At 28.8% G+C, this 144,179-nt stretch overlaps 3 protein-coding genes across 3 annotated transcripts; 2 read left to right on the top strand and 1 right to left on the bottom strand.

The window, feature by feature from the left end:
- The first annotated feature begins 59,997 nt into the window (after positions 1 to 59,997).
- LOC129964008 (ionotropic receptor 93a-like) lies at positions 59,998 to 79,820 on the top strand. Its single transcript, XM_056078659.1, has 5 exons — positions 59,998 to 60,097; positions 67,106 to 67,241; positions 71,206 to 71,435; positions 76,982 to 77,241; positions 79,002 to 79,820. The coding sequence occupies exons 1-5, from the start codon at positions 60,041 to 60,043 to the stop codon at positions 79,330 to 79,332; spliced, it is 1,014 nt and encodes a 337-aa protein (XP_055934634.1). The 5' UTR covers positions 59,998 to 60,040; the 3' UTR covers positions 79,333 to 79,820.
- A 2,104-nt stretch (positions 79,821 to 81,924) lies between these two features.
- On the bottom strand, positions 81,925 to 89,032 carry LOC129964122 (uncharacterized). The gene is made up of 3 exons (XM_056078812.1): positions 88,755 to 89,032; positions 86,937 to 87,173; positions 81,925 to 84,814 (listed from the first exon to the last, which is right to left on the bottom strand). The coding sequence occupies exons 1-3, from the start codon at positions 88,870 to 88,872 to the stop codon at positions 84,579 to 84,581; spliced, it is 591 nt and encodes a 196-aa protein (XP_055934787.1). The 5' UTR covers positions 88,873 to 89,032; the 3' UTR covers positions 81,925 to 84,578.
- A 7,843-nt stretch (positions 89,033 to 96,875) lies between these two features.
- LOC129962818 (uncharacterized) lies at positions 96,876 to 126,319 on the top strand. The gene is made up of 9 exons (XM_056076817.1): positions 96,876 to 97,126; positions 105,371 to 105,494; positions 107,547 to 107,671; positions 110,056 to 110,168; positions 112,398 to 112,558; positions 116,052 to 116,157; positions 120,074 to 120,131; positions 122,828 to 122,879; positions 126,308 to 126,319. The coding sequence occupies exons 1-9, from the start codon at positions 96,876 to 96,878 to the stop codon at positions 126,317 to 126,319; spliced, it is 1,002 nt and encodes a 333-aa protein (XP_055932792.1).
- The last annotated feature ends 17,860 nt before the right edge of the window (positions 126,320 to 144,179 follow it).

Here is a 144,179-nt window from a genome sequence, read left to right as displayed (position 1 = left end):
TGGGCTGTGCTGAATTTCGAATAATTCTCTTCGGCCAAACTTGTTGTTCTTGATTCTCTGATCAAAGTATTTTTAAACATCAAATTGGGATAGATATTAAAATTATATTGTTTTATAACCTTTAGCCAGTTTTTTTTCCTTGTGCAATAAGCTTTTCTAATGAAGTCAAGTCATGACATCATAATGATATTAAAAACATAATTTTCTAAGATCTTAGAGTTACAACTTATATTTCATTCTACTGGAAAGTCAAATTTTTATTCCTTACGTTAACATTGGAAATATTGAATGAAATCGCTCAGTAATATTGGCAACCTTGAATAGAATCTCACATTAACATTGAAAATATCGAATAAAATCTCACATTAACATTGGAATATCGAATAGAATCTCATGTTTAATATTGAAAATATTGAATGGAATCTTTCTTCTTTTGCTTTTAACAAGGGAAGTTCACACAATCAAATATTTAATGAAACAAAGAAAAAGAGATTACATTTCTGGGCAATTATGAAATGTATTATAGAAAATGTTAAAAAAATAATTTTACAGTTTTTCAGAATTCCGGGAAATTTAAACCGATTACTAAATTATTAACTTTAAAAACATAATTTTTAACATTTGAAAATAATTTAAAAATTACTTTTGTGAAATAAGGCTTTTGGAATTATTTTCAGAAAAAAAAATCAGATCTCTCAGAGTTTTTATTTAATTCAAATTCTAATTAAATTTCAAATAATTCTCTCCGATTGGCTCAAATTCTTGCATCCCTCCAGAATATATTCGTACCAATTTTTTCCATTCTAATATTTTAATTTGTAAAAAGGTAACAGACACACACATATATACGCATCGACTCGTACATTTGTGGTGATGTACTAGTCGATGTATAAAACACTTCATCTCTATTAGAAAAATAAACTCTTTATTTCACTAACAACTATCGGAACATCACTGCTTAGAGCACGTATACAAAGAACGGGAATTCCCTGGGCGAAGTATTAACATAGATTGTATTAGGGAAAGTAGATAGGTAGCGCTTTAGAATGACATGAATGAAAGATGGCGCTACGATCACTACACATTCTTCTTTAGTGTTAGTAAAATAAAGATGCAAGGTATGTGACTACGTTAGGAGAGCGTTAAATCGCATATTTTTTTAACTCGATAAAAGGGAGTTTTGGCTAAAAAAAGGTATAAAACAAAAATCTTAAAATCTTCTAGCTTAGAGGTTTATCAAATGGTTTTCTTAAAATTCTTCAGATAACTTAATACATATATAATAGATTTCCTGAACTAAAATATAATCTGTATTTCTCTGCATTCTTTGAATATCGGGGTTCAAATGATAAATAACACGAAAATTCCTATTTTTTTCGCACTGTGGAGCACGTAAGTAACTATAAAATATTTCTAAATGAATAGATTACTTATTCTCTACTTCAAGAACTGAATAACATATTAAGAACTTGTTATACCAAATTTAAACAAAAAAAATATGTGTTAGATTTCAATTTATGAAGTTTTTCGTAAAAAAATTCTATCAAAATTACAATTTGAGGAAATGGCATCTAAAGATACAAAACTGAATTAAAATGTAAATGCAAATATAAAAACCAATGTAATTCCCCCAAAATTAGACTTAGAAATAAAATTCTAAAGAAATCTGTTTAAATATTAAGAATATTAAATAAAACAATTAATAATTTCGCAAAAAAACAATTTTTTAACGTAGTTACTTACTTTAAAAAAATATATACATTTTTCAAACTGTAACAACTGTGTACCAATATTTTCTGCTGCGAGTACTTTTATAAGATAAGAAAACTTTAATCTTTTCAGTTTCATTTTTACAAATATGTGACAGGGAGTAATTTCTCTAGACTCAGTACCAATGTGAAAAAGGATTTCTAGGATTATGCTGAGACATTACTATTTGAAGTCCCTCCTATCTGGAAGATGACAGCTTTCCAAATCAGAACAAATACGAAGAAACAAGTTTCAAAGGAATTCCTTGAAACGAAGAAAGTGAAGAACATTTATAGGTTTGTTGTGAGTTTTCTTAAAGTATACACTTTTGCTGTGTTTCGACATTTCAATTTTCAAACTAAAGCGATTTTCCTTTTGGGAATTTTGGTTGTTGTTAGCTTTCAAATTTTTATACTTACTTAAGCTACAATTGTATTTTTAAAACTTTAAATGATAAAAAAAGTTGAAAGCAGCTGATTCTTATTTATATTATATGCAATTTAATTCTTTAGTTTATCAATTTTAAGACACTTGTTTAATGGGATCATGAAAGTGCGATTCTAATTGTGTTCTTTTTTGCTTTTGAAACTTATTTGGCATATATTTTGGAATTGGATTCTTGTAGGAATAGTCCAAATTATTTGAATAAAAGAGATACATCTTTAAAGAGTCAATGCAGAATTTTTCTTTTTCTCTGTAGATAGATATAAATTCAAATACATAATTAGAACCTGTGGTATTAGTTTTTGAATTTTTCTTTTCGTTTTTTTCTTCTTTTGAGTTAATGTTCTACATCCAAGCATTGAAAGAAAGATGAATATTTTTATTGCTTCCTATCATTCCGTAAATTAAAACATTTAGAGATGATTAAAATAAAACTAAACATCCCTAGAAAATAAGAAAAAAGAAAACAGTCTGAAATCGATATTGATTAAACATTTAAATATTTAGAAAGTAATACAATAAAATCACGATTATCAAAGTTAATTTAAATGAAAATGTACACAAAAATCAAACAATAGTTTTTTTTAAAAATAAAATCAACGTCTTTTACAAAATATGGAGCCTAAATAGGCACTAGAATCCACCTTTTTACTGTCTAACAAAGGACAGTTTTTGAGAGACAATCCTTGAAGTTCAAAAAATTATTTAGCGAAGAAAATAAAAATAAAATTCTATTATTATTAACTTCAGTGTTTATGTAAGCAAATTTCGTGCATTTTCGTGAAAAAAAACCTGCCACTTTAATTTTTGCATTGTTGACGAGGGAAATTATTTTTTAAGAGTATCTTTAACTATTCCTTGCGAAAAAAATAGCTGTGACAGAAAATAAGAATTATTCTCGATTTCTCTAATAGAATTAATTAAAGTTTCAAAACTGCAAGCAAAATGGATGATAATTAATTAAAGATTGTGTTAAAAATGTATTTGTTTTTTTTTATGTGAACTTGGAGTCCCAAATGAATATTTTTTTTAAAAAAATCATAAATTTCATTGTTAACAAATGCGAAAATTGTCAAAGATACAGCATTTATATGCATAATATTTTTCAATTTCCATAAGCAAAGGAAATCAATAGATTTAATAGAAATAAATTTGTTTTTGTTTTCTGAAACGGTATAAAGAAATCCGTAATCGTTGTTCTTTCCCCTTGTTTGATTCTATGCATAGTTTTCAGTACATCATTTGAAAACGAATTATTTTGCTGAATATATCAAAATTTAGAAAAAACATTTTATCCTAAATTTAAACGGTTCCAAACTAATAAGCTTTATTGAATTACAATTTTGATATATTTACATTTTGATACATTTACATTATTTGATATACTTAAAATTTTTACCAGCTTACTTTTTTAAAAAAAATCTGCATCTACGTGTATGATTAGATTCACTCTATTAACAAAGGGGGTTAAAAAAGGAAATTACATTAAGTTTTTCAACAAATATCTCAGTTAGTTATCGAAAGTTATGACGGTTGATATAATATGAAGATCTACGAGAAAAGGAAATCACAAGAAGGGACGAAAAATTTCAAGTTTTTAAGTTTTCATGATGAAACAAAAATACATACTTTCTGCATCTGAAAAAAAAATTTTAATGTGATTTCATGAACGGAAATCACTAAGAAGAAATCATTTCTCCTATAGCCCAATTAATTCTTGAAATTTTTTAAGTGTTTGCTTTTCTTTTGTTGGGAAACGATAATCTAAAGAAGCATTGAGAATTTTGGGATTTTCTTAAAGTGGTGGCTTACTTCTTGCTTAACTGGAAAATATATGTAAGAGAATATGAGGAGGAAGGTCAGAGATTAACCACTTTGTGGCTTAGGGTCAACCACCCTGAAGAGGATGTCAGTTCGGTAAATCAATCAGTGTTTAGGACGATTACGATAAAGCAGCAGATGGCCACAACAAAATTGTAGGTACTATTTCGTTAAGTGTTGTTGGGGTGGCTGGCTGTACATAAAGTAAAAACACAATTAATTCTTGCTGAGATATCTATCAAGATATGAATGTTGATTGAGATGAATCACTATCCACACCATTTTTTTTTAATATTCTTCTTCACTTCTTCCAAGTTCTTGGCTCGTTTTGCAACAAAAGACAATTTACCTATCTATTATATATCAAATACCATCGATTGGATTCTTCTCCGGAGAACATATTGCAAAATTATTCCTTCATCGTTGAAGAAGTCATGCATTCGATACGCTCAGTGTAACCTGCAATTATCGTCTATTAAATTGAAGTCTTCATTGATTCTAAAAAATTTAAACTGCTACTAATAATTCTAAAATGAAACTACTACTTAATAAAATTTCGCCCTTGTATTACAGAATCCTTAAAAAAACATTTTCTAATAATGCGGAGAGCAATGATTCCATTAATATATAAATTAAACCAAGCCCAGTCCTCCCCTCTCTCCAAACCTAGCACTTTTTACATATATGAAGAATTGTTTCAAATCTCACCGTTCGATGATAATATATCTGTTAGCCAGCCAAAATAAAAAAACTGGACTCATTTGAATAGAGTACACTGTTCCAGGCATTTTCGCTCCAAAGTTCTTGTATTATATTCTGCTTTAGCAAACCACATACCATAAGCTTTTAAGTGTAATGTTGCACAAGATGGCTTTCGCACAGGTAGAATTCAGAATTTGGCTTCAGCAACCAAACAAAGACAGTTTTGGAGAAGAGTGGTGTATGCACTGGTCAATTCAGAATAAGTGTCCTCGTTTCCCAGTGGATAAAACATTCTTACAAATACGATTGGGGCAAAAATTTGATAATAATATAAAAAGGTATTTGAATTTGTTTTTAAGTACATAACAATGACTCTGTACATGTCCTTGTTAATACGGACCATACCTAGTCATTTCTTTATTATGTGACAAATTCTCTATGAGAATGCATTATATAAGATAATGAATTTATAATATTGCTTGACAGTGCAGTTATATCCATGCTAAGGAAGGCAGTTTTACGGATAGATATTGTGGAAGTTGAATTGAGTATGATCGAACCCAGAACGTTGGGGTTTGTAGCCAAGTAACAAGACCACTAGACAAAAGTAATTCATTACTCGTGTTCGGTAGTTGTTATCTGGCTTATAAGCTTCAGCACAGTACTATTTTTTTAAAATTTAATTATGAGCACTTTATCCACTTTTAGCACAAACCTAATTAATCATCATAAGAATACATAATAATGCTTCACATACGAGAAAGTAAAAAGGCACAACATTGGTAAAACGTAAATCCCTGAAATATTTAAAGGAATTGAATTCTTAAATATTAAATAATTTAATAATTAAAATGTTTTATAGCGACAAATTATTTACTGATGCAGATTAATATTTGTGAATATGACTAAAACAAGTTCACAATGGTTCACACGTTCATGCAATTTAACCAATGATTTCTGATCTTCGTTATAATTCGATTCGTTATGCTGTTATTCGAGGCATAAGTTATCAAACTGATAAAATGAAGTTTCATTTATCATATTATAATTTTTTTTTTACAAAACTGCCTTCTTTCATCATTGTGAAAATGCTATTTTTAATATTTTGAGTATCTGAAATTAATTTTTTTTATATTTTTTATATCTAAATTTCATGAATCAATTAAATTAAACGTTATTTTTTCTCTTCTGTTTTAGGAAAAGAAAAAATTCACATTTTAAAATACTATTATGTCTGCTTACTAAATGTCATAGTCCTTCAAAGTTTTCATAATTAACATTCATTAAAAAAAAGAATTTTAAAAAGAAATTCAATAAAAAAAATCTTAGTAAAGACTAAAAGTTCTTCTCTTCATCTATTGTGAATTAAAAAGAAAATTAAGAAAAAAAAATGTAATTAAAACATTTAAACTAAGCTGTGAACTTTCTTAAAATATAATCAGCATGCCATTGTGCCATTGTTAAAAAATTCTTTTCAAAGAAGACATTATCATTTTTTTTCTTACACAAAATTTTCATGGCAATTCATTTACTTTCATAAAAATTAACTTTCGCTTCTTAAAATGATGAGGCATTAGAAAAACGTCACTTTTAATTGCAGCAATTCTTTATAAAAGTAAATGACCTCTGACATTCATTATACGTCCCCATTCTTCTTTGAAAGAATCGTGTTTTGCAAACTTCATTATTCTTTAAGTACCTCTAATTGAAATAATGGATTATGGCAAGAAAAAAGAAGAAAGATAATCCAAAAAGGAATGATAACAAGCAGAATAATTTTCGTATAATGTTAACGGTCTCAAAATAGTATAATTTTTTTAAAATTTAGCATGAAATCTCATTTGCTACTAAATGCCAAAGGCTATAGTTAGCCATGAATGTCAATATATATTATAAAAAAGATATTAACATACAAAAACAAGAATTTCATTGTTGTAGCATTAATTTATTACTGTAACATCTGCTAAAAATACATTAATTTTTTGTGATTTGCCCTTCAATCAACCTTCAAATATGCCATTTATGCAAATTTTTATTCTATGCTTGACCTTTTCTACAAATAAGAGAAGTAAAGTTTCATGGCATTTTGGGGAAAAAAAAAATCTTTTTTTTTTTATGAAATCTTTTTTATTCTGTTTTTTTTCTGAAATTTTAAACAAATAAAAAGAAGACAATTGCAATCAATAGAAAATAATAATAATAATAGCAAATTTTAAACCAAAAAGTACAGGTAGAAGTTTCATTCATTCTGATAAAGCACATGTTTTTAGATTTTGTGTTGCTCTTTACTCTTCCAGCTGTTGAAAGTGATCAGAAGAAATAGGCAAGACAATCTAGGTACTAACATTCTTTAGCAGAAATACTTTTTTATCCCAGAGAAAAGCTTCGAAGTATATAAAATGATCAGAAGAGGTAAATAACAAAAACTGTTATTAAGCTAATGGTGTTATGGTAGATATTTATTATATCAATATCAATATAATATCTGATTCTCTTTACCTAAGGATGCTGTCTCCAATGTTGTGAGGTTCCTATAGCGTTACTTTGAAGTTCCTCATTTGTCTGAAAAGTTCTTTGAGTTTTTTTTTAATGCAAAAATATGGAGATAGAATGTCTACTCTATAACTGTCTCAAAATCGCAGTTTCAGCATGCTGGCCAGCCAGCTCATTTCCTGGGATCCCTTCTTTCCAGATATTTGATCAGTTTGTTAAACAAGATTATTTGCTGCTATAGGCTTGTTTCTTAGTCCACTTTCATCGTGAAAGCGGCTTAGAGCTGATGATTTTCATCTCCTCCCTGGATTGAAAATCTGGCTAGATGACCAAAGATTCAAACGAGGAACTTCAAAAGAACCCCACGTCACTTCACTGCCACGTCACCCACATCATTGGCGTCAACTTTTATCACAGAATATGAAATCAGAAACCTGATTCACAGGTGTGAAAAATGAATGAATTTTTACGATATATTGAAAATTAGCCCTTTTTCTACAGAGTTTTTGATAATAAATTCATTTCTCCTTCACTCTTGTTTCTCGTATTTAAGAATTATCATCATGTAATACTCAGAAGCTGCTTTTGCTGTCGGTGTATCTACTCTCGTCCACAATGCATCTTTTTTTTTGACTTTGGACATTGCCATAATCATTAGTAATATATAAACAATAATAATTCAAAATCAATAGTAATTCATAATCATTAGTAATCATGAATAATCAATTGTTATTCATAATCATTAGTAATCATGAGTAATCAATTGTATTTCCTAATCAATAGTAATCATGAGTAATAAATTGCATTTCATAATAAATAATAATCATGAGTAATCAATTGCATTTCATAATAAATAGTAATCATGAGTAATAAATTGCATTTCATAATAAATAGTAATCATGAGTAATCAATTGCATTTCATAACCAATAGTAATCATGGGTAATTGGGAATAATACATAATCAATAATTACCAAGTGTAATTAATAATAATACATAATAAACAGTAATCATGTAATACTTAGAGGTTGCTTTCCCTGTCCGTGTGTTTAATCTCTTCCACGGTGCATCTTTTTTCTAATTTTGGAAGAAGCCATAATCAGTAGTAATTCATAGCCATTAGTAATCATGAGCAATCAATAGTAATTAATGATCAATAATAATCATGAGTAATTAGGAGTAATTCATAAGCAATAGTAATTCATAATCAATAACAATCAAGAGTTATTAGGAGTAATTCATAATCAAGAGTAATCCCGATTAATTAATAATAATGCATAATGAATAGTAATCGTGTTTAATTGCAAATATGAGAATTAATACAACGATAGCCGCATTTTATAACAAAAAGTTAAAAGTAATTAAATTAATCAAATTAAAAGTTAAAAGTAATTTAAGTAATTAAAAGTAATAAGGTAATTAATACAGGCAAGATATGTCGTAAAAATCTGAATTCACAATTCCATGCATAATGGGAAGTAGGACATGTAGCAAAGAATGGTACCTTGCAGTTAATTCAAATATATAATTATATTTCTAGTTTTGACTGTCATGTCGCTTGAACTGTCTTTATTTCTTAATTTGTCAGAGTCCCTTTATCTCTATATCTGTTAAAAATAATGAATTCTGTCTGTTTATGTGCATATGAGAGCCTGGTAGCTCTTCAGCCTACACAGTTTGACCTAAAGCTACCAAATTTCAGGCATAAACACTTTGGAAGAGGGAAAGTGCGCATTCGGGCGATTTCTATGAAATTTTAATCAGAATTGTCTCAATTAATTAAAAATTAAGAGTTTTTTTCACTATCCTTTCCGAAAATATTACAGCAACAAACAAAAATTTTTCATGAGTTCAAAATTTTTTTAAATCACCATTTTAAAGATAAACATTTTCTCCTGTATATTTTTTTTTGTATTTTTAATTAATTTTTAAACGGTATTTTAAATGAATTTTACAGTAATATATTTCCTTGTTGAAATAAAGTTTAAATCCTTTTCATATTTACTAAGCGTGACCTTCCACCTTCGTTAAACATGTAAAACCTTCAGCGTGAATTATTAGTACTTCATGTTGAAAGTTTATACTATTGATGATCAAGATATTTTACCATTGAATATCAAGATATTAAGATTACATTTATTTTTCTGTCTTAACTAGGTTTCAGAATAAGGCCTGCTTTTAAAAAAATTGGTGTGTGTGTGTGTGTGTGCGTGCGTGCGTTTAAGGTTTACCTTCAGAAACTATTTTGTTGAAGAAACCATTAATATCAAATTAGACAAAATATTTCATTGAATTTTTTGCAACTTTTAAATTGATTGACGAACATAACAAGAAAAATATATTCACGGCATTTTAGTCTATGCTCCTAACTAGCATAGCGAATGTGTAAAATTAATGTAAAATATCAGATGACTAACCCTATGAAAAATATTTTCATTCTGAGCATTAAGTATTTTTTAAATGTGAAGTTACAAGAAAATAATAATAAACTGAAAAATAAAAATTAATATACGATCTTTGTTTTACACTCCATCCATATTGTTGAAACAGCTAAGAAAAAAATCCTGAATGCAACAAAATAAAAACAAATCTTCTAAAATATATATTTCTTTTTCATAATATAAAATAATCTTTATTAAATATGTCAAAAAAGGATTATTTTTATTAGGATTAATATCGAGAAGTCAGTTCCAGAATTTCCAGAAGAGCATTGATTTCTAAAAGAAAATAAATTGAATTTTAACACGTTATTTCAAACACTTAAATTTAAAAAAAAAACCAAATAAATATTCAAAAAAATCATGTATGAAATCAGAAGACGAAAGAAATATTTTTCAGTTGAAAAAAATAACATTATGGCAGAACAAAAAAAAATGATGGAAAAAACAAAACGTCATTTCATTCTTGATGAGCAAACCAGGAATTCCATTTCCATAGATTTGCCAAAAGAATTCAAATGGAATATATTTTAAATGAATGCGATTACAGCGCGAATTTACCTCAGAAGTGGATAAAATGTATTTCTATGCATATTTATTTTTACTTCCAGAATATTTGAAGCATAGAATAACTTCAAAAGAACGGGTTTTTTTTCCTTCTTTATTCCTAGTGTTTCTTCTTTTATTTAAGAGTATTTCTTTTTGTACTATGTAACAGTAAATAACGAATAGCAATAACATGACCGGATGACTCTATTTTCAGCTATGAAAGCACTTTTGAAGTATGACGTATTTTGAGAATGCTAAAATAAGCATCTATTCGACACCGCTTCTGAATTTCTTGTTTTACGTGAAATGAGATGTAGAATGAAATTGGAGATATTTTTAAACATAGGTTTTGCGTCATTGTGGCAATGACATTTTGAAAATGTTCTGTCTGTGACGGTTCATCAGTTCAGAATAAAAGTTCTTGTGCAAGATGTTTTTAAATAGATATCGCTACCAAAGAATTTGTTTTTTCTTAGTTTATAATGTTTAGAGATTTCATATCAATAGATTCTCAATGAAGCACAAATCCAGAGAAAATTAATTGATTTAATATGGATCTACTTCTTCGAGTACAAAATAAAATGTAGAAAACATACAGACATATCAAATGGTAACTTAAGAATTTAACAAAATTGATGTATTTAAATTGATTCTACCACCAAGGTAATTTTTTTATATTAGTTTATAGTGTTTGGGATTTCATATCATTAGATTCTCAATGAAGCAGAAATCCAAAGAAAATTAATTGACTTAATATGCATCTTATTCGTCGAGTAGAAAATAAAATGTAGGTAACATAGAGACATATCGTATGGTAACTTAAGAAAATTAGAATAAATTATGTTTTTAAATAAATTCTACAACTAAAGTAATTTCTTTTTTTAAGTTTATAGAGTATGGGGATTCCATATCAATATATTCTAAATGAAGCACGAATCCAGAAAAATTGTTGTTGTTGTTTTTTCTGATCCCAGGTGGTATAGCTGCGGTATACCACCTCTATGAAACCAAAGATCTCTAAAAAGTCCAAAAACAATAGCGGATCCTTTAAAATCTCAAAAATCGTAAAATTTAAACATTTAAGAATATGATGCCTTGAGCCAAGGACATTCAGCAAAGATCCCCATCCGTGTTGGAAGGTGAGGAATTTGGTAAGTCAACTCAAAAAACGAGAGAGAAAACGTATGCTGTTTTCTAGAGATATTCAGACGGTGACACCAACCGGGACTCTTACCAAAGTACCAAGGGTTAACAGGTGGGACTCTCCAAAGTGCACTCGACTCCAGAAAAAATTAATTTACTTAATATGAGTCTTCTTCTTTGAGAAGAAAGTAAGAGGTAGGTAACATAAAAACATATCGAATACTAACCTAAAAATTTAAGGAAATTGAAAATACTTAATGTCTTGCAAAAAATAGGGCTATCTGAGAGAATTTAATGTATAATCATTTATTTGTTACATATGGTTATATTTTTCAACTATCTGATAGAGAAGGTCTTTCGTAAAAGAAAAAAAATCGCACGAAATAATTGCAAATTAGAAGTTTTATATTGAATTTAATGCGTAGTATTTATTACGAACCTGTAATATTGCTTCCGTCTTAATCATAATAAGGAAAAGAATTTTACAAGAATCTCTAATGAATGCTGAACGGTTTCAGATCAGTGTCTTCGGCTTTGGCAACAAAACGAAAAACCATTTGACGACTTAGTTTCGATTTTGGCGATAACAATGAAGGTTCTCGAACATGCAGAAATATTGCCGATGTCTATTAGGAGCCAACATACAGGATCCGTCAAAATCTTCTGATGCCTAATCACGGTATCTGTACAAGTGGAGGCATGCCCACGAATAATAGTCGAATGAATTTTCTCTTTAGAAAATTGGAATTCAGCGAATTCTCTTAGATAGCTTTCTGCTGTTGCGATTGTTTAGTGTCGATTTGCTGCTTGTGTGTTTGCCAGTAAATTTTTTGCATGTATTGTCTTTTCATATATTTCTGCCACGTTTTCCTACTATTTTGTGTTTTCTTGTGAAATAAAACTTTTTAACCCGTTATCGCGCTTGTACTTTTCATCGTACACTTACCGAACGGATTTTCCTTAACAGTAGCGTTGCTTTCTCTCAAGAGAATTTTAATAAGCCACACACTTTGAACAGAAAAAAAAATCTCAGAGTCAACTGAATGTTCATAAGACTGTCTATATTGTCTTTGCATATATTTCTGTCACGTTTTCCTACTATTTTGAGTTTTCTTGTGAAATAAAGCGTTTTAACCCGTCAACTAAATGTTGATAAGACTGCCTATACTGTCTTTGCATAGATTTCTGTCACGTTTTCCTACTATTTTGTGTTTTCTTGTGAAATAAAGCGTTTTAACCCGTTATCGCGCTTGTACTTTTCATCGTACACTTACCGAACGGATTTTCCTTAACAATAGCGTTGCTTTCTATCAAATGAATTTTAATTAGCCACACGTTTTCAATAGAAAAAAAAATCTCAATTCAAACTGAAAGTTGATAAGACTGCGTGAAATGAGAAATAGCAAAAAGTTAAAGATTGTAGGATCACGTTTATGCAATCGCATATTCACTAATGTTCACTTCCTGTCTTCTGTAGATTGACCCGCAGCGGAAGAGGTAACTATAAATTCGACGAGATCAAACGTCTTTCTACTGATGTGATGTGAATGTTTCGAAAACTGCTATCGTCATCTAAGCAGGATTCAAAATTAATAGTTTGTCTCAAATTTCTTTTCTAGTATTTAAAAGTATAATATTAAAATAACTAAATCAAATATTAAATTCGAAATATATAGTTGGAGAATGATTTTTCAACTTTTTAACACCTTTAGCATCAGAAGATAAAGTTTGAAAAGAATATTTGAATACTTTTCAAGAATATAAACATTAAAGCATACAAATACTCACATGCCAGCTATAAACCAATATATTGAAAAAAATAGTCGCTTACAAAGCTAACAAATTTTGAATTTTAGTATGGTTTAGAGAAGAAACATTTTTCATCGGATTCTGTAAGACTTGAAAATAGATGCTAGATTACAGATAGAAGCTTTATAATAAAAGATTGTTTTATAATTTTTGAAGATCAGTTGGCATCCTTCTAAATGAAAACAAATACAAGAATGTTATGTCCCCAGAAGAAATGATAAAAAATTCAAGATTTTGATTTTTTTTTTCAATTTATTATAAGTTCTCGAATAATTCCAATTCAATTTTAAAATAAAATTGTTTTCACTTTTCGAGATTATTGAAAACGATGGCATATTCAAGAAAAACGATAAAAAAAGTGCAAAAGAAGCTACAATTTAGAATCAAAAGACATTTTTTTTTATTCAAGAAAAAATGATGCAATTTTATCAAAGAGATTTTAAATTTTATCAAAGATGGTACTCACATATTTAAAATACAGGATTATTTAAAACATTTCTACTGATTATGAAAAATTACAACTTCTTTATAAAGAATGATAGAAAAAAATATTTTAGCACAAAAGGGTTTACTCACATACGGTGTAAAGTCCCCTTTATGAATTTCATTAAAAAAATATTGATACAGATTTACAATTTTAACATGATTAAACTCTCATTACCAAGCCCTATCTCTGAATCCGGAAATTGAATCACCATCGGTTTGAGAACTTGGAAGTGGTAACAAAAATTGACTCGTAAGAGCCAGTAGTGGCCATGGTAAAAATCCATCCTTTTCGGTAGGGGATACGTTCCTTCATGGAAGGCGAGATATATTCCCTCCATAGACTTTATGTACCTATCAATTAAGCCAAAATCACAATAGTCTAATTCCCATAAAAGAAGTCCCTCCTGATGGAAGGAAATCAAGTAATCGCTACTTATAATAAAGATGTAAGGTGGGGTGGGGGTGTTGAACATAAAGTTTAAATTAATCGAAGCATTAAATTAATCTTAACTTCATCTGAACATTCACAAAAGTGATTTTCGATCATATTCATTTTTTCAGAATATTTTTTTCTATTTTTAAAGAATTTTTAAGAAATGTTTTAAATATATTTTGTAACAATATATTTCCTTCATGTAGTGAAATTCAAATCTTTTTTTTTTTAATTCTGGTACTAGTATTTTTCTTCATTGTCACTAATCATGATAATAAGATTCGGCTAAATTTTCCATGTTGAGTTCATCATAAAGCATGGATTTAATAAAATTTAAAAATTTTATTGTCCTTACAATTAATGCTTAAATTAAGAATTAGGCAATAATGATGAAACTTTTTAAAGTGCGTCCGTTTTCAAACAAAGCTCCTTTGATATAATTGGATATGTAGAGAAAAAAATTAGAAAAATAGCACAATGAATTGCACTCTAAAAAGCTTCAAAAATAGTACGAATTATATGTCTATAAACATTGTACGATAAAAAAATATTTTGTTTGAGGATAAAAATAAAACCAAACTACCAAAATATTTCATTGAATATTTTAGCGATTATTAATTTCACCGAACCAACTTGTCACTGAACGCGATTAGAAATAATCATTAACAGCTGCACATCATCGGGCCTGAAAGAGAATACTATATGGATATTTGCAGCATGCCTTTTAGCTTCCATCCGTATATTGTACAAAAATTTTCATTTCCTCGTTATTTACAAAGAAATTCTAATCATCTGCAATTGATGAAATTGTTTTGAATTGCCCTATATTTACCATTTTTGTTCAAATGGGAATTAGTACAAAAAATACCATAGAAATATTTTTCTTCTACATTATAATGCAAAGATATACATCTGTAATACTGCTTCCTTGTGCTGCTAGAAACGTTGTAAAAAAGGGGAATTTTACAAATAGCTCTAATAGATACAAAAAAAATTAAGTCGGGTGAGTAATCCCTACGGGCTTTGCAGATAAAAATGAAAATGAAATGTGTGAATTTTTTCGATATTTTTATTAGAACTCAAGATCCATAATTTCTTCTTAAACATTCGATGCCTTGTCACGGGAACTATAAACACTGAGGCACACATACGAGATGAATAGTCGAGTGAATACTCCATCAAGTTCTGTCTCAGCCTCTTGTACTGTTACGATTAATTAATTGCAGTATTTTGCATGGGTGCTGTTGATTTTTGCTACGTATCTTAGCGTTTTCTTGTGGAATAAAAAATCGTTATCCTCTATCGGACTTTTTGAATTTTTTTGCTATACAATTACCAGACCGCTTTTCCGTAACAATATCTTTCATTTTATTATTCCTTTTTTTAGGGAATATGTATATCTATGATGTTTACTTAAGTAATCAATGCTGTTTTTATTGACTTCGAAGCATTTATGCACCTGAATTTTCCGCAATATTTCAGTGACAATTTAAATATCCTCCAACTTCGAGTGCAATTTTCATTCATTTGCTCCCTGTTGAGCAATGTCTTTAAATTTAATATTCAAAAATGACTCCTTTGGTAATTGGAAACTCTGAAATAGAAAAAATAAAGACACGCCATTTTTTTTACATCTTTCATCATGAGACATATTACTTAACTGTCACCTGACAATGAAGCTCAATTATCCGAAACACTTTGTTTAATGGACTTTTTTTTGAAGTCTTTGTTCCTTAAAAATGACGAGCAATAAAAATGTCATTGTTCTCAGGTTCCGTTAATTAGAGTTCTTGTCTCGAAATATTTATAAATTATACACTAGCTGAAAAAAGTAAATCTTTAAAGTATCCTGGCTCTATAAAGTTATATAATTTTTAATTGAGTTCAGCCATATATCTTAATCCGTGGAAACCACTAATATATATTCAAATACATGCTATTAATGCAACTTTCATACATGGGCATTAATATCCATCTACATAATATGAGTATAAATTTAACTTTAGATGGTCACAAAAATGCAAATTTAACTTTTGTTAAAAGATGTTAAAATTTTCTGCATATATGCTTGTATTTTATTTCGATCATATTATTATTTTAAAATATTTCTTTGTTTTAAAATGATCTGTAGATTATTTAACGTAAGGAGAGTTGATCAAATTTACAATATCATTTTTTCCAATCATATTATGTTAAAATATTTTTAGGCTTGAAATTAGAATAAGAAAAGGGATTCATTTAGCTTATTAGATAAATTTAATTTGATTAATTAATTAATCTGGTTAATTAATAATTAAATAACAAATCAAGACACATCATTTTGTCTGAGATAAAGAATTGAAGCATCTAAGTTTCTGACTTACTAAAAAAATGTGTCAGAACTTATGCCAACCTACATAATTTCATACAAAGATTGATAAATTGGGTGGGAAGCATACTTCCCACGGCCTTAGAAAGGGTTAAAATTATTCTTAATATGTTACAATCTCCCAATGACTAACAAGTGTAACATATATTTGCCAAATAATTTATCAAAGTTGTATTTAGTATTAATAGCATTTTTGTATACAGAATCAGAATGGAATTCTTAGATCGTTAGAATAAATACTAAAAATATTTTTTATCCAGATTCTGTTGCTGAAAGGTGACTGACTGGTGAAGAAATTTGCCTCAGTTACAATCTGATAAAATGAGAATAATTGAGAAACTTGAACCTTACTTCTTAGATGGTCTTGGGCAATATTTTCAGTAGCCAAAGATATCACGACGATATATGACATATATTCTGCTATGTTCATTTAAATTGAACTGATATTTGTGAGCCGTTGTAACTTTTTCGCGCTTTTACAAGCCATAAAAACAGACAATTGTAAAAGACAAAGGAAATTTATTACCTTAATTTAAGTTTGATGTAACCGCGATGAAGATTCAGACATTTATCTTATTAGTTGACCAAGTTTCTGATCACCTTTTCCGAAAAAGTTTTTGCAAGTGATGTATGATGGACCTTATTTTTCTTCTGAAGTTCTTTGACATTTTTTAATAAAAGAATGCATTCAGCAATGTCTAAATTTTCACCCAAATTGATCAAAATAAAATGATTGGATGAACTTGCTGAACGAATCATCTGCAGCGATAGTCTTGTAGCCTATCTCCCCTACATGGCTAAAAGCCCACGTGATTTTCATTTCTTCTCTGAATCGATAAAACTAGTTAGAATTACAAATTAATAATTCTAAATTAATGAGAAGCTTCAAAATAACGTTAAGCCTAATCTCACATTAGTTGCGGGAACTATTTTTGAAGAGGGTATAGGAAATCAAATCCACTAATAGGACAAATGTCTGAATCTTCCCGGAGATGATGTCATAAAGTAACCATGATTGCACATGATTTATAATAATAAATTTATTTTTTTGCTTTTCATTTATTTTTTTCTATGACCTGTCAGAGTCTGAAACCAGCGGAAGTGGTTTTTCTAAAGCTTTTTCGCATGCTCCCTATTAAATTTGTCATACCAGTGAACGCCTTACATGGCTTTGTCATGCAATAATAACGAAATATTAGATTTGGTGTGAATTTAGCATTTTTAATGAATCTGTCGTGGCATCCTTGGCGAGTTATTTGGAGATTAATCTTTAGCATAAGTTGATTGCATACAAAAAATTGAATTTGTTTTAGACACGTTTTTCTCAACCAATTAAAGCAAAAATTTCGCACACAACTACACTTCTAGTCACAAAATCTCATACCAAAACTCATATATTTAAGTCCCTGCTTTTTTAAATTATTGCGTTTATATGTTTCTGAAAGTACAGACCGAACAGACAGTCAACTGGTTTTTGGATTTGGCTCAAACTTTTATAGATGTCTACTCTGTCGATGTTAAACATGTATAGTGAATTTTATCTATACAATTCTCTTCGTTTCGTATTTATCACGTTATATTCGAACAGCCGGATAAATGGACTTCCTCAGAACTGTACTTACTCAAAATTTGCTATAACTCTGAAAACTTAGTGTAAAGATTGTATACCAAATTTCAACTGTCTAGCTCATAACGCTTTTGAGTTATCTTTGTCACAGACAGGCGGACATTTTCTAAAAATATACTTTTCGTTCTCTGGAAGGTTTAAAATGTGGAGAATGTAAAAATCTTCAGTTCGAATATTTTGACGATTTCTATACTTTTCCTATACTACGTATACGAGAAAGTTAAAAACAAAAGGCCTCGTGTATGCAATGTATCAGGGTTTTTTATATATATTTTTTTTAAAAATCATTGATAAGAAATCTTCCAAAGTCTCCATAATCGAATATTCCACTTTGACCTTTACAATTAACTTTGACATTAATCGCAAGCATTATTGAATCATAGTTGATCTAAAGCCCTTTACGCAACAAGGATATAATAGCCCGATGGTAGACACATCATAAACTTTCAGTTATTTGTAAGATCGATCGTTTCTATCAGTTGCATAGTCACATTTGTCAAACAGTGAATACGAAATGCACCACAGTGCGTAAGAACTAATTCTTACTCCGGATCAATGAGATGGCTTTTATCTCAAACAGTCAATGAATATCCCTCGATAAATCACTGGAAACTATTATGCGTCATTCATCAAAACCCTCTAAGTTATTCAGGAGATATTCTTTGATTCACAGTCAAAACTATTTATGGCTGGAAAGCCGAAAAAAATAAATCACTCAATAGCTAATGTCCCGTATCTGATAAATTATTGGACATGAATTGCAAGCTCAATAAATATCTTTTTTTTTCTCTCGTCACTCTCTGCAGCCTGAACATAAAAAGACCATAAAAAAATGTGCCAAGAACTAATATTTTTTCCTGACTCCATACATTCAGGATAAACATAAGAAAAAAATGAGTGTTTCTGCATTCTCTTCTTGTCCTTTGTGTCTGGGTGACAGCTGCAATGAAATGTAATGTTGTTCCTATGGCCATTAGCTTGGAGGTCAGCACTCTGACACGATCCGCTCTTCTTGTTTTATTAGCTTATTCTTTCCGACTGAACGGTCCATTAACCTCGGATTAAAACCTTTGGCCATGTACTAAAACGTCCACGTTATCTAATCGATTGATGTGCGAATGCATCAATTATTTTTCCAGTTAATGACATTGATCACATCTTAATGGAAAGATGAATTAACATTGTTTATACATTTATACCAGCTCATTTAGATTAAAATATATAATACTTTACTTAAGAAAGGTAATTTTTGTTTAGTTTTCTAATATCTACTAATAATAAAGATAAATGCCTGTGTTTGTGTTGGTGCTTTACTGGTCAGACCGTTTGGCTTATAGTTACTAAATCAAACACATACTCGAAGGTTATCCAGAAAAGAAGTTACATTTAGGAATACAAAAAAAGCAATCATTTGGAACAGACATTTATGAAATAATGAACAATGATGACCAGGCCATTTTTCGACATAGGTACCGCCATTTTTAGACATTTATCACAGTGAAGCACGAATATTTAGATGCCTTCATAGAAGAACAATGAAATGATTGCAATCATTGGATAACATCATATATGACCTCGTCGTCGATCCGGAACCGCTTACCAGCAAAAAAAGACTCTAGGTGTTTAAAAAGATGAAAGTCACTTGGTGCTAAATTCGGTTTATAAGGAAGTAACCACAAACTTACCGACTCAAATCTATGTCACTGTTACGTGTTATGCGCAGTGGTAGTCGCGCATTGTCACGAATGATCAAAATCCTATTCCGAAACATGCCACGGCGTCAGGGCCGCCACGTGGGGGTGGAAAAATTGTTCACCGCACAAGGGCGCCTGGGCCAGGAGGGCGCCAAAATTTATAGTACTTATAGTTTTTTAATTTAATGTGACTTAAAATAAAGTTGTTAATTATACGCTTGCAATTTTGCATGTTTTATATTTTCTAAGCAATAAAATGAGATTTTATTTTATATTTTATTACTATTTTACTTTTGTTTTCCTTTCTGAGGGTTGTTTTCTTTTGTGTAAAACAATATTTGATTGCCGATACAAACAATAAAAATACGTTCCGTGTGGAGTTCGGGCTACTACACGAAACGTGTTAAAAATCTAAGAATTTGTAACATGTAACAACAGGAATTGGGAATGTTTTGTATCGGCATATATTTATTCTTTACGTGCTGTGAAGCTGTTGCGGCTCAACGTCGGTGTTTAGTTTGCTTTCTTTTTATGATGGTGGCGGCGCCACCGTGCGTTGTATGCTCTTGAATTAACAGAGAATACCTTTATTTTTAATCATATGCGTAGTCGCTGCTCATAAAGTGCGTACATTCTGTGAATTGCTTCGGATGCAAAGTACTGTTATTAATTGTTTTCAAATCGTTTTTTGTTTATAATTACTCCAAAAAATAGGATTATTATTCAGAGGTAAATGAACAATCTAAATATATTATTAGTATTATTTTCATAGCAGTAAAAATTCATAAAAAGAAACAATTCATTAAGAAAAACTTTTATCTTTGAAATTAACAAAATAATTCAAAAAGCAACTTTTTATTTATCTCTATAAAACCCAGATAAATCTTACCCTTCATTGGGCAGAATTTGATTTATCTATTTCTGATATACAATTACAATTTCCAAATAATCGAAAAAAAATTCTAAAAAAATTACTAATAATTATAGCCTTTTTACATTAAAAGTTTATAATGTATCTGAGATGTTTTCAATATTTCAACTGCTTATAACAAATGCTTTTTAGTAATTTGTATTAATATTGGTTTAATTTACTTAAATATTTTGAATCAGCAGAAAGAAGAAAAAATTTCACATTAAATTCTCAGAAATAAATTTTCCGCAAAAAAAAAAAAAAAAAAAAAAAAAAAAAATTAAAATTTTAGTTAAATTAGTTACGTTATCTGAATCTTTATTTAGTAGCAAAGGACATAAATGGGCTTTCGACTTTCAAATAGTATATTGAGAGAAAATCATACTATGCAGCACATATAATTTGCAGCAGTGCAACAGAACCACATAAAGGGGCGCCTAATTTCCATTTGAACAAGGGCGCTAATAACAACGCGGTGGCCCTTCACGGCGCCTATCGTGCATTGCGCGTCGCAGTTTTCTAAACATCTCAATATAAAGCTGCTTGTAAACTCGTCACGAAACCGAAAACAAAACACCATATCAATTCCAAAACAATTCCCATCCTTCACTAAAAGTTTGCACTCACGTTCTGATCATTGAATCACTCATTGCATTGGATTCGTAAAGTTCACAAACTTGTCAGTGAATTTCACAAATTTTTCAGTGAATTTCACAAGCTTTGGAGTTCCTCCCATTGAGAAATTGGATGACCGACCGTATCTCGCATGCAATGGGTGCTCGATTGTTTTAAACAATTTAAAGTATCAACAAACAAGCATCAGACAAGACAGCGATCTGAAAATGCCTTTCCTCGCTTCCAATGACTCGGCAGAAAAAACGCTCATGCTTGAATTAACAAACGCAGCTATTCAGCGTAATAATGGAAAACGAAACTTGCTTTCTGCATTACTTACGATATACCTTGGAAAGGGGAATATATACACGCCAAAACGATATATATTTTTACAAAAATTTTATAACAATCAAAATTCGAACTGAATTTTGGCGATAATTTTAGAAAACCTTATTGGACAAAACTTAATTTTACTCCTTTCAAAATTTCCATATAATAATATCTACTTGATATCTATGTATATATGTGTTTCCTTTTCACTGTCTTTATTCTGTGAATAATAATCTATTTCTCTTTCTTTCAGCAACTGTTCCTGCATTACATTAACAATAATAAAGTAACTGGCATGATATCAATTAAAGCAGGAAATCTGACTGCACAAATCGAAACACGAGGAAAACATGTGTAACGACTTGCTCCATCGTATGGTTTCGGATATTTATAGATTTTTAAATTAATATTGTATTATTAAAAATTTTTAAAATATATTATATGACTTGGCACATAAATAAAATATATAATTAAAAACTTTTTATGGGATCATTTAATTTATCTTAAAAATCAAAATTTAAGGAATATTCTTTTTTTCATTAACTACTAAAATGGAGCCAAGATTATACAATTTCTCACTACCCGTTTTGGACCGGCGTTATTTGTACTAATAGTTTCGGCTATAATACTCATGTTAAGTAAAAGTTCTGATCAAAAATTTTAAATATCACCGCTTAAAGTGCGTGTTACAACTTAAGGTTAGCCATCTAACGCTCCGACTCGCCAAGAAAGCACACGGATTTAAACCATAAAAACTGAATGACCGGACCGCCGCAACAGCAACATTGGCGAGAACTGTGGTTGAGTCCTAAGGGCTGTCATCGGCCAAGGTACAGCCCTCCCCGAAGGAAGTACGTCCCGTCATTGATAGGAGGAGTCAGATCCCCCACCTATTAGTGTACCCTCCAGGGTGGCGAGATCCACCCACCATGCCGGAATCATCTCATCCTCATTTCGAGGTGCCCCCCGGGGGGATACAACTTAAGGTTAACTGTCTGTTACAACCCCTAGCTCCCTGACTTTTATTTAGCATACTAAGAAGCAGTCTTTAAATTTGGCTCATTACTAATTGATTGCAATTAATATGGTACGAAAACACGAACTCGCCATAAACTAGTAGTATTGATTTATTTTTTATATAACTATTAATGCATTATATGATAAATACTATTATTTACATAAATTTACATTCGTTTTCTTTTTTTTTAAAGTTATCTTTATTTTTTTTTATTTACTAGAGATTCCACACCACAGCTGTGACTGGACCCTTATATTCTAAAGAGCGATATTGCTCTTTTTTGTAATTCAGAGAAAAAGAAAATCTAATACAGTATCAAACAGATATTCAATGTTTGAATTTCAGAATTCAACGATTTTCATTATATAACAGTTTTTTCTCCTATTAAAAATTTTTGAAGAAAATAAGAACCATAGAAAAAAAACTCTAATTAATGATTTACTTACATTTATAATTGTCCATATAAAAAATGCATAAATTATATTCTATAAATGATTTCTTTTTTTATTTCTTCTAATTCTCCTATTACCTTTTAAAACCTGGAATACAAGGCGTAATTATACCTTTAGGGAAACTGACGCGTCAATAATTGTTTGACTTTTTTTAACGTATTTAATTGAAAAGAACAAACTGCATTAACAGTAAAAATAATATTTTCTAAGCAAAAAAAAAAGAAAGAAAAAAAAACTCAACATCCAATCAATGTTTTGTTTTTCGTTCTTTGTTACTTATAATTATTTAAATAATACTTTTTCTGCTCGTATAATTTTCTCTTCATTCATTTAGGAATCATTTTTTTCATTGCCCAGCATGCCTTGCGGCCCCAAACCTTGATCTTATTGTATTTAACAGAAAAGTTTTAAATAAATTTTCGTTACGAGAAATTAAAAAAATTCAGTTTATTCTGAAATTTTTTTGTAATTATTTGATTTAATAATTAATTTTATCCTTCTTTTTTTCTGTGTTTGATTATTATAATAGTAAATGATACGCAACTACGCAGAATTTTTTTAAATGTTCCCTGGGAAGTCGTACGTTTTATTTTCGTAGTTTGAATAAAATTATTCAACACAATTTCAAAGCAATGAATGCGAAAACAGAGGGCTTCTTTACTGATTTTTTTTCTTTTAAACAATTTTATTAAATTCAACTTGTTTTATTACTTGTTACTTCGACGACTTATTACTTGTTTCATTTTTTGTAAAGATAGAATTTTGTTATCAAATTTCTTAAACTTTTACTGGCGTCGAATTTTTTTAAAAAAAATTTTACTTATTGTGAGTTATCGTTGAGTCTTTATAAGTTGATTGATTATAAGATTCTTTGTTCAGAATTCAATTAAGAGTTAGTAATTAGATTAAGTCTTGAATCAGTCATCATAGCGCCATCTGATAGTTAATTTAAGAAGAAATTGATCGCACTATTGAAAGGAGTTAATGTAATTAAAAATTTCGCCGCTTTGTATATTAAAAACGTATGTTAATAAAACTTAATAATAATTAAATTCGAATTTCTATACTTATCTCGAGTATGTAAAAGAATTAAGTCAATTCTTGATATGTCCCATTCATGTGACTCATGCAACTGTGCATGGATTTTAACACTTTATACACGTGTAATTTCTTTCATTACCAACTTGTTAGTATTCTGAAATTTGGTAAACTATGGTATGTCAATGATAAGGATATTGTATTACAATAAATATCTTAAGAAAAAAAATATACTAAACATTTATAAAAACTTAAAATACATTTTAAAAGCGATAAACATCCCAATTTACTTCTTGTTTTTCTGAGATTTTTTTTTTCTTTTTGTCAATATATCGCATTTTTACAGAATTTTGACTTTCATATTTTCGATTTAAAAAAAAACTGATTTCATCATGTTTATAAAAATAAAATGAGAAATGAATAAAAAATTATCTTTATTCTATTAACAGTTTGAATTTTGCCATTAATTATTAGCATTGTTTAGTTCTTATTTTGAAAATTTCCTTTTATTCCAAGTATTAGTATGAGTTCATTTCCCAAGTTTTCTGTCCTCTATCGGAGAAGTTCTTTATTGGATATCACTCAGCGATTTCTCGTAACTTTCTCTTGATGGTCATATTAGCTTGGCTTTCACTTGCTGATGACGTAATTTAGTTTCAGTACCTAGACTAGTACAGCTTATTGAACACTTTCTCGTCATCACAATCTGTCTAGCTGTGTTATATGAGGTTGTTTTATGCTTATACTTTCGTCAATCTAATACATATTCTTCAATCTTTTTCTCTAATTTGTTGCTTGTCAGGCTCACTCGTTAAGAAGAATGCAGTTTCCGTTAAAATAGTAAAATTAATTGATTTAAATGTGACTTGCTTTATTATTCAGCGGTACTGATAAACTAATGTCTATGTCATTTGTCTTTGTTTCATAGGCATAGTGATTTATTAACATCAGTGCATTCTTTTTAGAGAATAAGATTCCTATATTTCATACAAATATTCATTATTAGAATGGTTGAATATGTTTCAATCTTTTCTGTTTTGTTAGCATATGATGAAGAAAAGTTAATGTTTATTCGCATTTGTCCTTTGTCCACCCATTACGTTACATTCTTATTTTGAAAGCATTACGCATACTCTGAATGCCATATTGAATTGTATGATTAAATCAATTTAAATTTGGTTTACAATATTAGGCTATGGCAACGAAATATTCATTGATGCTCATATATATTTTTCTTAATGATGTTGATGTTAACAAATCATAGCAATGATGTTGATAAATCAATTTTAATCTGGTTAGCATTGTTAGGCTGTGGCAATGAAATGTTCTTGATTGTTCATATGCCTTTTTCTTTACGATGTTAGTGATGAATGTTAATAAATCATAGCAATGATGTTAATAAATCAGTGCAAATTTGATTAACAATGTTAGGCTGTGTCAATGAAGTATTCATTAATGCTCTTATGCATTTCTCCTTATACGCAGAGTGATTTATTAACATCATTGCGTTCCAATTTTGAAAGTATTATTATTTCTATTTAGAATACGATATTCGTTATCATCATTAAATTAGCCTTGTTATTGGCGATAATAAAGAACTAATATATGCAATGTGAACAAATTAATGCTCTTATGGTCATTATTGTTAGCATCATTGGATTCTTATTTTGAAAGTATTATTCTATTCTGAATGCTAATTTTTAGTGTCTTTGTTAGGTTATGGCATTGAACATTCATTAATGTTCATATGCTCATATATATTTCATATTTCTCCTCATATACACAATGATTTATTAACATCATCACAGTGCAATTTTAAAAATATTATTACGGCTGTAGATGCGATATTGATTAGCATATATAAATCAGCTTTGTTACTGTTAGTATTAATGAAATACTAATGATATTACCTTTAGCGTTAATGAAATACTAATGATCATGTGCAATAATTTATTATAATTTATTAACATCTTTGCATTCCTATTTTGAAAGTATTATTTCTATTTCGAGTGCTATATTGGATTGCATGATTATACTCTTTTAAATTTGGTTTAATTTTCTATAATTTGGCAAGGAATTTTAAATACTCACAAGAATTTCACCTTTTTTATCATATGCTCAGGAAATAATCAGCTGATTTCTTTATATAATTAAATTTTGGTTCCATAACGGTAGGGAATTTAAAAAATAAATGATTTCAAAATTCCATAATATTTATAATATTGAGGTTTAAATTGAAAACTGAAATGCAGAAAATGGTTAAAATAAGAAGTTTCTAGTTTTCAGTACACCAATGAAAGTATGTTTTTATTTATTATTAAATGCCTTTATGAAATAGGATAACAAGTTTTTCTCAAGTAAGAATATTTTCTTTAGGATGCCTTTTTTATCGCACATCTAATTTCCACTTCATATTACAATAACAAGAAATAACTTTGTGTTAGCTTTCTCCTGCCGTGATACTCAAAATGTCTTTGTGTATATCGCGGAACAGATGTTCTTATAGAAAGTGATTCCCATATTTTCCGAAAGAACAGTTCACAATAAAATCACAACCATCGTTGTAACTAGAAATCCAATTCCAACACAACAAAGGGAAAATACAAATCACTACTGACTAAGATCTTTCAGAACCTTTTCTTGCCAAGGTATTTTGTTGCTACAACCAGATTAATAAATTATAGCATGTTATTCTAAAGTGGCATATATCTTTTTATTTTATTTGTATTAAAATTTGATATCTACTCAGATATCAGAGGCTGATGGTGAAGAATTGACATCGTAAGAGATTTTGTGTTATTGTCAACAATGTTTCTTATTATCCGATTCTTTCCCTTTTGGAATTTTAAAATTCTTGGAATCCAATCAAAATTCTTAGAAAGTTGTATGTAATTTTGCTCTAAGAAATCCAATCAGTACGTCTTAATATGTTGCTCTCTGAAATGAGTTTTGTTTAATTCAGTGAAAGATCATAATGCAAATACATTAAAATGAATTGTTATCAATTATTTCATTTCATCGTTACTGTTTTAGCAAATTCTCAGTTGGCCATAGGTAATGGTTTCTGAATTAAATTATCTAAGCAACTTAACATTAATTGTGGTGAAAAATAACTTTCTTGCGTTGAAATTTAAAAATGTATTTTATTTGATAATATTTCATAGATATAATTTTTCACTGCAAATTTTAATGTTATCATGTTTATTTTTTAACAGTATTTTACTATTATATATGTCACAAATAACAACTATTAATTTACAAAATAATATTTAATTTCTTATCAATATTATGAAATAAAATTTATTTTCCATTTTATAAGCGCTAATTGATTGAGCAGTTTATATTAACTTTAACTAATATTTTCATGATATAAAATTTCTTTTAAATCTTGATACTTCTTAATAATCAAAACATTTAATTTAACTGTATAAATTCTTTCAAAATATTGTGTTTACTGATTGTAATTAATATTTACTTCATTTTTAAAACTATTATTTTATTCAGTTGAAATTTAAGGTTTGATATATTTATTCACGTTCAGAAGATCTGATCGGCATTGGTTTTTTTTTCCTAAAATACTTCTTAATTTTTAATGAATATTAAAATAGTATTTTTCTCATAATATTTTCACAGATGGAGTTGTTCTAATATTCACTAATAAGAGTCAAATATTTTTTTTTATTATCAAGCATCTTTAATGTATGCTTTATAGTTTTATGCTAGCAGTATCTCATAAGTTTAGAATGCTATATTAACTGTAAAAAACATAATGTTATCTATATTATTATATTATACCAATATAAAAAAACGTTACTTATTGAGAATATCTTTAAAGGATCTATTATATTCTGCAAGCATTTTACAAAGAAAATATTTCAGCCCTTTTCATATCATAAAAATTTGATTATTTTTATCAACCCCAATTTTGGTGTATCCTTATCGTCTTAATTAATGTTTTCAACAATCGTAACTAAAAAAATAAATGTTTGTATATTGACTACAAAATTTCTTTATCGATAGCAAAATATTAAATTTAATTTAAAAAAATTTCTACAATTATCAACTTCAATCCAAATTTTGCAGATAAAACAAGTGAATTGAAGATTGAAGAATTTTTCAAGAAAAGGTTTTGAATTACTCTGATTTGTTAATTGTTTTGATTTGTTGGTTTTTTTCCATGTAATTATGATTTTTGATATGGAAACTTTATATCTTTCTTTTTCAATCAACTAGGAAATCAAATTCCGCCTCCTAAGTTCTTTTTAGACGTTATCCTCAAATATCTCGACATTCCAGATGTGGTGATGTCTATCCATGAAAACACAAGTAAAAATTTTTTAAAAAGAATTTTCTTTCTTATATGAACTTGATAAAAAAATCGATTCTTTATTTTCCAAACATTAGAAAATATTTTTATAGATTATACTATGCAAATTTTATTTTTCCAATTCCAATTTATTACTCACATGTATTTATTACACATCCATTTTAATATTGACATAAAAGTTAATTTCTAAATCTTTAAAGATATGAATATATTTTCACTTAGAAGAATGCTCTAAATAATGTAATTAAATCTTTTGTTGTTCGAGTCAATATATATTTTTTTGAAGAAATTACGAAATCTAAGTTTATTACAGTCTCCTGCTTCTATTAATCATATTTCTTAAAATATCCTTAGCATATTAGCATTTTACATAACTTCCATTCATCTACGATCAAAACTAATGCAGTTATAAAGTTTTCAACATCATTATTTTAATAACATCATTATCACGATTTCAGATCATTTTAAAAATCTCTCAGTGAAAAATCTTTTCCCCACCATCTGCGTACATCGTTTTCACGACATGTCGTTGATTAATCTAAATCAATTTCAAAGCTTCATAACTCGGTTTTAGTTGAAGAAGAATTTCTCTTTTAATTTATAATTTTAATAGGTTAGTTTTTTTCCCAAATATACTGATATTATTTAGGGATTGTATAAAAATTAAATCTCTGTAATTTTTCAGAGGTACGTTTATAGGCTCAAACATCATAAAATATAACCCTTTACTTCATTTAATACAATTCATTCCTTTCATTCATTTCTAATTTCAAGTAATGCCTACCTCTAACTAATTAAGAATTAACTATTGAGTTGTATTTAAAGTGGATGCCCCATATAAAGCTCCACAAAAATATTTTTCAAATTGTTTTTGCTATTAAATAAATTGCTAATATTAATTAATAAATAAATAGTTAGTTGATAAAATGTAGTTTCCACGAAATTCATTTTCAATAATACACAAAAAAGAAAGTATATATATAAAATATTTCATATTTTTCTATTATTTACAACACTTTCCAACGTCTCATATTTATGTCTTATCAATAAATCTCATTTTTAAATTCGTCAATCAACATTTAAAATTGTCAGGTAGTTATTTTATATAATTACGCCTACTTTAATTAGGTGTCTCAGTGGATGAATATGCGGATGCTTTGTACGAAGAGGACGTATTTACTTCGTTCTTCGAATGGAACAGCTATGATCCGGAAGATCAGCAGTTTTTGGAGTTTATAAAAGTTGTTGCGAGTGGAAAGCAACGCACGATTGTCTTTTTTCTGGATGATGCCAGCACTCGGATGTTTTTTGAACAAGTAAGTTTTTATTGTAAAGAGTATAATATGGTTTCTCGGCGCTATGATATTATTTAATAATGTTTTGGCGATTTCGAAGATTTGGCAACCGGATTTGACGCCAAATGCTTATTTGGGATTTGCGAGGTCTGAAGGCTCGGTGAAGTTTAATTCTCCCGACAGAAGAAATTTCTATAATGTTCGATCAGTCATTTAATCAGACAATAAAAAGTAAACTGTTCCAATAGTTGTTTAAAGTTTTGAATTAGAAATGCGAGATGTTCATTGAGGTGAAACCTAATGAATACTGCAAAGTCTGCGATTTCTTATTTATTGTTTGTTGTTCGTGATCTATTGCGATTGCATTTCTGTTGTGAATATATATTTATTCACATATTTTCATTTATGATATTTTACTATAACGATTGTCGGTAAATTAAATTATTTTAATCCAAGAAACTCGCATCAAAAAATTTGAATCTCCATTTTTTAAACAATCGATAATAATCATTGTCTTGAATCCAACAAGAAACAAGAAGAAGGTTTCGAGGAATGGACAATGTCAGCAAACGCCACCTTTTCTTTCCACAGTTTGTCAATAAAAATCTTTTTAAATTTCTCAAAGGATAGGTATGTTTTAAATTTCAAAAACAGTATTTTTGTGTTGAATATTTAAAATTATTTATTTCTGGCTTTTTGAAATTATTATTTACAAAAAATTAAGTTATAAATAAAATTGAGCAATTGTCAAACAATCTTGAGGGAACAAACGTTTCTGATCGCATTCCTATTTGAGATTCATGATGATGTCTTTCGTTTAATTTCAGATTTTAACGCGAACAAAGTTGATAAAATTAAAGCATTATGTACACACACACACACATATATATATAGCATACCTATTTACACATATATACACACATTAGCATATACACAACACATTAACATATACACATGTGCAAGTTTGAGGCTTGCACTTGCAACGTTAGGGTTCGTAGCCGCGTAACAAAGACACTAGACAAAAGTGTACACTCGTGTCCGGAAGTTGTTATCTGGCTTATGAAGTTACCACCACAATAGTCCCCTACCAGTGAGTCGGTGGAGTTTATCGCGCCAAGCGTTATGGCGAGCGACGAACGTTGTTATCGCACCAAGCGTTATGGAGGGCGACGACGAGCGTGTGTGAGTGGTTGCTGCCGGTAGATGGAGCCACGACAGCAGAACGAAGGATGCGGTTGTTCAGAACCAGGGTCACCAATGTGCAAGTTAGAGGTTCGAACTTGCAACGTTAGGGTTCGTAGCCGCGTAACAAAGCCACTAGACAAAAGTGTACACTCGTGTCCGGAAGTTGTTATCTGGCTTATGAAGTTACCACCACACACACATTAACATATACACATATATACACACATTAATATATGCACACATTAACATTTACACATGTATACACACATTAACATATACACATATCTACACACATTAACATATATACATTATTCTGCAGATGTGTCGCCAAAAAGAAGAAACTTTTGAAATTAACTTGGATTTATTTCATTACCGGAGTCATATTATGTATAATGAAGTAGCGATGATAAAATGACCTCTATTTACATCACGATATAAGAGCAATAAGGCAGAAATTTTTCTCTTCAGTGATTTTACTAAGAAAATCTAATACGGATTTCTTTGACATGTGTAGATGTAGGCAAGGGAGTCTTTGGTATCTTTGAAAAGTATGTGTGAAGGCTACAGATTTTTATCCCTTCGTGTCTGGCATGGGAACCACTGAATCAGCAATTTTATTAAGCGCGTATTAAGGTAATTAAATAAAAAAATGAAATGAAAACTGGATCAGGAAATAAGAGAACATTTTAGATCGAAGTTACAATGGAATAATTTAAAATAAAATTTAGGAAATTAGATTTTAAAACATCATACACACACACAGATATATATATATATATATATATATATATATATATATATATATATATATATATATATATATATATATATATATATATATATATATATATATATATATATATATATATATATATATATATATATATATATATATATATATATATATATATATATATATATATATATATATATATATATATATATATATATATATATATATATTTCTTAGTAGAATTTGATATCCTTTAGACAATTGAAAGATATAAATATTATATAAAGCAACGGTTGGCATATTGCCTTAGAGGTAAATTCTAATTTCAAATAAGATGAGATGTTGTTTTTATTTTGAGAAAATTCAGTTTGAGTTTTAATTTTATTTTGCAAAAAGTTTATAAATTTTTATTATTTCGTTCTTTACATGCATTCGAAGTAAACGATTTGCATAAACAAATTCTTGCTTTCTTTCTAAGATTTGAATGTGATTCATAACTTCAAAGATTGCTGCAAAATTCGAAAATAAAAATTATTGTGGAAATGGAAAGTTTCTGAAATACAAACCACAGAACCACCACATTTAATGTGAAAATCTTCATGATTTTTTTAGAATCTCTTATCAAAGGCTCAGAGCACAGTGATTTTTAAATTTTATTCACATCTCTTTTCAATAAACTTTCCAGAGAGTATAAAAAGTAGCCCCAAAAATTTTTAAATTTTATTCACATCTCTTTTCAATAAACTTTCCAGAGAGTATAAAAAGTAGCCCCAAAAAAGTTGAAATCTTTCTTCCTCTGGATAAGTAAATCTGCGAAGATAATTTTATAACTTCAGCTTCAATCTGTTTAAACTCAATTACATGCAAGACTCGACATCTAAATAAATTAAATTCTTCTCTAAGATGATAAAAAGCATGCTTTCACTAACTATCTTCAAAAGTAAAAACTCACATCATTTGAAGAGGAAAACGAAAAAAAGAGAAAAAGTCTTATGAAAATCTTATTTTCCTCTTCTTTGTGATGTCGGGATTGATACTATGAAAGGATTGAAGTAATTTGAAAATGGAAAATCCTTTGTTCGACATGCATAGCATGTGCCTCACTTCAAAGAAGATGAGTTTTAAAATTATTTCCTGCTCTTTGTTAAGCTCCGCCGCAGCAAAAAAAAAAAAAAAAAAAAAAAAAAAAAAAAAAAAAAAAAGTTTCCTTTTTTTGTGATGTTAGTAGCTTTTGAATAACGAAATATTTTTTTCTGTTCACAAAAATAAAAAATATATATAGAAAATATATCGGATTTTTTCTTTATATAAATCATTAAATAAAGAAAATGCATACTTTAGTGTTTTCAACAATTTTAAATAAACTTTAAGCTTACGGAATTCTTTTTTATTGATCTAAATCATTCATCAAACTTTTCATATCTATTGTTATACATCCTGCCAGTAGGTAGTCATACGCCGTAAGTGGTTTTCGACAAAAGAACAGAATTTCATAAGCGTAACGTTTCAGCATATTTTAAATAACACTTTTGATGAAAAATAGAGCAAATATTTTATATAAAGATAAATATTGTTACGGAATTTCCGGGGTTCGTTTGGATAGTGGAAGTTATATGGTGTGAAGGACGCTCAATCATCAGGCGGCAGTAGAAAATGAAACAACGACGTTTATTTACACGAAGACACACAGGACAGCACAAAGACAACTATATACAGCACAGAAGACGATTATCTTCAGCCGAGACGTGCAGCATACAACAGACTCTACTGCAGACAGTAGAGCACAGCTTAGTTCAGCACTAGCTTTCCTCCGTCGCTGCTCCCCTTATCTCTGGAAGGCCAATTCTTTACTGTCGTTTCCGACTACTCTTCGACTCCACTGGTCCACGACCCAATTCACCGTCGATTCACAGCTACTCGGCAGCGGCAGGACTACTTTCTTTTATAGGCATCAGAGGCGGGGCTAGAAACCTCTCAACCAATCAGGAACGTTCGAGGCGTATCTCCATTCCTACTGGACGGATCGGGAAAATTCTCGATGTTTCGGGTATAATCTATTTTGTCACCAAAGTCGCCAAGTTCGTCGCCAAATGTCGTCAAGTTTGTCGCCAAGCTCTGGGACCTCCTATGGAACCAACTATGCCGGGAAGCCGCCTCACAGATTCGTAACAATATGTTTTCTGTCATGATGTAGAGTTTCTAGAAATCTTTTTATATCATTTAAAATTATTTACATATTTAATATTTTTCTATTTTTAATTTTTTTTTTCTGTATGAATTATGGAACGAAAAATATTGTAATCGTCAAAAATTTCAAAACCTATTTTGATGAATCTGTATATTTTAAATCTCATGAGTTGAAAAGAAATCCTATTTTAGAATGTTTAGAATGAAATCTACCTATTTGATTGTGGGCCAGATAATTCAAAAATCGTAAGAATTAGATCAATGGCTATATGCAAAATCATAATAGTGCCTGAATTTTTCAATAAAATATTTCAGAGTACTAATATATTTGCTCGCGCATGTTCATAAAAATTCTATTTACTAAAACCTCGAAGAGCTAGAACGTATAAATTTCGCCATATCATTTAATCGCCAAAATTAAAGCTATGCCTCAAATTTTGAGCCAAATACGTCAAAGATATTTGTTGTCAATTGGTTGCCACAATCATCTTAACATTGTTCAGTTCGCAATGCGTGTTCCTGAAGATAATTAAAAAGTAAGAAGTAGATAATAAATTTCATTTTACTGTCTTTCACCAAACTTTTAAATATGTATAAATCTTTTGGACCAAATATGTCTACAAGAAAAGGCGTGGTTTAAAAATACTCAATTCTATTATTCACTCACTACACGACTCCTAGACTACAAATGGGAAACGAGTATAATCTGTCATTTCTGCATTTATTTGAAAAAAATTAGCGTAATTTAAGAGAAGTATTATAATCTTTCAAATCAAAAGACAGAGATTTTAAAAGTCACGAAAATACTGTAAGCGTAACAGGAACATCTCGATTTGACAGGGGTGGGTAGTCTGTAAGACGAATGCTTAGTTATCTACGGTTAAAGTTTAAAGAGAATGGGCAGATTACGGTTAAAGTTTAAAGTCAGGGGTAGATTTATGTATATCGCAGCCTTAAAAAGTGCACATTTTAAGATCCTCTTTTAATGAGAGGGTCAATTTAGTCTCACTTGCCAGTACACTTTTAACAATTTAATAATTTATTTTAGGTTAATACTTTTTAATTTGATTAAGTTTCTGGATATTTGTTTATTTTTATTGATCTATTATCACTCCAGACTCATCAAAATCCACATTTATACACAATATTATTGAAGCAGGTGTTTGATTTTATAAATAGTTTAATAACTAAATGAACATAATAAAACGCACCTATTTTTTAAATTGTTTTAATATGATCTAATTATTTTATCATTCGTAAAATTTGTGTTTTTTACAAACTTATTTAATAGGCAACTAGAAAAATATTTTTTTTAATCTACCAGTTTTTGCCCCTTATTCAGTCTACTCACCCTAGGTTTCTGACTATTTTGACTAGGTTTTTGATCGCTGAATAACGTCGACGGCAGAACATTTTTGCACATTTCTTTTGATATAGTAATTAAGATTTAGATTTCCTAATTCTTAATGAAAAATTTCTGTTAAAACTTATTTATACAGATAATTACTTTTTAGATTTCTTAATTTTCAAAAACAAATTTCTGAAACAATTTTTGGATTTTTTTTTCTTATAAACTCAAGAACTTAAAAAATGAAAATAGGAGTAAAATAAATTTAACGAATAAAAATAAACTTTCAAATAACAAAACAAAATTTTAATAAAAGAACACAGTTATTCTGTAATTCGCCAAAACTTATTTATATAAATATGCTGTATTGTGCCTAAGTTTGTTAAAGAAAAACAAAGTACAAACTGTGCAATAAACACATTATGTTTTGTGAATCAGTAGGAAAAATTGAAATAAATTAATAAAAAGAATTCTTTTTCTCTCATTTCAAAACGTCAGACCAGACATGTGAAAAAACGTATGGTATTCCTGTATCCTGTATTGAGATTTAAGAGAAAGAAAATTTCACCACCACCACCCCTTTCTTCCCTGTTATTTCTACCTAGTTCACGTGAGGAATAAGAAAGAAAAATTATAAATTATAAAATAAATGAATCAGACAATTACGCTTATAAAAGCACTAAGATGGCATAGTACTTAATTTCAATAGGAAGGTTCATCCAAAGATACATAGAACAGAAAAGGCATATAACTGTTAAAATAACAAGAGTGTAATGAATGCTCCAATTCAATATCTAAAATTATTTCGCAAAAGGAGTTTTGAATATCAAGTTATAAAAAAAATCTTATTAAAATTAAACACAATCAATATTCGCGGTGAACTAGCCAGCTGCCAAAAGTCGCTAGAAATAAATATTATAATTAATGACAAAAATTGTACAGTTAAAGATATACTTTTATACCGGTTTTATACGCTCTAAAATTAAAATTATGCAAATCATTGCATTATTATACTCTCTTCCAAATTATTTTTAAAGTATGAGAATCATAATAGAAAGTCTTGACACATAATTGCTCTCATCTTTCCGTGGCTATGTTTATAATTTTTAATTTAACCGCATTTTGCACTCACATAATTAAAATAACTAGCAATGAAACCGTTCTCGGAGAAAATTTCAAATCTCAATTTGTCTAGTTGATTACCTATCACATTTAACACATCGCGCACTTCGTGATAATTTGCGAAGCGATAATTTTTATTAAGAATTATTTCACGGAACTTTCTAATCCTGTTTAATCTCACGAACGTGAGCGGAATAATTTTACGAGATTTCCTTAGCTAGCAAAAGAGGTAAAGATAAAAGCACTTGCTAAATATTAATATCTAAGTGCTAATATAAGGAAAGATAATCTAGATATCGTTACCACAGTCTGGAAATGAAGTAATAAAAAGTTCATTAATTCCTGATTTAAGATTAATTCCTAAAAATGTTACCCTTTTATATTAAAAGAAAATAGCGAAACTAGCGGCAGAGGTATCCCTGAAATTTTCGTGCATGCCCTCTCATAAATGTACTTAAATACCTTATGCCCTTGGTGAACAATAATTACGAAAGAAGTCATTATCATGCTATCTTTGGTGATTAACCACTGGTATGCTATTGTAGTGAAAGCTTAAAAGCCATTTAAAAGCTACGTTTCAAGAGCAATTGCTTTTGTATCATGGCCATGTTACTGGGCTACGAACCACAACGTCCCAATTTCTATTATCGCTCATCATAATTCGCGACATTGGTGACCTCGGACGATGTGATCCTTCAACCTTCGTACAGCTGTCGTGGCGCCATCTACCCACAGCAACCCAAAGTCGTCAGATTCACTTGACGCAGCAACCCAAAGTCGTCAGACTCACTTAACGCAGCAACAGCTACTACTCAACCGTACACGTTCGTCATAATGCTTGGCGCTACTCAAATGGGTATGGCGCATTAGATTCAACAGCTCAATACATAACCACTCAATAGCCATATCGTCCGACTCACTGGAGGGAGAGTCTGCAGTGAAAGCGTATAAGCCAGTTAACAGCTACGCTGCACGAGCAATTGCTTTTGTATCCTGGTCATGTTACTGGGCTGCGAAACACAAGGTCTCAGGTTCTATCTTCGCGCATCTCAATTCGCCACACTATAAATGCACTAATACCAAAAGTATATACTTTGCCACCTTTTTGCACAAATTAAACAATCAAAGATAAAATTTTACACCAGTTTTATATATTCTAAAATTAAAATTATGCATGTAATTGTAAATTCCTGTATCACATATTATTATTAATCAAATTTAAAATTTGATAGACGAACTGTCTTCACGAAATTACATGCTAAATTTCCTATAATTAAGTTATTACAATTCTGTGTTACAGCGTTTACAAGCTTTGAAAGTGTAGATTCTTGACGGATTTGATTTCAAATTTGGAACATATCTAAACTTTAAATGCTAAATTTGCTCATTTAAATCCAAAATTTTAAGGCTAATTTAAATTCGAAACTTTATCTATCTAGTTTGCTTTGTTTTGTTGTTATCGTTTTAACTTATATTCTGACAACTGAGCAGACTATTTCCTTTGAATGAATTTCGTTAAAAATTTGGAGTAGAGATAATGAGTCAAATTTCATTTGCTTATATCAAATCATTTTTGAATTATCGGGTTCACAGACAGAGATGTTGACATCATTCCAAAATAGTGTTTTACGAACACGGGGTGCTTGCTCTCTGAATATATTCGTCAAAATCTTGAGTTCAAATTTTTGCCGATTTCATTACTCTCTCTTTGCATATTTCTATGTGAGAAAATAAAAATGATCTGTGAGTAATGATTTACAAATCTAAATGTAATTTGAGTGGTAGTTTATAAAAATGCATTGATTATTTTGGCATGATAGTGTTTGTAGGTTGTGGTGCGATTTGCAGAATAAGCACGCGTGAGGTAAGAAATACTGCAGAACATTCTAGAGAATAGATTGTTGGAATGAGACCTTTCACGTTTTGCATATGATTATTTCTTGAGTAACGCGTGCTTGATAAAAAAAATTTCAAAATTATAACAAAATAAATGAAAATATTTACATTTTTCCTAAAAAACTTCGGAACATATCTATTCATAAAAATTATTTTTGCACCACTTTGGAATAAAAAATTAACATTTTCTGTTTATTTATTTTATTTTATTTCCTTAGAAATTGGGCGTCTGACTTTCATAAATTTGTGTGTGTGTGTGTGTGTGAGAGAGAGAGAGAGAGCATTATTTTATGTGAAGCAGAATGCGGTTTCGAAGATATAGATGAAGACTTTTTACATTTTTAAATTCATTTTAATCCATCGGGAAAGCATAATTATTTACAAGCAGAGACGCGGACAAAGCACGTCCGCCGCAGGGCGGCACAAAAGTAGAAGTTGAAAAAGAACGAAATAAATTATCCCTCGTCTTATATAACCTGAGATTTTGATAGGGAAAATATTTCTTCATAGTGCTAATATATTAATAAGATTCGGATGGGGATTTCTGACGCATGTCAATCACAAGTAAGGGAAACACAGGGACCTTTTAAAAAGAATGTGCTCGTCAGCGGTATTTTGTTACTTCACTCGAAGTGTGAGAAAGTTAGGCTTTTAGCCGATTCAGCAATTTTACAAAGCTTCTCTTGAATCAATTAAGTAGAGAAAGTGGAATTGGATCAAAAAATAAGATAATGAACATATATATATATATATATATATATATATATATATATATTACAACCAAATGTTTCGTTACTTTTGTTGCACCGATGTCCAATACATTTCGTGTATATACGTTATCGCTGCTAAGAAATTAAAGTATTATAGTTAAAAGTATTTATTATAAAGTCTTATAATTAAAGTATTATTTAAGAATAAAATTTGCTTAAATGGTCTCCCTGAAACATTCACTCATACTCTCTTATAAAAGTGTTAATAAAAGTATTATCCACAATGCTTTCGCTTTAAATTGTAGGCATTAGATAAATCTGTGAGCACAACGATTGCTCATACTTTTATTTTCAGATTCCTGGACTTAAGAACATTGTGCTTAATATAGAAAGACTTCATATGCATAGAAAATGCCTTTTGTATAGCAATTTATACCAACATTTTTCAGAAAACTACAGTTTTATTGACAAGATAGCTTTTTTTAGGTCTTTACGTTTTTAAGTTACAACATTCACTTGAATACGGAATGCAGACAGACGGATGGTCACCCCTTTAAAGTATTTGGTTCAAATTTCCATAAAAAAAATTACTTTAGATTCTAAAACTATGTACAAAACTCCATTTATATGAGTCGTTGAGTTTTTCAGCTATCAGGTTTAGATTGAAAATTATAGATCGATAGGCAATCAACCCCTTGATAAAATTTGTATAAAATTTCATATGGATCTACATCTGAGATAAGTAATCATTGTACCAAATTTTATCCATCTAGATCTTTATGTATAGTAATTATTGTATTCACTTAAACTCAGAGAGGCAGGCATATAAACTTTCTGAAAATGGATTTTGCACAAAGATTACCCGAAATCTACAAATTTGATATAAAGACAATATTCTAAGTTTCCTCCGCCTATTTCGAATAGTTTTTGAGCTGTCATACAGATTGTCAGACGCAATTTGAAAGATGTGTTTTTCTGAATCTAGCACAGAAATTTCTGCATTTTTCTTCCAAAAAATTTTAGGTTTTCATATCATAGGTCATTCATGCAATTTTTATCACATTATTTATATAATTTTGAATGATATCTCAAAAGTCCCCAGCCTTTTGCAGTAAGATTTCTCATCTGCATTTTTTATCGGAGAAAAAGAATATTGCTTCTTAGCTATATAGGCATGGTCTAATGATGTAGAGTTTTTTAAAGCTATGACGAAGGAATATACATAATTAAGATATTCATGATTGAATGAATATTTATAAAATAAAGAATATCCATTCAAGAATAAAGAATACATCCAGAAGTAGATCTTTTCCAAAGTCGAAACCTAAAAATATAAAATGAATAATTTGTTGCTTGCTTTCCAAAAAAAAATCAATTTATCCAATAGGCACTCATTTTACGCTAATTACACGCTATACATATGCACTTGTAATTAAAGATAATTTAATAATAATAGTGAATTTGAATTTCAACATTTAACTGAGCTTAGATAGATAAATATTCTTATTTTATAATAAAATTCAATAACGTATCTCCTTCAAAATCGAAATCTGGAAATATCAGTCGGTATCTGAAAGAAAAGTAATGTGTCCCTTTGCTTTCTGCCACAGGCACACAAAGTGAAGGAGAAACTGCCTTTGCCCTGCTTCTACCGATGGATTTTCTTCGGTGTGAATGGAATAGATATGAAGCCCCTGCAGCGATTCAATACCTCGGCTGTCTGCTGGAAAAGCATATTCGTACAGGAAAAACAAGTAAAGCAACGCTTTTCTGCAGATGATATATGCAATGTTGTTATTGTTTTCTTTTGTCTATGCTATTTCCTTTGATTTCTCATAAACTAAAATATATTGTTCGGTTCTTTTCATTCTTTTAAATACAACGGTATTTTAAAAAATGAAAAAATCCATACCCTAGATAATAATATAAGATATCTGATGTGTTTGAACACACTTTTATTAAACCTAATAGTCAATCTAGTTAAAATTGTTTTTCAGTTCAGTTGATTCGCAATAATTAATGCTTACGAAAAAATTTTAATAAAATATATTATGTTACTTAGATCTAATAATTTTTATCAAGAAGAGTATTGTCAAATTTCAAATTTAAATAGATGCGTAATTTCAAGTATTTATGAATTGTGTTGCATCGTTGCATTGCCCTTGCTTTTAACGTTAATATAAATATTTCCCGAAAAAGAACTTTACTAGGATGAAAAAAGTTCTAAAAAAAGATGCTACTGCAACCTGCCAAACAGAACTCTTCCAATAATCACTTTCCTTAGGAATAAGGAAATATGCGTTCACTTTATAATTCAGAGTTTGTGTGTCCGAGAAACCTTAGAAAGATTATAAAATCATTAAACTATAATGGAATGTAAAATTAAGTAATAATACAAAAAATACAAGGAAAAGAAACAGAATTCTTTAATTTTTTACACTAGAACTACTAACTAAATAAACCTCGAAGTGATATTCTTTGAATGCGCATATTATATTTTAATTTCACACAATGCATTTACAGGCGTTTGTGAGGATATAAATTAAAACTTAGTTGTGATTTGCTGTTTTAAGCCCTGCAAACTACTGAAAGGCACCTGATACACCCAATCTTTCTATAAATCTCAATGGGAAAATATAAGGGACTTAAATTTAAACATCTTAAAAAAGAAAATGCTTATTTTGTAATTAACGGATAAATCAAATCAGTTATATAATTATCAGTTATCAAATCAAATATATATAACCGACAAAAAAATCAGTTGTATGATATTCTATTTTAATTATCATATCTACAATAGAATATCAATGGCATCTACAAACACATTTGTATAGCAAAAAAATATGTATAAATATGTTAAGTTTCTGCTAGTTTTGTTTCAGCTAGTAGCGCTTCATGGTGTCAGTCCGCGACACCTGGTGAAAAAAGGGCAATCCAGTTTGTGTGTGTGTCAGAAAGAAAATTGATGATTTACCTTAATTTGTCTTTGTTCATTAATTTTGAAATTTTTAATAATTATTCAACACAAATTATTAAATAAAAATAAATTAATTTAAATTAATTAAAAAATTATTCTGAATTTTTATGTGATTTATTTAAGTTTACAAATAGCAAATTATAAATGGGAAATTACTAATTTTTGAATAAATTAAGTGAAAATTTAATTGCGAAATATATCTTCTAAATCATTTTTTGCTTTCCCCTTCTTTTTTATGAAAATTTAAACAATACATGAAAACAATATTTTATTTTTAATAAACATACATAAACAATATGTGAAACAATATTTTTTAAAAATTATGAAATATCAGTATTAAAATGGAGATAAATTTGAGAGAATGTATAGAAATCTTTGAAACGAATTTACTTTCATATTTATTTACAAGGAAAAAAAAAGAGAACGAATTTTATTTGCCATCAATAATTTTTAAAAAAATGAAGTGAAGTGTAAAAATTGGTAGAAAAAATTATTGTCGAAAAACATTGTAAATCTCATTTTATCATTTTACCCTTCAACACTCTCCTTTCAAACAGCGTTATAAAAAATTGCACAGGGTTACAGTGCATGCGCAACTGAAAGAAATAAATAACCTAAAATGCAGTTTTTTATTTTTTATTTTTCTTTAAGGTAAAAGGGATACTATTTTTCTAGTAAGTAAAGAGCTCTAAAAGTAAAAAAATTACTGATTTTGACTGATGATGAATTTAAATACTATATACAAATTTAAATAAACTGTGAGAGTGGTTCAGATATAATTAAAGCTTTAAAAAAATCACTTCTGAATGAAAAAATTTCTAATCCATTAGAAGCATTTCTATTCGTATATTAGCTAATTTTCCAGATAAGTTGATTTGCAAAGATTAATGTTTGCTTAAAAATCTTAATTAAATATTTTATGTTTCTTAGATTCAATAATATTTTTTAAGAAAATTATTTTTAAATTTGGATAGATACGTAAATTTTACTATTTATGAATTGAATTTCTTCGTTGTATTACTATTGGTTTGATCATTTATATAAACGTTTGCCAAAAAAAATAGCTCTATCCAGGTAGCACAGCCTGTTACACAATATTGTGCGATATTATATGACATTAATGAACCACAATATTTTACAATATTGCGAATATTGATCAATGTCATACAATATTGTATAATATTTGTGTGCTACTAGTATATATACTAGTTACTGGGTATATGGGTTTCATCCCAGTATATATATTGGAATGAAAAAAAGAACTAAAAAGATGTCACTGCAGCAGATCAAACGGAATTCTACCAATAATCACCATCCCTGCTTGCCTTCCGGACTTGTTCTATCCTGATCATTAGCTGACGTTTCTTTTTTTTTTTTTTTCGTGTTATTATTTAAGTAATGTAATATGCTAGTGTACCAAATTTACTTTAATTTTTTTTTCAATTATATAAAATTTGCAAACATTTTCATATGCTCTACAAAAAGAAAGCCCCTAATGGCTGCTAAAATCAACATGTTTTTATTCATTCTAAATTCAAGAACTCATTACATCCTTTCTCCCCTACTTCACGTGTTTCCGCAATGATTTCAATATTTTATTGAAGGTCTCACCATTACTAGTGATTAATTCTATATTAATGAAGATTTATACTTCAATTAAAAGGAAAGATCATCTATTAAATGTTGCAATTTCCGTCGAATGAAAATATTAGAGACATTTTAAATATTTTTTTTAATATTTATATATTTAATAATTTTATTTTTATTTAAAGATTATAAATAATTTACTGTAAAAAATATTTAATTCTTCAGCTTTTAAAAATAATTTTATATTATAATCTTTCAAGAATCAAAAAGATTTAAAAGATATTTCTTATAATTGAAACTTCTCTACATTTAAATGTTCAATAAAAAAAAGAACATTTTTTCATCAAAATATTATAGATATTTTTTTAAAATTATCTATCTTACGAGTGCATTGATATTCCATGGAGTCTAATGTTAAATATGTTACTTTCACTTTCTGAACTTTTAAGGCGTGTAGTCATTAACACTTAATTTTATACATAATAATTTAACTTTTGCAACGAACGACGATTAAAGCAGCCATTTACAAATAAAATAGGCAAGATATTGTGGATCTGACAGAAATGACTAATGAAATCATAGAAGAATTTCATTTGAAACATTACCGGTAGATGGCAGCATGACTCAATAAGTAAATTTGAAGTAATCGGATTTGTTCAAAAGGGATAACAATTTTTGAAGCTAAATGCCCTTGCCCCGTTCAATTCAATCAACTAAAAAATTTGATAGTTATATCGATATGACATGTATAAATAAATTTAAAGAAAAACTTATTTATTAAATCTTTTATAATGGAAATTTAAAGGAATATATGCATTAAATTAAAAAAATGAGAGACCGAATTCCATTATGAAATGTGTAGATGCATTAAAGAAAATTCAAACTCAGTTTATTCAAAAATTATTAAATAATCGGAGATACAAAATTAACTGGCATAAAAAGAATACACATAAATAGAATACAGCTTTTTTCCTTTTGTTTGTCACGCGCGAAAAAAATAAACATAAAAAATGAGAAAAATCGAGAAGCGATAGAAGGTGTGAGCTCCTGGAATGACTTACAAATATTTCATGATTATAAATATTTCATATATATGCAGGCAATTTATTTAATTTTTTTGCATAAAATACTAATCAATATTTTTGCGTTTTGAAACAAAATATAAAAAACTTTTTTGCTGCCTGAAGCAGTTCCGATAAATTTCTATAACATTTTTTTTAATCTAAGCAATAATACAAAATGCTCGTCACATAGAATGCATTAATCTTTTGAAAATTCTTTTGGAAACAAAGAACATATCTCTTATTTAATGACTAGTCGTTTTGTCGCTTTGAATTCAAATGTTCTATAATCCGATTTGGTTCTGAAGCAATAAATATCGTTTGCAAAATGAACTGTGGACATTCTTCAGTTCTTTACGAAATACTGATAGAGTGTTCGACCCAGTTTATTCCTACACGTACATGAGACTTTTCTTACTTTATTTTTCTTCGAGAACTTTCTGAGAAGTGCTATGTTTAGTTTTTTAAAGTAATACATTTACTTTTAATTTACACTATCAATTTCGCTAAAAGGAAAAAAGGCTTTTTTTTTTTTTTTTTTTTGAAAAGCAGTTAATGATTTTTATTTAAGTGCAGTTTTTAAGACCACACAGATCGGATAGTCGCTTTTTATCTTTTTTCGCTAAGTAGAAGAAAAGACTCATTTGGAATAAGCTGGAGATGTGCCAGTTCTTAGATCTGCATTTCAGACAGTTTCGGTTTTTCTAAATTTCTCTAATTAAAAATGAAAAATTCATAAATTGATTGAACTCTATAAAAATTAAATTGCAGTGTTTTTGTTTTTTTTTCAAATTTTATCCTCAAATATGATGAAGCACAAAAAAAAGTTTAATAAGACCATTTTAAATAATTTCGGTTTCATATATTCATTCCGCAACAATTATTTAAAAGCTAATTTTAATTAAGTAAAAAAATTCAAATATGGAAAATAATGATTAATAATTATTAGTATAATATTTTATATGAAAATATTTTTTGCTTTAAAAATAGTATTAAAATTTATTTTAAAATCGTCATACATTTATTAATCTGCTTTTCGCTGAGTGCTAATATTAAACATATTTTTAATTTCTTGTATATGAAGTTTATAAACGTAAAATTATTTATAATTATCCCATTTTATCGTTGGTGGTATAAATATATATTTTTGTGTTAGCATATTGCCGAGCTAAAATTAGACATAAAAATTTTTCCAAACAGAAATTTTATTTAAAAAATTTATAAAAGTCTTAGACAAGAAAGTTTCGAAACCAGATGTTATCATAAAGAAAAATAATCAGGCATTTGGCATCTGGATCACTCACTAAATGTGATAATAACACCTCTAACCATTTACACATGGTCATCACGAGTAGTACCAGAGTCGTTAACTATGGTACTAACAACGGAAATGCTATTAAGTTTCTTTTCTTTTATTCCGGCTGTCATATATGTCCTATGATGAATAGAGCTAAATGTGACTTCCTATACAATGGGTTATTATGCTGGTAAATGACATTAGACATTTAAAAAAAACAATCCCTCTTTGTTATTTTTCCAAATCTTTTTTGTCTAATTCATTCTGCTGTCCAATGTAGGCATCTTAGTACATTAATTTATGCAAACGCAATGTAGTCAGCAATTGTCCGTAACAGATTTTTATCAATCTCTGAAGGTTATATAATATACGCAAGGAGTTTCAATTAAAGCTTTTCTCTTTTTTGCCTTCTTATATAAGAAGTTTTCATAAAGACAGAAGTGTAACAGATGAACATTCATTCTTGTTCTTTTGATGAATCTCTGTCCTTTGTCCGAGTCTAAAAATAAAGCTCTTTGGTAATAACGTTTCTATTTTCATCTGTGCGAATAGGATGAATTAACATCTCTGCAAATTTGTAACAAATAACTCGCCACTTCAATTTTATATTAAAATTGCTGTTGTGAATCAAGCGTTGAACAAAATCCTCCTATGGAAAGCAATATTTTGGATACAATAGACAATAATTGTTGTGATAGCGGTTAATTTTATCATTCGCTAAATACAGGGTGTTCATTAATTTTTGTCGGGGTTTCCGTACCTCATAACTTTCGAATAAAAAATATTACGCAAAAACCTATTACGTATTCGTAAATTACAACTCAAAGAATTTTATTAATGATATTAAAGTGTAAAGCTTGCACAATTTGCACTTTGTAGGAATTCAGCTGAAGGCGATTATGTATTCGTAAATTACAACTCAAAGAATTTTATTAATAATATTAAAAAGATTAATGAATTTGCACATGGCTGCCCTTCGTGGCTCGTAACACATCGAGACGAAATTCGATTTCCTCCAAGTGTTCTCGAGCATTTGTGCGGTAACATTTTGGATCGCAGTAACAATTCTGCCCTTCAGTTCACCAAGGGAGGGCACATAGGTCTTGTACACAATGTTCTTGACAAACCCCCATAGAAAGAAGTCCATCGGTGTTATATCTGGTGATCTCGGAGGCCATGGGATTGGTCCACCTCTTCCACACCATCTGTCGGGAAAGTTCTCGTCTAAAAAGTCACGTACAATCATGCCCCAATGTGGGGGTGCACCACCCTGTTGAAATATCACATCTGGCTGATGTTGCTGCATCGGAGGAACCGCATACATCTTCAGCATGTCAAGGTATGTCACGCAGTTTATTGTTGTTTCAGCAAAGAAGAAAGGTCCAATAACTTCAGTATGTGATAAAGCGCACCAAACATTCACCTTTGGGCTATCTCTTTCCAATTCTCGATAATCGTGCGGTTACTTTAATATGATTAATAAAATTCTTTGAGTTGCAATTTACGAATACATAATCGCTTTCAGTTGAATGCCTACAAAGTGCAAATTGTGCAAGTTTTACACTTTAATATCATTAATAAAATTCTTTGAGTTGTAATTTACGAATACGTAATCGGTTTTTGCGTAATATTTTTTATTCGAAAGTTATGAGATACGGAAACCCCGACAATAATTAATGAACACCCTGTATATTATCAAAAACGTCTAGTCCCGAACCAAAGTATGCAAATGTACTTCGTTTAATGTGATCACTATAATATTTTATGTTATCAGTTTTAAAGTCAATAATTCACCGATCATTCATTTTCAACTAAAGTTAATGATTGTCATTTATAGAATTACGTGCAGTATCTGTAAGGAAACATGTGGAAACCATTTTTTCTGCATAATTCTTTTGTCTGGTTCAGAGTGATCTGGAGTGATTTAAATAATAACTATGCTGAGAAATCTGATTTGAAATCTGATGCACAACCATAAATAATTATTGTCTGCGGTTGAATTTCAAAAGCAAAAATGACAGGGGGGAAAATGATTTGAAAGTTAAAGACGGTATTGAAATTCTTAATCGGAATGAAAGTTTACCTAAAATCAGTCAAACACTGCAATGTAGCTCAAAATTTCAATACTTGTTTTGTAAAATTTTGAAAAGTCGTGAGCTTTTTGTGAGTTAAACTAAGTTAAAACGTTCATGGTTTCGACAGGAACGAATGTGTTGAAAAATCTTCCAACGAAAGTTGAAATGAGTGGAGTACTTGATATTTTGAAACTTGAAATCATCGTTCAGCGAAATTTAAAAGTATAATACAAGTACGGTCAATTTATAAGTGAACTGTTAAAAATTAAATATCTATAAGCAACAATAAACAATACCTAAACTTGAAGTAAATGTTTTTCCCTCTTTTTTTTTCTGATTTAATAAAAATATTGTTGATTTTTACCTCAAGTGGTTATTGTTGTCAAAATTTTTAAATCCCAAAGTAATCACATTAAAAGATAGCTTCTGTATTTTTGATTTCCATACTTATAATAAGAAACTAAACAAAAAAAATCACCTTAATTTCAATGATTATTTTAATTTTCATATTTCCATTAATTTGAAATGAAAATATTTTTTGTATGTTTGGTTACAACATTCATTATCCTACACGTTTCCTCTCAAGATCAGTGCAAATTCAAATGCATTTTTAAATTTTTATTCATAAACTTTTTGAATTCTATCTAAAAAAGCGTTTAATACATTTATTTGTGGCCAAATAAATATATTCGAATGCGAATTTTATTAAAATTAAAAAATATTTTTAAACAGATTGCAGAAACTGGAGGCAAAAAGTTTTAAATAAATTTGACCTCCTTAAATGGATAATGGATTGAATTTCAAGATAAATTAATAACTTATTTAATTATCCGTACACTTAAATAAAATATGACTTTTTAGGTATTTCTTTTTAAAATTTTTATCTCCTAAACACATCATGGAAATAGGAAAAGAAAAAGAAGCGCCAAGCCCTTCAAGGTTACAGCAAGTCCGCAAGGCCGAACCCTCTCCTCTCACTCTCATTTCGTGTACTGTAACTTTCTATAAAACGTTTTGTGTTTCAACGTGTTGTGTATGTTGTGTTGTGAAGAAAATTCAATATGAATTTTGGACGATCTTCTTCCGACCGACTATATCCGGATTTTAAAATAGATTTATAATTTTAGTCATTTAGCGTTACAAATGACGCTGGACAGTTATATGTAAAAATTCATGGTATTTGCTTATATTGTCTCATAATATATAGAAAATATTCCCCAAAGATTAATTTTGCACAATATTTAATAAAAACATACAGTTTTTCTTTGATGTAAAAACTGATCTTTTACCAATTATCATTCATCTGTTCTTATTACTCTTTTAACGCCGGCGTCCTTTCATAAAGGTAGCGCGTCTTCCCGTGATCTGGGCGTCCTGGGTTCGAGTCCCAGTTTGGGCATGGTTGTTCTTCCGTTGTGCTATCTGTGAGATGTGTGAATGTGCCCTCCTATAAAAAGGGGTTGTGCAAGCGAATGAGTGATGCGTGAGTAGCAAAGTCGTGCTCTTGGCCTTAGTTGGCGCTACTATAAAAACAGGAGACGCTCCCCCACCGGCTTAAAAAAATCGCTGTCTTCGAACAGCAGGCTTGTCCATGGCGCCATAAAAAACAACAACAACTCTTTTAACAGATTATTTTCACTTATATGCAGACGGAGAGACAGATATTTAGATATCGGAGAAGTTTTTTTGCATAAAAGTTCATAAATGTCTAAATATCAGTCTTTTTCTTCAAGATTACAGTTCCTTTTCTGTATATATTGCATACATACTAAGAAAAAATGAAACGGAAAAATAATAGTAAAAATAAGTTTATGATTTCACTGAAAAAATTTCGTTATTGTACACTATCATATCAATTAGTCAAGTCGGAACGTTTCATAATTGTTTTTTGTTTTACAGTTACATAAACTAATATAAAACGTAGACGTTTTGATTTTTTTTTCATAAAATCTCCATTTTTTCCTTGATAAAGCTTAACTTAATTCATTTATTTTCCAAATAGTGATTTTGAGTAATACTTTGATTAATATTTTTTAACAATTTTGTTAGGAAAACGAAACATGGTCACTATATGGACCTTCTTTGACTGGTTTAGGAAACTGTCTTATCACTCAATATCTAGGAGAGTGGAATATTTTTAGCGGTTATACAAAATGGAGACAGCCAGATAGAAAAATTGACGATTTTGGAAACAGGACATTTAAAACAGCTACTGTAAATGTGAGTATTTTGCATTTATTAAGACAAAACGTTCGAAGGTTTAGAAATAGTTTTTAATTTCATTTTTATTGAAATTCAATTCTTTTGGAAATAATTTGCTGGTCAACTGCATTGAAAACGTCACACAAAATTCAAAATTCACATTCGGATATGTTGAAATTATCACATATATATGTAATGATATTTTAAACTCTTAATCTAAACCAAATTAATTTCCAAAGCTTATCTTAATTTTGTCCATGGTAACTTCATTCTAAAATATTCTCTTATTACTCAATTCCACTCAATTCCTCTTTCCACTCAATTCCACTTTCGGTTTAATTAATTCCTTTGTAAAACTAATGCGCCATCAGTATTACGTATCAAATGAAAGTGATACTTAGGTTGCCCTTGTCAAAGGTCATTCCATCGGCGCGTGGCCGGGAATCCTACGTCATATAAGACTAGTGATGATTTGTTCGGCCCCTCTTCGCCCTTTTTACTCTTTCTTACTTCTGCCTTTGTGACGCGCTGCGTCTGCTTGTAAATAAATTGCTTTCCCGAGATGGATATCAAAGAGAGAATAAAACGAAATTAAAAATACAATGTCTCGTCTATGTCTTCAAACCTTCCTTCTGCTGCAAACAAAAATATGTTACATATATATATATTGAATTTCTATTTTTTTTTTCCATTTAATGTAGAAAAACTGATTTAAAAATGGGCAGCATAATACGTTTGTTTATTTCTGTGGAGAGCATCTAAATAACTGATTCACCTAAACAATATTACCTAAGATTGTCTAAATAACTGTTTTCTTAACAATCGAAAAACAGTTAAAATAAAACATTATAATCACTTAAATCATTTAATAAAACATCATAATCCGAAAGCGATAAGTATATTAAAAAGAAAGGGCTAAAAATGGTTAATAATTTAGGAGAAAGAAAAAAAGTAAAATGATAAGTTTTTTTTGTGTGTGTGTGTGTGCTTATTTTTTGCCTTTTTTTAAAATTATTTTTAGGAGTTTCCTTTCTATGCTAAAACAAAAGATGGATACGATGGCATTGAATATAATCTTTTAAAAACTCTAAAGGCCAGACTTAATTTCAAGTAAGTAAGAATCATGCATTTTATACATTTAAAATGTCAGTTTTACAATATGACCAGAGATATAATAAATAATCTATAATATTATGTATACTCCGTTCATTTTTTTTTATTCTCTGTATATAATATAGCCCTCTACTTGTGTGAAACACCATATTACTATCAGTTAAGCCAAGAAAAGCGGTTAAAAATACTTTAATAAATCTTCTTTGTGAAACAGAAGGTTATGTGTGAAAAAACCAGTCATAAACGTATTCAATTTCATTTATCATCCATTCACCTTGCGACTTCACTGCTGCTACTAGAAATCCTTTATTATCTGACATTTACCTCTTCTGCGATGGCAATAGCCTGTGGTGAAAGCCTATAAGCCAGTTAACAGCTACGCTGCAAGAGCACTTGCTTTTGTATTATGGTCATGTTACTGGGTTGCGAGCCACAAGGTCCCAGGTTCTATCTTCGCTCGTAACAATCTTCCACGTTGGTGACCTCGGACGATGAACCTTCAACCTTCGTACAGTAGTTGTGGCGCCATCTACCCACAGCAAGCCAAAGTCGTCAAACTCACTTGACGCAGCAACAGCAACCACTCACCCACATACACTCGCCATAACGCTTGCCGCTGCTCAAATGGTTACAGGCGCATTCGAATCAACAGATAATACAGCACCACTCAACAGCCGTATCGTTCAACTCACTGGAGAGAACGGATAGTTGCTTTTGTATTGTGGTCATGTTACTGAACTGAGAATCACAAGGTCCCAGGTTCTATCCTCGCTCACACAATATGCCACAAACCCATGTTGCCAAATTTTACATAGAGCGACGTTTCTTTTTGTACATGTTAAGGTTTTGTTAAGTTTACTAACTAAACATTTGCCCTTTGTATGAAGAAAATTCTCCTTCAAACCATTTCATCAACTTGTAGAATAATATCTTCTGCTGCGACAGAAGATCTTGAGAACACGACGAGTGATTTTCATCTCTTTCCTGAATTGAGAAATTAGCTACAGTGTCAAAATAGTAATTCTAGACTAATGAGAAGCTTCAAAGGATCCTTAAGGCACATCTTACATCATTGGCGGTAAGATGCTTGGATGTGAGGATCTGAAATCTATTCCACCGATATGATAAATGTCGGCGATTATCCTGAAATAATCATGTCTGTACATAACTTTTAACAGCAAATTTAATTTGTTATTTTCTTTTGTTTTTTTTATGGCACAACGGTGTTTGGAAAAAAAGACCCTCATATGCTTTAAACTGGATTCACTCGTGTCCTTCTTTAATATGAGTGGTATTTATAATTCTTAGATTTACATGGATGTATTTAAATGTTAAAATTGAGTATAAAACCATTAGTTTTCATAAATTTCAACAAAGCATTCATTTGTCTAAAATGTCCGTGAAATGAATTTTAAAATATTCATTCCAAATTTGTAATATATTTAGCAAATAAAATTGAAAGAAACATCGTAAATAACATTTAAGAGAATTTTAATACTGTAAAATACAACTTAAATAGTACAGTTACAAATAAATCCGGCAAAAAAATAAATTTTCATGTTTTGTTAAAGAACACTTTAAGAAACACAAGCATAAAGAAAAGTACGCAACAAAATTTTGTATAACACCTTACTGTCATTTAATGGCACAGGGGAACGATGGTGGAAAATGTAGGTTTGTCAGGAACAACAGCGAACAGGGTGAGCAAACTGTGACTATAAAAATGGCTAAAAATAAAATTTGAAATGTAAACATATACATACTTATGAATGGCTTATGATGTAAGTTACTGAAGATTCCATATATAAGCTTCTTTTTTTTTTTTTGGCTTTAAATAATTTATTTTGTTGTTTTATAATAGCTTCATTATTATTTTATTTAAAAAAGCGAAATATAACAATGATATAATGGAACCCAAAAGGAATAATCCATTCAGGCATATATATGTGCGATAAATTATATTTTTCCGAATGTTTAAAATGAATTTTTTTCCTCGTCACTCACAAATTTTAAAGTTAAACACTTTAATTAACTTAAATTCAAATATAAACATTTTACTTAAATTAAATATAAAAACATTTTACTTAAATTAAATATAAAAACATTTTACTTAAATTAAATATAAAAACATTTTACTTAAATTAAATAAAAAATAAACACTTTTACTTTAATTTCACTTTGAAACTCAAAAAGAAACTCACAAAGAAACTCAAAGACTCTATTTTCACTTTCAAATTCAAAGATTAGCGCATTTGCTCTAACTTCACTTTCAAATTCAAAGATTAACGCTTTTGCTCTAACTTCACTTTGAAACTCAGAGATTAACGCTTTTTTTTTACTTTAACTTTAGTCACTTGGACTTTCAATTTTTATTTATGTAGACATTTGTGGATCTGTCTCAAAATTTAATAGCAGTAACTTTTACTTCTGAGTTTGAATTTTTTTAGTTTCATTCTTCAAGTGACGGAAAAGTTCAATTTCAAATGCATATAAATTAGCTGCATTATTATTGCTGAATCATTTTTTTGCTTTAAGTGCTACACCAATTATAAGTACATTATGTTGTCCTAAAAAAATAGTCATAACTCAGATTCACTTAGCTATTTGAAAGAATTTAACACATTTTACCCAACAATTAAAAGTACATTGATAGTTGAAAATAAAATAAGTGAATTTTTTGATGATCAATGATTGCATTTCTTTCAAGAAGTCTTTGCTTATCAAACATCGGTCCCATCATTACATATTACTTATTTTTGTGTTCATTACTAAAATTTACACAAGGTGATTTGAAAAATAATTTAAATCACATTTTCAGAAATAAAAATATTGCTGATATTGATAGCATATGAGTGGGTAGTAATTGACAGATATGAAGCATACTACTTGGAATAAAAGATAAGCCCGTTTTGCTTCAAAATTGAAGGCGGCAAACATATAAAGTTACCAGATCCGAAGTCCAGAATGTTTAGAATAACCGAAGCTAGATAATCAAAGTTGTTATATAATCCAACCACCTGCGAGTCACTCATCGACTTTCTTTCCTAAACTACCCATCATTTCTGCCTTTCAGTTATCGCCAAAGAATGCCAGTAAAAAAAACTACAGTGTCTCTTATCACTGCTCTCTGATAAATATGTCAGTTTTCAGACTTCCATATTTTTTATTTTCAAATGTAAAATAGATTAAAATGAGATTCTCAGATTTTTTTTAATTTCCCCTCCAAATATTTCCTGATTTAACAGGAGGGGGGGGGGTCGTGGGTGTGTATGTAGTATATCAAAAAAAATTAATTAATAAAATAAAACTAAGCAAAGGATAAAATAAATTTTTATTAAAAATTTTTAAATAAAATCAGGATTAAATAAAGAAGCATAAAAAATGTATATATAATTTTTTTTGTAATTACTTTGACAAATTTTCCTTCTGGCTGATTCACCTACTTAGGGATGCTTGTTAAAATTCCCATATTCTATCTATATCAAAAGTTAGACTGGAAATTCATTCGCCAAAAAATTTATGAAAATTAAACTTAATCAGGACGGCATTGACTAAATATTGCTAAGTAAAATTTCTGGATAATCGAGGATATTTAAAAGTAAGCGAATGATTCTTTTCTTAAATGGTATACACAATATTTCTAACACTATAAAATAATTTCAATAAACGTATTTCTTAATGATTACTTTCGAAATGTTCGTTTCATTTACTTTAATAATGTACAAAAGGTCTAGCCACTAACTTTCAATTTATTGATTGCGTCTATAATTTGATTTATTCACAAAAATACTGCATTTTAATTTTATTAAAAATCAATTTAAGCATTGCTGAATATGATGTCAAACTCTATTTTCATTTTACTTTACTCTATTTTATTAATGCTTTATTTATTTATTCGTTTTCATATTTCTATAACATAAAAAAAAGAAGTATCTCCTTTGACTAAAGCCTCATCTGAGTAACAAATAAAAAGTAAATATTTAAAAATTAGTCTTAGAAAATATCTTGGAGTAAAAAGATTTTTATGGGGATAGTTTATTGCTTACTTGTATCATTACAATGTAATAAAGCATAGTTATGCATTTGATATTTTTTTCTTTTTATTATCTTCTACTAATGCAAGTAGGGGGAGAGAGAGGCAAAATTTCCTTTGAATGATTTCAGCCAACATTTCATATAACTCTACAATTCTGAGGTAAAGACTATATACTAAATTTTATTTGACTGTTTTTTTCTCTTTTAAATTAGCGTGTTCACGTGCCTTCAGTAAGAAAAACAGGCTGACATAATACTAAAAAGGTGTGGAGGGGGAGGAGAGGGGTTTGAAGGAAGTCTAAATTATAGAATTCCTCGAAATCTCCTTTTAAACGATTACAATTATGTACGTGATATGCATGCAGCAAAAGAAAAAAACAGGGCAAATATGGTATTCGACTGATTTAAAATCGTTTGCTATGAAATTATCGATTTTTTTATATTCATTTTCTTTCTAAAACTGTCTTACTTTTTACTCTATGTGAAATACAAATTAAGTTACAGGTTTTTTTATTATTGAATCACAAGAATTATCTTGTATTGTATTTCAACTTTTTTCTGTAAGACGATATTTTTGAAAAAATAAAAGGCCAACTGTAATTATAATTTCTCAAAAAGTTATTCAAGAACTGACAAGAAATCTTCTGATATCGTTTTCTGAAGTTTGTTTTATGTTTTCTTCTGAAAACTAAGGTTAATAATAAATAAGACCTACATTTTTAAATATTTAAGTATAAATGAAAAGCAATTTTATGAAAAATTACCAATTTAATCTCAACTATACCTCAAAATTATTTTGTATTAAGTAAATTTATTAAAATTTAAAATTTATTTAAATTTGTATTAAGTAAAATTATTTTGTATTAAGTATTATTTTGTAGTAAGTAAAAGTTTAAAACATATAACAAATAGTTGCCATAAAATGGTACACTTGCAAGGATTGATATATGTTTAGTAAACAATTTTGTATGTAGTTGTTAGAGTAAGCTATTTTTTTTTTCTTCAAATTTCTGAATTTAAAGAGAAAATACTATTTTCAGAGCTAAATTTTAAAATACTTTCATAATTTGTAAATATATGCAATCAAAAAATAACATTAAAGAGGCGATATCAGTTATTTTTCAAAAAAATTGTCTCCAAACACTGTCGGATGCCTTAAGAGCAAAAATGAATAGTAAAAATGTAATCCAATTTAATCTAATCTTTTCTACGTGCTAAATAACTCTATTCGTATACCTTTTTAATTAGATTTTTTCCCTTGTTTTATTTCATGCAGCGTCGTTATCAACAATAATACAGATGGTGAGCACGGACGCCAATTACCAGATGGTACTTGGACTGGTTTCATAAAACTCATCACTATTGGCGTAAGATTTCTCAATAAAATATCATCTTCTTTCATTTTTTTCGCCAAATCATATTCCATCGACATAAGATTTTAATCGTAAAAAGGGAAATCTGAAAACCTAATGTATCTAATCTGAATATCAAAGAATAAAAATAAATTCGAAAACATAAAAAATTATTGGAAAATTTTTATTCCTTTTTCTTTAAAGACACTTAACTTTCATTTATTAAAACATTTTTTTTTCAAATAAATTATTTTCCAAAATAATTTTAAATTTTCTTCAACATCCTTCTCTTTGTTTAATAGAAACAAGAATATTCCATTTACTTTATGAAATTTTTGCTTATTTCGTTTAATAATTACTGAATTATGAGCCTTAGATGCGTCTGAGACAAAAAATTAACACCAAGAATGAATTCATGCAATTATTTTAATAATTATCTCACATAATTAATTACATTTTCAGTTTATGTAAAAGAAAAATTATATGCTTTATAATTTCGTAATTGCACCATTTAAATTTGTTTAAATCCCTTCCTTGTATTTAATGGAAAAAGATTAACTCCCAGTACAATCACCATCTTTCAATTTATTAATAGAAAAATCATGTCTATAATACATTTGAAAGCAAGATATCGTGCCAAATTATAAATATCCAAGCAAATGAAGATCATGTATCTAAATTTAATTATTACCGATCAAATATATAGGGAAATAAAACTATGTTTAAATAATTTTTGAAGTCAATTATTTAGCATAGATCTATTTTGAGTTTTATGAACCTGAATTATGTACAGAGAATGAGTTCAGGTGTATGTACACACTTGAAACTTCGAAGATAGTTCAAAATACCGAATATTTTTTTTATTGCTTAATAATGTTCTCTGATCCTTTAGCTTTCAAACGATACCAAGATGCTGTCAATATTCGAAATATTTCTAGCGTTATAATTATTTTTCTTGAAGTGCTTTCATTAAAAACTCTAGTTACGGTTTTTTTAAAACTCATTTTATGAAGAATGATATTTTTCCACTATGTTGCTTCATTCAAACAATCATAACTCAACAAGAAATGAACCAAATACAATTATTTATATATCAAAATAATCTGTATGAAATAGCAAATCTTTTGTGCCTCAATCAAAGTTATATTTATGGAAATAAATTTTTTTATAGCTGTTTAAAAGTTAAAATTACAGAAAAATTCTCGCTTTTTCTATTCATCGTTTATGAAAAAATTGTTAAAAAAACTATATATTTTTATAACTTGGTTGAGGCAGACAACATGAAGACTAATATTAGGCATCATTTTCAACTAGAATTGTGTGTCTGTACAAATTATAATTTAAGATATCATGTTTCAAAAAATAGGCTAATTAGCTTATTAAATATTATTTAATTAATTAATAATTAGTGTAATATGGTTTTTCTCACTGAAATGAGTTTAAACATATATTAATGACCTACTGTGAAAAAACTGGATTTTTAAAGTTAAAATTTTTAAAAAAAAATCTTCTAGTGTGTACGTACACCTTAATGCAAAAATTTAAAATAATACATAATTCAATCATACAATATAATACAAAATTCCTCATTCAATAAAAAAAAATATTTTAAAATTGCTATAGAAAAACAGCTAAAAAATTCATAAAAAGCAACTTCGCATAAAATTGTAGTGTTTAAATAATATAATATACCTTAAAAATACTCAGATTTACTTATTAAAATTAAAAATTAATTCAAAGCAATTTTTTTCATTTATTATCAGCTTGTATGTGCTTGTTGTATAACTGCATGTAAAACCAATCCTTCAGCCAATATTTACTCCTTTCAAAAAGCTATCTATCAGTGAAGACCGAAAAAAATTAAAGAAGTGCAATTGGTGTAATAATAAAGTATAAAATTTTAAGTACCTGACTAGCTGTGGATGGAGACCTGTAATTATTATACACATTAAATTTCGGATTTTAAAAATTCTTAAACATATTGAATTTTGAACCTCTAATCCCAGTTCTCTTAAAATTTTAAGGTTTTAGATTTGATTCGTCTGTCTTGAATCTTGCATCGGCCGTTGTATTCTGTACATACAAATTTTGACAGCTCTCAATTGACATAAAAATACCGGTCTAAATAACATTATCATGTTGATAAAAATAAAAACTCTGATTTTAAATTTTTATCCAAAGAAAACGAATCTATTTTGCTACATCTTAATAAAAGAATAGTGAGTGAAAAATTTTAAGAAACAGTAAAATTGTGTTGAATTTTCGTACAAGGATCAAAAGCATCGTTACAAATCATGCTTAAAAATAATTTTGAAAATTTTATTCTGATAAAAGTAAGCACTTCACGAAATAAAATTGATAAAATAAAAAGCTAATTTTTTTTCAATTTTAAAGTGATGTAAAAATTGTTTTGTGTCGTAATATGCTTTAAAGCTGTTGAAAAAAATGATTAAAATTAAATTCAATTAAATTTAGAAAAACACTTTCTGATTGATCCTTATTACCAAAGAAATAACTACGTACCAAATTTGGTAGCTCTAGGTACAATAGTTAATTCTATGAAGCATTGCATTCTATGGATACGCTGTTTCAAGAAAGTATGCCACTATAAATGTTTATAACCATGTCACCATAAATCATGTTAAAATGTTCAACTGAAACATTCCCATGTTTACATCCACACAATTAAAAAAGAAAAATAATAATAATGAGAACAAGAACAAATGCATTTTCTTCATGCACGCAAAATGTTAAGAAAGAAACTTTTTTAAATATAATGTAACTAATATAATCTTCTCGATTATAGTAAACTTTTTATTTCTAGTATCCTAAAGAAAAAGAAAAATTATATCATTCACAGTATAACTTTTTAAGCTTATTGATATCGGTTATTTTTCTTAAGTAATTTTTAATGAAGTTTTTTTTATTTGTAATATATAAATGGAATTAAAAAAAGAAAGAGATTGTAAACAGAATTGTTCAACTATTTATATCGTATGAAACAGAAAAAACAATCGCGTAAAAACCCTTTAAAAAACATAACAACACAGATTTTTTTTTTTAAATTATTATTTTGTATTTTAAAACACATTATTCAGTCAACTTAAAAACAAGATTAAAAAAAAGTAATAAAAGCTTGGAAATATAAGACTTTTACAGTTTATACCTACTGATCTAATCCTATTTTTTTAATTGACTGTTGGTTATTTTTAAAGCCCTTATTTTTATAAACAACCAAAACGCTTACCATTTCTTGGTCATTTTTCACTTTTAATTATAATTCCTATTTCAATCCTGATTTGTAAATATTCTTTCACAGGAAGCTCTCTTCACCGTAGCCACGCTCTCTATTAGCATTAGAAGAATGAAAGCTGTTGATTTTAGCTCTCCCTATATTTTTGGAAAAATAGGCTTCATCGTTATGAATCCGGCTCTGCAAGCTAGAAAATTAGTTCTCATCAAGCCTCTGCAATTAGAAGTGAGTATTTTTTTTCCCACAACAAAACAATATTTTTATGTTTTATTCGAACATTAAATATTTAATAAATTTTAAGATAAAAAAATAATATTATTTTATTAAATGCACTGTAATTCAAGAAAAATTTAAAATATGAAGCATTTAACCGTATTAGCACCAGATATTAGTTGATTTCTATGGTGTTGTTCGGTATTTTCAATGCCGTATAATATCGTCAAGAAATTAAATTAATGGGCATTTCATGCAAAATGGAATGTTTTGGATGCAATTTTTTGCAGATGACATTTTTATAAATTTTGTAATGTCCTGATCTAGACTGATCAAATAACAAAGCAGAATTTCCAGACAATTCTTTATTTTACAGCCCTATTATACAAAGAACAACTTGTTCTAATCTTGGTTAAATAAATAGATATTTACACCTGTAGTAGGAGATACAACAACCAAATTCGAAGGTTTTTTTTCTTGGAACTCTGTTCTTCGTCATGGCAACACGACAACTCCAGGGGTAGTTTCTCAGATTCCGAACTCGTGGGCGTAGTCCAACCGTCCTCTGCAATTCGTTTCTTCTCTCCTCTCTTAAAAAAAATCTCCGTGCTTTATTTCGGGGACAATCTCCGCCTCTTAATTTACATTGGTCATTTGAGCTCTCCTTCGGCCAATCGGAGTTCAGCCATATGCTCTTTCAGCGGCGCCAGTGGGTTGTGGGAAGGTCCTTTCACAAAGAGAAACATTTAGCATCCAGATGTTTGGGCACCCCTTTCTCTTTGAAGGTACTATCAATACCTTTGGGACGAGGAATTCCATATGTGGTCTGTCATTGTAGTCACAAATGAACAGATGCGAGACCACCCTGGTGAAAAGATCCACTATCTGGCTATCCCGAAGAGTTTAGTAAGTAACAGCGACGACACAATGAATCAGTACAACACAATGTCTTATCAGTACTGGAAAACGGGGAATGTTACAATTTTAAGAAAGAAATAAGAATAAAGGCTTCCACAAGGTATCTTTAAAGTTTAAAAAAATTACTAAATCTGCAACGGATGAGACACATAAATCAAATCTGTCCTATAAACCCATCCAGTTGTCATAAAAGTTTGCACTATAGTGCATTTGTCATTTGTATATTTGAGAGACCCTGTTGATGGAGCTATATGTAGTGATTCATTAAAACAAAACTGATTTTTTATAGTCAGCAAAACTGAAAAATGGGAAATATTCGCCATCATGTCTACGTTTTGTACAGATCACAAGCATTTTATGATATAAGAGAAAGAATTGATGTACAAAACCGAATGGTCTGGTGTCACTATGATCATTGATGATGCTATGCTATAAAAAAAAACATGTCCGAAGAATCGAATTCTGTTTTTATATGTATTTTGCAACTAATTGTACTCATTATGAGGTGATTTAAATGAAGCAATAAATTCCATTGTCTATTCTTTAGTTTGTACTATATCCTATTAATCTATTTACCTATTCAGTTTTGTTCTCAATAAAATCATGAAATTGTAAAGAAAACTTTGTAGAAACCTTATAGAAACGTAGATATATTGTCTATGTCTATGACGATGCCTTGATATAATGAATCCCACTGATATCTGCATCCTGGTAATTGAGTTTGTTCCAGCCTATTTTCCCCTTTAGTGGTGCAAAATTTAATCTTTGTATTTAGTACATTATTGCTACATCTTGCTCATGCATCATAAACCGATAATATATAGAACATTAATCAGGAAGTAGAATGAATTCTCTAGGATAAAGCCATTATTGTCTTACTATTGAACAGGACAATTTTGGAAAAAAATCGATGCAAAAATCAGCTCATACTCTTAAGTTGGTAAATTCTGGTTCAAGATATGAAAAAAAAAATTATTTTCATATATTAAATATAAATTAATCAATTAAATGTATTATAAATGATTTTAAGAAACAATTAAGAGCGTCAAAAAATATTTGCTTAGTGTATTTCATCGAGTAAAATTTTTATAATAATTCTTTAAGAATAAAATATTTTTTTTAAATCTTTTATGAGCGTTTTCTTTTTATCGGTTTTTATGGGAAACTGTATAACGATTTACCTTCTACCACATACAATAATACCATATAAAATATGCTAAATTTTATATATTATAAGAAGAAATAGTTGATATTGAGGTATTTTGTGTCTTTTGATGGTTCAAATTATGAGGCCCTTTTCGTAACGTATTGATGAATTTAGTATGGATACTTAATACGCTGGTCATATTTCAAGATATTTTTAATATATTAATAATTTATTTTAGGATAATCAGTTTTTTTTCTGCTCAAATTTTGTAAAAATGTATTTGTTTTTATCGATTTGTAAAACCCGAGACTATCCGACTTCCATACTTGCACACAATATTACTAATGTAGAAACTAGGTGTTTATAAATTTGTTTTTTTCTAATAGCTAAATGAATAAAATGAAACCCATAGAAGCCTGACTAATTATACTTGATAAATTATTAATATTGTCCTAATATTTCATGATTCATTGATTTTTATATTTTTCAAATTTATTTATTTGGCAACTAGGCTAATAGCATCTTTCTATCAATCTGCCTGTAAGCCCCTCTTAAATTTAGTGAACCTACGTAGTTACCTAGTCTGCCTAATTGAAAATCCGCCACTGGTTTAAAAGAATCTTTTCCCCAAACTGCGAGTCATTGAATCTTATGAAATAAGGAATTTCTCCTTTATCTTGTGTAATATCTGACGAATGAGGTTAAGTCATTAATCTTGATTTCATCTGTTATCTCTTTCAAAATCAACAGCGAAACTGCCGTGGCTACTTAAGAGTTATTATCATGAATTCTGATTAGGGTTTTTTGGTCCGACTGCAATGTACTTTTATGGAACGACGCATCACGGAATACCGAAAACTTGAGAAAAGCAAAATTCGTACATTTTTATTTACTTGATATTAAGGAATAAGAATTAAATATATTTTATTTGAATTCTGTTTTTAAAAGGAAAAACAAAATACTTTTTAATTACCTAGATTTTTTTTTTTTAATTTTACGATGAAAGAAAGAAGTATTGTAATCATCAAAAACTTTGAACGTGAAATTTAGAACCCTCTGAATCCAGAAGAAATATTTTTTTAATAAATATGTCTATCTGTCTGTCTATGAACACTATAGCTCAAAACCGGAATGAGCTAGACAGATGAAATTTGGAATATGGTCTTTACTCTAAATTGTAAATTTCTGTCAAGTTTTGAATGGAATCTATTCGCAGTAGGTTTGTTTTTCTGTCCACATGAAATTAACACTATAACTTCTAAATAGAGAGAAATAGATGTATAAAATTTAGTTCACAGTTTTAACACTGAAAGTATAGATATGCAACAGATTTGTCCAGGGATTAACTGTTCGTCGGTCTGTACATTTGGCATGTAAACGGAATAACGCAAAATCGAAATGATTTAGATAAATTAATTATAATATGTGATTTCATTACTAGAAAGATTCTGTGCCAAATTTTGTTTTTAATCTGTCTTCAAAAAGATGCCCAAACGACATATTCAGTGTTTTTACTATATTACCAAAAATATTCATGTGCAAGGCTTTGAAAATAAAGCTCCGAACACTATCGCATTCAAGTTAGTTCTTACATTCACGATTTTTTTTATTTGTTTACTTTTTTAAATATATATTCCGGATAAAATATATATCCCTTACAATAAAATATATATTCGTGATGATAGTTCGAATATTCATGATAATATTATCAAGAAATATAATTTTTTTTAATTCTCAAAACTATTGTTAAATATGTTCACTAGTTATATATTTGAATATTGGTTTGTAACAAAACTCTGCAAAATTTAGTTTTGATAATAAAATCGTTCAGGAACGTTTGGTGTTCGAACTTTGAGCTTGCAATGGAAGCTCCGAGTTCGAGGGTAATTTGTGGTGTCAGTGTCTAGATTGATTTGTTTTTGAGTTATTATATTCGCAAAGTTAATTTTAAAAATAGTTTTTTTCCCTCTCTCTCTCTCTCTTTCGAATTCATGGTGGTCTAAAACTCAAAGTTTCATCAAAATCATGCGATAGAAATTTTTGATGGCACTTTATATATTTCTAGAAATAAAAAAGTAAACATTTATTAATTAAATAAAGTAATTCTGTGTTGCCTTTGTTTTTAGTGCTCAAGAACTGGAATTGATATATTTACGTCTCATTTAGAAACCACTCAAAGACAATTTAGAGACGAAATCCACAATTTTCAGTAATAATTAGCATAAAATTTCAACCTGCACGCCATTTTCTGAATTTTTGTCTTAAAGTTAAAAGGCATATTTAACTTGAAAATCGGCATTAATTGATGATTTGTGATGATACGATACTGAACCCTTAGTGTTTGGTAAATATCATAATCTAAATTTGTTAATAGACATTTAGCAGACGATTCCTTTTCAGACATTTTATAACTGCTACCATTTTTATTTTGTTAAAATATTATTAAAAAATAAAAGCAAACGATTTTTTCCTTTGATAAGCATATTTTGTTAATATTATTTCATTCATTTTTTTGTATAATAGCTGATGATCCATTGTAAACCTTCTGGAATCTGGCAATACTTGTAAGATACGCTGTTATGTTGAAAGAATAAACAAGCCGTTGGAATTCTAAATTGCTTGGAGTATTATTTTAGTTTTAATAATTTAAGATGCTCTGCAAGCTATAGTTTGAAGCTTAAGAAAACGGGTAGTTTTCTAGAAATCATGCAAAACTTAGTCCACCAATCATGAACCCGAAACTGTGCGAACAGCCTTCCCCTCCCTTATATTAATCTGGAATTTGGATTTTTTTGCCGATTCATTTCTTCCTTCAAAACCAATTTAATAAATATCTCATCTCAAATAAAAATCACACATGAATGTTTATGATCATATTCAAAATTACATGAATATTTTTAAAAATTTTAATTATTTTTGCAACACCTCTATTTAGAGAAAGATGTCGGCCTAGTTTTTAATATTGAAACTATACATTTTCTGATTTAATTATAATATTACTGGAAATGGTGAAAATCTGATTAATATATTCGAAAATGTATTTTGCTGTATCATGAATCCCTTTCTCGCAATATTATTAACACTCATGTGAAAGTTAGATGAAAATTTACATTCCGTATACAATCAGATGAGTAGCCTATATAAATACAGCTCTGGCACATTATACAAATTAAATAGAAAGAATTAAAATATAACCCATGTAGAAAATAAATAAGCATTCAACAAAATTTCTTGCGTAAATAATATTAGAAAATGTTTGTATAATTCTTGTGCACACATGAATTAATAATATATGAATAAATAACTTTAACCAATGAGACTTAGTAACTTGAACATATTACGATATACACACTAATTGAAAAAAAAATAATTCGTAATATTTCTACATCGTTATATTTCAAATTTATGTTTCATCGTTATATTTCAAATTTATGTTTTTGTATTTCATTGTGTTGAATAAAAATTCATGTGTGCAGAAATCTTTGATATCATAGATTCATTGAATTTGCTGAAAATAACATATATTAATAAAAAACACGTAGTTTGGCTACCATAGTTTTACATTGAATTAATAAAAAAACAACTATATTTCTGTTCTTTATATCACTTTAGAAAAATGCCCCACCCCAAAAAAAAGAAATATTTAGAGTAAGAGTAGAAGAGAATTAAGAAACTAATTTCCCCCAAACTGGTTTTACGTTTGCTTTACCTTCTAATTTAAAACGCAGAGTCTCAGAAATTATACATTATAGTTAAAAAAAAAAAAGAAGAAAGAAAGAAAGAAAAGAAAAGAGCAAGCAAAGAGAACTGGTCTACATATAAAAAAGGAGAAGGGAAAAGATTTTCAAGGTAAAACTAGAATATTTTTCTTAACAAAAAGGAAATCAGGTTCGAAAATCTAATCGTCTCTAGGAAACTATCAACTAGTAATATAAAATTGCATCCTTGTTCTACAGTTTGCGAAGAAAACGACTTTAGAAGAGAAGCAAAATTAAGAGCAAATATCTCTTAACTTAGAAAATCGATTACTGAAATCACCTGCCGATATATCCGACGTTAAACAGGAATATTTAAAATATTTAAATAATTTCATGCCTAATATTTTTAATGTAAATCTACCTCTTTATGAAATATTGTAATACACGTAACCTTTTATCACATGAAAGGTTTTTAACTAACATGAGAAAATCGATTGAGCCAGACGGTTTTTAAAAAACATCTGTTAGCTAATTTCTTCAATATCTTTTAAACTGAATCAACGGTTGTTTTTTATATATATAAGTTGTTAAACATCTGATTTTAATTTTTTTTTGTTGTTCTTCCAGAATTTTGCTGCTAAATTATTCTGGCTACAGTTCTATTTTTATATTCTTATTCTTCAACATCAAAAAAAATTGCTACAAATATTGCCCAAATTGTCTTTTAAATTCAATAAAAAATGTTGTCAAAAATAATTAAAAAATAAAAGAGAAAGATTAAAAAATAATGGTAGAGTAGACCGTTAAAGTAGACAAAATCTCGTCGTTGTTTAGTTCTGAAGTATCTGCAATTTTCCTTATTCCAAAATCGTCTGCATCTATTCAATTGATTAAATTTTGAAAAATAACAAAAATTGGAAGAAAATTTCAAAAGCTAGAAATAGATTTCATTAAAATTTTGAATTGAATTTATTTTTTTATTTTATAAATTTTGAATTTTACAATGTTTTAATAGTATTTCTTGTTGGATAATTTGGTCTGAAGTAACTGCGAGAAAACGGCAAAATGTTGGTTCAGTTGTTTAGAAATGTAACATATATATATATATAGTTGCAGAAGTATAACACTTACTTATACTAAGATTAAAAATGCTCTTTTCTCTAATTAAATAACAAACCGCAATAAAATAAATAATTGAAAATAATAAAATTGATTTTTTAAAAGAGGAAATTTGAAATGGTATATTTATTATTTCAGGTTTGGGTGACACTTCTTGCAACCTTATGCTTATGCACTGCTACCTTATACTTGATAACGCACTCCCTTCCCACCAAAAGAGGAGTGCGGAGTGCTTACAATATTTGGTTCCTCCTAAGGACTCTGGGACAGCAAGGTATTGTTCTAAAGGAAACGTTTGTACCCCTAAAGAAAATCGAGTTTTTTTTTCTTTCAGTTTTTGTCTCAAAAAATATAGAATGAATTTTACTCTTTATAAAAATGCATAAAGTGCACAATTTTAAAAAGCTGGAAGTTAAAAAATTTACTTTTAAAAATGTAACAGAAGCCCTTATGAAAAAATACAAATGGAGGCGGTTGCCTTTTCCATAAAACATATTTTTTACAAATTTCGATAAGCATAAGTATTCTTTTAATTGTAATCGTATGAAATCGTAATTTATAATATTCCCAAACATTAATTGTTATCTGTTAAATTTATTTATTTTTTATTTCTGTATTTTATTTATTTTTGTGAAATAGTATAATTTTAAGAAGCTGTTTATAATAAAAAAATACCAGATATTTTTTTACGTGACATTTTTTACTTCTTAAATTTTTATTAGGCATATTAAAATAAAAATATATTTACTGTAATTACTGAATCTATATGCACATTCTATCCAAAATTTGGAGTAATTTTAGCTAGCAATGTTTTTCTTTAGGTAACGATTTGTGATTATGAAATTGAAGATTAACACATGTTTGATTTGCTATTAGAAAAAAAAAATATTTTAAATAACAAACATTTTTCAACAAATTTATCATTCATGTTTTTTATATGCTTACTAAATTTTGAATCAGATACATAATTTTCTTTTAAAAAACTCCCCTTTATCTACGATTGAAATTTCGAGTATTTTCGTTGTCGAAAGCATCTAGTTTCCTTAAGAAGGATAACAAGTGAATGAAAAGTTTCAGCAATCAGACCATGTTGTTAATTCCTCTTAAATTATTAACTAGACAAAATAAATATAGCCCACAGGGATTGTTCTAATTCTCTCGTGGATTTCTATAATATGCCACATTTTATGTGTAGCATCATCTTGTATCTTTCAGAACAAATAGGTTCAAAAATATACAGGCAGATTTATAATATAGGCATAAAACGTACTTTTAAAAAAAATCAACCCTCTAATTTGTTGCGTTATCCTTTTCATATATCAACTGATACATAAGACGATAATTAATTATTTTATCAATTTTGCACAAATTTTATGCGCATATAAAAAGGCTCACATTAAAATTATCCCTTCTAATTCATTTCCTTTTCAAATTACTGTATTCATATGCACTCGAAAAGACAGAAGACTTTTCTTTGTCAGATTTCATCCAGCATTTAACCTAGGTTTAAAACAGTAAAAGAAAAACCACTCGCCAAATTCCATGTTTCTAGCTTAATCTGTTTTTCAGTTATCTTGTTTATAAATGCGGATTTGTGTGTGATATTCAAAGCTGATTGAAAGATTTAGTATTTAAAATAGCTTTAATTAAAACTTTAAAGACATGCACAATATTTAGAACAAGAAACAATTAAAGAAACCGAAAAAAAAAGAATAAAGAACCTTTTATACCAATTTAAAAACCAGACATCACATTGCCAGCCACATCAGAGCCTTATTCACTCCTTATTCACTTAACTCGGTTCTCTATCTAGTTGCCGATCGGGCGAGGAGATGAAAGCGCCCTGACGTAACTGTATGTTGCTATCGTGTGGAACTGAACTTAAATCCTATCGCACATAAACTGAATTCTAAAAATAGATTTTTTCCCTTTCTTTTCAGTCTTAGAAAGTTCTAATATAAATATAAGATACATCTAATATTCCAATTGGAATTACAAGTGATTAGAATATTTCTTTTTACAAACGAGAAAATAAATTACCAATTGGAATTACAAACGAGAAAATAAAAAGCTCTTTATTTAGCAAATATTTGACATAAATATTCGACAATCAATTTGTTCACTCAGAATATTTATTTGCAGCTCCGTGTGTCAATGCATATTATAGAATAAGATTCACAATTGAAATATTATTTTAAGAAAATTAGCAGGAGTGGTCTTTCTGAAACGTTCTCGTGTTCTAAAATATAAGATCATAAATATAGTTGTTATTTCCCTTTCCTTTCTCCCAGATAAAACAATAGGTCTTGAGCAAATCGTGAAGGCCACAGTGCTCAGATATTTATTTTCAGAGTCTCCCATATGAGAACTATGTGTCCAGTATTATATTTAAAGAAAATCAAATATGCATTTTGATATCTCGCTTCGATTGACTGAAACCAACAGCGGTACATAATTACGATTTTAAAAACAAGATAGCAAACCAAATATGATTAATTTAAGTCGTTTCGTTTTTGAGTTATCATGTTTAAAGCATGCGAATGAACAGACAGATAGACGGTCAACTCTTTGAAGGAATTGGTTCAAATTTTCTAATCTTTAAGCTTTAATATTCTAAGCTTTAGATATTCTATTCTCTATTTTTTATTTAACCCTTTACGTTTTTAACTATCGTATTCGCTAGTACAAGGACTACCTGAGAATGAATTTCACCATATCAAACTTTACCCGTCTAAGACAAAGTGCTTTTGAGCAATCGTGTTCAAAAAACAGATAAGCATGATTCTAAATATATGTTGTTGTTTTTTAACTCAGGGGGATCTGAAACGCAAAAATTTGTCAAAATCTTGAGTAATATAAAAATGATAAAACGAGCTTTATTAAATTTGCTATACCAAAAAAAAAGATAAAATTTCCTGAAGATATGAGACTTAATTTAAAAAGTTCATTGTTTTAAGCTTTCGCTAAAAACATCTATTGCTTTCTTATATAAATTAATCCTAACAAAATTTATCTTTCATTCTCCTCGATGTGTGTACTCAGTGGTTCGAAACCTAATGGTGTTGTTTAAAAGCTATTAATAATGTTTGATATGATAATATTAAACTTGACATAATATTTATTTTTGCTATTAAAACAAAATATTAATATACTCTTGATAAGACGACTATGTACATGTATTAAGCGACGACCCTCTTTTGTTTATGGAAAATCCATTATCATCCCCCAAACCGTTATCTTAAAAACATATAACATTTTCCTAAACATTTATAGAATTTGTTGAAACGGCATTCTTTCAAGAAAAATATGCTAACATAAAAAAGAAAGAAAGAATAGTCGATTGAACAATATAGTTTTATTTTAGCATTTCGATATTCTAACATTTAATAAAATAATTAAAGACGATTGGAATGTTTAGTCTGAAGTATTGTAGCGTGAAAATGGTATCAAGCTTATTTCGTGTGTTTTTATATTTCCAAAAGTTTGCTTTTAATTATGTAATACCGAAAATGTGTAAAAAAATTCCATTAATATCCCCTCAATGAACATAAGTATAATTCTAGTAAATGAAATAATGAAAAAATATTGTTACAAAATATTTTTCAGTTTACTGGAATTAAAAAATGATTGCATGAAAACAAAATTTCTATCATTGAAAAGCTTTTTTTTTTTTAATCAAAGTTGTTTAGAAATTCTTTTGTGCCGTAATATTCTCCGAAATTATCAAGAATTAAAATTTTAATTAAATTTTAACTAAGAAATAAGTTAAAATTTTGAAAAAATTCTTAGAGAAGACCTACTATTTTAGAAATATCTATGAGCTCAATTTCATTCTCCTAAATTCAATGGTTTGCCCTTTAAAACGTTTTGAACAATTTTTTTTTACCATCAACAGTATCCTAATTTACAAATACAACGGTTTGCCCTTTAAAACGTTTTGAACAAATTTTGTCAGCAATCATATCCGAATTTAAAAACAGTATGTCAACTTATAAAATTCGAAAAATAGGTTGAGTAATATGAAATATTTCTAAAAATTTTGAATATCTGATATTTAATTTCAAAATAGTAATTGTTATTTATAATTATTTTTTCACTAACAGTCAACCGTGAATTGTATTTGATTCTGTGACATTTCTGAATTATAACTGCATTTACAATCAACCGTGCACATATTATTTATAACCATGCATATGATGATAGGGAAACATTCGTCATCTAATTCCTTCCTCCTTCAGGAACTCCATCGCCGGCACCAGATAGATACAGCATCCGCTTCTTCATCAGCTTCTGGTGGATTTTCATTCTGGTGATACTCTGGAGCTATGCTGGTACTTTAACATCCTTTATGACGTACCCGGGACGGCGACCTGCAGTCGATACCATCAACAAATTACGAAAGGCCTTGGCAGCCCACGCTATTCGTTATGGTACCACGACTGGAAGCACTTATGAACATTTCCTCATGGTTGGTACATTACTCACAACTTCAAGTTGCTATTCATTGAAATAAACCTTTGTTACTCTGTATTCTTTCAGAACGAATAAACTTTGATTATCATAATTGATGGCAGCTTGGTGCTTTGCTGGCAAGTTCGTAGTAGCTGAAATAGGTTTAAATCAATCCTTTATTTTCGCATACTGGATAAACTTTCCTTAACATGATTGGTGGCAACTTGGGGCATTTCTGGCATCTAGTTTCCAGTCACTGAAAAAGATCTTCATCAATTATATATTTTCACACAATGAATAAACTTTCATTATCGTGATCGGTGGCAGTTCAGTGCATTGCTGGTATGTAGTTCCTAGTCACTGAAATAGATCTTAATCATTTTTTTTATTTTCACATAATGAATAAACTTTCCTTAACATGACTGTCTGCAGCTTGGTACATTGCTGGAATCTAGTTCGCATTGACTGAAATAGATCTTAATCAAATCTTTATTTTTACGTACTGGATAAACTTTCCTTAACATGATTGGTGGCAACTTGGGGCATTGCTGGCATCTAGTTTCCAGTCACTGAAAAAGATCTTTATCAATTATATATTTTCACACAATGAATAAACTTTCATTATCGTGATCGGTGGCAGTTCAGTGCATTGCTGGTATGTAGTTCCTAGTCACTGAAATAGATCTTAATCATTTTTTTTATTTTCACATAATGAATAAACTTTCCTTAACATGACTGTCTGCAGCTTGGTACATTGCTGGAATCTAGTTCGCATTGACTGAAATAGATCTTAATCAAATCTTTATTTTTACGTACTGGATAAACTTTCCTTAACATGATTGGTGGCAACTTGGGGCATTGCTGGCATCTAGTTTCCAGTCACTGAAAAAGATCTTTATCAATTATATATTTTCACAGAATGAATAAACTTTCATTATCGTGATCGGTGGCAGTTCAGTGCATTGCTGGTATGTAGTTCCTAGTCACTGAAATAGATCTTAATCATTTTTTTTATTTTCACATAATGAATAAACTTTCCTTAACATGACTGTCTGCAGCTTGGTACATTGCTGGAATCTAGTTCGCATTGACTGAAATAGATCTTAATCAAATCTTTATTTTTACGTACTGGATAAACTTTCCTTAACATGATTGGTGGCAACTTGGGGCATTGCTGGCATCTAGTTTCCAGTCACTGAAAAAGATCTTCATCAATTATATATTTTCACACAATGAATAAACTTTCATTATCGTGATCGGTGGCAGTTCAGTGCATTGCTGGTATGTAGTTCCTAGTCACTGAAATAGATCTTAATCATTTTTTTTATTTTCACATAATGAATAAACTTTCCTTAACATGACTGTCTGCAGCTTGGTACATTGCTGGAATCTAGTTCGCATTGACTGAAATAGATCTTAATCAAATCTTTATTTTTACGTACTGGATAAACTTTCCTTAACATGATTGGTGGCAACTTGGGGCATTGCTGGCATCTAGTTTCCAGTCACTGAAAAAGATCTTTATCAATTATATATTTTCACACAATGAATAAACTTTCATTATCGTGATCGGTGGCAGTTCAGTGCATTGCTGGTATGTAGTTCCTAGTCACTGAAATAGATCTTAATCATTTTTTTTATTTTCACATAATGAATAAACTTTCCTTAACATGACTGTCTGCAGCTTGGTACATTGCTGGAATCTAGTTCGCATTGACTGAAATAGATCTTAATCAAATCTTTATTTTTACGTACTGGATAAACTTTCCTTAACATGATTGGTGGCAACTTGGGGCATTGCTGGCATCTAGTTTCCAGTCACTGAAAAAGATCTTTATCAATTATATATTTTCACAGAATGAATAAACTTTCATTATCGTGATCGGTGGCAGTTCAGTGCATTGCTGGTATGTAGTTCCTAGTCACTGAAATAGATCTTAATCATTTTTTTTATTTTCACATAATGAATAAACTTTCCTTAACATGACTGTCTGCAGCTTGGTACATTGCTGGAATCTAGTTCGCATTGACTGAAATAGATCTTAATCAAATCTTTATTTTTACGTACTGGATAAACTTTCCTTAACATGATTGGTGGCAACTTGGGGCATTGCTGGCATCTAGTTTCCAGTCACTGAAAAAGATCTTCATCAATTATATATTTTCACACAATGAATAAACTTTCATTATCGTGATCGGTGGCAGTTCAGTGCATTGCTGGTATGTAGTTCCTAGTCACTGAAATAGATCTTAATCATTTTTTTTATTTTCACATAATGAATAAACTTTCCTTAACATGACTGTCTGCAGCTTGGTACATTGCTGGAATCTAGTTCGCATTGACTGAAATAGATCTTAATCAAATCTTTATTTTTACGTACTGGATAAACTTTCCTTAACATGATTGGTGGCAACTTGGGGCATTGCTGGCATCTAGTTTCCAGTCACTGAAAAAGATCTTTATCAATTATATATTTTCACACAATGAATAAACTTTCATTATCATAATCGGTGGCAGCTTAGTGCATTGCTGGTATGTAGTTTCTAGTCACTGAAATCTATCTTTATCAATTCTATATATTCATAAGATGAATAAACTTTCATTATCATGATTGGAGGCAGCTTGGTGCATTACTGGCAATTAGTTGATACTACTTGAAATAAATCTATCGATTCCATATTTTATGAATAAATTTTGATCATTATGATCAGTGGCAGCTTGATACTATGCTGGCAACTAATTTCTGGGAATGGAAATAAATTTTAATCAATTCTATACCGTTTCAAACTAAAAAATTCGTTGATTATTATGATCAATGGTGGATCGTGCATTATAGCATTGGAAGTCTTGTATTATGCTCTATATTGCGCAGTGCGAACTAATTTAAATTGTGTTTATGTTAATTATTTTTGCCTAATTAATTTATTAGATTTCTAAATGATGTAGATAAGTGAATTTTTGAATGATAATGTAATAAAAAAATTTAAACTAAGCAATTACAAATGTTTAGTTAAATGTTCAAAATGTTTTCGATTATTTTTCTTATAATCCTTATTCTGTGCTATAAATATTTTACTCAATTATGGTTAAACAAAAAAAAGTTGTGAATCTGTAAGATTTAAATAAATGCACATGAATGGATATTATTTACATATTTATTTAAATAAAAATTTGATAAAACATTTTTTTATATTTATCAATTAATTATCTTCCATTTTTTTTATAATCAAGTTTACTCTACTTTCAAACTCACGAAAAATTTTTGCAGCAGATAAACATTTAATATTCCCCTTTCACCATTTCTAGAACAGAAGGAGGTGCTTTTTTCCAGAACAGTACCTTTAAATCTTCATGATCAGAGAGCGAATGAATGTGCTTGTTCATGCGCGTGCGCAGCGATACAGATCGTAACTATTCACCCAACAGTATCTTTTTCTCTTCACAGACTGAAGAGAGGAATGAATATGATTTGTTAATACGCTTGCACAGCAACTGAAATTTGTACTGTTTAAAAATTTTGATTCCCCTTGTGTTTCCTTTTAACATGGAAAATCTTTAGATAGCTGAACTTTAGATTAAATGAAATGCGCAAAACTAAATTTAATATTTATCATATTTATAAACTGAAACCAGCGGCAATGATCTCCCAAAATACTCCAGTGAACTCTGTAGTAAACTTGTCACGCCAGAAAACGCCACGCATAACATTGGCGTACAAAAGTTACGAAATATTAATTCGTGGCATGAAGTTAGCATTTTTACTGAATCTATCGTGTCATTCTTGGCGAGTTTTTTGGCGATTTATCAATGGCATGCGGTTAATAGTACCCGAAAAATCGAATCTGTGGTTTAGATGCATTTTTCCCAACTATTTGATCAAAGATTTAACACAAAACGGCACTTGTAGTCACAAAAATCCCATGTCTAATTTGATATATTTAAGCCATTCAGTTTTTGAACTATCGCTTTTACCTGTTTCTGAAAGTACAGATAGACAGACAGTCAACTATTTGGTTTTGGCACAAAATTTGGCAGATGTATACATTATAGATATTAAATATGTGTACCGAATCTTATCTATCTAGCTCTCTTCATTTTAAAGTTATCGTGTTTATTTATATTCGAACAGACAGACTTCCTCTGAACAGATTTTACTGATGATGATGTCGTGTCCACGTTTTCACGGAAAGGGGGTGCAGTAGCTTCTGAGGGTAAAGACCCCTGAGCACCCGAGGGCAGAAGTATGACTTCTAGCTCATATGAAGATGAAACTCACACATTCGCTTGCACAACCCCTTTTTACAGGGGGGCACATTCACACACATCAAAGATAGAACACAGATGAAGAACAACCATATGCAAGGACGCCTGCAACAGATTTTATTCAAAGCCTGATTAGAAATCTGAAAATTTGCTGTAAAGAGCGTATACCAAATTTCAACCCTCCAGATCAAAGCGTTTTTGTGTTATCTTTATCACAAACAAAAATATAGACAGATGGACATTTTTTTAAAATGTGTTCAGGGAGGTCTAAAACGTGGAGATTGGTCAAAATTTTGAGTTCGAATTTTTTTTGACGATTACTATACTTTCTCTGTACTACATATAAGAGAAAGCAAAAATTGGAGAGTGGTACAGTTCTGCAATGACTATGTCTAATCCACCCGATTACGATGATAGATTTCGCAAAAGACAGCTAAGTAATATGAAGTTAATTCCAAGATTCATATTCTACTTTTGTTTTTTCAAAATATATTTTTATAAACCTTTCGAAACAAATGAAAGTTGGCATAATTATTAATAATAAACTACATTTGATTATTATATCATAGATTAAGTTAGATCCATTATTAAGTCCGATATTCACCATAAATTTATAGTCTATTTAAATTTTTTGCAATATCGTATCTAGAAGAAAAAATTTACGTTGTTCTAATACACAAATTCTTTTCAATTTATCTAATTACATGTCATTTGAACCCCCCATTATTTGCTGCAGATAAGTAGTGAGAATGAGGATGAAAACGGCATCAATATAATCATTTGACATAGTGCAGCGGCAAAGATTTGGCAACAAAGGTTAGTTGGGTAAACAAGAAACTGTCTTTCATCTATTCTTTCAAACAAAAATTTTGCTGTGGTCGCCTAGTGGTAAGGTCTCGGCTTGTGAGCCGTAGGGTTTCAGGTTCGAGACCCCATTCCACCGAAGAACCGCCGTGTAAGGGGGTCGGTTGCACGATAAATTAGCTAGGGCCAAACGTCCTCCCGTTGGTGTGGTTTGGAGAGAGGGTGCCATCTCAGGTGTCGTCCTCGTCATCTGACCGCGGTTCAAAATGACGAGGTCCGTCCCAAAATAGCCCTAGTGTTTCTTTACAACCTGACGTTAATATAACTAAACTAAACTTCAAACAAAAATTATGTAGCTCACACAAGTGATAAACCTTAACAATAATTATGTCAATGAATATGACACTCAATCAAATGAAAATGAATGACAAAATATCAAACCCAAAAACAGCAATAACACTGCATACAACAGTAATCTCAATGTTCTATTACAGACTAATATGGCAGAAGTCGATCCAGTTTTTGCCACAAGCATCGAAGAAAATCCTGACCTTGAAGTGCACAGTGTGGCTGAAGGTATGGAAATGGTTCTAAAAAAGAGGTACGCATTCGTGTATATGACAATGGTACTGAAATGGTATGCTGCTATTATGGGATCCAACAGGTTTCGGATGTCCAGAGAAACTTTCAGTACAGATGCTGTTGGAATTGCGATTCAGAAGTGTCACCCTTGCAAGAAAAGCTTTGATCATGTGTATGTAGTATATTCAATTTAAATATCGAAGTTTCTGAAATTATCCTCTTTTATAAAAGCAAAATTTTGGTAAAATAATCATTTTTTTTTCTAACAAATTGACCTTTGGACTATTTCTCCAAAAAACGTAATTTATTTGAATTCCATATTCATGAATAGAATTCCAAAAATATTTTCAGTGAAAGTTGAATATGAGAATAAAAATAATATTTTACGACTTAAGTTTCATCTCATCAAAAATATATTTAGAAGGAAAACAATTCTTTTATATTTTATCATTCCAGACCTATAGTAAATAGTTTTGTTCGTGTAATTCTCGAAAGTTAAAAACTTTCCATTAAGAAGAAAAAAATCGAGTTATTCATAACATAAGCTTATGACAAATAGATAAGAAATTAGTTTAAAAATAATAAGAGCTTTAAAGAAGATGATTGCGATTTCGAACTTTACAATGCCCATCGTAATAGCGTTAAGATCTAACATCATTCAGTAACTAAAACTATACAGCATTTCTATGAGACATACCTGTTCACATGCAACAACTACCATCTATTTGTATGAGGTCAGATGACTGAAATTAAGAGGTATAATTTGATAATTCGTCAGTTTCATTTGAAAGTTTGAAGAAAATACGCAGACTGCATGTTTTAAAAAATGAATAAAATATCAAAGGAGAAGTTAACAGTATAAAAACGTTACATAAAACGATATAAATTAACAATTATTTTATATAGTTTTTACTTTAAACGTACTTTAAAGTAATAAGCAATCATAACCTTACTATAAATACAAGTCATTGTGGCTCCATACAGGGTGATCGATAAAGTCTTTTAAACAAACCTTTTAAATACAAAATGGCCTTTCATACAGCCAGGGAAGTAACATGTACCTATAGTAAAGTGACTATGCTGAATTTAATGAGATAAATTACAAAATCCTAGAGATGAAATAAAAAAGGTAAAAAAAATTATTAAAAAGATAAAGAAATTCAGCCAAAAAGTTCATTAAAAATGTATGCTACATCATAATAAAAACAATAAAAAAAACTCCATAAAAAGCTTCATGGAGTTATTTGTAAAATTACTAGAAGCCTTGTTGATTAAAATTATAAACTTCCCGTGACTTAATAATGGATTCGTCCTAGAAATATATATTTTCCAGTATTATTACACCATTTTTTCCGAATTAAGCAAATTCCCGAGTGTACATTTTTCCCTGTAGATACTGCTTTGTTCAGTGGTGGAGAGTGATGGTCGGTTGTACACAAGAAGTACATTTTTCAATACATTATGAATACATACATATTTTAACATAAGGGAGATATAATAAAAGAACTGAAAGAAAGATTTTACCCTTCATTTTAAACTGATTAAAAGTAACCAAAGGTAACTATTTTGTGATGTAATGTGATAAAAGGATTACATATATTATAATAACTCCTGCAAAATTAATTTTTACATTAAAACTTTATCAATGAAATTTAAATTCCGAACAAGGAATTAATAAATTAAATTAAGTAAAAAAAAAAAAAAAAGATTTGAGATGTGCCAACGAAATTAACTCTGCATATGGTTCACAAAATGTCTAACGCCCTTACTCTTCTAACTCTGGACTAGAAAGCAAAAAACTTGTTACCAAAAATAACATTGGTGCACAAATTCAAAATATATATAAGTTGTTTGACTATTTGATTCAATATTATGTAAATATGAATTCCTGGAAAAGAATTGAACTTAATTAGTAAAGTTTCCCTTTTACAGGGTAGATAGATTAGAAGAGACAGGTTTTTTCACCAAATGGTATGACGATGCTTTCTTCAAAGCCAAAACAAAATCCACCGTGATAGCAGTGAACACGGCAAGACCTCTGGCCCTCGATGATCTGCAAGGAGCATTTTATTTCATGGGTATCGGTGCAGGGATTGGAATCATCGCTCTTGTGGCAGAAAACATGTTTCTTCGACTTACTGGTAAGAAGAAGACAAAAGTAAGAAATAAAGCAAGAAGAAAGCAGAAGATCAACAAAGCGTTTCTCCACTGGAATGCATCTTTAGGACGGTATGAATGGATTGACAATGAAAGATATCCTTAATGTTTTCTCCACTGGAATGCATCTTTAGAACAGTATGAATTGATTGACAATGAAAGATAATTTTTCTCCACTGGAATGCATCTTTAGGATAGTATGAATGGATTGACAATGAACGTTATCCTTAATGTTTTCTCCACTGGAATGCATCTTTAGGACGGTATGAATGGATTGACAATGAAAGTTATCCTTAATGTTTTCTCCACTGGAATGCATCTTTAGGACTGTATGAATGGATTGACAATGAAATATATCCTTAATGTTTTTCTCCACTGGAATGCATCTTTAGGACTGTATGAATGGATTGACAATGAAATATATCCTTAATGTTTTTTTCCTCTGGAATGCATCTTTAGGACGGTATGAATGGATTGACAATGAAAGATATCCTTAATGTTTTCTCCACTGGAATGCGTCTTTAGGACGGTATGAATGGATTCACAATGAAAGTTATCCTTAATGTTTTCTCCACTGGAATGTATCTTTAGGACAGTTTGAATGGATTGACAATGAAAGAGATCCTTAATGCTTTTTCACATACCATGCTTTGCGAAATAAATTTCCTTTTGAAGTTTCTCAGAAATTATTTGTATAAAAAATTTGGTGGAGTTAATTTTCAATAATCAAGAAACCATTTTATTCGTGAGTCTTTTTTTTAATCATTAGTCATTACAAAATGTTTAATATTGCTAATGAGACAGTTCGCACGGCATTGTATTCATATGATACCCATAACTGCGTGTGTCATCTAACCTCTAACGCCGCATTGTCACGTGAACATGAATTAATTCCACTAATCAAGTCCTGGTAATTGCAATTTTATGAATACAATTTTTAAAAATTTCTGTAGAGTTTACATTTAGCTAGTACAATTCATCCAATAAGACCACGCATGCGCAGAAATTGTATAGTAGCAAATACTTATCCAATCGAGACAAACATTTGCTATTATCTGTTTTTTCAGTGCATGCGCTATCCTTCTTGTACTCATGAGCGAATTTACTGGAATCTACTACTGCTTACTATTTTAAGGAAGGGTGGTTCTAATACTGGTTTATATGTTTATAAACTAATAAAATTTTAAAATATCGAATAGATCAATCAACTAAAAGGAGATACATTATAAATTCAAAAACACTATTGTAGTTCAGATTAGATTTATTCCAATAATAATAATAACTAACACGAATGTTCTTATGCAAATAGGAAATAATATACAGTTTAAGAGATAAGAAAATAATAATGAAAAAAGTGATTATATTTTAAAAGTGTGAATTGGCGTTTTATTATTGAAGAAAATATACAATGGATTCCGAATATGACATGGTGCCATCACTAGCGTTTATCGTCTGCATATGGATTAATTCCACTATTTAACCTTTGGAATTGTAAGTTTACGCATTAAACTTAATAAAATTATTAAATTTATAATCAAAATTAAAATTATAATTATAAATAAAATATAATTTAGATTGGGGCATTTCTGTTATATAAATAATTCAAATTTTAATAATCATGTGTATTAATTTTTGACATTAGTCGAATGCTCACAACATCATTTGTCTTGAAATAACCGTGCAAATTTTCCATTAATATATGCAACCTCGTTAAATTTTATAATCCAAAAAATAAAATTATTTTTTACAAAATAATTATTCCGATTACAGAAAAATGGCGCGACTTTGTTTTGATACTGCGATTTCCAACAATTTGTTTATTTCTCAAATTAATTCTGCTCACACTCTAACGAACAAGAAAATTACTTTGTTGCCACTTATAGAATGAAAATGATAGACACTGCGCAATTGATTCGATTCGCGGATATTTCGTTTTGGTTGAATGACGTCATTTTCCTGGTCAATCACTCTGTTTCCTCTGCGGGACCAAAGTCTACCTCTTCTCAGGTAACCTTGAGACTAACGGATATTCTACTATTGACACATTACGAGTGTCTGCGCCCACGAAAACTCGTTTTGAAGTGCAATTTGAGCAATCTGTTAATTTAATCCTACGATTTATATATAAATGTATTCAAATTGACAAAAAATAGTATTATTCGTGTAGTTTTTTTTAATCAAAATATATCACTGAAATATGCAAGGAAAGAAACACATAGGCCTTTGAATTTTAAGGTAGAGGCATAATTATGAAGTGACTTTCCTCAGTAAATAAAAGAAAAAGAAATAAAACTTTTAAAATTTAATACAAGGTAGAAACATATACAATATTTATATTGATATAAATGGAAGTAAGACAAATTTAATTAATTTGTTATAATATCAAAAAAATCTGTTTCTTATAATTTGATTAGTGAAAAAAAATTTAATATGCAATTAAAAAGAAGAATCGGTAAATCAATGTTTGAACTATATGAGGATTTTATACTACTACGGCGGAAGGACATTCTATTCCAGACGGATTCAACACATTACGTTTGCAGATTGCGTAAAAATTGGATTTTGAACCTACGATCCTTTGGCGAAAGAGTGAGTTTCCATTACCAAACCACGACGGCCTTACATACACACAATAGCAGTAAACACCAAAAATATTAATGATAAGACGAAGTTTCTAAAGAAATAAATTTTATTAAACATAATCAAATTCAGAATCACTATCAAATACAGAATATATAATTTTGAAATTCTATAATAAAAACAAGAAGTGATAAAAAAAAAAAAACTATCCTTCAAAATCCAACGATTTAAAAAAAAATCTTCTCTTTTCCATTTTAAAACAGAGCTCTAAAATATTTTATAAGCCATACAATTAACATTTAGTCACAGAAATGGCAACACCCATTTCAAAAAACATTCAACAAAACAGGAAAAATATTATTTTGAACTGAATACTAAACATAACAATAAAAAAATCAAATATATGAAAATGTATGTAAGATACAAACTACTAAAACTATAATATCAGCATTCAATATTTGTATTGCATAAAGCAATATATTTTTTAAAATTTTTTTATCACCAATGATTTTTTGATGTAAAAAATATATAAAAAAAAATACTTCACCAAATGTAGGATCTTAATTCTTAATCATGTATAGTATAATTTATTACTTTACATGTATATCCTGATACAACAATATTCATAATCTTTCAGAAATTATACGACTACTTAATTTGAGAAACAAGTTGATATTTACAAAATAATTTTTCAGTAATTTAGCATATTTGCTGCATTAATCAGTTCATTTCTATTTACTATAAACAGTTAAAAAATGCTTATATGGAAATTAAAATAAAACAAACCAATAATAATATTTCATTCACCAACAATATTTCATAAAAATAATTTATCATCTCATTATACAATGCTTAGTACAAACTAACAAACCAAATGGGGAAATGCACCCTGTTCTAAAAAAGAATTATAACAATTGAAAAGTAAAAGCAAGAAAATAAGAATTAAGTAAACATGCCATATCATATTCTTCACAAAGTATACATTCGGGTAAAAGAAAAAAGAAAATTTAATGAAAACAAATTAATGCAAAATGAAAGACAAACATAATCAATAATAAAATATTTCTATACATGATTGCTTTTAATAAGAAAGATCTCAAAAAGTAGATGAAATATTTTTAATATTAAAATAAACAAGAAAAAAAAGTATTTAAACAGAAACTAATTGCTAAAAAAACCCAAAAAATTCTATAATTGAAAAACAATTTTTAAAATTAAAGCATTAAAATGTTCTGATGTATCAGTCATATGTGATGAAATTTCTCTCAAATAATCAATAAAACAAATTTCTATACTTTTTTTAGAAAAAGTGAATTTAAGTTTTTCGAGTAATTCAAATCTAAACAAATTCATTGCAAGCTCTAAATATTATTAATAGAGAATTTTATGAACTAAATATAAAAATTTATCTAATAGTAAAACATTAATATACAATTATAAAAGTTAATTAAATTTCTCTTTAAACTTTGAGATCTCTTTTTCAAACACTTAAAATGTTTGAATCATTCTTCATAATAATCAAAGAAAGACTTGAGTATCAATAATTTTGTTATTATATTATAGTTTTGTTAAATTAAATTTACATCCTGTATTTCACAACATGAAAGATATTTTGGAACAGTTCTCACAAATATGAATCATGGTCAGAAGATTTGAATGACATGAGAAAGTATCCCTCCTATACAAACTTCCATGGCCATTATACATGATGATTGTCTAACAAAAGCACATCTCAACATCAATATTACTTTGATTCACATTTATTCTAATTCTAAAAACTCTACTTTTTAAAAAAGCTAAGCAAAAATAAGATTTTTTTCATGGTTTTTTTAAAAACTTTAAGACATCATTTTAAACATCATAACAAAAACTTTAAGAAATGATGTTTAAAAGTTTAAAAACTTTTAAACATCATTTCTATGTTTTTTTTAATCCTGCTTTTTGAAATGATACTAAATATTCTTTGAAAAATATTTTTTTAAAATTAATTTGCATATTTAGTTAGAATTGCACTCTAAATTTTCTCACATACCAGTTTTTAAGAAAACTGCCTTTTAGATAAATATTGGTCTTGTATACCAAAAACATACGTATTCAAAGAATAAGCAATAAGAAAAAGAATTCATAGTTAAAATGAGACTGAAAATTTTATGCCCAATTCCTTCTTGATGCAATTCTCAATATGGTAGACAATTGTAACTCAGCATCACCTATCAATGAACATATTCTTTGATAACTTTTCATACATCTCTGATAAACTCTTCATACATATTTTTTTTAAAAATCCAAAACATATCCAAATATATTAAAATTTTGTTTTTATGATACTTTTTAAATTGTGACATTTTGTATTTTATATAGAGATTTGTAAAAATAAATACACAAGATCAATTAGCATATATCTCAAATTATTTTGTCATTTATATCACGCATCTTTAACAACTATCTTCACAGATATTCATAATCAGAATTAGAAATTGAAAAATAATTACTCTACAGATTTGATGTTTTTTATTTAATTTTAAGTAAAAAATTTTCTACTATCTCCCCAAAGGTCATTCATTGACATCACAGTTGACAGACAGACAACATTTAAAACATCACAAGCTCTTTCCAATTATATCTATAAAGCTCAGAATAAATATAGATATTTCGAATATTACTTTGGAATTTATCACAAAAAGTTATAGCAGAGAAATGCTAAAATTCAAAGACAAATTTTAGTGGTTAAAAAGCAGAAAGTTTTGATTCAGTAATGATTTTAAATCAACATTATGGAAGGCCACATTTTTGAGTTTGAGCCTTTAGAGCTTCTGCATACCACTCTAATTCTGAAATCAACCTATTCGCCTTTGAAACAGCACTGTCGTTTGATGGATCCGGAGTTCCGTCTTCAGCATAGGCTTGATGCACCACTGGATTTGTGAACATAAAACCAGGAGTAACCATTCCAAGTTCTCCTAAGAAATACCTGAGTTGCATTCCAGCAGTAGATCCACCCCCTGGACCTATATATACATAAATATGATTTGTAAAATTTTTAACAAATCCAATAGTTACCAGCAAAATTAATTTCAACTTAACAAGAACTCAATTTGAAGTGTCTAGACATATACACAGATTTATAATATTTTACAAATAGTCATATATGTCATATTAGTAAATCAATAAATCATACAAAACACACACAATATTCAAAAAGTTTTAAAAAAATATTTAAAAATGTTTTTCAAATGTATATGTCCAAAATGTCAACATATACAGTTCAGTAATTTAAGATAGGAGGCTAAATATGTGCTGCTCTTATTCAAATTCAATTTAAGGTGATACAAATATTATATAACAACACTTATGTAATATTTGGTGGTACTTAAATTATATAAGTTACCAATTTAATTTATATGTGGTACAAATATAATATAACATCACTTATATTACTTTTTTTATAGGTTGGTGCCACTGCTGCAACAGAAACGATTTGCACCCTCTATCACACTAATCAGTTTCTGTCCTACACCCTTAGCTGATTATTTTATTTCCCTCTCTTATTCAGTCCTCATTCTCAAATAAGAAATGTTGTTTGATTATAAATTAGAGAAAATTAGAATAGTAGTCATAGGCAGTCAAGAAAAATCTAAAATATTATCTTTCTATTACTTAAAACAAAGCAGAGCACATTCTGCTATCTTTGTCAAAATTTCTATATTGATAGGTTTTTGAATTTTTCTCTAAATTATAATCAAAAGGTTAACTTCCCATTCACTCTAGTTAAAAAAATCACGACTTCCAGATTTTTCAAAACTGTTTTACAGTACAAAATAGGCAAACACTGGAAATTTACAAATGGCAGCCCTTACATATTAACCACATGTCACTGTCTTACTATATCACAAACCATAATTTTACACTTAATCGCTTGTCATTAGCAAACACAGTAGATAGACTAACATAATGTCTTTGGTGATTAATTGATGGTTGTATCTTTTTTTCTTTTTGTCAATTAATTACTGCATGTGGTTAACATACAAGTACCTAAAAGGCTGCTACAAAGTATTTTATATCTTTTATATCTTAGATTGATAAAAGTTGAAAGACAAGGCTGCTCATTTAGATTTATCAGAAGAGTTTTTAAAAAATGTTTTTTTTTGTTGTTGTTTTTTTTTTACATCTTTTGCATTTGCATATCACTGACTATTTATTAGCATATTTCATAGCACATGTTTATATTTTACTAGTTATTAATTCTAATTTTATTAGTTTTTAACAGTAGTTAAGATTAGAAAACAGAGAAAAGGAAACAATCAGAACCGTATTCCTCTATAGGAATTTTATTTTACCTATTTCTTTTGAAATAAAATATTTTTAAAATGCAGAAAAGATGCATTGTAACAAACTAGAAATGACTGTCCTAGATATATATTAATAATAAATATAGTGCTAAAAGATAGATATTATCGGTAGTATGAAGTATTAAAGTAACAGCCTATTTTATATTACAAAATACAGTGAATATTTAATTCTATTGAATTGTTTTCATACAAAATTCTTACATATATAGCATTTGCAAATTCCTTAGTTCTCTAAGAAATATAGTGGCTTCCCAGAAAAAAAATTAGAGAATAAAACATATTTAATGTTATAAATTATAATGACAATGCATCCAGGTGCATATTTAACATTTTGAAGGTATTATTCAGCAGCAATACACATTCATCATAAATGAATTTCTTGGCCATCTTTCCACTGCAAAGTCACTATACTCAGCAGATTGTTGTCATTTCTGTGTTAATATAGATGTAACATTTCTTACCAACTTTAATGTTTCCTGACACCTTTGCCTACCAAAACTGAAAGTTCCATTTTTATTTAAATATCGATATTAAATTAACTGACATTTTAACTTAGCTACACTTTATGAAAGATTAACCATATAACTTTTTATTATCATTCATTGATAATATTTTGTTTGCAGGGCACGAATTATTGCCAAATTTGAAAATAGGCCCTATTTTGTTAGTTCCAATATCTACTGAAAAGACTTTTAGTTATGTGAAATATTGCTAAGATTTAACAAGTTTTACTCTAGGGCTCTGTTAAAATTGTACCTATACTTCAAAAAATAATATTTACCTGCAGAGTAACAGACAATACTGCATGGTTTGCATCTATAAGACTTTGGAGGAAAATGATCCAACATATTTGCAAGTGCAGGAGGTATACAGCGATTGTATTCCCCACTAACTGCAACAAAGCCATCTGCTTCTTCAATCAGTGAATTGTATTTCACAAGCCATTCAGGAGGTGTTTCACCAGGAGCATGGAAATGCAAGGGCTTCTTCAATAAAGGAAAATCCATTACCAATGGATCTATAATTAAACAAGAGATATATATATATATATATATTAATATGATTTTGGTAACTGATATTCTGACAGAAAATTCTAGTAAAGAATAAATAAATATGAAGAATAATTTCAGAAAATGTTTCTAAAATGTAAATGCTAATTTAAGAACAAAAAAAAATTGGAGAAAAATGTTTTTAACTTACCAAATGACCAATTGTGTTGGTCCAATAACTTTAAAATTCTTAGAAATATGATATTTAAAGTTTAAAAAAAATCATTCTTTTTGATATAATACCTAAACTTTAAAATCTCAAAAATATTTTATTAAAAAAAAACTTCAAGAAAATATACAATGAATTACAAAATCTCTTTTAAATTTAACAAGCAAAATGCAACATGACAATTCAGCTGCTTAGAATTAAAAAATAAATAAATAAAGAGGAAGTCACATTATATAAACAGATTTTGTCTATCCACATAAGGAACAAAAAATTTATTCACAGAAATCACCCAATAACTTCCAATTTTTAATAGTAAGAAAAATAGTTTAAACTCATTTGAAATAATTTATTTGATTAGTTTAATTTTAATGAAAATCTATAGAAAAAAAAAGCATGAATTAAACAGAAATAAATTTTAAACTAGTTCATCCAATTTGATCAAATATTTTATTAAATAATACAAATAATTTGACTGAATGTTTTGTAAATATTAATTAAGTAAATATTTTTATCAGGAAGAGTTTCAGAAGAACTTTCAACCTTTATTAAGATATCTGGTCTCCCCCCCCCCTTTTTTTTTTCTTTTTAGAAAATTGATTATATATTGAAAGCAATATTTTGCCTTAAAATCCTTTAAAACTGATCTATGATACCTGACATGAAGCTCTGTTTAGTTAACATTAGTTTTATCAGTTAATTTCATCATTACTATTTTTAATTTTACTTGGAAAATGGCAATCAAAATGTTGTACTTATGGATATCAAAAATTTTAATGATATTCAACTTCTTAAAATATTTTAAACAAATAAAATTGTAATGAAAAAAAATGGAAATAATTTTTAAATTAAATATCTAATAACAATAAAACAATCATAGTTATATTAAAAAAGATGAGACCTAAATCACATATTTAAATCTATCTATGACAATTCTTATACATAGAAAACAAACAAAAGAAAGGATAAACCACTTTTCAAAGAATTTTTGAGCTTCATTATTAGCAAATGTGCATTCAATAACTTGGTTAAAGTGTGAAATTTCCATCAAGGACAAATAAAATGTTCAAGGCCAAAGCAACAAAGGAATAATTTAGCTATTTTAAATAATATTTTTAAAAAAATATTTGATATCATGGGAACAGCCAACCATTTTGTACGATTAAAATATTATATAAATATTTCATAAATATATATATATAATAATCAGATGTAATTACTAAATCAGATTTAATTGCAAAAATCTTTACAATCACTTCTCTTATATTACCATTGCAGACACAGGTAATTTTTTTTTTAACCTGTGAATTTTTCGACTCACAATTAAAAAAAAAGCCATCCACGAAAATTATTTAAAAAGAAAGGGATAAAAAAAAAGACTCACCAAAAACTGTTACATTGTGGCTCTTTTTTTCTAATTCTTTCTTGATGAAATTACCTACTCGAGTGCAGTTCCGCCCTTGACGAACGGAACCGAGAAAAAGGATTATTTTTAATGTCATAACGCTTTGTAAATGAGCGATTCAAATCCTGATGATGAATTCTTGAAAGAATCAAAATTTCTTTTAAGATTCAACAGGTTAACCTTCAGTGTTGCTTTCCTTCTTCAGCTCGTTCCTATAGCAACACTGAAGCTCGGCGGGGTATCAAACGTAAATAAATACCGGGAGTTGTGGGAAGGTACGTGTGAGGAAAAGTTTACGGTTATAGTTAAAAGAATTTGTTGGGCTAATTCCTACACGAAAAGACTGCACAAGAGCTGAGTGGTCAAAAAGTTCTATTAAAAATATGTAGAGATGCATAATCCACGATTTTTTGAATAACAAATAATTTTACTATTGTTAATTTTAAATATTTGGTCCAAATATCTGTTATTTCAATCATATTATTAATTAAAAATTATCCATTAGTATTCAATATAAAATTTATTAATCGTACTTAATTTACTAATTTAAGTAACGTTTGATTGAATCAATTTATCTATTTCAGCTTACTTCTTAAATTTTTTTTTTCAAAACTATTTATTTAATTTCTTTATTGGAGTAAACCATTTTCTGAAAAATTTGAATTAAAAATATGTCATTTCGTTAAAATGTTTACTTTAGTTCTATATTCTACCAATAGACGGCACCAGTGATAAACAGAATATATGCAGTCATATCACAAGCAATTAAAAAAGGTCTTTATGGAATAGTGCATCGTCAAATGCGAATATCGGAGAGTCAATGTCACTCCCATGAAGTAAAGCGGTGACTTGTCATCAAAATTGAAGCGCCATCTGTTGAGTTAAAACTCAAAGCTAACAAACCGGAGGAAGTCAGAAATTAGACAAATCCTCTCTTATCAAAACTTCTATATTGCAAAAATTTTGGGGAAATTCATTGAAGTAACCGCTCGATACATTTCAGTGATATACAATTCGATGATACAATAATTCCAAGAATAACCGGTTCGTTCACTTTTCAACTCATTCACAGATCGTTTCGATTGTTTTTTAATATCGTGATCCAAGACCTGTAATTAAAATATCACCTGTAAGATCGTATCAAGGATTTGAATTACACCCATCTTTGAAAAGTATTGATCACTGGTATTTGTGACTTATTGATATTGGTTACGTAATAACCGCTTGTAAAATATTCGTCATCCATAAAAATATGTAGTCATAAACATTAATAAAATTATGTATTGAAAATTCTCAAAACTTTAGTACCTTCATAATATTCTTAAACTAAATGGCAAGAGATTTGATTCTCCTGCGAGCAGTGTTGATGGTTAGACAGAGTTATTCAGAAAGAAACAAAACATTTTTTTATAAAAACTTTTTTCTCAGAAAATCCGGAATACTCAGATTTTATCATTTAGATAAAACCATTCATTAGAAAAAATAAACAACTCAATTTTAACACTCAGATAATCCCAAAAAAAGTGGCTGGCTTATTTATTTACTAGAAAATAGCAATTCTACAAGAAAAGTTGTTTTATGCACTGTAGTAGGCGAAATGTGAATAAGCTCTTTGCCTTTGCTTACTGCAAAGAATTGCATTGAAGAGTGCATTTCTTTCCAATGATACCTGTTAGAGTTTTGACTCCCTCCGGTGGAGAAAAGGGGAAATTCTGTTCCCCTAACCAGATGTATTCGAGACGCCGACGCGGCGACATGTATAAACTCTCTCTCCCGTCTTTTGTGTTGTGATGTGTTTGTGTGGTAGCTTAGAAATGTCCGTGTCCATAAATGTGTGAAAATAAACCTATGAAAGTTCAACTCCTGCTTCTTCATTAATGGAATTGTCATGCACTGACTGAACAATACCTTTTTCTAAAGTTGTATAAAACGATTGAATTCCGTTAAGAATTCAATCGTTTTATACAACTTTTAGAAAAAGAGATATTTAATATTAAACATTTCGAATTAAATGTTTGCGCGTGATCAAATTTAACAACCCGAAATAAATTTCTATTAAAAAATAACGACGGTTGCATGGGTGTATGTACGTGTGTGTTGCTACTCTTTAAATCCATGAGTTTGGCCTATAGATACAACATGATAAAATTATATTTTGGTGGATGGGAATGTGCATCTCGGAGCGACATTTTTTTAAATTTTAATTAATTAAAAGCTAAACAAAATTTTGGACTCTTTCCTGATACGATAATATTACAGAACAAAAATGATTTTTACATCATTTTAAATATAAATTTTTTTCAATGATACCAATTATTGCACCGTATAAGTTTTTTCCATTTTGAATTAATTTTTAATAAATGATGTAAGTTTATTTTGCAATTAATTGCTGTTTAATTGCCATGAAGATGTTCCTATCGTTTTCTTGTTGCTGCAAATGTTTCATGCTGACTTCAAAATTGAATAGCTATCTGAACATTTTATGTAAAAATCACATACTAAATTTCATCAGAATAGGAGAAAACGTTTTCGAATTACCCTATTCTTAGAAAGACAGACATAATTCCAAAAATGTGTTTTTCGTATTCAAGGATATCTTAAACGTAAAGATTTATTTAAATCTCAAATTCGAATTTTTTGATGATTAAAATATTTTCTCCCTAAATACTCCCATACTCCCACCAATACTATAATACTCCCATAGTGTTAAAAAAAATTATTCGAGCATCAAAAATTGCAAAATGCATTTTAAAAAGTGTTTAATATTAAATTTCAGAAAGGGTAAAACAGGTAAAGTATAATCACCCATAAACTATTCTGTCCCGCTCTGAAGATGATATAAATCTGAATGATCGGATCGCTGCGATAGCACCGGATTGAAATGAGGTTGAGTCCTAAGAGCCATAACTGGCCACGATACAACCTTTCCCGTGGAAAGCACGTCCCGTCATCGGTAGAAAGTAGTCTACCCTACACCATTTTTGTATCCAGCTGGGTAGAGAGAACTAGTCATCATACCGTAAGCTTCCCTTCTTGTTATATGAGATGGCTCCTGGTGGGAGCTACTGAAGTATAAATGGAAACGTTTTTAATTGTTGCTTTAACAAAGGAAAAAATTAACGGGTGGATTAAGGAATGAAATTAATCTGATTTTTGTTACAACAGTGAAAATTACTTTTTAAATCAAAAACATATTCATAAAACATGTAATTAAGATAGTCCTAGTTATATTGGCGTCGTTGAAAGGTTAATTTTCCTAACACTAATATGTATAACCATAATCGTTATGTGATATATATATATATATATATATATATATATATATATATATATATATATCTTTTTCGTAAGATAAATCATGAAAATGTCAGTTGTTTCCAGTGTTATGTGACGCTCCATAGATCTTCTAATTTTTTAATGTCTTTTTACTCTTGTAGTGGCATATAGATGGCGACACATACTTATACTATCTTTGCTGTAGTTAACAACAAGCCGTCTTAAAATTTAGCTCTATACAAATATGTGTACATGGACCGAACATCCTTAAATAGAAACTCTGGTACAAAAAAAAAAAAAGAGTATATGGGGATTTTAAAATATTTTTTAAAAACGATAAATAAAGGGATTCAAAATAAGCATTAAATCTATTTGATAGTAAAAATGACAGTAATGGGTTTTTTTAATGTTTGTTTTCCTAATTATGTCTAGTTAATAAATAAAAACAAGTAATTTTAAGAAATAATGTAATGATAAAGATAATTTTAAAAGTTATAATAATTATGAAAATAATATTTTCAATAAATGGTTTAATAATAGCATATAGCACTATAATTGCAATAAAATTCCAAAGGAATCAGTACATTTCGGAGACCCCGCTCATATTGCATTAGAAACATTCATTATATTTTGGTTACACATTTTATTATAATCATGTCACGTAGTGCATTAAATGCCTTAAAAAGTTATCTATTTACTGTTATTTCGGACACATCGAAGTGTTTATTTTATAAAATCATTTCAAAAATAAAGAAATTTTTTTTAGTTTCAAATTAACTAAAATAATTGCAAACGATATTTTTACATTTTGTTGAGAGGCAATTAAAGGACCAAAGAAAAGAATTCAAACTACTGTCAAATTCAAATAAAAGAAATTCAAATAAAAAAAGTTCCATTGCATTAATTATTATTTATTCTAGTAAATATATAGTGTATTTATATTGAGAAGCAAATTGAGCTGCTTATTAAAGTTTACTGCTACTGAAATGTTTTAAAAGGAAAGGTATTTAAAAATATGGAAATGCATTCTTTTGCGATCGATTATATAAAATAGCAAAACTTACATAAAATTATTATTTTACATGAATTGTTACTTAATTATATAAAATTGCAAAACTTACATAAAATTATTATTTTACATGAAATTGTTACTTAATTTCCGTGAGTATTTGATAATCTGCACATATAGAAATAAAACTCTATATAAATTAAAAATACTCCTTAAAATTTTAATAATAATTTGTGTGAAAGATAACTTAATTTAAATATGCTTTGTGTCGCGAATTTAATAACCAGTCTAAAAAACTCACATACAATAATTGATTTTGGCGTCGCCTATAAGCAACCGTCCATAATTGATTGAATCCTTAAAATTAATTTTCCAGGAGAACCATTAGTTATGCGTTCAGTTCTAAAGTTAAATAGTTATGCGATCAGTTCTAAAACTCCACGGACGTTGCTATTTTACAATAAGACTGTTATCATTATTGCTGAAATAGTGTATTATCTGCATGTAAGCACTACACTATACCAGAGAGAACGGTCTCCCAAAACTTTTTCGCGTACTCTCTAATAAGGGTGTTATAACAGAGAACGCCTAACATGGCAATATTAACCTTTGTCGAGTTATTTGGAATTAATCCTGACATGCAATTAATGACATCCGAAAACCGAATTTGTGATTTAAATGCGTTTTTTCTTAACCGATTAAAACAAAAATTTGATAAAAAATTTGTACTTACAAAATTTCATATCAAATTTAATATAATTAACTCATTGTGCTTTTGAATTATCCCATTTACATGTTTCTGGATGTACAGACCGACAGACGGTCAACCTCTCAATGGATTCGGTTCAAAATTTGATGGGTATCGTCTACACTATAGATGTTAAATCTGTGAACCAAATCACATCTACCTACCTACATCTCTTATTTTTGTAGTTATTTGTTAAATTACATTTAAACAGCAGGACAGACAGACTATTATTGAATGGATTTTGCTCAAAATTTGGCAGAAATCTACAAATTTAGTGCAAAAATATCATACCAAATTTCATTATTCTGGCTCAAAGCGTTTTTGAATTATCATTGTCACAGACAGACTGACGGACATTTTCCAAAAATGTGTTTTTCGAACTCAGGGAGAACTGAAACATGGACATTCGTCAAAATCTCGAGTTCGATTTTTTTTTTTTTTTTTTTTTTTTTTTTTTTTGCGATTATTACATTTTTTCTAAAAATGTAACTTTAAACATGAAAGTTTTCCTTTATCTATATTCTAACCATTGTAGTGGCATGTGAATATGCATGGCATAAAATAGAATTTTTAAGAAGAAAAATTCATTATTTTCGAAAATGCTATTCATTCGAATGACAATGGAAGACATATGAATGACACTGGAATTTCTAAACTTCAATCGTCTCTACACATAGTACAATCAATCAAGTCTTGAATAGGAATTTGCCATTGAATTCTTGCTAAAAGAAACTAAATTATCGCGAATGTATGCGAGTGCCATTGTCCACTTTGTTGTCCTAAACTAACTATATCTTGTCTTCATATTCTTACCTTTGTTATAACAACTCGTTTCAAAGCTGTAGTCAACGATACAAAGTTTTTGAAACCAAGACGTAATGAAAATAAATTTCTCAGCATGTGTTGTGATTAAAACTGAAGAATAAATGAAACTAGCCCTTTTCTTCCACATTCAAGCTTTTTATTGCGTGATGGCAACCAGGTTATGCTAATTCTGAAGAATAGAAGTCTTTCAGTATTTGACTGTTGCTTTTATAGAAAACACCCATGATCAGAAAACAATACAGTTATTTTTTTTCAACGATTGATACTATTGGTTGCTACAAATAATAATAAAAAAAGAATAGTTGAAAAACTATTCCAGATAAAAGAAATACCTATATATACTATACAATAATAAACAAAAAGATCTTTCTTTTGCAATAGAGATCTCATTTTATGAATCGCTCTGAATCAATTTTCAAAAAGCCCTTTTTTTTTTCACAACAAACTTTCAAAAGAAATGTTTTCCTATTTAAATATGTTATTTACGCTATTCAAATGCTTCGTGTACAAGTTAATATTTATGCTTATTTTCAGAAGATTAACGTTTTGCCTATATTAACAAGTTTTATTGGAATCAGACTAAAAGTAAGTAATTTTAATTATTTATGTATTGTCATTAGTACAAATCCTTTCTTTACATATTTAATTTAAAATTAATTTAAATTGTGATGAGGGAATTTAAGTCGGAAATATTTCATCACCATATACCATTACTATTAAAAAAAGACTTCGACTTCTTATACTATACTTAATATTACTAACAAAATTTAAGAAATATATGAATAGTTTTATTGAAAGTTTACTTTTCTGTAGAAGAATTTATAACTAGGTATCTTTATTTAACTGCTAATATTTAGTATATTAACTTGTAAAGAAATATGTTAATTTCTTTTAGTATTGTTAAATGTTCATTTAATTCTATTATTAATTAATAGCTGAAATTTTTCTTACTCATAATAAATGGGACATTTTAATTGAATTATATAATTTGATATTATCTTTAAAAAATTAACAATTTGTTTTAATGAAATTAAATTAAAATTAGAATGGTAGATAAAATGTCACTAAATCCTAATTTTGAGAAGTATTCCGAAAATTTATACAATCTGTTTTTTGTTTGTAAGATTTCAAATCAAAATATTTAACTTGTTTCTTTTTCCACATTCAATCATTATTTTAAGAAAAGAGACTTCAGAAGAGACTAACAACATTAACACATCAAGGCAATTCGACATCAAAATTCTTCTTATGTAGAATTTCCGTAAGTTCGTTAAGTCGTATAATATGCAAACAAATGATGTAAGAACGTCTTATAGTATTAAGCCATTCATGAGATGAATGATGTCGTGTTGATTTCCATTATACTGCATAAAGACATAAATTATGTTCATATTTATAAGGCATGTTATCCTGAATATTATTTCTATAGAATAAATCATAAAAATTTTTTGGTCTTTAAAATAATGAATCCTTCCGTCATTGAATATCGCCATTTTGTTGTGTCTTTCTTTTAGAATGTATTGCAAAATTCCCATTAGATAATTCACTGCTGAATCTAAAGTTTTAACACTTCAACATCATCTGTATTCAGTAATCTTAATAAAGTTCGTATTTTTGAAGTCCATTGCTTCTCCTTACAGCATTGTGTTCGCGAGCATTTTAAGAAAGTGGCAGATATTTCCACATCGTTAGATGAAAAACCAGAAGTAGGTTAGAAGAGTATATAGTGTTGTAAAATATTTAATTGTTCAGATTTCCCATTATAAATTTGGAATTTTAAGTGTCTTACGTTTAAAACCTGTGTGCATGTGTTATGATACTCTAAAAAATGAATATCCAATACTTTTTAAATTTCTATTCCTAAAAATGCAATAGGGCTTATTCTGAGAGGATATCTTATTTTTTCATGCACAATTTGCATTTATCAAGTAAAAGAATAGCAGTTCACATCGCCGAAGGAAGCCATCCATTTAATACTGCAATGCCTTGAAGAAAGAAAATTTTACTTAACTTATTAATACCTCAAGCCAATTAAAAAGTAAGATTAAATTAAAAATGAAATCCAAATTTAATTTTAAAAAAATATTTATCATGATTTCTTAAATTAATTTTAATAGAATCATACAATTTTTGTTTTTAAAAATACACCAAAATAGGATTAAATAAGTTTGAAATTGATTTTGCTTCTATCTCTTTTACAACCGTTTCATAAAAATTCAATATCTTGATTTAGGTCCTCAACATGTCCATAACCAAGTTCGCAAAATCGCAGCTGAAGCAGTCTATGTTGACCGGGATTCCGCAGATCATCCAGGCCAAAGGGCCCCAAAAGCTATTGAAAAGCTTCGTCCTAATGGTCTGCCTGAGCGGATGTCTCTACCAAATCTGGTCTTACATGGAAGTCTATTGGAAGTATCCGGTCCTTGTAGACGTCTATGTGTCGAATCCGAACAGCATCACGCCGCCCGCTTTCACGATCTGCGAGTATAATGGGTATGTAGAAATTCCATTACTATTATCTATGATCTAATATGGGATCAATGATTGTTAAGGTGTTGTTTTTTTACCAGAAGATTTAACATTTTTAAGGTAGATTATCGAAAAGAGATCGCAGATCGATTTTTTGCGAGATAATGAATTTTTTTAATTTAATATTCTTAATGTTTGAACAGGTTGTTTATATTTTTTTTCTAAATCTTTTTTGGGAAGTAACACTAAATTTTATATTTGCAGTTGTATACTTTTTAATGTTATTTTACATCATTAGAAGCTATTTTCTCGTATTCTAGTCTTTGATTAAATTTTCTTACGAAAAACCTCATAAATTAAAATGTAATGTATATATTTTTGTTCAAATTTGGTATAATAATTTCTCAGCAGGTTCTACAGTTCCTAAATTAGAGAATAAATAATCTAGTCATTTAGAAATGTTTCATATTTATTTTAGTGGTTCATAATCTGAAAAAAAAAATAGAAAATTTCGTGTTACTTATCGATCCAACTCCAATATTCAAAGAATGGATAAAAACACAGTTTGTTTGTTAGTGCAGGAACTAGATAATATATTTCTTAGAATATCTGCAAATAATTTGATACACCTCTAAACAAGAAGATTTTTGTTTCATACCACTATTTCAGCTTAACCCCCCCCCCCATTTTTAAAAACACGTTTGCCACTTAATTGATATATTTTGATTTCATAGACATTTTTCCAATCTTTTTTTATGCAAATATTCAATAATATAACTATTTCCGAACGTTTTTCAGAAAGTTCATCCTAAAAGTAGTCATATACCAAAAAAATATGTAATGCAAATACTCAATCGTCATTCTAATCTAATTATTTAGTATGTATTTAGAACGTATTCAGGATGATAAAAACAGCCATCGTAATCTTCTTTTAATGCAAATATTCAATAATATAACTATTTTCGAACATTTTGCGGAAAGTTCATCCTGAAAGTAGTCATATACCAAAAAAATATGTAATGCGAATACTTAATCATCATTCTAATCTAATTATTTACTATGCATTTAGATCTTATTCAGGATGATAAAAACAGTCATCATAATCTTCTTTTATGCAAATATTCAATAATATAACTATTTTCGAACATTTTGCGGAAAGTTCATCCTGTAAGTAGTCGTATACCAAAAAAATATATTGTGCAAATACTTAATCATCATTCTAATCTAATTATTTAGTATGCATTTAGATCGTATTCAGGATGATAAAAACAGCCATCGTAATCTTCTTTTAATGCAAATATTCAATAATATAACTATTTTCGAACATTTTGCGGAAAGTTCATCCTGAAAGTAGTCATATACCAAAAAAATATGTAATGCGAATACTTAATCATCATTCTAATCTAATTATTTACTATGCATTTAGATCTTATTCAGGATGATAAAAACAGTCATCATAATCTTCTTTTATGCAAATATTCAATAATATAACTATTTTCGAACATTTTGCGGAAAGTTCATCCTGTAAGTAGTCGTATACCAAAAAAATATATTGTGCAAATACTTAATCATCATTCTAATCTAATTATTTAGTATGCATTTAGATCGTATTCAGGATGATAAAAACAGCCATCGTAATCTTCTTTTAATGCAAATATTCAATAATATAACTATTTTCGAACATTTTGCGGAAAGTTCATCCTGAAAGTAGTCATATACCAAAAAAATATGTAATGCGAATACTTAATCATCATTCTAATCTAATTATTTACTATGCATTTAGATCTTATTCAGGATGATAAAAACAGTCATCATAATCTTCTTTTATGCAAATATTCAATAATATAACTATTTTCGAACATTTTGCGGAAAGTTCATCCTGTAAGTAGTCGTATACCAAAAAAATATATTGTGCAAATACTTAATCATCATTCTAATCTAATTATTTAGTATGCATTTAGATCGTATTCAGGATGATAAAAACAGCCATCGTAATCTTCTTTTAATGCAAATATTCAATAATATAACTATTTTCGAACATTTTGCGGAAAGTTCATCCTGAAAGTAGTCATATACCAAAAAAATATGTAATGCGAATACTTAATCATCATTCTAATCTAATTATTTACTATGCATTTAGATCTTATTCAGGATGATAAAAACAGTCATCATAATCTTCTTTTATGCAAATATTCAATAATATAACTATTTTCGAACATTTTGCGGAAAGTTCATCCTGTAAGTAGTCGTATACCAAAAAAATATATTGTGCAAATACTTAATCATCATTCTAATCTAATTATTTAGTATGCATTTAGATCGTATTCAGGATGATAAAAACAGCCATCGTAATCTTCTTTTAATGCAAATATTCAATAATATAACTATTTTCGAACATTTTGCGGAAAGTTCATCCTGAAAGTAGTCATATACCAAAAAAATATGTAATGCGAATACTTAATCATCATTCTAATCTAATTATTTACTATGCATTTAGATCTTATTCAGGATGATAAAAACAGTCATCATAATCTTCTTTTATGCAAATATTCAATAATATAACTATTTTCGAACATTTTGCGGAAAGTTCATCCTGTAAGTAGTCGTATACCAAAAAAATATATTGTGCAAATACTTAATCATCATTCTAATCTAATTATTTACTATGCATTTAGATCTTATTCAGGATGATAAAAACAGTCATCATAATCTTCTTTTATGCAAATATTCAATAATATAACTATTTTCGAACATTTTGCGGAAAGTTCATCCTGTAAGTAGTCGTATACCAAAAAAATATATTGTGCAAATACTTAATCATCATTCTAATCTAATTATTTAGTATGCATTTAGATCGTATTCAGGATGATAAAAACAGCCATCGTAATCTTCTTTTAATGCAAATATTCAATAATATAACTATTTTCGAACATTTTGCGGAAAGTTCATCCTGAAAGTAGTCATATACCAAAAAAATATGTAATGCGAATACTTAATCATCATTCTAATCTAATTATTTACTATGCATTTAGATCTTATTCAGGATGATAAAAACAGTCATCATAATCTTCTTTTATGCAAATATTCAATAATATAACTATTTTCGAACATTTTGCGGAAAGTTCATCCTGTAAGTAGTCGTATACCAAAAAAATATATTGTGCAAATACTTAATCATCATTCTAATCTAATTATTTAGTATGCATTTAGATCGTATTCAGGATGATAAAAACAGCCATCGTAATCTTCTTTTAATGCAAATATTCAATAATATAACTATTTTCGAACATTTTGCGGAAAGTTCATCCTGTAAGTAGTCGTATACCAAAAAAATATATTGTGCAAATACTTAATCATCATTCTAATCTAATTATTTAGTATGCATTTAGATCGTATTCAGGATGATAAAAACAGCCATCGTAATCTTCTTTTAATGCAAATATTCAATAATATAACTATTTTCGAACATTTTGCGGAAAGTTCATCCTGTAAGTAGTCGTATACCAAAAAAATATGTAATGCGAATACTTAATCGTCATTCTAATCTAATTATTTAGTATGCATTTAGATCGTATTCAGGATGATAAAAACAGTCATCATAATCTTCTTTTATGCAAATATTCAATAATATAACTATTTTCGAACATTTTGCGGAAAGTTCATCCTGTAAGTAGTCGTATACCAAAAAAATATATTGTGCAAATACTTAATCATCATTCTAATCTAATTATTTAGTATGCATTTAGATCGTATTCAGGATGATAAAAACAGCCATCGTAATCTTCTTTTAATGCAAATATTCAATAATATAACTATTTTCGAACATTTTGCGGAAAGTTCATCCTGTAAGTAGTCGTATACCAAAAAAATATGTAATGCGAATACTTAATCATCATTCTAATCTAATTATTTAGTATGTATTTAGATCGTATTCAGGATGATAAAAACAGCCATCGTAATCTTCTTTTAATGCAAATATTCAATAATATAACTATTTTCGAACATTTTGCGGAAAGTTCATCCTGTAAGTAGTCGTATACCAAAAAAATATATTGTGCAAATACTTAATCATCATTCTAATCTAATTATTTAGTATGCATTTAGATCGTATTCAGGATGATAAAAACAGCCATCGTAATCTTCTTTTAATGCAAATATTCAATAATATAACTATTTTCGAACATTTTGCGGAAAGTTCATCCTGAAAGTAGTCATATACCAAAAAAATATGTAATGCGAATACTTAATCATCATTCTAATCTAATTATTTACTATGCATTTAGATCTTATTCAGGATGATAAAAACAGTCATCATAATCTTCTTTTATGCAAATATTCAATAATATAACTATTTTCGAACATTTTGCGGAAAGTTCATCCTGTAAGTAGTCGTATACCAAAAAAATATATTGTGCAAATACTTAATCATCATTCTAATCTAATTATTTACTATGCATTTAGATCTTATTCAGGATGATAAAAACAGTCATCATAATCTTCTTTTATGCAAATATTCAATAATATAACTATTTTCGAACATTTTGCGGAAAGTTCATCCTGTAAGTAGTCGTATACCAAAAAAATATATTGTGCAAATACTTAATCATCATTCTAATCTAATTATTTAGTATGCATTTAGATCGTATTCAGGATGATAAAAACAGCCATCGTAATCTTCTTTTAATGCAAATATTCAATAATATAACTATTTTCGAACATTTTGCGGAAAGTTCATCCTGAAAGTAGTCATATACCAAAAAAATATGTAATGCGAATACTTAATCATCATTCTAATCTAATTATTTACTATGCATTTAGATCTTATTCAGGATGATAAAAACAGTCATCATAATCTTCTTTTATGCAAATATTCAATAATATAACTATTTTCGAACATTTTGCGGAAAGTTCATCCTGTAAGTAGTCGTATACCAAAAAAATATATTGTGCAAATACTTAATCATCATTCTAATCTAATTATTTAGTATGCATTTAGATCGTATTCAGGATGATAAAAACAGTCATCATAATCTTCTTTTATGCAAATATTCAATAATATAACTATTTTCGAACATTTCGCGGAAAGTTCATCCTGTAAGTAGTCGTATACCAAAAAAATATATTGTGCAAATACTTAATCATCATTCTAATCTAATTATTTAGTATGTATTTAGATCGTATTCAGGATGATAAAAACAGTCATCATAATCTTCTTTTATGCAAATATTCAATAATATAACTATTTTCGAACATTTTGCGGAAAGTTCATCCTGTAAGTAGTCGTATACCAAAAAAATATATTGTGCAAATACTTAATCATCATTCTAATCTAATTATTTAGTATGCATTTAGATCGTATTCAGGATGATAAAAATAGCCATCGTAATCTTCTTTTAATGCAAATATTCAATAATATAACTATTTTCGAACATTTTGCGGAAAGTTCATCCTGTAAGTAGTCGTATACCAAAAAAATATGTAATGCGAATACTTAATCATCATTCTAATCTAATTATTTAGTATGTATTTAGATCGTATTCAGGATGATAAAAACAGCCATCGTAATCTTCTTTTAATGCAAATATTCAATAATATAACTATTTTCGAACATTTTGCGGAAAGTTCATCCTGTAAGTAGTCGTATACCAAAAAAATATATTGTGCAAATACTTAATCATCATTCTAATCTAATTATTTAGTATGCATTTAGATCGTATTCAGGATGATAAAAACAGCCATCGTAATCTTCTTTTAATGCAAATATTCAATAATATAACTATTTTCGAACATTTTGCGGAAAGTTCATCCTGAAAGTAGTCATATACCAAAAAAATATGTAATGCGAATACTTAATCATCATTCTAATCTAATTATTTACTATGCATTTAGATCTTATTCAGGATGATAAAAACAGTCATCATAATCTTCTTTTATGCAAATATTCAATAATATAACTATTTTCGAACATTTTGCGGAAAGTTCATCCTGTAAGTAGTCGTATACCAAAAAAATATATTGTGCAAATACTTAATCATCATTCTAATCTAATTATTTACTATGCATTTAGATCTTATTCAGGATGATAAAAACAGTCATCATAATCTTCTTTTATGCAAATATTCAATAATATAACTATTTTCGAACATTTTGCGGAAAGTTCATCCTGTAAGTAGTCGTATACCAAAAAAATATATTGTGCAAATACTTAATCATCATTCTAATCTAATTATTTAGTATGCATTTAGATCGTATTCAGGATGATAAAAACAGTCATCATAATCTTCTTTTATGCAAATATTCAATAATATAATTGTTTTCGAACGTTTTTCAGAAAATTCATCCTGAAGGTAGTCATATACCAAGGCAACAAAGTATGTTTTTTAAACATATTCCAATTCATAAATATATGTATAATATTAGAAAAAAAAAATTGTAAAGCAGTTTTTAATATTACTGATATAGAATCATTGTCAGGATTATTGGAAAAAAACGTGGCACTGAGATAATAAACTAAGAAGAAAGCGTAAGAAGAAATCCGCGATGTTTTAACTACTAGGAAAGAAAACACTCTATTTCGAGAATGAAATTGAAACTGGAACTGAAGAATGGCATCAGCAACAATTTAAAACAAATAAAGATATACGTATTATATTCCGAGAGGCAAGTGGTAAATTCACGCAATTCAATTCTTAAAGTTCTTTTTAATGTTGAATTGAAATGAGTAGAAAAATAATTAATTTTATAAATGTGATGAAAATAAAATTATTACATATATTTTCCGCATTGTCATACATACAGTTCTTGGTCGTTTGTTACAATTGCTACGGAATCTTCAGATTTAATTTTATTTCAAATTTACTACCGAATGGAGGGTTCAAAATCGAATCAGAATTTAATAAACTTAATAATCAAACTTAATTTTATTATATTCAAATAAATAAATTTTAGCTATGAAACTTAAATAAATGTTTTGAATTTTTTTATGTAATACCATACCAAGAATATATACAATTTTCCAAATCCCTATACTTTTGGCAAAATGAAGATAATAGATAAATAAAGAATGCAAGAAATTAAAATGTAAAATGAATTCAATAAAATGAAATTTAGTTTCGGGGCGTTTTATATTCTTTCCAACTTAAGAATTTTTGAAAGAAAAAAATTTTATGATGGTCCGTATAAGTTTGAATAAAATGAAATCATTATATTCAGTTATATTAAATAAAATCATGAAATATGAAGAGATGAAATAACTCCGGATATAAAACATTTTACTGAATTTATTAATAAATACCCTATGCAGACTTTCAGGAAAAACAGAAAATAAGTTTATTTCATTTTTCACATTTAAGCAATGATAGGCCATTCTTTGGCCAGTAAGATGATTTTTACATGGCGACAGTAAAGAACTTTCTGGAACATATGAAGAGCAATTCGTTGTTAAACAAATGTTCAATTTATATAATAAGCTTCCAGTTTTGAAAGTAGAAGATTGCAATATTTTGATGGATCACGTAATTTTACGTGTGGTCAGCCAACAGAGACGTCAATTGACTAACAATTCTCTTCAACAATTTTGTACACATCATTTATGAGTAAATGTTCAACTCCAACGAGCTTACCGTACGCCAGAATGACTTAGGCGTATCTTTGAAAGAATCAAATCTCGAAGCCGAGACTATATAACTCCAGGTAACCAGATCTAATTTTAGAGAAGAGAAACATCCTTACAATAATAAACTCAGTGGAACCAATTTACTACAACTTCCATCACTTTGGCTGATTGAAAGATTAAAAAGTAAATAATGATAAGCCACTATCTAATTTTAGGGAAGAGAAACTTGATTACAATTAAAAGCTCTAAGGAACCTAATTACTGGAAGTTCCATTTGTTTGACTAATTTAAAATTTGAATAATGATTTTGTGGAATGCCGAATGCCTTTCTGCATGCCGAAAGACTAAACCGGAAATTGAAACGTTCTGTTCTTGTTTAGTCTTTCTATAGAACTCTTATTTTTAACAGAAGGCAAAAACTTACTTTTGCCCATGGTAAACTCATCTCCTGTCCTTAAAGAATTTAATAATTATGCTTACATTTTTCATGCACATCCAACCAGTTACAAGAGAAGTCTAAATCATTTGATTCTTGAATAAAATACCCCATCTCTGATCTTGTTTATTAAATCTCGTCGAATTTTAAAATGCTTAAACTTGAATAATGGAATATAATAATTGTATACAATTAAAAAATACTTTATTCCTTACAGAATCAACAGACTGAAATTTTGCAAGGAATTTCCAGATCTCTGCACGCCGAAAAGGGAATTTTTAGATTTTTGCCAAAGTCATTCCCAATTCTGTCTGAAGTATATGACAAATCCAAAGGGAAAGGTAATTTCACGAAATTTGGAGCAAGTATTTCATGACTAATTATATTTAAGTGTACAGAAGCGAATTACGTTAAATTTGCGCTTATAAAGTTATAATTTGCAAATTCCTATTATTTTTTAAATAAATTTATGAAACAGAAACGCTTTTTTTAGAAAACTTTTAATATTAATGATAAGCCACGATCTAATTTTAGAGAAGAGGAGGCATGATTTCATTTATAAACTCTATGGGACCTAATTACAGCAAGTTCCATTTGTTTGATTGATTTAAGGTTTAAAAGGTAAATAATGACTTTGTGAAATAGATAATGGAAGTCCAATTGTTGTCCTTTCTGTCTGAAGTATATGAAAAATTCAAAGGGAAAGGTAATTTCACGAATTTTGAAGCAGGTATTTCATGACTAATTATATTTAAGTGTTCAGAACTGAATTACGTTAAAATTGAGCTTATAAAGTTATAATTTATAAATTCCTATTACTTTTTTGAATAAATTTATGAATCAGAAACGCTTTTTTAGAAAACTATTAGTTTTCTTTTGATTTAACAAATTTATGGCATCAATCACTACGTCACAAAACCATAAATGCAATTAATCACACAGGTAAGTTCAAAGAATGAAATTAAACTCCTTATTAATCTTTGTTTTTTAATTTGCAAATTGGCGAGAAATGATAAATTTCTGTGGTTGGATTCAAAATAAATCTGAAATATGGAACTCACAAATATATTTTCTATTTTTAAAAAAATTTAGCATATTTTTATAAATTATATGCAATATATAAAAATGTTCTAAATTTCATATTAATCATACCAAATAATCTGGAAATGGAAATTTCCGGATTTATGATTATATTTATTCTATAAATCCAACTATTTCTCGTAGATTTTTATTATGAAGCTGTTATGGGTTTTTTTTATAAATCAGCATAATTTTATTATGTGATCTGAGGAAAGCAAATTAAGATTAATTTTTTTAAGAAATCAAATCTATTCATAATATTATATAGAAATGCTCAACAAGAATGGCACACATGTAGATTTAAAATATCAGCTGTCAAAAGCGATTGATTTCCCCTAAATAAGAATAAGGATTATTTTGCAATAAGATTCCGAAATAAAGCATCAACTAATAGAATACAGTGCGTGAATAGTTGCACACAATCTCTTTCCTGCGAATTCTCTCTGAGAGATCTGTACTAAATCAGCAGTTGAATACAGCTCAGTTGTAGAAAGTAACAGACGATTGACAGGCGTCAGCAGTTGCACACAATCTCTCTTCTGCGAATTTTCTATGGGAGCTTTATACAGATATGGTTGCTTATCACCGATTTACCGCTTGTGCTTATACCGCTTTGGCACTCGTGTTCTCGCACAGAATAAAGCATCTTTATATGCTATTGAGTTTGACGGATTCTTTTCACTGGACATCCATTATGGCGGACCTTATTTTTTTGATTTAATATTCTGTAAAATTATGCATCCCCAGAATTTCGGACAAGTGTCGTACAGATGATAAATGAAAATATTTTTCCATCGAAAAATTAAGATTCGATTTGGTTAAATCATTTCACATTTAAGGCTATGGAAATCGCCATAATCGAACATAGTAATTCAATCAACACTGCAGTTAGTTGTATATATATATATATATATATATATATATATATATATATATATATATATATATATATATATATATATATATATATATATATATATATATATATATATATATATATATATATATATATATATATATATATACATGCTATTAAATATGCATATACATGTGTATGCATATTTAATAATTTCGAAGCAAAATAAGTTAATGATATTTTGGTACACTTTCAATAGCAAAATTCTATATCTGTATCGAATTTAGAACCAAATCCCAAAATATTTTGCCTATGCCTTTTGATTCCCTTTTACTTTTACTGCCTTTAGATTCCTTTTTTTTCCCCCTTTTGATTCCCTTTTATTTTTCACTTTTACTTCTAAGCTTAACTGAAAACGCGCCATAATATTTAAGTATATAACCTGAATATTTTTCAGATGCCTGCCGTTACACCACAGGAGCTACCACAAAATATTTCTGATGTACGTTCGAGGTACCAGAAAATGGGATCTCAGCATCAATTTTTTGTAGATTACGTCATCTATGATGATGAATATCTGAGGTAAATTCGTTTTCTTTAAATAAAATTCGACAGATAAAACAAATTACTAAAGTTGTTGTGCTAAGCAGAAAAATGCTTTTTTTTCTTCTTTGGCATATGGAAATTGAAAATTATGGAAGAAAGATGTGAACTGGAGTTATTTCAAATAGAAGACGAAATATTTCTGTTTATTTTGGCAAACAGCTGGATGATACTTATCGTTGGAGTCGCAAAGCGATCCAATCCGATCCATCAATTGTCCAATTAAATTATTGGACAATTGATGAAGTTAATTATTACTATCCGCCTTTAGAGACTAGCTTGTTCACCTGGTTTATTGATTTTTAGACTGTAAAACTTTTAATATCGATAACACTTTTTTTTAAAAAAATTGCTTCCACTTTTGATAAGAATGAAAAGTATTGACTTAACTGAATCAGTCTACGACAAGTTATTGTGTCTGCAAATTAAAGCTGCGTGTACTGCAAAATAAGAATGAAAGTGAAATTTCTACTTGTGTTGCATTAATATCTGCAGAAAGCAATTCCTTATATCTTAATTTTAATCTTCAGAAAAAGACATGATTGAATGTTTTATTGGATGAGTTTGAATTAGTTGAATTAGTGAAGAAAGACTAATGTGTCTAACGGGCCGGAATTCAAAGTATATCTAATAAAGACCTCTAGAAACGCTTACATCTCATTACATGCCACTCTCTATAGTAAAATTGAATCGTCTGAAAGTATCAATCTGAATCCTGAAATCAAGAGATCCTGAAACGAACAATAAATTAAAATTCATATAAGCGAAAATAAATAGCACTATGATTAAGCTAAAAAATTTATTGAAATATGAAATTAATTGGCTAGATATAATAAAAGGGATATTAGGAAGTAAATTTCCTGTTTCCGCTAGGTACCTGCATCCACCCATATTGTATGTGTTCCTATTTTTTTTTATCAGTATGCAGTTCCGTATGTCAATAGATTTGTATTAAATTTTGAATCAAATACGTCAAAAAATTGTTGTCTCCAGGTCTGTACTTTCAAATGGATGTAAACACAATAACTTGTGGTGAATAGCTTATAAGCCAGTTAAAACTACGCTGCACGAGCTATTGCTTTTGCATTGTGGTTATGTTACTGGGCTGCAAACCACAAGGTTCTAGGTTCTATCCTCGCTCATACCATTCCGCCACAGTGGTGACCTCGGACGATGAACCTTCAACCTGCGTGCAGCTGTTGTGGCGCCATCTACCCGCAACCAAAGTCGTCAGACTCACTTGACGCAGCAACAGCAACGACTCACTCACACACGCTCGCCATAACGCTTGGCGCTACTCAAATGGGTACAGGCGCATTAGAATCAACAGCTAATACATCACCACTCAACAGCCATATCGTTCGTCTCACCTCCGACTCACTGGAGGGAGAGTCTATGGTGAATAGCTTATAAGCCAGTTAACAACTACGCTGCACGAGCAATTGCTTTTGTATTGTGGTCATGTTACTTGGTTGAGAACCAGAAGGTCCCAGGTTCTATCCTCGCTCATACCAATCCGCCACAAACTCATATAAATACAATGACTTAAATCAAAGAAATTTAGTATATAATCTTGTGATTACAACTATGATTTCGTATCAGATTTATTTTAATAGGACTGGAAAAAGACATCCAAAATGCCTATTCCCGTGATAAAATCATTAAAAATGTTAGATTCATTTACAAAGATCTATTTTTCATAATTATTATTAGCCATGTAAGGAGTTCGTAGCTTTATCCAGCAGCCACAACTTCATGCGTGGGATGGGAATAAAATCTTTATTAAAAAGTATGCGAGAAATTTTCTTGGAGAGTACTGCCGTTGGTTAAAAGAAAGATTTTGAAATAGATATTTTTACAATAGATACAGTTTGTATTGATACAGATAGATACAATTTGTATTTCAACTGTGACAACAACAAGCAAAAAAGAAAGATGCAAAAAGAAAAAAATGGTACTATACTTAATTTCTACATTTTAGCTTATTTTTTATTAGCTATATTTATACGAGATAAATTTATTATTTATTTTTCGCACCCGTTGAAAAAATTTTAATCACCAGAAAAATTGAAGAATGAATGACTACGCGAAATTTTGTTGTTGTTCAGATAGTAGACAAATAAAAATTCCTAAACGTATGATTAAACAATGTATTATTAAAATGAAATGCATAGAAAAGATGTTTTAATGTTTTTTTTAAAAAATGACTCATAAAATAATATTATTAATCTAACTCATTAAGGACATCAATTTTCTTCAGTTGTTAATTATTTTCAACAAACCAGCATCCGAAAAGCCTGCAGAGATTAAGATCTATAATACGAATTATTAGCTAATAATGAAATGCTATTTTTTTTCTTTAGTCCGAAACCGGTGTATGTATTCAACGTCCAAGGTCTACCCACAAACTGTTATGCGTTCAACACTGTTTGGAGAAATAGTTCAGCAGTCTTGGTTAAAGTTCCTCAAAGAACAGGTAACAAGTCTTTTATTTCTATAGTCTATGCTTATATAAAGGAAAATACGAATTTTCCACCTACAGTATTCAAACGTATTGGAATTCATTGTTAAACCAGCAGGAATGGTCTCCTAAAGGTTTTTTCGCATACTCTCTGATAAAAGTGTTATTCCAGAGACTGTCTTGCATAGCGTTGGAATACAATAATTATGAAATATTAACCTTTGGCGTAAATTTAGCATTTTTAATAAATCTATCGCGCGAACCTTGGCGAGTTTTTACCGATTAATCTCTGGTATGCGGTTACTGCCAATTCGGTTGATGCCAAAAATCAAAATTGTGTTTTAAATCCACGTTTCTCAATCTATTGAAATAGAAATTTGTTACAAAAGTACACTTGTAGTCACAAAATTCCGTACCAAATTTGATATATTTAAGCCCTTATTATTAAGTTATCGAGTTTAAATATTTTTGCGGTCAACCCCTTGTCGGATTTAACTCAAACTTTAATAAATGTCTATATTATAGAGGTTAAATCTAGACATATAGTATTGAAGACATATAGACTGTAATAAAAACAATACAGTACCGAATTTTATTTATTTACTTCTTCTCGTTTTGTGGTTATTGTTTTAAATTATATCCGAACATCCAGACAGACGGACTTTTTCTGATTGCGTTTTCTTCGAAATAGGATAGATATCAACAAATTTGGTATAAAGATCGTATACTAAATTTCATCCGTCTAGCTCGAAGTGATTTTATCTTTATAGCAGACAGACGGACATTTTCCAAAAATGTGTTTTTCAAGCTCGGGAAGGTCTAAATCTTGGAGATTCATCGAAACCATGAGTTCGAAATTTTTTGATTATTATAATACTTTTTTATACTATATATACGAGAAAATAAAAAAAGAAGAAAAGAACTCGCTTTTGGTATTTTTATGAGCTTTTAAGAAAATTCGAACCTTATTTTTTCTTGTTACTTTAGTATTAGAAGTATTGCGGGAGATATAAATAAGACAAAAGAATTTAAAAGTGAATGAGAGTCAAAATAAGAGTATTGTTAGTTCTTATTTTGGATATTTACAATTTCACTAATACTATTTAGAATCATCTACCTCTTACTTTCTCTCTTTCCCTCTCAGAAACCATATTTCACATTTAGGATACCACCAAACCTAATAAGTGAACTAATGACAGCAGTATACGAATGAATATTGTTACAATTCTGTAATACTGCTTCCTAACACGGTTAGTTCAATCACTGGAAAGACCGTTTTATGTTAAGCTATGTTGGATGCCGAATCAGTGATCCCAGAGCTTGGCGATATAGCGATGAATTTTCCGGCACAATAGATAATACTGCAATCTTTCAGAATTTTGGCGATAGAGCCAAAATGAACCGAAATATGTCTGATTGTTCCAGACATATTCGGTTCCAGACATATATGTCTGATTGTTCCAGTTCTTTTCGACTCCGAGAACTATAAAAGGCCGGTAGTTCAAGCCGAAGACAGTCGTGTACAGAATCGTGGAAAGACTGAAAATGCGAGTGGTTGGATCAGTCCAGCGAAGAGCAAGCGCAAGTGTGGAGTTCAAGCGATTTCTGAAATCAGCTGCGGGCGGAGTCCTGGTGTTTATTGTAGAAATAGTATCGAGGCGTGTGAGGAGTAGCCAGTCAAGCGGTTGGATACAACTTAAGTGAGAAGACACTGATTAATTGCAGACGTTTGGAGAGACCGTAGAGAGTAGCTACGCTTCCTGCTGAATTCTGTTTGGTCGCTTTGTGTGCTGTGATTGTTATTGCTATGAACTTCTTAAAAGAACAATCAGCTCAAAATATTTGTTAAATAATAATGCGCTTAACTTCTGAAGTTGAGTATCTGTTCAATCCAAAGGTCTATCTTTTAGGATCTTAAACTTAACTATATTATTTTTATTGAACGCCAGTAATTAAAGCTGTGAAAAAATGAGGGGAGTTTGAAAGACATTTCGAAGACCAATTAAGCTCAACGTTGTCTCAGACTATTTAAACTACATATAAATTTGTAATATTTTTATGATATATTTGGGTGGAGTGCTGAGTTTAATACAAATTTAATAATCAAAAAGCAATATAAGGATTTAGATTCCAAAAAATGTTTTAAACGTGATGATGGCAATTTTAATCATAATAGTTTTTTTTTTCCTTTTCAGATGTACTTTTAACAAATGGGTATAATTCAAAAACTTTGTTCGTCCATAGGTTTTGAGATGTTACTGAAGACAGACGAGAGCCAAAACTTTTATTTATCGACTCCAAACGTCATCCAGATGGCAGTGCATTCACCTTTCATGATGGTAAATCCCTTCACAGAAGGATTCTCTGTACAATCCTGCTCGACTTACAAAATGTATCTGGACAAAGTAAATAACTTTGACATATTAATTGTAACTACTCAATAATTTAATATATTTAATAATTGTTTTTCTTTTCTTTAATTGGGCATTTTTTTTTCATTAAAGATGTTAGTAAAATTGTGTGTGTTACCGTCAAAATGTATAGATTAATTACTCCTTAAAATATCTAGATATTTTATGTAGCAATAGAGGAAAACAGTTAAAAAGTATAACTTATTAATGATTCCACAAATCAATTAGTTGTTCTGTCAATCAATTTTAGACAAATTACAAAATAAAAGCACAATTTTTATAGGTTAGTAGGATCATAATCATATTTTAAAAACCTTGCACTTAAATACAAGAAACACAATACAAGAAGTATAGTAAAAAGTAATTGTTTGTGTTACCGTTAAAATACTCCTTAAATATCTAGATAGATCAATTACTCCTTAAAATATCTAGATATCTCATATTACAGTAGATGAAAACAGTTAAAGAGTAGAACAAATTAATAATCCCACAAATCAACTAGTTGTTGTATCAATCAATTTTAGCCAAATTACAAAATAAAAAAGTTAGTAAAGTCACAATCATATTTTAAACACCTTGCACTTAAATGCTAGAAACTTAATATATAAATTGAGTTAACTGTTAGTGTACTTTTAGTACAGTATAGTGTAGTTTAGTTAGTATAGTTAACTTAAAAGTAACTGTTAGTGTTACTTTTAAAATGCATAGATTAATTACTTCTAAAAGTATCTAGATATTTTTTGTAGCAATGGATGAAATAAGTTAAAATGTATAACAAATTAATAATTCCATAAATCAACTAGTTGTTCTGTCAATCAATTTGACACAAATTACAAAGTAAAAATACAATTTTTATATTTTAGTGAAGTCACAATGACATTTTAAACAATGTGCACTTGAATACAAAAAACTTAATTCGCGAAGTAAAATAACTCAAATAACTCAAAACAATACAAAGGCAAACTTAATGTAAAAAAGTTTTTTTTTTAATTTAACTAACCAAAAGCCATTTGATACACTTTAATGGAGCATAGACAGGTATTGACATTTTATAGACATAAACAATTGACTCCTAAAGCACCTGAGAATTTTAAGCTTTGACCTGTTAATAAGTATGACCAAGTATTTCATTTCACTTTTCACTTATGAAACAAAAACAAAATTTAATTCCTTCGTTAACAGGATAAATAAGCATATCTATTATTTCACAAAAAATTAGTCATTTTTTAAAATAATGGATTTTATACTTTAACGATATAATACATATGTTTTATTGAAATAGGGATCAGTTGATTTACTTTTTTTGTGATTGCAAAATATTTATATTCTGCGAACAAAAAAAAAATTAACCAAATTTTTGCATTTTAATAATAAAGTAGATTTTAATATTTTAACATTTCGATGAAATCAATCCCTTTTTACGAGTTTTGAATAATTTATGAATAAGAAAAAATTTTCCGTGACTAAATTATATTTTAAAATCAACAAATTTAGTATCACCCTATAAAGAAATTGTTATGTAAAAAAATTTATTATTAAATTTTCTACCTTTAAATTATACGCTTTATTTCAAAAATTAAATAAATCTTATATAAAATTTATATCATGGTAATCACTAAAATTCTTAAATACGACATTTACATTTATCCTTTGTATTTAGAAAACTAACATTAAATTGATTTTTGAGTCTCATTCCAGCGAAATAACTGAATTTGTGATTGCGTGTATTTGGAACTTTCTACTGTCGTATTTTTAGTGTGTGTAGGGAGGAGGATGGGTATTTAAAATCTATGACAGTATCATGTTTTTTTAACTGAATTTATATATTTTTCATAACACGTAGTGGATTTAAATGACAGTTTACACTGGATGCAATATTATAATGATCATTTTTCGCACATATAAGGACTTGTTTTAAGTGCAACCATAATGGTTTACGTTGCATAATTTTTTATAATGAAATTTTGCTGCGATATAATTTTTATATTTTTCTTATTCTTACAGACCGAAAAAACCCTTCTTCCTGCTCCTTATCCAACCAACTGCATAGATTATGAGAAAGCGTGGAGAAATCGAGGGGGATATGGTCCTCTCAACCAAGAGGTGAGCCATAAAACAAACGTACTGCACAAAATTTATAGCTATCTGAAAATTTATGATAAAGCTATTTGATAACGGAACAGACGCGCCTTTTTCTTTTTTTAAATCATACGAATTAATAAAAAAAAGTGAAAATATTAAACTATTAAAAGCGATATTTTTAAATTAGACGAAATGATCTCCCCTTAACTTTCTTGCATACTCAGAAATACAGTTGTTGGATGGCACTAAGTTTAATAGTTGACACAGTTTAATCTTTGGCACGAATTTTGCATTTTCTTGTAATCCATCGTGTGATTCTTGGTGAAATTTTTGGCGATTAGTTTTTGATATGTGGTTATAATATCCAAAAATCGAGTTCGTGTTTCAGGTGCATTTTTCTGAACCGATTACAGCAAAAATTTGACACAAAACTACACTTTCAGTCACAAAATCAAATATCAAATTTGATATATTTAAGTCATTGAGTTTTTGAAAATATCGCGTTTACATGTTTCTGAAATTACAGATAGACAGTCAATTCCTTGCTGGTTTTGGCTCAAAATTTGGCAGGTGTATACACTATAGATATTAAATCTGTGTACCGAATCTTATTTATCTAGCTCTCTTCGTTTTATAGTTATCGTGTTAACTTATATTCGATCAGGTGGACTTCCTCTGAATAGATTTCACTCAAAATCTGATTAGAAATCTGAAAATTTGGTGTAAAGATCGTATACCAAATTTCAACCTTCTAGATCAAAGCGTTTTTGAGTTATCATTATCACAAACAAAAATACAGACGGACGGACATCTTTTTTTAATGTGTTTTCGAACTCAGAGAGGTCTAAAAGTTGGAGATTAATCGAAATTTTGAGTTCGAATTTTTTGACAATTGATATATTTTCTCTATGATATGTATAAGAGAAAGTAAAAAAATCATTTGTCTAAGTTACCAATGATTTTTTAAAAGATTGGTAAATAATGGGTTGCAACAGAAGACTTTACCTTTTTGAACAAATTAGTATGCTTACTAAATTTTAACTCTGCGATAAACCCTGCGCCTAGAAAGTAAAGATTCTCAATTAGTGGGAACGGACAAATGTAGAAGGAAAAGTTGAATTGTGTATTTTTGTGAAAGTTTTAGATGACAGATCTAAATATGCCATGTCTCTTTGAGAAAGTATAAAATATTGAATATACAAATGAATACAATTAATAACAGAAAAAAAGGATACATTTATGGATTTGAAAAAAAATGCACAAGTAAAAGAAAATTTTTGGTTTTGAAATCAGCTAAAATACTATTTTTTTTATGACAGATTGCATTGTCAAAAAAAATCTTTATCTACCGATTGAGAAGTAATTTTTAATTTTTCCTTTTATCTTTTTTTTTGTTTGTTTGTAGATGTGTATTGAAGAATGTGCATTCAATCGATCGATCGAGATTGCTGGTTGCTTCAACCCTACATTCGTCGATTATCCGAATGATACTGCGCCATTTTGTTATGATGGTGAGTATCAATCTTCCTTCATCTTTCTTTCCTTCCTAAACTTTGAAATATAATTTGATTTCAGAATGGAAACTTATTTTATAAAGCCAATGACATGCTGTTAGTAAAAGTATTTGATAGTAAGAGAAACGCGATGCAGAGAACATCATTTCGTACATCAGGTACACAATTAAATAGGCCTGCCTATAATTCTAGTATATTAAATATGAATAACCTAAATTCATTAAAATTTTATTAGAAACATCAGTAATTAGCTATGAAAAACCAATATATAAATACAGTTTAATTACAAATACCAATGATTAAATTAAAAGTGAATTGCTAATATTCAGAGAAATGCAATTACAAGCATCAGTAATTAAAAATGAATAGCCAATAACTGGAGAAATTTAATTACATACATCAGGAATGAAATATGAATAGCTAATATTCAGAGAAATTTAATTACAAATACCAGGAATTAAATTAAATATGAATGGCCGATATTCAAAAAAATTCAGTTATAAATACCAGGAATTAAATATGAATAACCAATAATTGGAAAAATACAATTACAAATATCAATAATTAAAATTGAATCGCCAATATTCAGCAAAATTTAATTACAAATACCAGTACATTTAATTCGAATAGCCAATATTTGGTGAAATTTCATTACAAACGCCAATAATCAGAAAGCTTCTTAATGAAGGATTTCCAAAGCGCTATATATTCGAAAGTACTACACGTACAAATATGAATGGTGTATACAAATAACTGGAAATTCTCTTAGTTTTCTGCACACTCTTTTATTGTGCTATGAGCGTTCATACCCAGGCGGTAGGTGAACTCGTAGCGTCATTCTGGTAATGATCATCCCTGGAGCAATGTTCTATTTCCTGAGCTCTTTCAATATTTTTGGCAATAGGGGTACATAAAAAGGTCCTTAATGTACCCGAAAAGACGCCCTATTGGAAAATAAAATCACTGAAATTATCAACCAGTTACAAAAAAACAATCATAACTTATATATATCCAGGTAATTTGTACTAGTCACATTCTTCTCACAAAAAAAAAAAAAAAAATGGTCTATATACCTTATTGTGTGAAACTGCACACACACATAAAAAAAAAAAAAAAAAAAAAAAAAACATCTACTTTTAGTGGATCTCTTTCAATTATCTCAATCGCTCGTGGAGTTTTAGTGTCAAATGAGTGGAACGAGTTAACTAGCGCCTAGAATTGTGTCGTGTGACATAAGAGGCGCACATAATACATTTGTAGAGCGAAGAAAACTTGATGAATCTGTAGTTATTTTCACGTATTACTCATATTAGCAAGAATAATATTTTTAAATATATAGTGTTTTAGAAGTGAATAATTTTTTTTATAATAACAATGAATTTTAAAGGTGAGCTTTATAATTTAAAAGAGCTGTTTCTTTAGTATAATAACGCGAAGCAGCAAGTATTGGCTGCTTATGATTAGAATATTACTTAAAATTGTGGAAACCTCTAGGGAAAAACGCATTTTTGAGATTTGATGGCTCATAACGACAATTTTATTAAATGAAATATCATAAAGTTATATATCATTTTGAAAATAATTTAACCAAGAGTTAAACAAAATAATTTTTAAAATATATATTTATAATATTTACAGCAATAGCAATATTTATTTACAGCAATAGCAAAGAAGTAAAAGGAAACATGGAAAAAGTGAAAAATTCTCACATTGTAGTTATTATTTATTTGGTTAATATTTAGCATCAATTCCGACCTTGCAACATCGTCCAATTGAGTTCACTAATGCTTTTGGCACTTCAACTGTTACAATATGATATCATGTCTGAACTATTGATTCATTTAATTGAGTTTTATTGCCGGATGGACTCTTTGTAACAAGTTGTATTAGTCTGCACTATAGATTTTCGATTGGGTTAAAGTTCTAAGTTTTTCCCAGGCCATTTTCATAGTGAAATACAATTATCTTAAAGCCACGTCTTATATAGTAACAACATACCAAGAAGCTTAATCCTAATTAATTATAAATTCTCCATTTTTTAGTAAAAACTCACTTAGGAAAGGCAGCCATTTTGGAATAAGTATTTCGTTTTTGCATTTATGAGCTACATTTAAATAATCAATGGGCACATATATTGGCTACGTTCAAAAGAAAAAAAAATTGTCTTATCATAAATATTCTTTTTTTTCTGATCTTTAAGCTATAACTTTTAAGAAATCAAGATAATTGAACATAAATCAATGTATCACATTCTCGGTTAAGTTACTTTTAAACCATATATAGCTTTAGAATGTTACTGTAAATTATACTGTTATGAACAATAAAAACTCCAAAATATATTTTTTTCAAAAAGTGTTTCGCAATTGTGACCATAATGTAGATCACGTAATACATACAACATGCGAAGAGTTGGAATTTAACACATACTGTTGGATTTGAAGACTTTCGAGTGAATATGACTGCAAGTGACAAGTGAGTTGATGCAGCAATGGTGATGACTTTGAAAAAACTCTAAAGAGGAAAAATCTTTAGAAATCTTGGAAAAAAAACTTTTATCTACTGTAAAAAGCTGATTATCGGAATGAATGAATTAAATATTTAAAAGTACAAAAATTTAGATTTTTTTAATCTCCATATTAAATCAGAATTTTTTTTATTTGAAATTTGTCACTAATCTTCACTGGACATTAAATATTATTTTATTACTATTTTCCTAAAGATCATGCTTAGATCTTTCTACTGTATGCATAATATGCAGGTAAATAAAAATGAATTTCCCCACTAAAATGTAAGGAATGAAGATTAGTGACAATCAAACACTAAAATAAACGTCCTTAATTTGAGAATATCTGATTTTTGATATTACATACAAGGTAATTTGAAAGGGTTCCGACAATCTTTAAAAGTAGGTCAGATGCAACAAAGAAATAAGTTTTACCTAGTTTGGGGGAATTTTTATGTGCATTAGATTACGACAGAAGAAGGATAAAAGAGTAAATTAACATGGACATATTTCCCAAAAGACGATATAAAACAGTTTGTGCATTAAGTCACAGAAGATGCTTGCAACATGAGAATCCTCGATCACAGCGTGTTTTGATTATGACAAGTTCGGTTTCACATATTCTTTGGTACATACATTTCGGAAATCTTTCACCTTAGCTCTCAGGTACACTAATGCATACTTGCTATCGTAGCATTTTTGTGTATCTCTAACCCACTTTCTCTACACTATAAATTCACACTTATAAAGATAAGAAATTTAATAGAGGCAAACATCTACTCACAGCTGATAATATATTGGTACTAACTTGAAACACTTATTGTTCTTCGATGAAGTCACCAGCGTTTTTTGCTATTAAATTCTAGCGAGGTGCAAATCATAGAAAAAGTGAAGCAGTACCACATCTGTTGATAATGAAAAGCTCGATAATCTAAGAATCTCTGGAATAGCTTCGTAACAATTCTCTCACTGAATGTATCACTGTAATTAAATCTCTTACACACTGAAGCTGGGATTTGCTCAACCCGAATTCGAATTCCAGTGATAATGATTTTAGTCTCGAAAGAGGAAATCGCTTCGTAGCATTCTCTCCTTGAATGTTCCAAGATTCTTAAGCCGATAAGTTGTTCTATCTGATTCATAAACATAACTTCAAAGATTACTACTTCTTCCATATTCACTATAATTGGATTGCTGCCAATAAATTTCCAATCCTTTTGCACTGAGATAATAATATTTATTGATGGCTAATTTATATTTAGAAAACAAAATATCCTACATAAAATTATTTGCTATTGGCATCTGGATTTTTCTGCTTTGAGTTGCTCTTGGATGTTAATTATAACTCGTTTTAATCGCCCTATATTTTGTGTCACTCATTGTCATATGTATGTATGATTTCTTTTATAGGTCCAAGCTTAGAAGATGTGTTTGAAGAGTGTACAGTAAAATGCCAGCCTGCATGCTAGTAAGTTGCATTTAAAATAACTTGTAAAAAATGTATGTTGAATTATAAATATATATTGAAAAAATAAAGATTCATCCTAAAATTGAAAAATGTATGTATTTGTAATGCAGTGAAAAATATTCACTTACGAATCTGCTTAGCTTAGAAAAACTGTGGGATAATATTGGAGAATACATTTTTCTATTTTAAGATGAACCCTTTTTCAATGCACAGAAAAATAATTTTAATCGCATATATCTCCACAATTACACAAATAACTTCATGAAATTTTTTCCTGTGCCTTTTTTATGGTATTAAGTACAATGTTTTAATTGATCTTTTTAACCGATCTCTTTTAATTTTTGAATTGTTTTTGTAACTTTCTTACTTCATCTCTAGAGTATTGCAGGTTGTCTCAATAAGTCCACGTATATAATTGGTATTGACATATCACAATAAATTTACACTTTATTCTCAAAACAAGCGACTCCCCTGGCTATACTAGATGCCGTTTTGAATTTCAAATGCTCAAAAGGACTTTACCGATCACCCAGTGTATAAAAACTAAATTAAATTTAGAATAATTATGAAGTAAGTAAATATTAAAATAACCCACTTTCTAACCATGTAATATTAAATTTCGAACAATTATTATTTTTTTAAGGGATGATTTTCGCTGAACGGGATAGTAACTTCTGAAGAAAGGTTTTTCATTTTTGTAAGGTTTATAATTTCATGAACTGCTTGAATTATGGTAGTCTGTTTGAAAAGAAATAAAATCCAGGCATTAGACTTCAATGCCGGCATCTTGGCTTAGGGGTAGCACGTCTTCCCCGTGTTCTGGGCGTCCCGGGCTCGAGTCCTGGTTCGGGCATGGTTGTTTCCTCCTCTGTGTTCTATCTGTGAGGGGAGTGAATGAGCCCCCCACCTGTAAAAAGGGGTTATTCAATCGAATGTGTGTGTGTGTTATCTTCCTTTGAGCTAGAAGTCAGAAGTGTGTGTTATCTTCCTTTGAGTTAGAAGTCAGGGGTCTTTACCCTCAGAAGCTACTGCACCCCCTTCCCGTGGTAAAGCATGCACAACATCATCATTAGACTTGAAATAAAATCTGTTTGTAGAAAAAAAAATTGAAAAAATCCTTTTTAGTTATTAAAAAGGTTTTCTTAATATTTTCTCTAAAGATGAAATGGCATGACAAAAAGAATTTGGAAAAAGTAATATTATTCGTCATCAGAAAAATTCTTTAAACTTCATTTAAAAATATCTGATTTATCAGAATAATATCAAAAACTAGGGTTTATACAAAAGCCGACTTTTTGAAAAACCGGTTTTCGAGTTCAATCTTCCAAAAAAATGGTTTTAGCTGGTTTTCGAATTTTTGTCAAAGTTATATAGAATAGGGAAAAATATTTTATTTAATTTATATAAAATAACAAAAAATAAAATCAATATCAAAGTCAAAATATAAAAAAAAATTAAGAATTACATAATCATATTTCTTACACAAAATAACGAAAACTCAAACAAAAATGTCAAATAATATTTATATTATTTTCACTAATTTTAATTTCTCCTAAGAAAATAGGATTTTGAAAAAACAAAAAATATTCACTGAATGGTGGCTAAATCTTTATCTTATTTTGGAACAATATTGCCTGAAATTGAAAATACTCGTTTTCACTAGCTACTGAGCTGTTTTATAGTTTCCAGGGCATCAAATAACAAATCTAAGTTTTTTGTTCTTTTATTCGTTGTCACAAATAATTAAAATTCATTTTTCAGTGTCTTCGGATTTGTAAGTTTTTCTTCAAGATCTTCAAGAAACTTATGAATTGCTTCTTCCATGGTTTCTTTTTAAAAAGCATTACTCTCTGATTTGCTCTTCATCAGAATCGGTTTCCAAATAAGAATCTGGAAATATTCTAGACAATATCTTTCCAGATAACTTAATAATTTCGGTTTTTGAAGCTAAAGAAAGTACACTAGATTTCTTCGAACTAGAAATGTTTTGTGTATTTTCAAATACAGCAAAAGAGTTCGTAATTCTACTTGTCTTCTTTCTTGAATTCGTTCTTCTAAAGCATATAATAATTTCAAACTTATTTCAGAGTTTAATTTTTTTAGTTCAATAACAGAACTTCAAATATACCTTCACTTGTTAATGAATTGATATCTCATCGCCTTAAGCCTTCAGCTGCTTGACGAATCGGTCTCAACCGATAAAATTCAAAATATTTGTTTGCATTTTTGAAGACGAGAAATATCCAGGCGTTTCAAAAAACCATTTTCTAAATTTAAAAACCGGTTTTCAAATGTGACAAATTTACTTTAAAAAACCGGTTTTTTAAAACCGGGTTTGAAAAACCGTCTAACCCTATCAAAAACATATGAAAAACAGATATATTTTCATAAAAAAATAAAATTCATAATATTAATTGAGGAACAGCCAATATAAATTATTTGAAAATGAAGGAAGAAGAACTACAAATTGTATCATTAAATAAATGATAATGTTAAATGCTAAAATGATACACAATTAAAAGTGAAATTTTTAGAATTCTTTAATGCATATTTTGTGCTAAGACAGGGAAATTTTTTCGAATAACACGTTTCAAAGAAATACAATCAATTTTTAATATAAAATATAATCTATTGAAAGAATTTATTATTTTTTAATAGCTGATGCTTTTCAGATATTTTATTTTTGTACCTTTCAGTGAAGAAGAAATCCGAGTAAGAATTGAAGAATTTGCTTATTCTAATATAGATGTAAGATGTTTCCTGATATATTATATTAGATATGAAATTTATAATTTTGTTAAGTTTTGGCAATCTACAGGAGTTATAATAATTTAACTGATAAAACAATATAAAAAGATAATTGATACAAATAAGGTTAGTCTCTTTAACAAGGTGAATCACATGTAGGGTATCCTAAAAGAAGGTTTATAAAATTTCAATAGTATACCAGGCATAAAAAACAAATTATTTTAGCAATCGAGTGTTAATTAATAAGAAAAACGAGGTTCATTACAAGAGATTTTTTTTGACAGTGAATTAAGAAAAAAAAATTATTTCAAAATTTTAAGTGCTGAAATTATTTTAAATTCCTAAAACTTTAATTACTTTTAAATTTTCAGATTTTATTTTACCTAATGTTTGTTTTAAATAGGTTTTGTTTGGATGAATTTTTCTTTTTTTGTCGTTAATTTTTTTCCTTTTTTACATCGCTAGTGACTTTTATAGTAATCACTTTCTCACAAACAAAATTCTTATAAAATTTATTTATATATTGCAGAGTTTTATTATATTGTCACGTTTATAGGCTTAAGAAGAGAACACTTTTGAACAATAGCACTTTATTTAAAGTAAACCAAAGACCTCGGTTACTACAAATCAAGCTCTTATATATACATGTAGAATGTTCTAGAACATTCCTAGAACTAACTGAAAAGGAAATGACGTACAAGGATTAAGGAAATTATAATAATTGAATATTCCAGAAACTTCTGGGAGAACTGAAAGGAAAATAAATTAATAAATAACAAATTTTTTCCCGAGGATCGTACCAGCAATCTCTTTGCCCGCAGTCCGATGTCTTATCAACGAGCCACGGAGACATGTGGCTAGCTTCGTTGCAATATTATGCATATATTTGCAACAAGGTATATAATTAAATGTTAAATTTAATACAAACAATTCATTTAATGTTAAATTTGAAGCATTTCAAAATTAACTTCATGGTTCCTTTCCAGAATTTTTATAATCCTTCCAATACTGTGCATTTTATAATTGTACTTCAATTGCTTCACTTCTTTGTGCCTTTTTTATCCCCTTCTTGCTGAAGTGTCCTCTTCTTGGAATGTCAATTATGTGTACGTACACACTAGAAGATTTGTTTTTTAATTTTAACTTTAAAAATCCAGTTTTTTCACAGTAGGTCATTAATATATGTTTAAACTCATTTCAGTGAGAAAAAACCATATTACACTAATTATTAATTAATTAAATAAGATTTAATGAGCTAATTAGCCTATTTTTTGAAACAGGATATCTTAAATTCTAATTTGTACAGATACACAATTCTAGTTGGAAATGATGCCTAATATTAGTCTTCATGTTGTCTGCCTCAAAAAAGTTATAAAAATGTATAGCTTTTTTTAAACAATTTTTTCATCAACGATGAATAGAAAAAGCGAGATTTTTTCTGTAATTTTAACTTTTAAACAGCTATTAAAAATTTATTTGTATAAATATAACTTTTATTGAAGCACAAAACATCCGCTATTTCATACAGATTATTTTGATATATAAATAACTGTATTTGGTTAATTTCTTGTTGAGTTATGATTGTTTGAATGAAGCAACATAGTGGAAAATTATCATTCTTCATAAAATGAGTTTTAAAAACACCATAACTAGAGTTTTTTAAAAAGCACCTCAAGAAAAATAATTATACCTCGAGAAATATTTCGAATATCGACAACATCTTGGTATCGTTTGAAAGCTAAAGGATCAGAGAACATTATTAAGCAATAAAAAAATATTCGTTAATTTGAACGATTTTCGGAGTTTCAAGTGTGTACAGACACCTTAATGCTAAAACCAAAAGGTTAATCTGGTTCTCCTGGGTTTTGGATGAATGAAATGGATTCATCAGATAAAATGAACGCAGATTTAGTGGAATACAATTTCATTAGCATGACAACCCAAATGAATGAATAATATCATGCGAAGCGTGTATCGCTGCAGAAGGCAAGTTCTCTTAGTATAAACAATCCAAAGGCTTGATGCTGAAAATTCGTCCTATTTGCGATAATTGCAAATGTTGTTGCAATCCTATCCCTACTTACATTTTCCCCCTCATGTTCGTTATTAATGCTCTTATTTTTCACCACACTCTTCAACAATAGCAAAGTCTGGAGATCAAGAATCTATGAGTTGAAGAGTTCCTTACGTACCATTGGAAGAAATATTTAGGAAAATTTTCTTTATTTATGCAATGTTAGCAGTTATTTTGTTTACTAAGATTATCAAATGAATGTTTCAATCGCTCAATATGCAAACTAGCCAAATGTTGATAATTATTTATAATCAATAGCAATAACATACAATTTCAAACTTTTGAAAAAATGTGAATATATTAAATTATATAGGATGGAAATTTTAAATTCAATAGAAGAAATTTAGATAACTTTTTTGAGAAATTTAATTAATTTAAGATAAATCGTAAATAAGAATATTGTTTTTGTCTTTAGACTCATCGCTTTCTTAAAGAATTATTTTACTACAACTACAGTGACCATTGCATCACAAACTTTTAAAAGATTTGTATAGTTAACAAGCAGAAGCGAATATAGCAAATTTCACTTATTTATTATTTTTTTCTTTTACAGGACAAAAAGAAAACAACTAAGTAAGTTTGTTTAGAAATATATATATATTTATGTAATGATATTTTAAACTTTCATTTTAATTTAATTAATTTCCAAGGTTTTATCTTAATTTAGCCCATAGTAACTTCATTCTAAAATATTTTCTTATTTCGTCATCCAATTCCACTTTCTCTACTTAATTAATTCAAGAGAAGCTTTATAAAATTGATGAATCAACAAAACACCGACACATTCTCACGTGAAGGGCTAGAAAAATGTCCAATAAGCACATTCTTTTAAAAAGATCCCTATGTTTCCCTTACTTGTGATTGACATGCGTCTGAAATCCCTATCAGAATCTTAATAATATATTAGCACTGTAAAAAAATATTTTCCCTATCAAAATCTCATGTTATATAAGACGAGGAATAATTTATTTCGCTCTTCTTCCCCACTTCTGCTTTTATGCCGCACTGTGACGGACGTGCCTTGTCCGCACCTGCTTGTAAATAATGCGTGATTCTCCAAGATAAAATAAAACGACGTCACGAAATTGAAAGTCGCTTCACTGCATCCTGCTTCACATAAAATAATGCGTATATATATATATATATATATATATATATATATATATATATATATATTACTGCATACATTAATATATGAATTTAAATTTAGAATAAGGCATTTTTATTTTCCTCATATGTTAATTAATGGATTATATATATACATAATTTATACTGTAACCTAAAACCCTGTAACTTTTAACCAAAATTTATGCTTTTTAATAAATAACTTTAACCTTCATATTAAATCTTTAAGGTAGAAAGTTGAGTAATAATATTTAAAATCATTCAACAAAACCGGATTTAGTCACCAATTTTAAACAATTTTAAGAAACGCATAATTTAATCACCTAAGACTTATACTTAAGATATGAGAATATAGAATTCAAACGAACAATATTTAAAAAATAAAAGTCTTACAATTTATTTAGTAAAGAAAGAATATATTTTTTTGCAAACTGAATGAATTAACAGAAATTTCGGTATCATGAAGTTCCATTCGGATCCATTCAATAAAAATGGAGCTAAGAGTATCTGAGTACTATCAGCTTAATTTTAACAATCCTGCATTAGGAATGTGATTAAAATTATAATTAGGGCATTCATATTTTTCCGATTATACAATTTTTTCTAAGAACATTTCACACTTTTGCAAATTTTGCTTTACATTTCCAAATTTTTTATTAAAAGATATTTATTTCAATAACAAAACATTATAAAAAACATATTTTTTTATATTATTATTCTTTCTTTTTATGTGAAGATCGAAATTTTCAAAATTAAGTTTCCTAAATTATGATTTTTTCCACCTAGATGCGAAACAGGCATAGGGATATCTTTCATGAAAACTCAAGTCATGACATTTATTTATTCACAGAAGTATCAGGTTTGTATAACTGAAAAATTGAACTTAATCGATAATTACTTTCTAGGTTAATCGTTAATTACTTCCTTGGTCTTTTACATATAATCAAATACATTCCTTCGACAAAAATAATTAAAATTACCAAATACCACTGAAAATCCAAATATCATAGTATATCTAACCTGTAACATTTAACTTAAAACATTTTTTTAAGATTTAAAAAATATTTTTTTATAAATCATAAATCTTGAAGGAATTTATCTCAAAATCAAGCAACTCAGCTTAAAAATTGCATTAAAATACTGTAAAAGATATTTAGGATGTTTCAAAATAGTGATACGAATTAATTGCTTAATTTTAATTTTTTTTTCTTTTCTGATCCAGAATTATGGCAGTATAAAAATTTCAACGATATATTTTAAATTAAATTAGATCATGTTAAGTATTTTATGTCAGGAAACAAAAAGTGAGTTGTATGCTTTTCAATGAATGAAATAAAAATATAAAGTAAATAAAGGCAGTAGAGATACAGTAAAATAACAAATACTATCTTATAATATTCTTTTTAATTAAATGCATAAAATATTTGCATGCATATAAGTATATATGTGTTTCAGATAAACAGGAAATATTTCAGTACTAAAAAAATGAATGAATGAATGAAAGATAGAAAGTAAGAAAAGAACGCTTTGCATGTTTGAACGTTATATCAAATTCTTAAAAATTAGGAACTTCTGAATCACATAAACAAAGTTTTATCTTTAGAAAAGAAATATCATTTAAATAAATATATTATACTAAAAAATAGTTCTTTCTTCTTCTGTGTACTTAATCAATTAAAGCCATGTGAAACGTGTCTGTCAGTAAATGGAACTTATTGAACATTTAGGAGAATAAGACTGATAAGAAAATTATTAATGGTTTTAATGTATGAGATATTATTTCTTTATGATAAAGTTCAAAAAAAGCGTCTGTTGTCGCTATTTTAAATAATGGAACTCACAGTGTTCCACTAATTAATTCATTTCCCGTTGACATATTCTGTGCTTACTTTTAATCACTTTTATATATCTAATATTTTATAAGAAATGAGAATTAGTTCGCAGAATTTTTCCAAGTTAATTATTTTTAAGATGATTTTGCATATTTATACATAATTAAAGAACATCTGTCCTCTAGATGATTTATTGAAATGGTAAGTGCTTGATTCTCTGAAATAGACAAATTAAAATTAAGGTAAAATCCTTTGATATACGACATATCACTGCCTGTTTGAGAAATAGTAACATTTTAAAATTGCTTTGATTGGCTGTTTTTAACTACTTATTAAAGATTTTCTAAACATTTTTTTTATTTAATGGACATTTATTTTGAATTTTTATTAGTGGTAGTTATTCTTCTGGAGAATGAAAATTTCTGAAATGCTGTTAGGCTTCTCTGAATCTTTGCGAATTATTTGATAAAATTTACAGGTTTCTCTTTATTTATATTTAAATTATCAGATTTAAATACAGAAAAAAAAAGACATTTGTTAATGAGATTCCATGGCCCAAATTTGGTTTTGAACTCGTATTAAATATCCCTCAATCCTTTTTTGTTTCTCTTAAGATTAAATATCTATTCCTAATGTCGAAAGATTGCTCATCGCTGAATCTCAAAATAGCTTTAAGAGGTGCAGCAAAGCAAACAATGCGCATGAAACTATGGTGTCAACAAAAAATTAAAGAAAAAGAAATGGTGTTTCTATATGCTTATTGGTAAGGTTGCCGTGCGTCCCATATACATGTGACGATCACCCTATTTCAGTATTGAGTCCCCTGCTGTTATATATCCTTCTATTTTTTAATAACTGCAATAAGCATCGCTATTGGCCGCATTCAATTTCAATAAGTTTATATATCTAAAAGATTAATTACAGAAAAATAATACCAATTAAAACAGCTAATCCACACTGAAAAAAAATGGCTGAAGGTTGTTTTTTTTTTTTTTGAGAGAGAGAGAGAGAGAAAGAGAGAGGGAGAGATTAAATATATTGGTCATAAATTACGTCTCATTGACCTATGCAAATACGCATTTACCATTCCAGCCAGAAACCAAAGCAAATATAGAAAGAATGTTTTCTCTAATGTAAGCTCAATGGCCGGATGAAGGAAATAGGTTTTTTATGAAGACAACTGAAACAATTTTGATTTGTCAACATATTTTCAAAATGACTTGCCCTCAATTTTATAACTATGTGGAAGAAGAAAATGATATAATTAAGAAAGTAAAATTAATTTTAAAATTGGCTGAGTTAAAAAGGATTACCCTTGCATTCTTTTTTATTATTTTACATCTTGAATTTATTAGATTGCTTAAACTTCCTTTTTTGTCAGAATAAGATACACCAATACCTGCCCATTTATTTCATGTTTTATTAATTTAGCATATTGAAGTCCCATATCGATGATTAACAATTATGGCAACTCTACCAATTATGGGTATAGAAACGCATAGCCCATCTTTAATCTTTGTAAAAAAGGCAGTTAGAGATCTTCATCTTTTATTTTTTGTTATTAGATTCCCTTTCTCTAAAACTATGATTTCTTTTTCCTACACTTCCGGCAATTTATGCATAATTTTTTGTCTTTAGTTCTTTTGCAAATTAATCAATTATACAGCAATAGACTTTTTTTAAAAAAAGAGAGAAATAAACATAAATTGGATTACTAATCTGGCATCTACTCTGGTTGAGAATAAAAAAATTAAACCAAACGTTATATTTTATTTATGAAAATATTAATGTAGCTCAGAAGGTATTAATTCACTTACACTAAAAGCTATCTATGTTTTAAGATATCATTTATTGTATCGCTAGTTTCTGAGTAGACTGCCGTATTTTGAATCATTATTATCATATGATGTCTCACATCTAGCAGTGCTGCTGCGGCACAGATAATGACATGTTTCTTTTTCTTTTCTTTCTCCCCCCCCCCTTTTTGTAAAGCTCTATTATAATAAACTTTTACCCCCTTAGGGAATAGAAGTCTTCGGATACATCGGCGGTATTTTGGGCATGTGGTTAGGCCTTTCCCTGATTGCAGTGTGTGATTTCTTGGAAACCTGTCTGGCAATCATCATCCATGCCTGCAAGAAATGGAAACTTTCCCGGAGGCGCAATAAAAATAACGTCCTGAAAATCAAGTCCAATAAAGAATTCATGTATTATATATAAATATCGATTAGTCTCATAAGCTTTATATTGAAAAGGAAAGCAGAAATTGCGAGTGTATGAGAATTCCACAAATATAGATTTTAAATTATCTCAAATCTGACTATTTTGTTTGCCTCTTTTAAATTGCAATTAAACTGTAATAGCTGGGTAATTAAAAAATGTGTAATGTGTATATTAACTACTTATAAAATCTGTCATTTTTCCGCTTCAGAGTATTTACAGTACACTTCCGAATATCCAGCTTAATGTGGAGAAAGAACTGGTTGGATAATAAAAAAGCCAGATAGGCCGGAGTTCTAGGAATTCATTTCTTTGTATACCAATACCAGAAGACAAAGTTTTTGTCCGAAACGCATTATTACAATATGTATTTTCTTACTTCTATTGAGTACTAAACCCTCCATTTATCTCAATGTGAACGCAACCGCGGCCCGGTGAATCATAGAAGCAATTGTCGGTAACATGTCGAGTTAAAATAGAAGGTTCTGTACTGGCAGTTTATATATGCTTATATACTTTACTGCACGTTTCAAGAATTTATTAGAGTAAAAATAAGTTAAAAGATATGAACTGTTCACACTTTAAAATAAGTTCTGAAATGCCCAATTTAAATGCAGCAGACATAAACAAAACATTAACGTAAATCGTAGGCCTAATTCTTAAGAAAATCGGCTCAAATTGCTTTTATTAAACACTACTAAATGATTACACAGATATGAAAAGGTAACCGTAAGATAAGAATCAAAGCTGACAGTTTTAAGATTTTGAAAAAGTCTTTAATAGATGACTTAATAAACGCTTTGCCTTCCTCATTTAATTACGAGAAAAGAAAATTAAGCCTGGATAGTCGCGAACCGGATACTTGAGAATGTACTGTATATGAATATAACCTGGTCAGAAGAATACAAATGTTCCTAAAGTCAAGGCAGTTAGCAAAGCCGCAAATAATTTCACGTCGTATTATAAGGAAAGTTTCGGAAAATGTGCAATCGAAATAGGATTTTGATTCGTCATTTCTTCATCTTTTTCTGAGTTTTCAGTACGGTAACTTTAGTAATCCTCAGTCGTTTTCGAATAAAAGCTCTTTGCCACTGCTGATAATTACTGCCACATATTATTTTACTATCTCTGTTTTAAATGAAATTAAAGTATTTTTTGAACTTCTTCTGAGTCTTCTAAGTGAATTTCAAATCATTTAAAAGTCAGCTAACCTAAAATGGCCTCAATACCGTCAATGGAGACTAAAAAACCACATTGTGTAACTTGGAAAATCTAAGCTATAATGAATATTTCTTTATCTGAACTTCCGCTAGGTTTGAGACTCAATTTCAATGGAGATCATCTGCGGATATGAGCTTCGCTCTCATTAAATCCATCCCCGATTAGCATATGATATTGCACGATATTCTCACGATGTTGCTCGATGTTCTGAATGCCAGCCAATGTCGGGAAGATATCGTAGCAATGTTGATCGGCATTTTGTGCTAATAGGGACGACTTAAATATGTTCTATCTGATGTGATGTGAAAGTTTGCAGGAAAAACTTCAAGTTCAAGCTGGCAATTCCTCAATATATGACTACGATTTAAAATTAAGTAGTACTTCAGCAAAATAGCTCTGTTGTGATAAGTTGTTTAAAATAAATTTCTCCAAACTATAGAATCGTACTGCGCATTGTATGAATGACAATAGCATGAAACTTGGACAACAAGAACTTCAGATCATAAAAGAACTTCAGATCAGAGTAGTTGCTGATAGATAGCGATAAAATGTGCTACATAATTTTTATATAAGTCCAGCCATTTTGATTTGCAAAACAATATATTCCACAACGAAACACAATAAATTCGTATTGATTCCTTGAAGATGTCGAATATTGTTGTCTTTCAGATGTGATATTGTTGTGGGTTGTTGTCCAAATTTCTAGTAGTCTATTGAGAATCATTTTGTAGAACATGTAGAAGTTTTTTCAAGCTGCAGCGCCATCTATCAGAGACTTCTTGTACTATTTTTTTCAATAAATCATGAGTGTATATCTAGAGATCTGTCATCCAGATTACATGCCATTATGACTCATACAACGTCCTACACCACCTCTGAGGTGAGGTAATATAATTTTGGGCTATCCCGTAGCCTAAAAGGGGGACAATAATCAAATTAAATTCAATTTCAGTTTAAAGTTACCAAGTTAATGCTATTTTCTTTGCAAAAAGAAGAATTATAATACATCAAAATTTTCCTCGACACAACTCAACTTTTAACTCAATTTCCTGTAAAGTTCATTTGAAATTCTACAACAGCAATACTACTTTGTGCAAATACAGACTTTGCTAAGAATGATTTATTTAATGATCGATTCCCCTTTATATTGAGATGAAGAAGAAAATATATTGCAATTTTCGAATTTTAAAGTGATATTTTCGGTAAATTTTTTCCAATAAAAATGTTTCGATAAACAATTAAATCTATTTTCGATTCTCTACGAAAGAAAATCCGATGGATTCGAATCCAGATATATTCAATTAAAATATTATTAATTAATGCATTCTGCTACTGTTTCGTAAAAATAAAGAGTTACAGATTCTATCAATTTAAATTGTAATTTTATTTATTTATTTATTTATTTTGCACCATGACATAATAAAATTTAGTTGTATAAAAAAATTAAGCTACTGCTACTGTTTTGTAAATATAAAGGGTTACTTTCAGATTCTATCAATTTATATTTTAATTTTTTTTTTTTTTTTTTTTTTTTGCATCATGACATAATAAAATTTAGTTGTATAAAAAAATTAAGTAAAATTTTAAGTCAATTTTTTAATATTTTGCATTTAATTTGGACAGTTCGTATTTAAAATATTTTGTCCTTCATTTGCTTTCACCATTTAATAAAGTCCCCTGCTTTATACTTTTTGGATTTTAAAATAATATTTCAAATGAATATATTAAAATAAAAATTAACTGATTAAGAATGATCTTGTAAAGAATTTTCTTGTGTAATTTTTGAAATATAGTCATCCTAAGCTTTGATAATACTAATTATGGAAGATCGTTACATTAACACTAATCCCTAATAAAAGTAGAATCAGTGATGGATTTAGACATTTTATGACTGCAGGAAGTGCACTTTATATCCCGCTTTTAATAAATTAGTCAATTTATTTCAGATTTTAAATCATTTTTAAAGTCATCAACATGTTAAGGATTTATTTTAATTCTTTATTTGAGCAACTTTGTGAAAATATCTTTTATTATTTGCTTAAGTATTAGGATTATGTATCCACATTTGTATACAAAGTAATTGAAGTAACCCTTTAGTTTGTTTCAATACTATAATAACAAAGTGAAAGTTATAAAACATATAAGAATCTCAGCTATTAGATTTGGAATGTGTTAATTTTGTTCTAACACTTTATAACATATAAATTTTGTAATCTTTAAAATTTCTTTTATTTGGTAACTAGATTCATAAATTTTTAATAGACCTCTTTCAGCCCAGTGGCCACAGGAAGCTGTCTAGATAGAAATCTCCCACTAAATAGTTACCTTTATTTCTACTCCATACCGAGGAAAACACAGGCAGGTAGAGATGCATAATCCACGATTTTTTGAATAGCAAATAATATTGCTATTGTTATTTTTAAATATGCGTTCCAAATATCTGTTATTTCAATCATATTATTAATTAAAAATTATTACTTAATATTAAATATAAAATTTATTCATTGTAATTAATACTTAATTTACTAATTTAATTAACGTGTGATTGAATTAATTTATCTGTTTCAGCTTACTTCTTAAATTTTTTTTTTTTCTCAAAACTATTTATTTAATTTATTTATTTATTAGAGTGAACCATTTTCTGGAAAAGATGAGTTAAAAATATATATCATTTCTTTAAAATGTTTACTTTAGTCCTATATTCTACCAATAGATGGCGCCAGCAGTAAACAGAGTACATGTAATCAAAGTCAGTCATGTCACGTGCAATTTAAAATGATCTGTATGGAATAGTGCATCATCAAATACGAATATCGGTCACTCCCGTAAAGTGGAGCGGTGACTTCGCACTTTCCGGTGAAATCACCGCTCCGATAAATTTCAGTGATATGCAATTCAATGGTACGATAGGATAATTCCAATAACCGGTCCGTTCACTTTTCAATCCAATCACAGATTTATTTCGAGAGCTTCCATTGGACAGATCGTATCGATTGTTACTTTCCAGTGAAGTCCCCTCTCCGGCAAATTTCAGTGATATCGTATCGATTGTTACTTTCTATCGTAATCCAAAACCTAGAATCGAAATATCATCAGTAAGATCTTATCAAGGATTTGAATCACACCCCTCTTTGAAAAGCATTGATCACTTGTATTTGTGATTTTTTGATATTGGTTACGTAATAACCGTTCTGAAAATATTCGTCATCCCTACAGGCAGATGCTTTTCAAGAGACGGTCGAAGTATAAAGTGTGACATTGTCTGAAGTTAAAAATTGTTGCAGTAATCAATAGCAGAAGAACACTCCGTTGTTCTTAAATTCTTCAAAATCATGAACACCAGCATCATACATAAATATTTCTCTAATTGTAATCTACATTTAATCAACAAGAATGATTGTTGATTTGTGCACTCATAATTATGCATTGAATTAAAACTATTAATCAATGTAATATAATCCTTTTAATACTATAAAATTTTACGTTAATTTTCTACTACCAAGGCCCATAATAGATATCTGTATTAGGGTTACTTTTCCATTTCTGACCACCCTCACGGCATAGAGTTGTAAAAATATAATCATTTCAGATATATGAACATGTGTAAAATAAAAATAAAAATGTATTATTGTGAATTAGGTTTTGATAACAATTTCGAATTTACATGAATTTTTTTAACCCTATACTCTGTTTGTCGGTAGAATTTAGATGCCTTTTACTTAACTATGTCGATACTGAAAAGCCCAAACACCAATTCAGCGAAATTATAACTGGCGCCTGAGACGCCTGGATATACTGTGAAATCCCCTCCCTGTTTCGTTAATTGTGATTTCCTGAATACCTGAGGCACATGCTTAGTTCGTTAGAAAAGTTCGCCAAATGGATATGGAGGGCTTAGAGGTTTCCTGAGTATTTTCAAAATTATGTGCGAGCATATATTTGTTTAATGGCCATCAGTAAGTGAAGTCCTTCTTTTGTACATCAAAATCTTAAGAACGCGGGCTGTCATGAGAGTTTTTAAGGGGGTAGGAAATTTTTCTTATCTTTGAAAGAGAAACATGGGCTTTCTCGCGTTCTAAAATTCATGAACTCGAATTATCCTAGGAATAAGAGAGTTATAAAAAGAAAAATACTGTTTAAATCTAGTTCTTAGAGGAAAAATGAAATTAAGGGTCATTGAAGTTCATAAGTCATTCATGGGGGAATGATAACTTTAATTACACATTTATGGATGATATTTTATATATTTATCTATTGCTGAAATATAACGAAACTAATATTTAAATTTTTTAAAAAAAATTTGCTTTGTTTTACTAATAATCACACTTTTAATAATAATTTTTTCGCGTGTATTGTTTTTTAATCAGTAATTTAATAACCAAACATAAAAAGTTGAAATAGTCGGCAATATTTACTCAAATTACTACTTTGAAATGTTTTATATCTGAATCAAATGTTCCAAATAATCCTATAATCTCGCCACTTTTCTTTAATTATCAGTACGTCGTTTATATATTTTAAAAAAAATTGGGAATGGATTTGATTTTAATCAAAATTTAGTTTTTGAAAAATTCAGTGTCCCAAACTTTACAATATATAGAAGATGCTTATTTAAACATGATTGATATGAATTAATCAAGCAAAAAAAAAGTGAGAACTAAAAATAAAAAAAGTTTATTTATTTATTTTTTATTGTCGCAAGTGCCTAATTCTTGTAAATATAGCAACCATGTAAAGTGTTTACACATTCCATGCAATTAAAAAACGCATTCATAGATGGCGCCAGTGAAATATATTCCTTAATAATGTCAATGCTGACAGTGCCATTATTACCTTTTTAACTATTATTATTTTTTTAGTGAAATAGGAAACCCAGTGAGTGTCAAAATTGCCGGAAACATACTTCTCTCTCCTAACGAAACTTACGATTTAGTACATACTAAATTTTCTATTTCTAGTTTTCAAATACTAAGGGTATTGCAAAATATATTAACTAGGACATTTTTTTTATATAAATATATTTTTATATTCAAAACATATTTTTGAAGAAAAATGTATGCAAAATATATGCTTCAAAAAGATATGCAAAATATATTTTTGAAGGATAATTGATAATTAACTTTCCTGATGGGATTTTTGTTTATTTTATTTAGTTATTAATTTTTCTGATTTTTTTTTTCAATACTTCTTCATCTCATTGTGAGTTTCAGTTCTAAGTCGTCTTGAAATAAAGTTTTAAAAATATATTATTACTTTATTGATTATCTAGAATAAAAAAAACAATAAAAAACAAAAACAATGACACAAAAATGCTTCTTTGAAAACTGATAATGACTAGAAAAGTTCTGAAGAATTAACATTGACTTAATGTTAAAAAAAAATAAGCAGTCGTACTCAAAGTATATAAATTGTGTAAAAGTTTCTTCATTTATATGAGTATGGGTGAAAAAATGTCACTCAACAAACGAGTAAAGGACTTTGATCTATTTCACATAGACAGAGACAAGTATCATCCGATCACAGCCTTGACCAAACTGTTGAATTTTAGAATATGATCTCGATGACTAAGCATTCCGCAAAGAATAGTACCTCACGTTTCCGTGACACTGTAACTGAAATCGTATCACCCACAATATGGTATTTACGTCTGCATATATTTTGTTTTGTCTGGTATTATTGAACTGTTGATCACGCATCCTTGTGAAAATATGTTAGTTATGAAATGAAAAATAAAAAAAGCCCTCCGGTTATTTTGATTTATCAGTTCCATCGACGTTTGAAAACCGGAATTGTATAGAGTGACTAGAAATTTTAAAATAAAATATGAAGCTGTTAATGTTTCACATATTTTCTAGACATTCTATTCAATAACTGACTGTCAAAATATGGAATGCTTTACCAATTCGTTTCGAATATCATATTCATTTTCCTGCACGTATTTTAAACAAGGTATTTTTAATGGCACACTTTTACTATTTTTATCTAATTTGTAATTCTGTAGAATGTATGCCTTTTAAATAAAAGTCTTAGCATGTTCTTCTTTTCATACTTTGAATAATAGTATTTGCCATTCTATAAAAATGTTTAAATACTATACAGTACATCTCAAAATTATACAGCCTGAGTAAAAACTTTAAGGCCAGTAAAAATTTTTGAGAAAATGGAAACATATAAATTGAGGAATTCAAATACCATTTGATTGATAATAATTGAGCTTAAATAAAAGTAAAAAACGTAGAAAAATTAATTTGCAAATATTTTATTATTAGAAAATATTACAGAACACACAGATGAATATTTGAGCCTGAGTAAAAACTTTAAGGCCAACATAGAAAATAACATATAAGAAAAAAATTAAAAATTCTTAGAAGGTTGTGTAGGAGCCATTTCTTCGAATTACTTCAAATATTCTTGTTTTCATGGACGAAACGAGTTTTTGACAAAGGGTGGGGTCGGTTTTATACCATTCATCTTCGATAGTAGATTTCAGCTTTGTTGTTGATGTAAAGTGTCTTCCATTTGCATAAACTCTTCTTGCTAAGTCACCCCAAAGGTTCTCGATTGGGTTGAGGGCAGGTGATCTAGCTGGCCATTTCACAGTTTCAACATTGTTGACTTGGAACCAATTTTTTGTGTCGTTACTCGAATGAATCGATGCATTGTCTTGCTGATATTTCCAATTTTCTCCAGAAGATATTCAGCATTTGGCAAAAGATGATTTGTTAGGACATTTTGGTATCCTTGTGAATTCATTCTACCTGAAACGAATGCAATTGAGCCCACACCATTGTAAGCAAAACAGCCCCAAGTCATGACAGACCCTCCACCTAATTGGCGCTCGGAGAATATTTCTTTTTCATTTCTTATATCATGCCAGTAGAAATTCCACCCATCTGGTCCATCCAAATTCCATTTTTTTTTTCGTCAGAAAAAATAATTTCTATCCATTGGTTGTCCCAGGTCATGACTTTCTGGCCAAAGTTCAAACGCTCTATTTTGTGTCTCTGCAGTAACTGAGGCTTAGTCAATTTTGCTGTATAAGTGAACCTTCCAGACCTTCTAATTGTGTTATAAATCGCTTTTTGACAAACTTTTAAACTTGTCGTCAGAATCAGTTTCCTGGTTGAGTACTTTCCAGTAGACGCAAGTTGGCAAACTCTTCTTTCATCACGCGAGGACAAAGCTTTAGGTCTTCCCCCAGTATTCTTTTTACCATAATTGTCTTTCAATTTTAAAAAATTGTTTACTACAGTCTTTGATCTTCCTATCTTTATCGCAATAGCACGACTACTCATTCCTGTTGAAGACAAAGCTTCGATATGTCCTCTTTCACGATCAGTTAACTTCTTACCCTTCGCCCTCTTCACAAAGATCACCAATACTTCGAAGCAACGTATGACAAATATGAAAATTGCAGCGTTGTCACAAGCTTACAAGTTGCAATGGTAATTACACGATTATATTATATTTATTTTTAAAAAAATGACTGATGGCCTTAAAGTTTTTACTCAGGCAAAAATACTAACTTTTTAAATAACCACATGTTTCTCATAATTATGTATTTACAAATTATGTTTATGGCATTTATTTCTTATCAATGAATTTAATAATTAATATTATTTGAATCCCTTTTATTTCATTTTACACTTTCTCAAAAATTTTTACTGGCCTTAAAGTTTTTACTCAGGCTGTATGGTTGAGATAGCAAAGTCAAAAAATGGCGTTGCAATCACAAAAAAATTGCCAGCATACAGAATTATAACATAAATGTATTGCAATATAGAAAATTATGCCTATATCATTTTTTTTGTAAAAAAAAAATCAAAATGCGTTTCAAAAATATATGGATAATGAAAAATTTCGCTTTTATAATCATTGCATGAAAGAAAATTCTTGATCTGCCTTCTCTTCATGACTTAACTATTTCGAAATATAAATTCACGGCTCATTCTTCGATTTGCGAATAGTTTTAAAAATTGCCTCACACCATTGAGTTCTCTGCAACCGATATAACTAAAATTTGGCGTTTAAGGACACAAATTAAAGTTTATGATACTACTAAACAAACGAACCGTAGCTGATCTGAAATTTATGAAATTTTATAGAAAAGTAACAATGCGATTACAAAATTGGTTTCAGGTCGTCCAAGAACGATATTTCAGCGACAAGTTAAAAATATTTTGCAAGCAGTTTCAAAGTAAAAGAAAAAAACATATTTGTGAAATTGCGAGGAATTTAGCGTTTCCTTTTTCGAGATTTAATATTCACTGTCGCATACGGGCAAAATTTCAATACCATATTTCATAATTTTGTCTACACTGACTCCCATTAAAATATAGCTCAGATATGAGGATAAGAAATTTCCAGCATGGTGGTTGGTTCTCGCCACCCGATTGGGCACAGAAATGGTGTGGGATCGACTACCCCCTACCGATGACGGGACATGTTTCACACGGGGTGATGGTCCTTAGGACTCAATCTTAGTTTCCGCCAATGCTCTTCGCAGTAGTACGGTCATATAGATTTCATTCGTGTGTCTCAAGGCAAGAAGTCGGGATAATTAGTGTAGGATTATTTAAGTTGAAAGTGCATCATGGGAAGACACGCATTGTTTTGGGCTAAGAAAAAGGATGAATGATTAAATGTGGCTTCAGTGCCGAAAAAAACATTCAGTTTAGATGGTTCGGATGATTGAGCATACTGTTGGCATGATCTGCGACAAGAAAATCACGAACTCTTGAATCGATAATGAGGAAGGGATTCTCTCTTAATGTGGGAGTTCTGTTCAAAGGAACAATATTCCTTTACTAAATGGCAGAGAGTTCTTTGAGAATTCTCAAAATGTCTTCAACAACCATCTACTTGCAAACGGAAACATCTTAGCAAGAGTAAACTGGTAATACCTATAGAACAATGCCATTTACGCACAATAACATAATTTATGCACAATCAAGCGATTGTTGTAAATTGGTCATGCATAGGTCCAGACCTGAATCTAATAGAAAAACTTTGGAAAGTACTTGCACGAGAGTGAATGCCTATGGTCCTCAGTCTCTACCTGTTACTTTAATTCCTCACACTCCAGAGAGTCAGGAATTAAAGCAACAAGTAGAGTATTTGATTCTCATTAAAGCCATACATCCTCTAAACATTAATTTGAAGCAGGCCTAATTTGATTTTCAAGATAATTCAAAGGAATAAATCTAAAATTTGAATTTAAACACAAAATACCTGAAAAGTCTCTATATTTGTGGAGACATTTATTTTTTTTACAAAAAGTCTATGAAATTTATGTGATTTTTTGGTTGTAAGTTCATTTATGTTATGATTCCATATCCTTATTATCGTTTCGAGATTATTGTGTCATCTTTTGAACTGCTTGTTATATTAAAAATATCGCTAATCCATATGATTGTAAGAAACCCTGAATTGTGAAAGTATCTGAGAAAAGTATATAAAGCATTAGAAAAATTACCACATTCCATTCTTTGCTTTAAAATGCCTAGATTTTCTAAGGAATGCCAGCAGTATATTTAAAAAGTTGCAGCAAACTTTTTTGCAGGTTGATATTTAATATTATTTAACATTATCTTCTAAAATCATTTTATTTCATCATAAAATACTACGTATTATTTTTAATTTGTGAAATGAAGATTACAATTATTAATGTTTATATTATTACGGAAAAAACTATTAAGTAGGAATAATGAATAGAGAAATTGCAGCCTTTCAATAACATACAAAAAAATCATGTAATTTTCGGTTAGAATTTGTGTTCTCTGTAACCGCTTTCTCCACTTAATTACATTTTAATGGTCAATTCTTTGTCGCGTTTAATTGTGAAATTTTAAAGCTTATTCTAATCAAAGTGCTGTTTAATTGGATGCAAAGAAAAAGCTTCTAAGTAGAGCCTAGTATCTTTTCATAGAGTTTCATATTATATTTATATCAATTTTAAATTAATTTAAAATTTAATAGCTGGGATCATTCTTCAATCTTGATGTTATAACTCAGTAATAACTGTTATAACATGATTCCAGCGAAAAATTTATTTTTACCATTAAGTTTTCAAAGACATTAAAGTCATATGATTTTAGTAGTCTTACATATGATCTGTTCATTATGCGCATGAACTTTCCAAATGGAAATCAGTTCTATGACATTAGAATGCCGTTAGAAATGAAATTATTCGATTCATTTATCTTCAAACTTTCACGGTTTTTCAACCTCATTTTATTTTCTATCTTGAAAATTTTCTATTACCAAGTATAAATAAAATTAATTTTAAACATAATCTTTCTTCCTTAACTTTAGCCAATGAAAGAAAATCACGAAATTAAATACTTGATGAAGCAATGTAGACGGTTTGAATTTCAATCTAATAATACAATATATTGCTGAAAATCAGAGTAAAAATAATTTTAAAAAATTGCTAAAATTAAGAAAAAATTTGCTCACCTTTCAAATTTTTAATGTCTGTTATTTTTTAGAAATTTTGGTTATTTTTGTGTAGTTATATTTTTTGAAGTTATCGCAGGGGAAAGCCGAAATTCACATACTCGGAAGGTGCATTTTCCTACCCTCCAAGGTATACATATGCCAAATTTGGTGGCTGTAGATTAATCGATCTACCTGTAGAGCACCAACATACATATACACATTCAGTGAAGAAAAAAATCTCTTTCAAATATCACGTGATACCGTACAAGGACATTAGACGGAATTGAAGGACAACAGGTAACAAAAGCGTAAATCGATCCAGTCTGTGTAAGGTGATCTAATGATCGTCCACTTCTATTTCCAGGTAAAAATAAAAACTAGAAGATTGTGAGTCATGTTGAAAAGAGATAAACACAAAAAGGAACCGCCAGATGTAGAAAACATCTGCTTTCTGAAAGAATGCGTTAACTGTTTTTTAGAACAGCTGTAGAAAAATAGCATATCATTCGCGGTAAAAATTCAGTAAAACAATATTAGATTTCCATTTCTTTCTTTTTTTTTTTTTTTTTTTTTTTTTTTTGTATTGATATCGCATTTAGCGAGAAAAAAATTAGTAATGCGGGATTAATGATTGCATTTTCAAAATCTTTATATTATGAAATGTTGATTAAAAAAATAAGCTAAATTTCCTTTATCAAAGTAGGGAGAACTTTTTCTTATTTAAATAAATATTGTTTTACGATAATGCTACAATTTGAAAAATTGTATCTCTCCGATAAAAATATAATAAAATAATATAAATCTATCGCATTATATGATAAATCTTAATTTGCCTTATTTATCAAGGCCTTCTTATCAATTACCTTATTACCTATTCCTGATGCTCAATCCATTCATTTCCATTTAATTATCGTTTAAAGGACAAAACTATTTCAGAAGAACTTTTATGATAAAAGATATGATTTTAAAAATGTAAATTATTTGAAAATTGTGCAATTAAATAATACTTAATATTATGACGTGATCCGTGCTCGAATCACAGTTCATTTAATTTATTAATTAAAATTTAATTTAAAAATTAAAGTTGTTATTAAGTCAAAAAAGCAATTAAAGACAAAAATCATTTGGATGCTTAAGTATATTAGATGCTTTATCTGTTCTTAAATACATGGAAATAATAATAAATGTCCAAAATAAAATCTATCATCTAATTAGAAGTTTTAACAAAATTCCACTGAATTTGTAGACCAGCGATTTATAAAAATTCTAGAAAATCATGAGTTATTATCAGTTTCAATTTTGAAGGTTATGGGTTCATTACTGGATTTATCCAAAGCTTGTCATTCGAGATGCACATTTTTTTTTTTTTTTTTTGTTAGGATTACGAACATTCTCACCTAGATAACAAGAGTATCATCACAAGTATTTTTCTCATCTTTCTGGCATTATTCTATACGATGAAGAACTTTTAAACTAGCTTTTAATTTCACATATTAGATCTTTGAATTCTAAAAAATTAAAGGATCTTTTCCAAAATCATTCACCGAGTTTAAAAGTTCTTGTTAAATTTTAAATTACAAGTTCTTTTTACAGGTACACTAAGATTTTATATCTTAATATAAAATTAATTTAACAATCGATTTAATTTTTAAGGCATGAAGTTAACATTAATATATTATTAATCCTATTTTGTAGAAGAAATATAATTACACTTCATGAATTAATCGAAATAAATCGAACAAAATTCTTATTTCATGTGGAACAATATGATAAGAATTAACATAGAACAGTCGGTTTAAATAAGCTCTTTGCAATATTTTTTTCAGAACCAAAAACCATCGAGAGTAGTATCAACGAATCTTTATCGCATACTACCTAATAAAGTTGATATCTATTCTCTACCGAAAAAAATTATGGACCTGGAACTAAATCATGAATCTAGGAGAGCTTATATCTTTATTTTCTGAGTAATAGAAACACGCGAATGAGTATTTTATGCTATGTAATAAAGAAAATTAAGTATCCATTTTAGAAACTTTTTTGAAGGATTAAAAACAAAATTTGACAGAGAAATATAAATTGTAATAATAAGATCACAAACCAAATTTCGTTTATCTATATAGCTGCTTTTTTTGAGTCATTGCATTTACCTGCATTTAGAATGATCAGACAGACAGATCGCTAAGTTTTGATGGACTTCATTCAAAACTTGATAAAATTCTATATTAGATGCGAAAATTATGCATCAAATTTTGTTTATTTATTCAAGTTGTATTTTTTTCCTCATTACATGCATGTGAAAGTACAGATAATAAAACAGATGGTCAATCCTACGGCGGATTTATATCAAAATTTTGTAAAATTCTTCACTTTAGATGCTTAATCTCA

This window comes from Argiope bruennichi, chromosome 3 (assembly GCF_947563725.1).
Source record: "Argiope bruennichi chromosome 3, qqArgBrue1.1, whole genome shotgun sequence".
NCBI classification, from domain to species: domain Eukaryota; kingdom Metazoa; phylum Arthropoda; class Arachnida; order Araneae; family Araneidae; genus Argiope; species Argiope bruennichi.
Note: the sequence above shows the minus strand (reverse complement) of the source record. Positions and strands in the feature narration are given on the sequence as shown.

What these genes read in the sequence shown, in the direction of transcription:
- LOC129964008 (XM_056078659.1), top strand. Translation starts at nt 60,041, where the DNA reads ATGAATCCGGCTCTGCAAGCTAGAAAATTAGTTCTCATCAAGCCTCTG. An exon ending in TCAAGCCTCTGCAATTAGAA is followed by an intron (nt 60,098 to 67,105) that starts GTGAGTATTTTT and finishes TTATTATTTCAG; the next exon opens with GTTTGGGTGACACTTCTTGC. An exon ending in CTTATGAACATTTCCTCATG is followed by an intron (nt 71,436 to 76,981) that starts GTTGGTACATTA and finishes GTTCTATTACAG; the next exon opens with ACTAATATGGCAGAAGTCGA.
- LOC129964122 (XM_056078812.1), bottom strand. Translation starts at nt 88,872, where the DNA reads ATGACATTAAAAATAATCCTTTTTCTCGGTTCCGTTCGTCAAGGGCGG. An exon ending in CCACAATGTAACAGTTTTTG is followed by an intron (nt 87,174 to 88,754) that starts GTGAGTCTTTTT and finishes GTTTAATTATAG; the next exon opens with ATCCATTGGTAATGGATTTT. An exon ending in TATTGTCTGTTACTCTGCAG is followed by an intron (nt 84,815 to 86,936) that starts GTAAATATTATT and finishes ATGTATATATAG; the next exon opens with GTCCAGGGGGTGGATCTACT.
- LOC129962818 (XM_056076817.1), top strand. Translation starts at nt 96,876, where the DNA reads ATGTCCATAACCAAGTTCGCAAAATCGCAGCTGAAGCAGTCTATGTTG. An exon ending in TATGATGATGAATATCTGAG is followed by an intron (nt 107,672 to 110,055) that starts GTAAATTCGTTT and finishes TTTTTTCTTTAG; the next exon opens with TCCGAAACCGGTGTATGTAT. An exon ending in TGCGCCATTTTGTTATGATG is followed by an intron (nt 116,158 to 120,073) that starts GTGAGTATCAAT and finishes TTTCTTTTATAG; the next exon opens with GTCCAAGCTTAGAAGATGTG.